At 44.4% G+C, this 128,497-nt stretch overlaps 2 protein-coding genes across 3 annotated transcripts; both read right to left on the reverse strand.

Annotated features, from left to right (window-relative positions):
- Positions 1 to 20,803: 20,803 nt before the first annotated feature.
- On the reverse strand, positions 20,804 to 70,773 carry LOC144688403 (uncharacterized protein C20orf96-like). Of its 2 annotated transcripts, XM_078554893.1 has the most exons (11): positions 70,689 to 70,773; positions 61,472 to 61,552; positions 55,413 to 55,590; positions 47,167 to 47,294; positions 44,216 to 44,374; positions 43,300 to 43,399; positions 41,310 to 41,467; positions 40,935 to 41,036; positions 37,166 to 37,252; positions 35,326 to 35,444; positions 20,804 to 21,490 (listed from the first exon to the last, which is right to left on the reverse strand). In XM_078554893.1, the coding sequence occupies exons 2-11, from the start codon at positions 61,535 to 61,537 to the stop codon at positions 21,430 to 21,432; spliced, it is 1,158 nt and encodes a 385-aa protein (XP_078411019.1). In that variant the 5' UTR covers positions 61,538 to 61,552; positions 70,689 to 70,773; the 3' UTR covers positions 20,804 to 21,429. The 2 variants fall into 2 exon arrangements, with proteins under 2 accessions (XP_078411019.1, XP_078411020.1); XM_078554894.1 differs by lacking the exon at positions 40,935 to 41,036.
- Positions 70,774 to 79,380: 8,607 nt separating this feature from the next.
- On the reverse strand, positions 79,381 to 109,190 carry LOC144688405 (purine nucleoside phosphorylase-like). The gene is made up of 6 exons (XM_078554898.1): positions 109,064 to 109,190; positions 101,518 to 101,681; positions 98,242 to 98,345; positions 94,287 to 94,462; positions 83,370 to 83,560; positions 79,381 to 79,776 (listed from the first exon to the last, which is right to left on the reverse strand). The coding sequence occupies exons 1-6, from the start codon at positions 109,084 to 109,086 to the stop codon at positions 79,544 to 79,546; spliced, it is 891 nt and encodes a 296-aa protein (XP_078411024.1). The 5' UTR covers positions 109,087 to 109,190; the 3' UTR covers positions 79,381 to 79,543.
- Positions 109,191 to 128,497: the final 19,307 nt, after the last annotated feature.

The raw sequence follows: 128,497 nt of genomic DNA on the forward strand, positions 1-128,497 counted from the left end.
AATGAACTTCTATGAATTGGGGGTCACTAGCAAATTTTCTGTTACGAGAAGCACAGCTCTAATGTTGCCTGTAGGTTAAATGACAGGGGGAGGGAGGGCTCAAAGGTCATTGAGACGACAGTTACTAAACCTACCCCAACCCCTTAAAACACAGGTTTCCCCATTAATGACCAGCCCCCATTTCCAATCGCCAATCCAATTCGCAACCTTCGTTTCAATTTCCACCCCGAAATTCCCATGATCTCGGTCGTTAGAAGTCTCACGTGTGGAACTTCACTGAACGCCTTCCGAAAATCGGAGTTAATTGCATTCACTGGAAATCCCTCATCCGCTCGTGTGAGTTACCTGGTCTCAGGACCCAACATTTGTGAAAGTAATTCAATAAACATTGTCCTGTTGAACCACTTCGAGGTGTCAGCCGTGGCTCAGTTCATAGCACCCTCACCTTTGAATCAGAGGGTTGTGGGTTCATGTCCCATTCCTGGAAACCAAGAACTGTGAATGTACTCGAAAGAGTTACATGCGATCTGTTGATAACTCGAAAGAGTTACCTGGTCTCAGGACCGCAGCCATATAGATATACCCCGCTTCTAAAACGCCAGTCCCGCCCTCATCTCATAACCTCTGGGCTGTTTAAAGAACATGTCCCGCTTAAACCAAAAAGGGCAGGTGGCTGCTTTTGTTGTCGCTGAACTATTGGGATAAAAACGCCACATCAGACACCGAGCGACAGAACTTTAATCATTCATTTCTCCTGCTGACGAGCGGGACGTGTTAAACATGTTACGCCCAGAAGCCGGCGATTCTCGGGTGTCATTTAAGTGACTGACTCACCCTCTCCCATGGTGGGACTCCATCCCAGTTAAAACAAATACAACAATAGCAGCAATTGCTCTGACCGTGACTGACATTTACCTGCAGCAGAATGACAAGCACCCATAACACACACACACACACACAAAAAAAGCTGCAAGCGTTAACCTTCTGTAGAAAAAAGTTGCACCCAAATATTTTTGTTTTAAAAAAAAGTTTCACTCTTGAAACCCGACTAGTTTCTGCCAAGCCTGCGCCAAAATCGTTAAAGGAATGTGAAAAAAGGATATGTTTGAAGTCTTGCTCTCACACCCAGTGTGAGAATCCCACCACCTCCCCCAAAACCTCCTGATATTAAAAACTGAGCAAAGGAGTGAAAGGTGGGAAAAGTTAGTTAGTCAATCCCTCAATGCTACCGAGAGAGAGAGAGAGAGAGAGACAGAAAAAAAGCCCCCGTACATCACACTCACATTTCAACCTCCCTCCCCACATTACTGCTGATCATCGTTACATTTATTTCAAGCATTTATGGATAACATTTCCTGTTGAAACGGTTTGGTGGGTCTGTGCAGAGAATGCAAAATGCTGCATGCGGCGATTGCAAAGTTTGGAGAGTCGTACTTACAGCCCCAAGGCTTCTATCCGTTTGTTTTCGGTCGGAGTTTCTCAGTGGAGCGTGTTTTTTGGTTTTCAGCCCACGCTCGGTATTATCCCCGCTGTCTCAGCACCATCCCCCCTCCCTGCTCCCCTCATCCCTTAGGTCTGAGAGATATCCGAGCCAGGCTGGTCCCCTTTATAAACCCAGGGCTCACACTCATATGACATCAGGAGTCAGTGGACGTCAGTTCCTCGGCATTGGGAGAACATGTGTGTGTGTGTGTGTGTGTGTCTGTGTAAACTGACCCTCCCGAGGCCACTGTCTCCCTTTTAAAAGGCCCCCAATTCACTATGTGTTGACCAGATCAAAGGGTGAAGGAAATGTGTCACTTTGCAGAGCAACAGTGTAAAATCTCCCAGAGGGGGTGGAACCAACAATGTCAGTAATGAGGAGTGAATGTATAGGTGGGTTTAAGCAGCAGGAGCCCACAATTCAGAACCAGTTGAACTGCTGCTGGTGTTTTTCTTTGTTTCCTCTCCTTTGCCACAACACTTTATTTCCTTTTTAAAATTTCTTTCTTGGTGACGAGAACAACTTATATCATACCTAACAACAAAACTGTTTCGTGGGATGTGGGTGTCGCTGGCTGGGCCAGCATTTATTGCCCATCCCTAACTGCCCTTGAGAAGGTGGTGGTGAGCTGCCTTCTTGAACCGCTGCAGTCCATGTGGTGTAGGTACACCCACAGTGCCGTTTGGAAGGGAGTTCCAGGATTTTGACCCAGAGACAGTGAAGGGACGGCGATATATTTCCAAGTCATGATGGTGAGTGGCTTGGAGGTTCAAGGCTGAGATAGACAGATTTTTAATCAGTAAGGGAATCAAGGGTTATGGGGAAAAGGCAGGAAAGTGGACTTGAGGATTATCAGATCAGCCATGATCTCATTGAATGATGGAGCAGACTCGATGGGCCGAATGGCCTACTTCTGCTCCTTATGTCTTATGGTCTTATGGAACTTAAGGTGGTGGTGTTCCCATGCATTAGCTACCCTTGTCCTTCTAGTATAATAAAACATCCCAAGGCATTTCACAAGGGTGTTATAAAGCAATATTAGGCACCAAGTCACATAACGTGATAATAGGACTGATGTCCAAAGCTTGGCTAAGGAGGTAGGTTTTAAGAAGTTATCTCAAAGGAAGGGAGAGAGGTGGAGAGGTTTAGGGAGGGAATTCCAGAGCTTGGGGCCCAGGCAGCTGAAGACACAGCCACCAATGGTGGGTTGCACAACAGGCCAGAATTCCAGGTGTGTAGGGATCTCTGAGGATTGTGGGGCTGGAGGGGATTACAGAGATAGGGAGGGGGTGAGGCCTGGAAGGGGTTTGAAAACAAGGATGAGAATTTTAAAATCGAGGTGCTGCTTGACCGGGAGCCAATGTAGGTCAGTGAGCTCAGGGGGTGATAGGGGAATGGGGCCAGAGAGGTCACCAGGGAAGGGAGAATATCCCATAAACCATGGGTCACCATCTGCTGTTGGAGAGGCAGTTGACATTTTCACTGTGAATGACTGTGGTGCAATGGGTAGCAGTTAAATCTCTGCATCAACCTTCCTGTTTGAACGACACAACCTGGGCTGATGCACCCAGTTCAGTACTGAGGAAGTGCTGCACTGTTGGAAGTGCCGTCTTTTAGATGAGATGTTAAACTGAGGCCCTGTTCTGATCCCTCAGGTAGAAGTTACCATGAAGAAGATTAGGGGGTTCTCCCCAGTGTCCTCGCCAATATTTATCCCTCAAACACATCATTAAAACAGATTATCTGGTCAGTAGCGCATTGCTGCCAGTGGGAGTTTGCTGTGCCCAAATTGGCTCCCCCAGATTCCCACATTGCAACAGTGACTACGCTCCAAAAGTACTTCATTGGCTGCAAAATTGCTTTGGGATGTGGAGGGTGCTATATAAATGCATCAGGTGGCTGCCTCAAATGCAGAGACAAACTTTGCCACCTTTCCAGGAAGATCTTTTTGTTGCTCCAATAAAAGTAAAGAAATCACATTGGAAGATGTTGTAAAAGTTTTTAATCATTCTATTTTATACAGCGATCATCTTTCATACTAACTATGAATTATGGACTTATCCATGAGTCAGTTGAGTAAGCTTGGAAGTTACAGCATATGATATTGGTGTACATACTGCCCCCCCGGTACCTATTTTAACAGCAGCACTGACGTTCACCTGAGAGGGTAGACAGGGCCCCGGTTTAATGTCTCATCTGAAAGATGGGACCTCCAACAGTGCTGCACTCCCTCAGTAGCGCCCTGGAGTGTCAGCTGGGTTTGGTGCTCAGGCCTCTCCTTTCCTTTAATCCCCTTAACAAGTGGGAAAAAAAACCTGCATCGCAAGTGACTACACTTCAAAAAATGATTTCATTGGCTGTAAAATGCTTTGGGATGTCCTGAGGTTATGAACAACAACAACAACAACTTTGTGTCTATATCAAGCTTTCTATATAGTAAAAGGGCGTCCCACAGAAACATTACCAAAATTTGACAGTGAGCCAGGAAAGAAGCAGATACCAGGAGAGGTGACTAAAAGCTTAATCAAAGAAATGAAAAAGCCGCTGTGTGAATCTTTCTTCTCACCTCTTTTGCCTTGTGAATTTTTTAAAAATATATGCTAAAAGTGCAACATCAGTGGAGGCCGTAGTTGTTGCACCTGCGAGAAAGATACCCGAGACGTAAATTAAAATAAACCGGGGGCGGGCAATTTTCAACTGAGCCCACACATCAGGAACCAGGTGGGATTGGGCCCACTTAAGTTCACAGGACAGCAATACTGGGCAGGGCGTAAAATCTACATTCCACCCACCGGGCCGGAGAGATTAAAATGGCCCTCATTGGCAGCATAAGACATGCCAGGAATTAGCCGACTTGAATGTGGTCTATCAGGTTTTGATCCTGAAGCCAGAAATCTCGGGAGATGTGCCAGGGCTCTTGAGGTGGAATTAGAACGGAGGTGCAATGGAGGGACTAGTTGCAGGATTGCAGTTAGACTGCGCTAGAACAACAACAACAACAACTAGCATTTGTATACTGCCTTTAATACAGTAACATGTTCCAAAGCGCTTCACAATTTTGACACACAAGCTACATAAAGAGATATGAGGGTGCTTGTCCAAACTCTCGGTCAAAGAGTTAGCTTTTGTGAAGCATGGGTAAAAGGTGGATGGAGGCGGAGAGGCTGAGGGAGGAAATCGCGGAGCTCAGGGAGGTGGCAGCTGGTGACATGGCCGTCAGCGGTGGCGTGTTCAAAACCCTGAGACGGAAGCAAAATACTGCGGACGCTGCAAATCTGAAATAGGAGCAAAAAAAAAAAAAAAATGCTGGAAAAACGCAGCAGGTCTGGCAGCCTCTGTGGGGGGAGAAACAGAGTTAGTGTTTCGAGTCCGTATGACTCTTCTTCAGAGCCCTGCCTACAGACTCGAAATGTTAACGCTGCTTCTCCCTCCACAAGATGCTGCCAGGCCTGCTGAGTTTTTTCCCCAGCATTTTTTTTTGTTTTTGTTTTTATTTTATATTAGTGGAGTGATTAAAACTGGGGCTGCCCAGCAGGGCAGAGTCGGGGAGCAGTGCAGCGATCTTGGAAGTTTGATTGGGAGGTAAAGCTCAAGGAGGTGACAGGGGATAGGAATGGGCAATAAAAACAAAAAACTACTACGGATGCTGGAAATACAAAACAAAAACAGAATTACCTGGAAAAACACAGCAGGTCTGGCAGCATCGGCGGAGAAGAAAAGAGTTGACATTTCGAGTCCTCATGACCCCTTCAGCAGAACCTACTAGGTTCTGCTGAAGGGGTCATGAGGACTCGAAACGTCAACTCTTTTCTTCTCCGCCGATGCTGCCAGAACCAGCAGGTTCTGCTGAAGGGGTCATGAGGACTCGAAACGTCAACTCTTTTCTTCTCCGCCGATGCTGCCAGACCTGCTGAGTTTTTCCAGGTAATTCTGTTTTTGTACAGGAATGGGCAAGGCCGTAGTGGGATTTGAAAACGTGGATGAGAATTTTGGCAGTATTAAGACGCGGAAGGGTAGACTGTGAATCAAACCCAAGTTAAATCCTGAAGCTTCAGGTTGCCTCCTGTGGTAAAGCTAGGCTTGAACACGCAACCTCCCAGCCCTGCTCACTTGGCCAGTTTAGGCGAATGTTACAGTAGAACTGTATCATTAACCAAGTGGACATTTTTTACCATGTCACAAAGGCTTGGTTACCAATCCCGAGTGGCGTCAGGGAAAGACACCTCATGGAATTACATTGCAGGCTCACCAGGCAACACGAAGGATGCAGTGTAACTGCAGTCCAAGATATTCAGACAGAAGAATTCCTGATGAATTTCACCCTCGTAAATTACAAGGATCCAACTGAAATTACTTGTTCGGTGCTGCCCTCTGGTGGGTATTTAGGAAAGCCAGGCACATGACCAGTCAGCGTGTTCCCAACACACTCTCAGTGCAAGCAGAATGGAGCCTTCTGCTTCTGACCCTACTTCAGATTACTCTGCTTATATTTTCAGGTTTAATGTTCAACCTTGCCTACTTCTAAGACAAAAAAGAAAGTTAAACCTTGGCAAGAGTCAAAAATCACTCTTAATTTAGTAATTCCAGGCAATTATTACATTTTTTTTCCCCCATACAACAATTTGCATTTACATAGAACCTTTAACAAGTAAAACATCCCAAGGAGCTTCACAGGAGAGTTATCATGGATAACTTGACAAGAAGCCACACAAAAAGATATTGGGAAAGATGGCCAAAAATCTTGGTCACGGAGGTAGGTTTTAAGGAGCATCTTAAAGGAGGAGTGAGAGGGAGAGAGATAGAGAGATTTAGGGAGGGAATTCAAGATCTTAGGGCCAAAACATCTGAAGGCACAGCCATCAAATCATTAAGACGCAAGCATGTCCCTTTGAGACACTGGCCTGTCCCTTTAAGACAAAAGCCTGTCACTATAAGATACTGGCCTGTCCCTTTAAGACAAAAGCCTTTCCCTTTAAGACGCTGGCATGTCTCTTTACGACACTGGCCAGTCTCTTTGGGATACAGGCCTGTCCCTTTAAGACACCACCCTGTCATTTTGGGACACTGGTCTGTCCCTTTAAGATTCTACCCTGTGCCTTTAAGACACTAGCCTGTCCCTTTAAGACATCAACCTGTCCCTTTAACATTCTGGCCTTTCCCATTACGACACTGTCACGTCACTTTAAGATACCACTGGTCTTTCCCCTTAAGACACTGGCCTATCAATGGTGGAGTGATTAAAATCCAATGCACAAGAGGCCAGAATTTGAGAAGTGCAAAGATCTTGAAGGGTTGGGTTGGAGGAGGTTACAGAGATAGGAGGGGCGGTCAGGTCATGGAGCAATTTGAATGCAAATTTGAGCTGTTGCGAGACCAGGAGCCAATGAGGATCGGAGAGCACTGGGATGATGGATGAACTGGATTTGGTGCAAATTAGATTATGAGCATCAGAGTTTTGGATAAACTCCAATAAGCTAAACTACAAAACTGAAGGCTCTGTATCTAAATGCATGTAGCATTCAAAACAAAACAGATGAACTGATAGCGCAAATAGAAATAAATAAATACGATCTGATAGCCATCACAGAGATTTGGCTACATGGTGACATAGATTGGGATCTGAATATTGAAGGGTACATGACATTAGGAAGGACAAGGAGTTGGGAAAAGATGAAAGGATGGCTCTGTTAATTAATGATGGCATTCGCACATTAGAGCGGGATGACCTAATTTCAGGAAACCAGGATGTAGGAGTGGTTTTGGGTTGAGATGAGGAATGATAAAGGCGGGAATTCACTTGGGGGAGCGGTGTACAGGCCTCCTAATTGTAACTACACAGTAGGACAGAGCATAAAAAAAGGGATAATGGGAGCTTGGCAGAAAGATACAGCAATAATCATGGGGGATTTTAATCTACACGTAGACTGGAAAATCAGAAGGGCAAAGGTAGCCTAGATGAAGATTTCACAGAATGTTTTCAGGATGGTTTCTTAGAATAGCAGGTTCTGGAGCCAACCAGAAAGCAGGCTATACTAGACCTATTATTAAGCAACGAGATAGGATTAATTGATAATCTCGTAGTGAAGCCACCCCCAGCAAAATTTTACATTCATTTTGAGGGAGGAACGAGTGGGTCCAAGACTAGTATTTTTAAATAAGGGGCAATTATGAGGGCATGAAAGCAGAACTAGCTAAAGTGAACTGGCAAATGAGGTTAAGGGATATGTCAATAGAAGTTCAGTGGGCAAACAATTAAAGGGATATTTCAGAATACACAGAATATACACATTCCAATGAGAAAGAAAAATTCCAAGGGGAGGGTCCACCATCTGTGGTTAACTAAAAAAGTTAACGACAGTATCAAACTTAAAGAAAAAGCATATAATTGCGCAAAGATGGGTGGCAGGTCAGAAGATCAGAAAGAATATAAAGAACAGCAAAGAATGACAAAAAGATTAAATAAGGAGGGAAAAATTTGAGTACAAGAAAAAGCTAGCTAGTAATAGCAAGACGTATAGTAAGAGTTTCTATAGATATTTGAAAAAGTAGAGTTAACAAAGTGAGCATTGGTCCTATAGAAATTGCATCTAGGGAATTGATAATGGAAAGTAGGGAGATGACGGATGAATTAAACAGGTATTTTGCTTCGGTCTTCACTATAGAGAACACAAGTAACATCCCAGTATTAGCTGTAAATCAGGAAATAGAAGGGAGGGAGGGAGGAGCTCAGGAAAATTGCAATTACCAGGGAAGTGGTATTGAGCAAATTGTTGGGGCTGCGGGGCTGACAAATCCCCAGGTCCAGATGGACTTCACCCTAAGGTCTTGAAAGAAGTGGCTGGTGAGATAGTTGATGCACTGGTTTTAATTTTCCAAAATTCCCTAGATTCGGGGAAGATTCCATTAGATTGGGGAGGCGATGGCGTAGTGGTATTGTCGCTGGGCTGGTGATCCAGGGACCCAGGGTAATGCTCTGGGGGCCTAGGCGCAAATCCCAACTCAGCAGATGGTGGAATTTGAATTCAACAAAAACCTGGAATTAAAAGTATAATGATGACCATGAAACCATTGTTGTAAAATACCCACCTGGTTCACTAATGCCCTTTAGGGAAGGAAATCTGCCATCCTTACCTGGTCTGGCCTACAAGCGACTCCAGACCCACAGCAATGTGGTTGGCTGTTAAATGCCCTCTGAAATGGCCTAGCAAGCCACTCAGTTGTAACAAACGACTACAAAGTTACTATAAAGGAATGAAACCGGACGGACCACCCGGCATCGACCTAGGTACCAGAAACAACAATGGCAATCACAGCCCTGCCAACCCCACAAAGTCCTCCTGACTAACATCTGGGGACTAGTGCCAAAATTGGGAGAGCTGTCTCACAGGCTAATCAAGCAAGAGCCTGACATAGTCATCCTCACGGAATCATATGTTGTAGATAATGTCCCAGACACCACCATCACCATCCCTGGGTATGTCCTGTCCCATCGGCAGGACAGACCCAGCAGAGGTGGCTGCACAGTGGTATACAGTTGGGAGGGAGTTGCCTTGGGAGTTCTCAACATCCACTCTGGACTCCATGAAGTCTCATGGCATCAGGTCAAACATGGACAAGGAAACCTCCTGCTGATTACCACATACTGCCCTCCCTCAGCTGATGAATCAGTGCTTCTCCATATTGAACATCACTTGGAGAAAGCACAGAGGGTGGCAAGGGCACAGAATATACTCTGGGTGGGGGACTTCCATGTCCATCACCAAGAGTGGCTCAGTAGCATCACTACTGACCGAGCTGGCCAAGTCCTAAATGACATAGCTGCTAGACAGGGTCTGCAGCAGGTGGTGAAAGAACCAACAAGAGGGAGAAACATACTTGACCTCATCCACACCAACCTGCCTGCCACAGATGCATCTGTCCATGACAGTGTCGGTAGGAGTGATCACCGCATAGTCATTGTGGAGACAAAGTCCCATCTTCACATTGAGAATACCCTCCATCGTGTTGTGTGGCACTACCACCGTGCTAAATGGGATAGATTTTGAACAGATCTAGCAACTCAAGACTGGGCATCCATGAGGCACTGTGGGCCATCTGCAGCAGCAGAATTGTACTCAACCACAATCTGTAACCTCATGGCCTGGCATATCCCCCACTCTACCATTACCATTAAGACAGGGGATCAACCCTGGTTCAATGAAGAGTGCAGGAGGGCATACCAGGAGCAGCACCAGGCATACCTAAAAAAAATGAGGTGTCAACCTGGTGAAGCTATAACACAGGACTACTTGCGTGCCAAACAGCATAAACAGCAAGTGATAGACATAGCTAAGCGATCCCACAACCAACGGATCAAATCTAAACTCTACAGTCCTGCCACATCCAGACGTGAATGGTGGACAATTAAACAACTCACTGGGGGAGGAGGCTCCACAAACATCCCCATCCTCAATGATGGAGGAGCCCAGAACATCAGTGCAAAAGATAAGGCTGAAGCATTCACAGCAATCTTCAGTCAGAAATGCTGAGTGGCTTCTCTGGAGGTCCCCAGCATCACAGATGCCAGTCTTCAGCCAATTCGATTCACTCCATGTGTTATCAAGAAATGGCTAAAGCCACTGGGTACTGCAAAGGCTATGGGCCCTGACAATATTCTGGCAATAGTACTGAAGGCTTGTGCTCCAGAACTTGCCGCGCCCCTAGCCAAGTTGTTCCAGTACAGCTACAACACTGCTATCTACCCGGCTATGTGGAAAATTGCCTAGGTATGTCCTGTACACACAAAGCAGGACAAATCCAACCCGACCAATTACCACCCCATTAGTCTACTCTCCATCATCAGTAAAGTAATGGAAGGGGTCAGTGTTATCAAGTGGCGTTTGCTTAGTGACACCCTGCTCACTGACGCTCAGTTTGGGTACTGCCAGGATCATTCAGCTCCTGACCTCATTACAGCCTTGGTTCAAACATGGACAAAAGAGCTGAACTCCCGTGGTGAGGTGAGAGTGACTGCCTTTGACATCAAGGCAGCATTTGACTGAGTGTGGCATCAAGGAGCCCTAGCAAAACTGGAGTCAATGGGAATCAGGGGGAAAACTCTCCGCTGGTTGGAGTCATATCGAGCACAAAGGAAGCTGGTTGTGGTTGTAGGAGGTCAGTCATCTCCGCTCCAGGACATCACTGCAGGAGTTCCTCAGGGTAGTGTCCTCGGCCCAACCATCTTCAGCTGCTTCATCAATGACCTTTCTTCCATCATAAGGTCAGAAGTGGGGATGTTCGCTGATGATTGCACAATGTTCAGCATCATTGGTGACTCCTCAGATACTGAAGCAGTCCATGTCCAAATGCAATAAGACCTGGACAATATCCAGGCTTGGGCTGACAAGTGGCAAGTAACATTCGAGCCCACAAGTGTCAAGCAATAACCATCTCCAACAATAGAGAATCCAATCATCGCCCCTTGATGTTCAATGGCATTACCATCACTGAATCCCCCACTATCAACATCCTAGGGGTTACCATTGACCAGAAACTAAACTGGACTAACCATATAAATACTGTGGCTACAAGAGCAGGTCAGAGGCTAGGAGTCGTGCGATGAGTAACTCACCTCCTGACTCCCCAAAGCATGTCCACCATCTGCAAGGCACAAGTCAGGAGTGTGATGGAACACTCCCCACTTGCCTGGATGAGCGCAGCTCCCACAACACTCAAGAAGCTGGACACCATCCAGGGCAAAGCAGCCCGCTTGATTGGCACCACATCCACAAACATTCACTCCTTCCACCACCGACGCACAGTAGCAGCAGTGTGTACCATCGACAAGATGTACTGCAGGAATTCACCAAGGCTCCTTAGACAGCACCTTCCAAACCCATGACCACTACCACCTAAAAGGACAAGGGCAGCAGGTAGATGGGAACACCACCACCTGCAAGTTCCCCTCCAAGTCTCTCACCATCCTGACTTGGAAATATATCACCATTCCCTCACTGTTGCTGGGTCAAAATCCTGGAACTCCCTCCCTAACAGCACTGTGGGTGTACCTACACCACATTGACTGCAGCGGTTCAAGAAGGCAGCTCACCACCACCTTCTCAAGGGCAACTAGGAATGGGTAATAAATGCCAGCCCAGCCAACGAAGCCCATATCCTGTGAATGAATAAAAAAATTGGAAAATAGCAAATGTAACTCCTTTATTCAAAAAGGAAGGGAGGCAGAAAACAAGAAACTATAGGCCAGTTGGCCTAACCTCTGTCATAGGGAAAATGTTAGAAGCTTTTATTATAGACATAGCAGTGCAGTTATAGAATTTCAAGACAATCAGGCAGAGCCAACATGGTTTTGTAAAAGGGAAATCATATTTAACCATTCTATTGGAATTCTTTGAAGGAGTCAAATGTGTTGTGGATAAAGGGGAACTGGTGGATGCACTGTCTTTAGGTTTCCAGAAGGCATTTGACAAAGTGCCATATCAAAGATTATTGTGGGAAATAAAAGCTCATGGGGTAGGGGGTAACATATTGGCATGGATAGAAGTTTGGCTACCCAGCAGGAAACAGAGAGTTGGCATAAATGGGTCTTTTTCTGGTTGGCAGGATGTGGTGAGTGGTGTGCCACAGGGATCAGTGCTGGAACCTCAACTTTTTACAATTTATATAAATGACTTGGATGAAGGGACTGAAGGAATGGTGGTTAAATTTGCTGATGACACAAAGATAGGTAGGAAAGTAAATTGTGAAGAGGACATAAGGAGGCTACAAAGTGACATGGATAGGTTAAGTGAGTGGGCAAAGATCTGACAAATGAAGTATAATGTGGGCAAATGTGAAATTATTCATTTTGGCAGGAAGAAGGAAAAAGAAGCATATTATCTAAATGGTGAGAGATTGCAGAGCTCTGAGATTCAGAGGGATCTGGGTGTCCTAGTACATGAATCACAAAATGTTAGTGTGCAGGTACAGCAGGTAATTAGGAAATCTAACAGAATGTTACCATTTATTGTGAGGGGAATTGAATACAAAAGTAGGGAGGTTATGCTTCAGTTGTGCAGAGCACTGGTGAGACTGCATCTGGAGCATTGTGTACAGTATTGGTCTCCCTATTTAAGGAAATATGTAAATACATTAGAAGCAGTTCAGAGAAGGTTTACTGGGCTGAGGCCAGGAATGGGCGGGTTGCATTATGAGGAAAGGTTGGGCAGGTTAGGCTTGTATTCACTGGAGTTTAGAAGAGTAAGAAACCTTTGAGTGAAACCTTTAAGATCCTGAGAGGTCTTGACAGGGTGGATGTGGAGAGGATGTTTCCTCTTGTGGGAGGATCTAGAACTAGGGGTCACTGTTTAAAAATAAGGAGTCGCTCATTTAAGACAGAGTTGAGGAGAATTTTTTTCTCTCAGAGGGTGGTGAGTCTTTGGAACTCTCTTCCTCAAAAGGCAGTGGAAACAGAGTCTTTGAATATTTTTAAGGCAGAGCTAGATAGATTCTTGATTGACAAGGGGGTGAAAGGTCATCGGGTGGAGGCAGGAATGCGGGGTTGAGGTTACAATCAGCCATCAGCCATGATCTTATTGAATGGTGGAGCAGGCTCGAGGGGCTGAGTGGCCTACTCCTGCTCCCTAATTTGTGCGTTTGTACGTAGGTATGTTTGAAATTATGGAGGATGGAAGATGGGAGGTGGGCCAGGAGAGCACTCAAATAGTTAAGCCTGGAGGTAATAAAAGAATGGGTGAGGGTTTCAGAAGCAGTTGGGCTGAGGTATTTATACTATCTTTACCAGAGATTCTTCAGCCCATTAAATGATGCTTCCATTTTACAAAAAAAAAGTGCTTGCTGAATGAAACACACAATTGTAGCACACTGGAGCGGATTTGCCTGGGATTAATTGGATATCAGATGTTCAAGCAGATTTCTGGGGCTTGGACAATCTGGATTTTAATGCCAGTACACGGGCAGCTTTTCTAAAATAAAACATTCAGTGCTCCAGTTAGAGTCAAACAGCTCCTTTTGTGGTAACCTTTTTGTTTACAACTTTTTTTTGAACAGATATTTTCTGTAGTATTGCCAACAGATGTGAATCCTGCTAAGATTTCTTGTGCCCATGCGTACGTGGGAACTTGCACACGGCTTCTTCTACATTCCAATTTGTCACAGTAACCATTAAAAACATTTTTTTGCAAATTATGAGACTTGTAGATAAATGGTAAACAACAACTTGCCTCTATATAGCACCTTTAATGGGGCAAGACATCCCAAGGGACATCACGGAAATGTTATCGACAAAACATTTTACACTGAGCTACATCAGGAGATAATGCTCAGTTTGTGTACCACCAGGGCCACTCGGCTCCTGACTTCATTACAGACTTGTGACGTGAATGTTACTTGCCGCTTGTCATCCCAAGCCTGGATATTGTCCAGGTCTTGTTGCATTTGGACATGGACTGCTTCAGTATCTGAGGAGTCATGAATGGTGCTGAACATTGTCCAATCATCAGCGAACACCCCCACTTCTGACCTTAAGATGGAAGGAAGGTCATTGATGAAGCAGCTGAAGGCGGTTGGTCCCAGGACACTACCCTGTGGAACTCATTGCCTTGGCCCAAACCCGGTCAAAGGAGCTGAACTCAAGTGGTGAGGTGAGAGTGTCTCAACATAGCGTTTGACTGAATGTGGCATCTAGGAGCCCTAGTAAAACTTAAGTCAATGGGAATCGGGGGAAACTCTCCACTGGTTGGAGTCATACCTAGCATAAAGGGAGATGGTTGTGGTCGTTGGAGGTCAATTATCTCAGTCACAGAATCGTTACAGTGCAGAAGGAGGCCATTCGGCTCATCGAGTCAGCACTAGCTCTTTGAAAGAGCATTCTACCTACAACCACTCTCGTGCCTAATCCCTGTAACCCTGCACATTCCCTCTTTTCAGGTAGTAATCCAATTCTCTTTTGAATACCTCAATTGAACCTGCCTCCACCAACCTCACAGGAAGTTCATTTCAGACTCCAACCATCCTCTGAATGGAAAATGTTTTCCTCACATCACATTTACTCCCTTTGCCAATTATTTTGAATCTGTGCCCTCTAGTTCTTGATGTTCTCCTGAGTGGGAACAGTTTTTCATTATTTATCCTGTCCATACTCCTCAGGATTCTTGAATACCTTTATCAAGTTTCCTCTCAGCCTTCTATTCTCCAAGGAAAACAGTCCCAACCTCTCCAATCCATCCTCATAGCTATAGTTCTTTACAGTGCAGGACATCACTGCAGGAGTTCCTCAGGGTAGTGTCCTCGGCCCAACCATCTTCAGCTGCTTCATCAATGTCTTTCCTTCCATCATAAGATCAGAAATGGGGATGATCGCTGATGGTTGCACAATGTTCAGCACCATTCATGACTCCTCAAATACTGAAGCAGTCCATGTCCAAATGCAGCAAGACCTGGAAACATTCAGGCTTGGGCTGATAAGTGGCAAGTAACATTTGTGCCACACAAGTCCAAGGCAATGACCATCTCCAACAAGAAAGAATCTAACCATTGCCTCTTGACATCCAATGGCATTATCATCGCTGAATCCCCCACCAAGATCCTGGTGGTTACCATTGACCAGAAACTGAACTGGATCAGCCATATAAATACCTTAGCTACAAGAACAGATCAGAGGCTTGGAATCCTGCAATGAGTAACTCACCTTCTGATTATCAAAGTCTGTGCACCATCTACAAGGCACAAGTCAGGAGTGTGATCAAATACCCTTCACTTGTCTAGTGCAGCTCCAACAACATTTAAGAATCTCGATACGATCCAAGAAAAAACAGTCCACTTGATTGGCACCCCATCCACCACCTTCAACCTTCACTCTCTCCATCACGGATGCACAGTAGCAGCAGTGTGTACCATCTGCAAGATGCACTGCAGAAACTCACCAAGGCTATTTCGACAGCACCTTCCAAACTTTTGATCGCTACCACCTGGAAGGGCAAGACAAGCAGATGCATGGGAGCACCACCACCTACAAGTTCCTCTCCAATCTACACTGCCGCTGAATCAAAATCCTGGAACTCCCTCCCTAACAGAACTGTGCATGTACCTACACCATATAGACTACAGCGGTTCAAGAAGGCAGCTCACCACCGCCTTCTCAAGGGCAACTAGGGATGGGCAATAAATGCTGGCCCAGCCAGTGACGCCCGTATCACGTGAATGAATAAATTAAACAAAATTAAAACAGATGACCAAATGCTTGATCAAAAAGGTAGGTTTTAAGGAGTGTCTTAAAGGAAAAGGGAGGTAAAGAAGCAGAAAGATATGGAGAGAGACTTCTGGAGCATAGGGCTAAGACAGCTAAAGACATGGCTGCCAATGATGGGGTAAATGAAAGAGATCAGAGTTTGAAGAGCAGCTCAAAGTGATGCTCAGAGTGAATCACTTTTGACTGCAATGATTGTTGTTAAGATAACAAATACTAATTCTATGTTCTCTGTCAGAGTGAGTATAAGACAGAGAGGCCAAATAGGACTTAAAAACAAAGAGTCTGAATTCTATATGGAGACACTAGGACATTGTTTTTGGGAGTTAAAGGCATTTATAATTTACAACAGAAGTGTGATCTCAGGTGATGTAAGATCTGCCGCCTGAGAAACAAGCAGATGCGCCCACACATTAATCAATAACGATATTCTACGAGTTTAAAATAGAGAAACATCTCAATACACCTCATAAATTTTTTTTCAAAATTCATTCTCAAGATATGGACATTACTGGCAAAGACTGTCAGTTATTGTCCATTGTTGGTTGACCTTTAGAAGGTAGTGGTGGGCCTTCATTTTGAACTGTTGCAATCTGTGTGGTGAAGGTACTCCCACAGAGCTGTTAGGTAGAGAGTTACGTAGGAACAAAAGGAGGCCGTTCAGTTGTTCCGCCATTCAATGAGATCGTGTTTGATTCGTATCTTATCTCCATTTCCGCACCTTCATTCTGTAACCCTTAATGCCCTTGCCTTACAAAAATTGAACAGTTTCAGCTTTGAAATTTTCAATTGACCCCTAGCCTCAACAACATTTTGCGGGACAGAGTTCCAGATTTCTGCTATCCTTTGTGTGAAGAAGTGCTTCCTGACATCACCCCTGAATGGGCGGGCTCTAACTTGAAAGTTATGCCCCCTTGTTCTGGACACTTCCACCAGAGGAAATAGTTTCTCTCTCTCTACCCTATCGAATCCTGTTATCATCTATAACACCTCAATTAGATCCCCCCACAATCTTCGACATTGAAACCTAGACTATGCAGTAAACTGACTCAGCGACAAAAAAGCTGGATGCCATTGGAAAAGAGGAGAGATTGGATGGGGTGGCACAAAGCTTGCTCACAAAGAATAGCCTGAAAGAGGGAGAGGGACATGGAAAGGTGAAAGCAGGCAACTGCAGAGCAAGGGTCTCAGCATGGCCACCAATGTCGAGTCCATGGGAAATGGGGCTGGAGCTCTTCATTTTCTATTCCAAAATAAAAACTCAAATCATTTACATTACGTGGTGCCTGAAACGTCTACGCATTCCTGCCCATGCTACACAAGGTGTTCATTTCTCAAGTTAACAAAAGGGAAACGTGTGTGATGCAATCGAGACTTTCCATCAGAATTACCAATTTCCATTGGAATTTCCACTGACCCTTGTAACTAAATAGTATTGCCATGGTGATGGTATCTGGTTCCAAAGCATTGTTAAAAATTCATCAGCTTGCTGTTCAAGTTCCCTGCGGAACAACAGCTCACCAGGTTCTGCGAGTGTAAAACTAGAGGGTGCGGGTTTGAACGTCTACAGGACTCAACTGAGATTGGACATCGGAGCTGCTTTTTCCACCACAAGAGTTGTGGATCTGGAGGACAGGCTTATTACCGTCAAGAACATTTGACACTGCGTCAGTCAGTCAGCACTTAATAAAAGTTGCATAAATATTCTAAGTTGGATAATTTTCACACGGCTAACTTTTCACGATTTCAATGACAACACAAAGCTTTAACCATGGAACCATAGAAAAGTTATGGTGCAGAAAGAGGCCATTCAGCCCATCATGTCTGCGCCAGCCAAAAAGAGAAAAAAGAAACTAGCCGGTCATTTTAATCCCACTTTCCAGCGCCTGGTCCATAGCCTTGCAGGTTACAGCACTTCAGATGCAGATCCAGGTACCTTTTAAATGAGTTGAGCGTTTCAGCCTCAGCCACTAACTTAGGCAGTGAATTCCAGACGCCCACTACCCTCTGGATCAAAACGTTTTCCTCATGTCCCCACTAATCCTTTAGTTTTACCCCCTAGCAAACCTTTGTTACTGTGAAGCAACTTTATAGAATTAAAAAACACAGAAGGAGGCAATTTGGCCCATTGTGTTTGTGCTGACTCTCTGATAGAGTTATCCAATTAGTTCCATTCCCCGACCATTTCCCCTTAGCCCTGCATTTTTCTTTCTATTTTCAGGTATACACCCAATTCCCTTTAGAAAGTTACTATTGAAGTTGCTTCCACTGCCCTTTCAGACAGAGACTTCCGGATAAGAACAACTCAGTGTGTAAAAACAATTCTCATCAACCCACCCCTAGCTTTTTGCCAATTACCTTAAGTCTGTGTCCTTTGGTCATAGTGTCTCCCTATCTAACGCTATCAAAACCGCTCATAATTTCGAACATGTCTATTCAATCTCCCCTTAACCTTCTCTACTCTAAGGGGAATAATCTCACTTTCTCTAATCTCATCTAGGTAAGTGAAATCCCTCATCCCTAGTGCCATTCTAGCAACTCTCCTCTGCACTTTGCCCAAGGCATTGGCATTCTTTCGAAAGTGTGGCTTCAGCTAAACAAATAAGTGACAGCCATTTGCTGACTCATTTCTTAGGGCAATGCCTCAACCAATCAGGGTCAAGCTGTCTGGTTTAAATTTCAAACAATGCTTGGCAGTTAAGTGTCAGTCACTATCAGTGGTGCATTCCCCATGGCAATGCCACTTGCCAACCAATCAGCACTCTCTCCACACAGAGTATAAATTGTTGTTTTCTCCTTATATTGGTATTCTTGCGAGCATCCTGGTGAGTGCAAGATGAAAAGCTTCGACAAATCTCTTTTTTCAGCAATACTAAAGTGTGGTTTCTTGATGATTTAATTTGATGTGAATTATTTTTGGGGGTTGGGGGGGGCTTGAACCTAAATGAAAATACATAAATTTGTTTTGAGAAGGCACGGCCAATTTAAACTTAATGAGACTCAACGGAGGTGAGAGATAAGGATTTTTTTTTCACTGTAGTAACTGATTGTTATTTCTGTAACCTCCAATCTCATTTCCAAATGGGCCAGTTCTAAATATAAAACTAAGTCCCCTTGTCGGGACTCCCTGACAAGTGGGAAGACTCTGTCTACCATATCAAATTCTTTAGTCATCTTAAACAATGCCATCGGATCACTCCTTAAGCTTTTGCACTCGAGGGAATACAAGGTTGGTCTATTCAGCCTGTCCTTACAGTTTAACACTTTTAGGCCCAGTATCATACTGGTGACCAACTTGCGCCAACTCCAATTACCAATGCAGTCTCTCTTTAGTAGATCACGTTTCTGGCCCTGGCATCATGCAATGAAACATATACTGTACAAGGTGGCAAATTTCATCTATAATTACTTACCTTAAATTTGCAGTACCTCAATTCCATTCTTGTTTTAAGGTCTGTCACTGCATTCATTTTAGGAAGCAGGATCTGAAGATTTACAGAGGTCTTGATACACTTTAGGAAGCAGGATCTGAAGATTTACAGAGGTCTTGATACACTCTGGAGCACATGCTGTACTATTAGAAGTCCTGCATTTCATTTGGGATGTGAAACCAGGATCCCTTGTACCTATTCAGGTGAATGTCAAAGCTGTAATGCGAAGACAGTAATTTTGGAAACTGGTAAGACAAGTCCAAATTGCTCGAAGTGGTTAAAAGCAAAATACTGTGGATGCTGGAAATCTGAAACAAAAACAAAAATAGCTGAAAAACTCAGCAGGTCTGACAGCATCTGCAGAGAGGAACACAGTTAACGTTTCAAGAATGTATGACTCTTCATCAAAACCACAGAAATATAGAAATATGGTGAAAGAGAAGCTGGTTGAGGGGGGTGGGACAGGTAGAGCTGGATAGAGGGCCAGTGATAGGTGGAGGCAAAGAAGAGATTGCCAAAGATGTCATAGACAAAAGGAGAAAGGGGCATTCGCTGCTCCCAATGCGGTCTCCACTACATTGGAGAGACCAAACGCAGACTGGGTGACTGCTGTGCGGAACACCTTCAGTCTGTCCACAAGCATGACCCAGACCTCCCTGTCGCTTGCCATTTCAACACACCACCCTGCTCTCAAGCCCACATGTCTGTCGTTGGCCTGCTGCAATGTTCCAGTGAAGCTCAACGCAAACTGGAGGAACAGCACCTCATCTTCCGACTAGGCACTTTACAGCCTTCCGAACTGAATATTGAGTTCAACAACTTCAGATCATGAACTCTCTCCTCCATCCCCACCCCCTTTCTGATCCCCCTTTTTCCAATAATTTATAATTTTTTAAACATATTTTTCTTTTCCCACCTATTTTAAAATTTATTTTGATCTATCATTTTACCTCCACCTTTTAGCCCATTTCGATCCCTTCCCCCCACCCCACCCCCACTAGGGCCATCTGCCAATTGCTTGTCCTGCTTTCCACCCTCAATGCCACCATTAGCACATTCCTTAGATAATATTACCACCGTCAACACCCCTTTGTCCTTTTGTCTATGTCATCTTTGGCAATCTCTTCTTTGCCTCCACCTATCACTAGCCTCTATCCAGCTCTACCTGTCCCACCCCCCTCAACCAGCTTATATTTCACCACATTTCTATATTTCTTTGGTTTTGATGAAGAGTCATATGGACTCGAAACGTTAACTGTGTTCCTCTCCGCAGATGCTGTCAGACCTGCTGAGTTTTTCCAGCTATTTTTGTTTTTGCTTTAAGTGGTTTCCTTATCCAATTACATCTTAAGAGTTATTGTCTTTCTGGGATGAATATATCCAAAATGTTGAATGGTACTGACCTTCTCAATCATTAATACATTTAATTCTTCTTGTTCTTGACTTCTCTGCCTGAAGATAGGTCCAACCCACAGTGCTGCGATATCTACCATGGGTAGGGCAAGGAGGCAGATCCTGCATCTCACCCCAGCCAGAACGGGGATCAAACCCCAGGCTGTTGGCACCAATCTGATCCATACCAGCCATCCAGTCAACTGGACCCCCAAGGAGTCCAAGTTGCTGTGGCAACATATACTTTTACATGCATGTTGTAGTCTGGAGCTATGGATGGTGATGGTAGAGGCTCCAATTTCTATCCATCACATGGTTGATCAGAAATCTCTCCCACGCTTACCACCTGCCATTGGTGTGTGTTGGAAGAATTCATAAGTTGTTACTCAACCTGTTTGGCCACACTATGAATGTACCTTCCTTGGCTATCAAGTCCTGAGGTGGGGCTTGAACCCAGAGCTTCTGGCTCAGGGGCAGGAATGTTACCCACTGCACCACAAGAGCTCTGTTTATTTATAATTAAATATTACAAATTTTCAGTATTGGAAGTGTGACTTTTCCTCGACAGGTATGTGGAGTTTTCAGAAATATATGAACTCTTGGTGAAAAATAATATCGATGTGGGAAATGGAGAGGAAAATGAGCAAATAATGATGGGATTTATATATTGTACGAAGAGTGGGTAAATTTAAGAAAAAGAACTGCAACACAGGTTAAGTTTTGGAAAAAGTTTTATTTCTGCATGATTGTTATCCAGTCTTTCTCTGTATCTTTTGTACACTTAGTAATTCCAGCTAAGGCTATTCAGCGGAGACATATATATCAAGAATGTGTCATTATAAAGACCAGGTCAGTGTTCAAAATAGGACAAGGGCCTGGAGTTAAATAGGAAGGCACTCTTCTCTCGGGATGTTCAACACAACGTCCATGTCCGGCGTGCACCTGTAGGGTGACGGAAAGGAGGAATTACTACTGAGAGTGAATCAGAGAATCTGTATCAACATCTGTCTCAGTGACTGCAATTAACCAAAGCCAATACTTGCAGCCAGTACTTTAAAATGCGCCAAAGGAAAAACCTTAAAAGATTAAACTAGTGCACCTATGGCTTTTTTTCACAGGTTGAGGGCACAGCTGGTCAGGCCAACATGTTTTGCCCATCCCTAAGGTTCTTCTTGAATATAACTGCCCTCTGAAATGGCCACTCAGTTAACAGTCAACCACATTACTTGTGTCTAGACTCGCAAATAGGCCAGACCCAGGTAAGGAGGGCAGATTTTCCTGTCCTCAAGGACACTGGTAAACCAGACGGGTTTTAACAGCAATCCAGCGGTTTCCTGATCTCCGTTGCTGTTACGGGCTTTTTCCAAAAATTGAATTTAAGTTCCCCGGCTGCCGAGGTGGGATTGGGACTCACGTTGGCAGATCATTAGTCCAGGCCTCTGGATTACTAAAACAAAAACAGAATTACCTGGAAAAACTCAGCAGGTCTGGCAGCATCGGCGGAGAAGAAAAGAGTTGACGTTTCGAGTCCTCATGACCCTTCGGCAGAACTGAGTATAGATAGGAGAGGGCCCTCTCCTAACTTTACTCAGTTCTGCTGAAGGGTCATGAGGACTCGAAACGTCAACTCTTTTCTTCTCCGCCGATGCTGCCAGACCTGCTGAGTTTTTACAGGTAATTCTGTTTTTGTTTTGGATTTCCAGCATCCACAGTAGTTTTTTGTTTTTATCTCTGGATTACTAGCCCAGTAACGTAACCAATATGCTACTGTACCCCAACACGCAACACAAATTGATCTGGAATGTGTCACAAAGCAAAGGGGCTGGCAGTTGTGACCAACACCCCCAATTTAAGCAAGGCAGAAACACTGGGCTGAATTTTAACGCCATGGCTTTACAGTTAGAATGTTTTAACTCCCAGACCTTTATCTTTATGCCGCTGATCAGTTGCCTCCTGGTGGTCAGGAGTGGAGTAAAGGTGGAAGGGGTGAACTAAAAGAGGTCTTTAAAATAACGAGGAGGTTTGATGGATGTCGGTAAAATGTTTTCACTTGTGGGAAGGCCAGGAATAGGTGCTATCAACGTAAGGTAGTCACTAATAAATCCAGGAGGGAATTCAGGAGAAATTTCTTTACTTCAAAGAGTAGTTAGGATGTTGAACACGTTACCACAGGGGGTAGTTGAGGCAAATAGAATGAAATTCAGTTAAGGGAAGCTCACTATGTATTTTGGAGAAGGAAAGAATAGAAGGATTTGTTGATACCATGGCATCATGTAGGGAGGGAGGAGACTAGTGTGGAGCACAAACACCAGCTAAATCAAGTGGGGTGAATGGCCCTGTGGCTCTGTTGCAAATTCTATATATATATTTATTCTCATATATTTTACTTTTTATTTGGCAAGCATCTATTTTCACGCCAATGGTATTGTTTATGTTGGGAGCGAAGGCGGCTACTGGATCATTCAGCAATTTCCATTATCCATCAATATGGGGAGGATCCTCTAATCTGACGCAACAATTACTGTCATTACGTCAATAAACAGGTTAAACCCGGATAGCGGCCGGAGGTGGGCAATCCCAATCTATTAACACCACTTCTGTTCGGAGTCTGCTATTTATTTCTCTCCCCCCCTCCCTCCCCACCCCCCAGGAGACAGCTCTTGGCAACATCATTTTGTACGAGTGGGACATTTTCCCATGGGAAAGTTGAACGGATAAATATATATTTTTATTAAAAATTGGAGTATCTGGCTTTCCCTTTCCCTCTCCTCTCCTGCTGTTCAGCACCGAGCTACTATCAGGCGGCTCCACCAGGAACGCTGGATAAATTGCACTAGAAATGCAATTAAAAATCAAGTCTTACTGGATCTGCTTCTAATCCTTCAAACCCCCAACCCAACCCATCAAAAATGTACCTGAACAACAACAACAACTTACACACGTTCAATATAGTGAAACATCCCAAGGCGCTTCACAGGAATGTTATCAAATACAATTTGACACCGAGCCACACAACGAGGGTTTGATCTCCACACAACTTCCACATGGGAGAATTACCCATTTGGAACAATGATTTGTTTGAAGAGGTCGGTTTAAAGGACAGTCTTAAAGATGGGAGACTATACCTTGGCCAAGGATGCTGATAAGTAACACAATTAATCTCCGGGCCAGTGTGGTTCTTAAACCCTGATATTTTCTGCTTCTTCGTCTTCAGCACTGGTGACTGTGCCTTCAGCTGCCTAGGCCTTGAGCCTAAATCTCTCCCTAAATCTATGTTCTCTTCAAGAAGCTCCTTAAAACCTACCTCTTTGACCAAGCTTTTGGTTACTTGTCCTAATGTCTCCTATGTGGCCCAACTTCAAATTTTGTTTGATAATGTTCCTCTGAAATGCCTTGGGCATAAAAGGTGCAAGATGTTTTTATATATATATATATATATATATAAAATTATTGTCCACCCTGCATTGGACCTCACCATTTCACATGGGGACCATGTCAATCATGGCAGGAATATTCTCAAAACATTCAAAGGGGGTGCAGAAAGTTGGGTTAGGAGTGTTAGAGGCACAGGCATTTAAAAAAGATTTTTCTTGTTAATAATTCTAATGTCGACATAGCGTAGGCTAACACTCAGTGCCATACTGTGGCTGCAATGTTGAGGTGTCACCTTCCAAAATGGTGTTAAACCAAGGTCCCATCTACTTTGAGGCGGATGCAAAAAGATCCCTCAGACACTATTTCAAGAAAAGCAGGTGAGTTCTCCCTGGTGTCCTGACCAACATTTATCCACCAATCAACACTTACAACTGATAATCTGGTAATTTGTTTAATTGATTGTGGGAGCGTGCTGTGCACAAATTGACTGCCCCAACATCTTACATTATATCATTGACTACACTGCAAAAGTACTTTTTTTAATGAAACACTTTGGAATGTCTGAGGTCAGCAAAGGTGTAAATAAATTGTCTACTTTTTTAGATAAAAGCAATGAATACAATCATAGTTTGTTTAAATAATGCACATCTCTTATTTAATGTATATAATTCATGTATTCTTACAAGAGAGTGATAACTAAGGGAAAGTAGCAGGAGACTGAGCTGTGTTGGGTGACAGCTGCCATCTGCATGCTATATTTAGGGGAACTACTAAATTTAGCAGAAAAATGCAAGTACTAACAATTTCCTTTTAACGGAGAGGTTACTTTATATGGTTAGCTCGTCAGTGAAGAAGCCATAATGAACGTGCATTTTTACCGGTTATAGTCCTTTCAGCTAGCAGAGTGCTGTGGCAGATATTTTATTCATTTCTTCTTATTAGAGAGGCACACATAAATAATGTAAAGGGATTTAGTCTCACCATGCAGAGTTAGTGCTGATTGGAAACAAATGAGCCCAATTCATGTTGTAGCATCAGCTCGCTCATTTAATGTTGGGTGCAGCAAGAGCGGAAAACCAGTTCTAAGTTATATTCAACACTAAATCCACACCAGGAGTCAAACTACCCTCAATCAGTGCACATAGCAAGTTTTCACTACGCTCACAGTTTAGCTTGAGGTACCAAGTAATGCAAATCTTTACAAATAGATTTATAATATTGTTATACAATGGAATGGGAGGAGGTCGTAGACTGGATTATTACTGAACGCAGAGGGGAGGACTGATGAAGGATGACTATTACAAGTGCCCATTCCACTCAATTTTAAGGGATCATGCTGCTTGAAACATGGGAAAAGGTGCAGACCATTCAGCCCCATCAGTATTTTCCTCCAGTCAATGACATCATGGGTGATATACACCTTAGCACTATAGACGCTCTTTGGTTCTGTAATTCTTAACCCCCTCTGCTTGACAAAAAACAAGTAATTTCAGCTTCGAAATTTTCAGTTGACCCGAAGCATCTTCAGATGTTTTGGGGTAGATTTCCACGAACCTTTTGTGTGAAGAAGTGCTTCCTGACACCACGTTGAAAAGCCTAACTCTCATTTTAAGGTAATGCCCCCTTGTTCTGGACTCTCCCACTGGAGGAAAGCTTTTCCCATTTACCCTATTCAGTCCTTTAATCATCATGAACATCTCAAATTAGAACATCTCTTGATCTTCTATACTGAAGAAGGGGTAAAGATTTCCCGGTGATAAACTCCGCAGTAGTGTTCCTGAACTTGACAGGATGGTAGGACAAGGCCGAGGGATGAGGGTTTGACTGGCCAGTAGGGCTGCAGTGATCCCTTTCACTGCAGCCCCTGCAACATTGCTCTCTGAAAGTGGTTTTGGGAATTTTTTCAACCGACTTGATGGGTGATGTGATGCCATCAATAGTATAAATTTGATTTCCTTTTTAAATTGGAAAAAAAAAAGATAGATGTTACAACCCTCCTCTGTTTCATCTGGATATTCTTGCAACTCATTAATCAACATCACAGGCATATGTTGTTCTGATGAAAGATCATGGCCCTGAAACATCAACTCTGCATCCCTCTTCAAGGTTGTAAAGAAAGCTTTTGGCATACTGGCCTTCATAAATCAAAGTATTGAGTATAGGAGTTGGGATGTTATGATGAGGTTGTATAAGACATTGGTGAGGCCAACTTTGGAGTATTGTGTGCAGTTCTGGTTGCCTAACTACAGGAAGGATATCAGTAAGATTGAGAGAGTGCAGAGAAGATTTACTAGGATGTTGCCGGGTCTTAAGGAGTTGAGTTACAGGGAAAGATTAAACAGGTTAGGACTTTATTCCTTGGAGCGTAGAAGAACGAGGGGAGATTTGATAGAAGTTTATAAAATTGTGAGGGGTATAGACAGAGTAGATGCGAGTAGGCTCTTTCCACTTAGATTAGGAGAAATAAACACGAGAAGACATGGCTTTAGGGTGAAAGGGGAAAGGTTTAGGCGGAACATTAGGGGGAACTTCTTCACTCAGAGTGGTGAGAGTGTGGAACGAGCTACCATCTGACGTGGTAAATGCGGGCTCACTCTTAAGTTTTAAGAATAAATTAGATAGATACATGGATGGGAGAGGTCTGGAGGGTTATGGACTAGGTGCAGGTCAATGGGACTAGCGGAATAATATTTCGGCACAGACTAGAAGGGCCGAATGGCCTGTTTTCTGTGCTGTAGTGTTCTATGGTTCAACAGATACTGCCTCTGGCCTGCTGAGCGTTTGCAGAATTTTCTGGGTTTTATCATTACATATTTGTTGGGTTGGGATTTTCCAGCCCTGTCGTGATGGGATGCACTGCGGGAGACTCGGCGGCCCAGCCAAAAGCCTACTGACTTTCGGCGGGATTGGACGATCCTGGTAGCAGGCGGGGCCAGAAGATCCCGCCCAATGATAGTGGTTCTGAAGCAAGTTATTCGAAAGTTAAACAAGTAGAATGCTCGTGCCAATGCTTAAGCCAAGTTGCTCAGGTTTTGGATTTTTTTATGTCGCACCCTTCCTTGGATTGGTTCAGTATCAGTGGTGACGCCCACCTACCCAGTGGATTCCTGCAGTTGAAGCCAATGGATTGCCTTCCTCCTTGGAAACCCATCGATCAGTTCCAGAAGGATGTGATTGCACTGTAGAGGGTGCAGAGGAGATTAACCTGGATGCTGCCTGGGCTGGAGGGTCTGAGCTACGAGGTAAGATTGGATAGGCTGGGGTTGTTTTCCTTAAAGCAGCGAAGGTTGAAGATAGAGGTGTATAAGATTATGAGGGGCAGAGATAGGGTGGATAGAAAGGCACTTTTCAATTAGTTGAGGGGTCAATAACCAGGGGGCATAGATTTAAGGTAAGAGGTAGAAGGCTAAGGACTGATGAAAGATGACTATTACAAGTGCCCATTCCACTCAATTTTAAGGGATCATGCTGCTTGAAACATGGGAAAAGGTGCAGACAAGGTGGGAGTTGACGAGAAATATTTTCACCCAGAGGATGGTGGGAGTCTGGAACTCACTGCCTGAAAGGGTGGTCGAGTCAGAAACTCTTGTAACATTTAAGAAGTATTTAAATATTCACGTGTTGCCATAGCCTCCAGGGCTATGGGTCAAGCATTGGAAAATGGGATTATTGTAGTCAGATCTTTGTTGACCGGCACAGACACAATAGGCCGAATGGCCTCCTTCTGTGCTGTAAACATCTGAGTTTACAATTTGAATAATCTGTGAGGCTTGATTCCGGTCCAAAATGATGCTTGCCAACAATTTAAATGGCGTTAGTGGAAGATTATACTTGCCTTGGAGATAGTGCAATGAAGGTTCACTAGATTGATCCCTGGTAAGAGATGGTTATGATATGAAGAGAGATTGAGCAGAATGGACCTATGCTGTCTGGAGTTTAGAAGGATGACACGCGTTGACATGCTAGATGCTGAGAAGCTGTTTCTCTGGCTGGAGAATCTAGAACCGGGGGTCATAGTTTCAGGATGAAAAGGTCAACTATTTAGGACTTATGTGAGGAGAAATTTCTTCATTCAGAGGGTTACAAACCTTTAGAATTCTCTACCTCAGAGGGCTGTTGATGCTCAGTTGTTGAATATAATCAAGAGATCAATAGATTTTTGGACACCAATGGTGTCAAGATATATGGGGATAGGGTGGGAAAAGGGAGATGAAATAGTAGATCAGCCATGATCTTACTGAACGATGGGATAGACTCTAGGGGCTGTGTGATCTACTCCTGTTCCTATTTCTTATGTTCTTATACCACAGTCTTCAGCATATCTTATACTCTATACAATGTGAAGACATGGCTGACAGCAACCAATTTTAAAATATGCACTGTACCCAGCAATAAAAAAAAATTCATCGAATATTTAATCATGGTCAAAATGTTTAATTCTTTTTATTACAGTGAGGCACATGACATAGCAGAAGTTTGAGAGAGATGTGGAGAGAGAGATATGGAGAGACAAAGTGAAATAAATGGGAAAGTGAAGATGATTATTGGTTAAAATTTCCCAAGAACCAATGTCATTGTGCATCAACGTCTCACAAACAGCAAACAGCAGTTAGTTTAACTCAGCCCAGTGGAAAGAGGGCAAGTGGGCAGTTAAAAACCAGCAGGTGATTTACCTGCTCAGATCTGGACCACTTCAACAACAACTTGCATTTATATGGCACCTTCATTGTAGTACAACATCTCCCAGGCAATTCAGAGGAGTGTTATCAAACAAAGTTTGATGTTGAACCACATAAGGAGACATTAGGACGGATGATCAAAAGCTTGGTCAGTTGGTAAGAGACCAGAATTGGAGGAATGCAAATATTTCAGAGGGCTGGCAGGACAGAAATGGTTACAGAGTTGGGGTGGGTTGAGGCCACACAGCAATTTGAAAACAAGGATGGGAATTTTAACAAAAGGCATTGCCAGAGCTTTTGTGATGTTACTCTGCAGAGGTCCTACTACATGAATAGGACTCAGATGTAACTGGAACCAGGACCTGTGGGGCAAGCAGGTCAGTAGCAGCTTCTTGCCCACTGTCCCTCACACATATTTCTCACCCCCACTCGCTGAGACTCCCCTACTCACCACTTAACTGGGAATTAACAGGTAAAGGGTAGCCTGATCTTTGCCTGCCAGCAGACTCTATACACCCTCTACAGGTAGGTTCTGGGCAGGGAGGGAGGTGAGTGGCAGCATTTGAACATGGCACATTGGTTAAAATTGCTGTGGACTTCATCTCCCTCTGCTGTGTGGGGAAAACAACTTGCTGGACCAGTTTATCTACGTTGTTGTGGTGATCAGTTAATGATTAGGTAATATCCAGCTTGGGTTTTAAAACTTCATAGACTGTAGGAAGAGTAATCTATGAAGGAATGTTCAAAGAAGAGTGACTACAAGGATGAGACTGCAGTGCTCAAGAAGGCAGCTCACCACCACCTTGTCCAGGGTAATTAGGGATGGGCAACAAATGCTGGCTAACCATTGACGCCCACATCCCGTAAATGAATAAAAAGAAAAGACAAAGAGGGTGAATGAGGAAAGAAAACGGCAGAGTAAAGAAAATGATCCAACAATCATTTCAGGACATGGGAGCATCCTTGCATGATTTAGAAGGTAGTGGCTATGTGGCTGAGTGAACTTTAATAAAAGGCTCTTTGGAATGAGCCTTAGAAAGGATAGAGGAGGTTTACTGTTACTGGGGGGTGAGGGACTTCACTTATGAGAAGCGACTGGAGAAGGTGGGATTGTTCTTGGAACACAGAAGGTTAAGAGCCGACCTCAGAGATTTTTGCTATGATGAGCTGATTTGACAGAGTGCATAAAGAAAAATTATTACCCTGGAAAGTGGGTCAATGACCAGTGTTAACAGATTTCAAATCTTTGCCAACAGATCTAAAAGGGGCATGAGGGGAATTTTTTCACCGAGTCGTCAGCATCTGGAGTTTTTCTGGAAAGGCAGTGGAAATTGATTCCACAAATAATTTTTAAAGAGAGTTGAACAAGTATTTAGGGATAAGAAACTTACAGGATTACTGACAAAAAAGCAGGGGTGTGGGATTAAACATGATGGTTCTTTCAAAGCGTCAGCACAGGCAAGATGGGCCATGACCTTCTCCTCAGCTGTTAAGTTTCTCTGATACTAAAGGACTTGTTTTAGCATTTTTCTTCCAAACTCTGGCCTTGTAATTACGCTGCAATGTTAAGAAAGCTTATCCTGTAAAAGCCAAATACCAGATACATTCCGCTGCCTATTGAGCTACACAGCGGAACAAACTCTTCTATGCCACTCTTTATACATCCTTTTAAAAATTAGCACAACTTTTACTCACTTTGCAGTGTACACAAACATTAACATTCACCAACAACCTGTCAATACCTCGTTAGTTCAATATAAATGACCATTGCAACTGGCCTAACCACTCTGCCCATCAGCAGTAAACACGAGTTGCAACCGAATGCAACGCACAAGGCTTTCTCACCTGTACATCTGTTCAGAAGGAGCAATATTTTCTTAACATCTTCTTTTGTTTTTCAAAGTTTAATTTGTGCTAATTTAAAACATGCGCTATGAATAAAATGGAGGAATAAGATCCAATGGTTTACCAGAAAGGTTAGTCATGAGTGGCACTGGAACACAATCAAGATTCTGCATTATATGCCCACTCTATTATACACTAACAAACAAGTAATCTTTAAGAGAAATTTCTTTTTATACAGAGGGTTGTCAGGATGTGGAATGCCTGAAAAAGAAACAGCAAAGGAAGCAGAATCCCTTTCTATCATTTAAAAGAGCAATGAATATTGGATAAAGAAAGATTTAAGGTGATATTCATGGGAACACCACAACCTGCAAGTTCCCCTCCAAGTCACACACAATCCTGACTTGGAACTATATCACCGTTCCTTCACTCTCGCTGGGTCAAAATCCTGGAACCCCCTCCCTAACAGCACTGTGGGTGTACCTACACCACAGGGACTGCAGCGGTTCAAGAAGGCAGCTCACCAACACCTTCTCAGGGGAAATTAGGAACGGGCAATAAATCCTGGCCCGGCCAGCGATGCCCACATCCCATGAATGAATTTTTAAAAAAAATGCAAGGATGAGGAAACGTGAGCTTTTCCAGAGAACCAGCACAGGAGTAATGTGCCGAATAGCCTCCTCCTGTGCTGTAAAACCTGGTTACTATAGATCTCCACAGGGACACTGCAGCTATCTTATTCTCAATGGCTTATTTGGAAAATGTTCTGGAAAATGGCTATTAATTTGCTCCTTTGTTTTTGTGAATTGGTTTGTTTCATATCTGTCCCTGGTTTTCACATTTATCTATTTCTTTCCCACTCCGTTTTCTCTCTGGCACATCTGGCACACAGTTGTAAGGGTAATGAGCAAACTCCTGAATTGCTGCTCTTTATTCTTTAATTTGTTCCCAGGATGTGGTGGAACTGGTGAGGCCCCATTTGTTTCTCAGCAGTGAGAGTCAGCTCCTAACAGTGCATCACGAGCTGTTCAGACCATCATGTCCAGGATGAGTAAATAGGTCACAATCAAGGGCAGGAACTGTCCTCAGCAAGAGTTCTGTAGCCAAAGCCCCATTGTTGAACGCCCCCATTCAGTCCACAAGCGTGACCTTGGGCTTCCAGTTGCTTAAAACTTCAATTTTCTGTCCTCAGCCTCCCACACTGTTCCAATGAAACCCAACATTAGCTTGAGAAACAGCATCTCATCTTTCAATTGGGCCTTTATAGCCTTCCGACCTCCATTAGAGTTCAAGAATTTAAAATTGTAGCCATCGCTTCCATTTTTGTTCAGCATGGTGCTGGTTCTGTTGTACCCATTCACACCTCCTCTAGACCCATCTTTTGTTTCTTTACTTACCCCATTACCATCCTCTTTTGCCTTGCACTGCCATTCCTTTCATCATTTATTCACTCCTGCTTTCAATCGCATCACAGACTCGCTCTGTTTTCCTTTCCTCTCATCCCTGCCTCCACTCCCCCCCACCCCCCCCGCCCAATCTTCTCCACCTCTGGGTTTGCTTAGAAGTTGTTAAATCTCTAACAACTTCCAGTTCCGATGAAAGGGCGTCGCCTTGAAACGTTAATTCTGTTTCTCTCTCCACTGATGTTGTCTGACCTGCTGCATGTTTCCAGCGTTTTTATGTTTTTATTTCAGATTCCCAGCATCCGCAGTCTTTGGTTTATGTCTCCCATCGTTGCCCCAGCCTGTGATCAGCAACTTGAGCACAGACCAGGGCTGAAACCGAAATTTCTCAGGCTATGGGGCTCTGTGCTATGCTGGGCCCCGTGCTTTTGGGGAAGCGTTTTATTTATTTCAAACAAACAATGAGCATCGCCCAGCGGGTGGAAGGGTAAAAGCAAAAAACTGCGGATGCTGGAAATCCAAAACAAAAACAAAAATAAGAATACCTGGAAAAACTCAGCAGGTCTGACAGGAAGGATATGTGGCTCAGAGTTTTGTTGGCAGTTGTTCCATTGTTCTGCAATGAATGATGGAGTTAAAACTTTTAACAGATTGACCCATCGAGGCGTAACTCCCGATCTGACAGGATTAGAAGTCCAAAAATCCCAATATGGGCACAGCAACCTCTGAAATCTTTTGGCTCACATCGCTAGAATGTTCTGTTTTGTACAAAAACACAGCCAAAGTATTTAGAACAGGAGCTAAGCTTAGGGAGGTACCATCGCCAACATATCATGCAGTCTCAGAGAGCCTGGTTGTGTCTGTTTACAAAGTATCACCTTTGATGCTACAAAACTACGCAACCTGAATTATCCCCTGCGGTGTAATGACCATTGTTGTGTGGCGGGACACAGTGGTACGTGTGGGAGGAAGGGATAGAAGGATACACTGATCGGGAACAGGGTGGGAGGGGGCTTGTTTGGAGCCTATATGCCAATATAGGCTATATGAACCAGGTGGGCCGAATGGCCTGTTTCTGTATTGTAAACTTCTATGAAGTTTGTCTGTCTGAGGGTGACAGCAAGGGTGCTGCTGGATTAATTGGGATAACCTGGGCAATTACCTCACACTGGGAGCTTGTCTTTGTTTTGTCTGGTATATAGGACCTGCAGTAGGCTATTCAGCCCCTCAAGCATATTCTGCTTTTCAACGCGATCATGGCTAATCTGCATCTTACCTCCATTCGCCCACCTTGGCCCCAAATCCTTTCATGCCCTTGATTAGCAAAAATCTATTGATCTCGGATTTGAACTCATTAGTTGAGCTAGCATCTACTGCATTTTGTGGGATAGAGTTCTACACTCTACCATCCTTTGCGTGAGGAAATGTTTCCTAATTTCTATCCAGAATGGCCAGGCTCTGATTTTCTGGTAATGTCCCCTTGTTCTAGATTCACCTAGCATAAAAGTAGTTTCTCTCCACCTATCTCATTAACTCCTTTCAAAATGTGAAAATCTCAATTAAATTACCTCTTGCTCTTTCACATTCCATGATTGTACACACCTAGTTAATGTAATCTCACTCTTAATCTAACCCTTGGATCCGTAGTAACATTCTGGTGAATTTTTGCTGCCCTAATTCTGAGGCCAATATATCCTCTTTAAGGGTCAGAGCCCAGAACTGTGCACAGCCCTTCAAATGTGGTCTAACCAGGGCTTTGCAAACTTGAGGTCAACTAAAACTCTGCTGCTCATGTTTTAACTTGCATCAAGTCCTGTTCAGCCTGCACTTGCTGGTTCGTTAGTTCACATTTAAGTAACACCTCGATTTTAAAATTCTTACCCTTGTTTCTTCCATGGCCTCGCCCCTCCCCATCTCTGTAACCTCCACCAGTCCTCCTACCCACTACACTGCTCCGATTCTGGCCTCTTGAACATCTATTATTTTAATCACTCCACCATTAGCAACCATGCCTCAGCTGCCTGGGCCCTATGTTCTGGAAATCCTTCCCTATAACTCTTTGCCTCTTTCCTCCTTTAAGACTGTCCTTAAAACAAAGCTTTTGGACATCAGCATTAACTTCTCCTTCCTTGGTTCGGTGATAAATTTTGTTTATGAAGTGCCCTGGGACATTTTACCACATTAGAGGCACCATATCAATACGAGTTGTTGTTGTATAGCTGGAACAGAACTTCCTCCCCTTTATATCCTAACCCTCTAGTCTGAAGGACTAGAAGGTCTGCTGCAGTTTGAAAGGACAAACCCTTCAAAACTTTGTTTGTATATCGTGAAGACATTTCTTTGTGTAAGGATGTGACAGAGGACCACTGCAGCATCTATGATGGTTCACATATTGCACTCCATATCTATCACAATGGTTCCCTGACACTGTGCCCTACGTAAATAATGTAGTATTTGTTAAGTTGCACTGGCACCAAACTCCTGCAGGAATCAAACTCCTCCTGCTCACTTCTCACAAGCAATCATTTTAAGGGGGGGGAAAAAAACCTGTTCAACAGCCTCTGAGGCTGAACTGCTTCGAAGGTTGAACTTCAGAATGTTCCAGCCTCTCACCTTCCACTGACCCCTGTTAGATTGGGATTACAGAGTTTCCATAACTCTGTCATTTAAAAAATAAACCAAAACCCCTTGTCCACAGCTTTAGCTTGTTACAGCAGCTGCCTAGGCCCTAAGCTCTGGCATTCCCTCCTGAATTCTCCTTGGCTTTCTATCTTCCTCTCCTCCTTTAAAATACTCTTCTTTGATTAAGTTTTGGGTCACCTAATATCCCTTAATGCGAATCATTGTCAAGTTTTGTTTGAAAACCCTCTTGTGAAGCAGCTTGTGATGTTTTTCAATGTTGCAGGTGCTATACAAATGCAAGATGTTGTTGTAGCTTTGCCACCTTAGGCCAGCTGATCATAGTGAACCCAGGTTGTCCCATCAGCAGTTTTTATTAAAGAGTGATGGCAGTTTATCTGCACATTTACCTCATTTTGGTGGCTCTGGCGAAACCAAAACCTCCATCTTTTGAGGAACTGCGACACAAATCCCACATCCAGTGCTCACCTGATGCCGAAAGTCTCAGCAAAGTCGATGTCCAATGGATGGATCAGAAAGCCTGGGTGATATTTTCCTCCCCTATCTAAGCCAAAGGCAGAGACCTGTTGGAGCTGTCTTCCCCTTACCCTGGCTGAGCTCAGCTAACCCAGCATAGACCCAGGACCTCTCTGTTCTGAGAGGTTGAGTACCTTGTCGGATAAACTTTATGAAGCATCAGCAAAGCTTCACAGACTATATTCCTTATTCTATAATTGCGTTTCATGCCTTTAACCAGGTTTATGCCATTGGACAACATCCAATTCATTTATACTTTAATAAACTCCTTGCAACAGTTTCAGTCGACCGACTGTTCCTGACCAGTGAAGGTACGTACTTTGGCTGCTTTTTAAGAATATCTGCGAAGATCTCCTCTCTAGAGTCCCTCTTTGATTTCAGTAGTTGTAACAGTTTCTGCTGTAACGTCAAGTTATTTCTTTCCATATTCTTGTTCAGCTGCATATTAAGAAAAAGTTTATAAAGTTAGTGAAACTAGTTTTCTACCTGGCACCAGTTCAGAAGTCAGAAAACAGACGATGGCATCTGATTGCTTCTTAAATGATTCTGAGTTTTTTTTGTCTCCACTATTCTATCTTTAAGCTTATTTAATGTCGAAGCAGTTCAGAGAAGGTTCACTAGGCTGATTCCTGGGATAAGGGATTTGGCTTATTAGAAAAGGTTGAGCAGTTTGGGCCTATACTCATTGAAGTGCAGAAGGATGACAAGTGAGCTGATTGAAACTTATAAGATTCTGAGGGGGCTTAACAGGGTAGATACGGAAAGGATGTTTCTCCTCGAGGGGGAATCTAGAGCTAGGGGATACAGTTTCAAAATAAGGGGTCTCCCATTTAAGACGAAGGGGAGGAGAAATTTCTTTTCTCAGAGGGTCATTAGTCTTTAGAATTCTCTTCCCCAGCAAGCAGTGAAGGCTGGATCATTGAATGTATTCAAGGCTGAGTTAGACAGATATTTGACTGAAAAGGGAGTCAAGGGTTATGAAGATAGGCAGGGAAGTGGAGTCAGGGCCACAATCAGATCAGCCATGATCTTACTGAATGATGGAGGCTTGAGGGGCCGAATGGTCTAATCCTGCTTCCATTTCTAATGTTCTTGTTTTTAATTCATTCATGGGATATGGGTGTCGCTGGCTAAACCAGCATTTATTGCCCATCTCTAATTGCCCATCTCTAATTGCCCTTGTTCAGAGGGCATTTAAGGGTCAACCACATTGCTGTGGGCCTAGAATCACATGTAGACAGATTTCCTTCCCTTCAGAACATTAGTGAACCCGATGGGTTTTTGTGATCATCATCAGACTGTGAATTCAAATTTCACCATTTGCCATTGTGGGATTTGAACCTGGGTCTCTGGAATACTAGTCCAGTGGCAATAACACTATGCCACCACCTCTTGGGTGGCAAACAATTTCCTGATAAATGTACTGAAAGGACCCTTCTCTAGTTTGAACCCATGTCCCCTGGTTTTGGTCCCACAGTTTAATTTAAAGTAAATTCTGTATAAAGACCATGGGGAGCAGGGAAAGATGGCGGGCAGGTAATTTTAATCTGACTCGCAGGTTGTGCAACTCATGGGATGCAGTCGAATGACGGTTTCACACCCCACCCAATATCGCTATCCTGTGACTTCAATGGACAGGAAAACCAGGTGGGGTGTAAAACCATGTTGTGCCCTATCTCATCGGTTTCAGGAGGGGCAGGAAATAGATGAAAATTAACTCCCTAATCTCTGCAAACACCCACGGCTAGACTGGCAAACCAACTTGGCAACACAGACACCTCTATCGCACACAGCTGGTGGTGTCACTGCCTTAAACTTCTACAGCATCAGGGACACTTCAAATAATGGCAGGAGGCATCTGCTGAATTACTCACCACTGCAGCAGTCCCGAACCCCTCTCAGGACACCATGTGTGCTGGAGCTTGCATTATGGTGCAAAAGTTGTTCTCAGTTGAACTGTAATGTTTGGAGCACTGAGGCCTGAGCACAGCAGAGACTTGACTGTGGCCCCTATACTGCATTAACAACCGCAAGTGGCAGCACCACTTTGTTCAAACCAGAGTTCAGGGATATATCCACACAATGCATGGAAATCGGAATCAAAGCTATGCATGTGCATTTAGACAGGTCAGAGATTATTCATGATTCTCGGGACTTACCTCTCTGTGAACTTCTATTTCCTTCTTCATCACTGTATTGTGAAACATTAGCTCTTGCAATCCTGGAGGAATGAAACGGAATTGTTCCTGCCAGCATAAAATAATAACCATTAAAAAAAAAATCACTGCTCAACAGTGTCATAAATCTGCATTATAGCTGAAGTTAGGAGGACATGGTAGTGTAATGGTTATGTTACTGGAGGGACCTTGTCTAATAATCAAGAGGATGGAAGTTCAAATCCTGCCATGGCACATTGAGAATTTGAATTCAGTATTAACAAGGACATTTGGAAGTGAAAATGACAACGAAGTTGTGGGATTGTCGTAAGAACCCAACTGGCTCACTAACATTCGTTAGAGAAGAAAACCTGCTGTCCTTACCTGATCTGGCCAAAATTTGCCTCCAGTCCCACACCAATGTGGATAATTTTTAACTGCCCTCAGTGGTAGTTCAGTGAGCCACTCAGTTTTATGTGGCTCGGTGTCAAGTTTTGTTTGATAATGCTCCTGTGAAGCCGCTTGGGGTGCTTTACCATATTAAAGCTGTTATATAAATGCAGGTTGTTATCAGCAAAACTATTAAACATTTTCAGGGCAACCAGGAATGGGCAATAAATGCCAGCCCTAGTAACTGCACCTACATCCCAATGTTGAATAATTAAAAAAACATTTGCAGTATTGCACTACAGCATTGCTCTGCTTCAGAGTGCTGATTATGTTCCAACTACATGCAATCACGATTGAGGAGGTCTTGCCAAATCGCTCACAGTTATTTTCCGCTCTTTATGTTGAACGTGCTGCAAGTCCCAGTGGAAAAGTTTCACAGGCAGCACTCCTTTAAATGACTTTCCTAAAGGTGGAGTTTTATATTTGGCATCATTGTGATGTCAAGAATTTCAAAACGAGGAATCTGTTCACATTTAGGTTTCAAAGAACCATGAGAAAATAACATTTTGGGATACAGTATATAAGTAATTTGCGACCTGACGTGGGGAGTGTAGCATGCTTGGAAAGAACAGGTGACTTCAGACTTATGGCTTGCAAAGTTTTACACCACCGAGGGATTTCCTCACCTCATGTCTGATTCTGGCATACATTAACTGATGGAGTCTGTTTGCTACGATTAGCCAACAACTCCATAGTTGTTGCATCATGCAGCTAGAAGGCGAAACAGATGGACCTTGGTATTTCTTTCTAGCAACGTCCAAGTTTCTAAGTTTACCAGACAGAAGGAGGCCTTCCACTGGAGCAGGCTGCCTGTCCATTACAGAGCCAATAGAATTAAAATTGAGTTGATTTCTTAAAGGGCGACTTCTACTTTGTAGAACCATCTTCCAGGCAGTGAAAGCAAAGATCTATTCCATTGTGTAGATCCTAACTCTTCGCTGCAACAATGGAAAACTAATCTCACTGCCTCACAGTCTCCTTGAAGTCCCTGCTTCAAATATTATCCAAATATCAGGACCTCAACAGTGGAAATCAAGAAAAGCAAAATGAAGAAAATGTCAGCCTTCAGCCTCCTTAGCAAATTTGGTGATACAGTATTTATGAAGTGTTGGTGACATCTGGTGGTAGATGGTCAATACTGGACCGTCCAAAATAAACCTGCCAACAGAAGATCGCTCAATTACAGCACCATTACATTTTTCTACAACTGCTGAAAATACAGTAAAGGAAGCCATTTGGCCCAAGTGTTCTTTGAAAGTGCTATTCAATTAGTCCCATTCCCCTGTTCTTTGTCCATAACGTAGCAAATTTTTTCCTTTTCATGTTATTTGTCAAATTCTCCTTTGAAAGTTACAACTGAATTTGCTCCCCCTACCTCTTTCAGGTAATACATTCCAGATCATAACTCACTGCATAAAAATAAATCTTATCTCATTTACAGTTCTATGCCAGTTAACCTCCTTGTTACTGACCCTCCTGGCTTCTAGTCCCTATTTTTGTAGCTTTCCCATAGTCTTTATAATTGTCCTTGCTCTCACTAATTATCTATCCAGTAAGGACCAAAATCTTTAAGTTTCGGCACTAACAACCACTTGCATTTATATAGTGCATTTAACTTAGAAAAATGACCCAAGATGCTCAACAAGAGCAACATGAATAAAACACAGAAAATGCTGGAAAAGCTGAAAATGCTGAAGAAATCATATCGAACTTGAAACGTTAAGTCTGTTGCTCTCTCCACAGATGCTGCCAGGCCTTCTGAGGTTTTCCAGAATTTTCTGCTTTTGTTTCAGATTTCCAGCATCCACAGTATTTTGCTTTTATGTGAATACAAACACATCTGACTGTTTTTGACATCGAGCCACTGAAGGAGAAATCACAAAAAAATTGGTCAAAGTGTTAAGCTTTTAGCAGCATCTTAAAGGAGGAGAACAATAGAGGTTTAGAGGCAGAATTCGAGAGCTCAGGGACAAGGCCGCTGAAAGCACAGTCACCAACGGCGCAGGGATTAAATTCAGAGATGTGCAGGTGGTCAGAATTGGTGGAGCCAAGAGAACTCAAAGTCTTGTAGGGCTGGAGTCTCCTACAAATATTGAAAATAGTCTCCCTATTCATTCAGTAAACTTGTTATTTTGCTATACTCACTTTTAGGCTTACTGCATCATATTTGACTTGTATTCTTTTCTTCCCCACTTCTGCTTAAATATGACGGGCTGCCCATCTAGGTTGTCTACTTGCCAAATTTTCATTGCTTAATCTAGGGAAGGTCAGCCGTTAAAGTTTGTTTTTTATTTTCCCAGTTAAATACTGTTGTGTTTGACTGTACATTCTGCAGGACAAGAACTTCCCACCTCCAAACGGATGATTCCAATGCCAAGAGCTCAACCTGATTAGTGAAATTTAAACATCAATACCTTGCGTTTTACAACAACACATTTAACATCCCAAGGCATTTCACAGAAACATTATCAAACAAAACTTGACAGCAAGCAACAATCGAAGATATGAGGTCAGATGTTCAACGAGGTGGGCTTTAAGGTGTGTCTTAAAGGAGGAAAGAGAGTTAAAGAGGCAGAGAGTTTAGGGGGGAAGTTCCAGAGATTAGAGGCAAAATATTGCGCTCGTAGGGTGGGCACGCGCCTGACCCAAACGAACATAACGTGATGCGCGATGATGTCGGGTGAGGGTCCTGATGTCATCATGCAATATTCCGGTTGGCGGGCGCACGTGGGAGTTGGCAGCACGCCCGCCGACAATCAAGCAGCCTATTAAGGCCCTAAATCAACTAATTGTTTGGAATTTTTCACTGCCCATCCAACTGTTTGGTCGGCGGGTGGACAAAAAGGCCAAGCGGCCTTTGCATTTTTGACGAAACCTCATCCATGATGAGGTTAAGGATGAGATTTCGTCCAGTGATTAAAAAAAAACTTTTGCACTCATATTTTACATGTCCCTGCTCATGTGACAGAGTCAATTAACAAACCTTTGGGAGTAAGGAAGAATGAATTCTTCAAATAGGAAGGGTAAGCCATTCAGCCCCGTGAGTCTGTGCCTAAATTTAATTAGATCATGGCTAACCTGTACTTTAACATCATTTGTCTGCTTTGGTCCTGTGACTCATAATACCCATGCAAAACAAAAATCTTTCAATCTCAGTTGTGAAATAGTCAATTGACACCGCGCCCTGCCACCACTCCGCCAACCTCAACATCTTTTATGGAGGATGGGGTGGGGGGGGGGGGGAAGAGAAAAAGAGAGTTCCAGATTTCCACCAACCTTTACTACCTTATGCAGCTATCTACTATCTCACTCAGCTGCTAACCTCAGCGATCTTCTGTAATATTTCTTGTTCTTTCTCCTTCAATGCACTTTCCAACTTCTTCTTTTCTTCAAGTGCAATCTGCTCTATATCATCCAGCTCAGCCTGTTCAATATCAAAGGAGGATTAAATTAGAACAGCTACCCATGATTTGTAGTTGCGTTGCTTCTGGAACTTTTCATGCAAAGCCATGCTCAGGCAACACCAAACACAAGTTACGTTAAGTGTAGAAATGCAATGGAATGCTGAACCCCTCCTCATCTTGCATTACAGTGCTGTTCTGAAGCTTGGGCTACCATGGGTTACAGCTGCAATGTAACAGGCGCGTGAATTGTTTCATAACAGATGTTTGGGAATGACATGAACAGTTCCTCCTACCTGGTGCTTTTCTGGGAGTTTCCCAATTTCTCTCTGCAGCTCTGCAATTTTCAAAGAGTATACAGGGAACTCTTTGTCTCTATAGCCCTTCAGCATGTTAAGTTCCTCCTGCGCATTTCGAATGCTGGTGTTAACTTCTTCCAATTGACGATGCAACTCTTGGAAAGTAAAAATATTTATGACAGATTTGTTTGGTACTCCATTTTATTAAAATAAAAACAAAATATTGCAGATGCTGGAAATCTAAAATAAAAACAGAAAGTTCTAGAAATACTCGGCAAGACTGGCAGCATCTGTGTAGAGAGAAACAGAGTTTAATGTGATTTTTCAGAACTCTGAAGAATCATAGCTGACTTGAAATTTCACAATTTTTTTGCAGTGCAGGAGGCGGCCATTTGGCCCATCGTGTCCGCACGGGCTCTCTGAATGAGCAATTTACTTCATGCCACTCTTCTGCTTTCTCCCCACAACCTCGCACGTTGTTCTTTTTCAAATATGTCTAATTGCCTTTCAAATGCCTCAACTGAACCTGCCTCCACCACACTCTCAGGCAGTGCATTCCAGACCTTAACCACTTGCTGCGTGAAGAAGTTCTCTCTCATTTTGCTTTTGCTTCTTTTGCAAATTAACTAATTATGTGCCCTCTTGTTCTCGATCCTTTCATGAGTGGGAACAGTTTCTCCCTATTCTGTCCAGTCCCTCATAATTTTGTATATCTCTGTCAAATCCCCTCTGAGCATCTTCTCCAAAGGAAAACAGTCCCAACTTCGCCAATCTATCTTCATCACTGAAGGTATGATGTGTCACAGCTGAAATGATAAAGCTGTTCCTCTCTCCATAAATGCTGTCAGACCTGCTGAGTATTTCCAGCACTTTCAGTTTTTACTCCATTTTATTACATCGTTTAGCACCTTTATTACATATAATGCAGAGTCTGGTAACAGGGCATTTGGATAGACTGATCCACGTCAATGTTTCTTCTCCACACCAACCTTCTCCCACCTTATTTTATCTCACCCTATCAACATATTCCTTTTTCCCTTCTGTGTTTATCACCTTAACTATGTCTTGTGGTAATCAGATCCACATTGTAGCTCATACCTGTACCTCAAGCTAGGGTATCTCTAAGCTTTTCCTCTGGAGGAGAGAAAGCAAGATCTTTCTCTTCGTTGACTATTCCAGACTCAAAATTACTGTCTTTCCCCCGCACCCCAACCCCACCCCCACCACTGCACACTCACAGAGAGAAGCAGCAAAGGGTTAACCTTTGCCCCTCCCCAACCACCCCTGTACAGCAGGCTAATTTAGTTAGCTGCCAATAAAAATTACCAGCCCTTCTACTGGTGCTGGGGCTATGACGGCTGCACTGCCAATTTTTCTAGGACTCCTGCTCCACTCAATGAATGGAAGCCACTGTAACATTACAGGTGTAAGTATTTCTTGGAGGTAACCGTTGGTCCCCTTAAATCAAACTAAATTCATTTGCAAAAAATGCAATTCTATAATTCTGTTTGACTCCCGCTAGTGGCCTCAACCCACATCTTGAATCCCTTGGGTATTTCTGTGATTCAACCCCTTAGGAGTTGAATTTAACTTCGTAGCAACATTAAAATCAAAATGAACACAAAAGCCTTTTAGGCCAAATAGGCAAAAAGTTTAAAGGTGACAATTACTGACTAATGAACACACAGATTTTAAGTGATGTGTTACTACTACTGAGGCACTTGAAGGTCAATCTTACTGACTCAGTTCAGTCATGCTACTGGGCTTAGCAACTCTTCCAAGTCAGTTTCCCCAAGTAGGTGCCCAGAACTCAATTATGACCAAAAACTTAGTAGGTCCTTCCTGATTTTCCAGAAGCACTGGATAGCAATCTGGAAGGATAGCCATGGCTGATTTCCCTTCTCTATCAAAGGGAAATGAAGTAAATTGCACTGCACATACTTACAAAAGAAATACATTCACAATACACAAATAGTTCTTCACTGACCTTCATATTTTTGCCCCACTATTTCCTCAGTGTCTTTGAGGTCAATTTTTGCTGCTTCAATCTCCTGTCGCTTCCATTCACTTGCACCAGAAATTCCTTTCTTACATACAAAACGAGGGAGGAAATTGAAAGAGCAACGTCAGAATTGACAGAACAGATCCAATTTAACCACACTCATTTCTGCTCCATTCTGCTCACAGTTTCTTGTTATAAAATGTGCTGGTACAAACAAACCATAGCTCTCATTCTGCAGCCTGCTGAAAAGGTGACGTACTAAAGTTAATACTCGGGCCGTGAGTGCACTTTTCTGTTTGGCACCAGCAAATCAGCTGATTCTCCTTGCTTGGGAGTCTTGTGTGTTGAGCCTACCTTTACTCAGGTACTAGCTGTTTAACTAAACAGCTACTTTTATGTCAATTTTGTACGCTAGTTTCCATGCAAGTTCCTTAGAGCTATTAAAAAGATTTGGTTCTCTTATTTTTCCCTGAGACAACTCCAGCTCTTTAAAATTACACACGCTGTGGTTCTTTAAATGCTCGAATTTTCCAGTCATATCCATGACTGACTTCTGTTCCTATTCACTTGCTAGTCTCTCACCAGAGGTTCCACACACTCCCACTTACTCAGTGGTAAGCAGCCAGCTCCTAGCCTTTGCCAATCTCACTCTTCAATGAGATGCAATAGAATGGTTAGGTTTGACTGACCTTCCGCATTCCACACTGGGGCTGACTCTGGGAGCAAGAAATTGCAAAGTAACCCAGACGGGCTAAAAGTGAATGAGGAAAACTATCACAGTTCAATCTGAGGGAAGTACCAGGTTAGCTATTTTGAATCACACAGAATTTCTAGTCTTATAGACTTACAGCTAAGAAAAGTGCTCAAATGGATATCACACGGCACACAGTCGGTCACATACCCTAAACTTGGTGTACTGAACCAGGAGGTTTCTGGAATCTTTCATGGCAACTTCATCCATCTCTTTCATTTCCTTTGCCAGTTTCATGTTCATATCCAGGAGGTTCTTGCTATATTGCTTGCACTCATCCATCTGCTTCTTCTTTGCTGTTATTAGATACTATGAAGCAGTATGGTTAAACATGAGGCTTTCAAACTACAAGTGGATGCTCAGGTGAAGAGTTGAAATTGAAAAAGTGACCAGCTGCAGTGTGGTTTAACGGACTTCTTTAACCAAGCCCCGATCTCCCCACTTTATGTCCTTAACACAGATTTACACCTTGTGAATTTCAGGGCACCTATATTTGTAAAGAATTTAAAAACTGTGTATTCCTTCTTTAATGTAACACCTGATGTGTCTTTATTTCTTCTGCCTCCGTTCTGTGTGATTAACCCAAGCTATGCTGCTCTGTCAATCAAATTCACTGAAGCAAGCTGCTTGCGGGCCCCTACCAAAGATTTCCCATAACCAGATACTTTGAGGCGCATAAAAGCAGTCCAGAAGTGATTCGTCTTCCAAATTCCCCTTCCTTACTGTGTGGAATTGTTTGCCTTGACAGGGAATTTTCATCAGCCTAGGTAAGGCAGTGTGTTTTTCATATCACACACTTCCCCAGAGGGAATGAAGCTGAAGAAGCAGTGATTTGCACAGAATGGTTTTATGCAGATTTTACAATACTACTAGAGAGGAAAAGTAATAGCTTGTGTTCGTAGAAACATCTTATTATGCTTCTCAGAAACATTTCAAAGGGTTTTGAGAATTATTTTGTAGAGCGGTGATGATTTACATGGAAGGAAATGATCATATTTCAGGATTCTGTGGAGTTCTAGGACTCCAAATGCTACAACAGCAACTTCATCACATAATTAACTACAAAGTTAAAACGCATAGGAAAGTATTTTAGGTGAACATGTTATCCGGTGCGCTAAAACTAGCGCAAGGAGAATCCTGATGGTTGAATGGAATGCGATGTGGAAATGTCACATAGCTGCAATGAGGGGGTCAGGTCCTCTCCTGCCTTCCTTGCTTGGTGCTCAGCGAGAATGCACATCACTAATCAATTTGTTCAGCTACCTTTGCCCCAGCAGGGGTATTTTTCTTTTGTATAGGAAAATAGTTGCACTGATTGCTCAAAATTATGCAAGTGAAATGATTCAACTCGCATTCATTGATCAGCTGCAGTTTTATATTTTGAACTGCCAAAATGTATTTTTCCAGCTGGGAAGCTAAAGTTGGGTGTCTCTGCTCCCCTGGTTTATTTCAGTACATCAGGCTTGAGGTAGTGGCAGCAGTGTGTACACCCCTGCAATCTAACTTGGACGAGAGTTGATGAGGGGCAGCACTCTGGTGCAAGAGGTAAAAGAAAAGGGAAAACCAGGGAAGGTGATTGAGTAGGAGATTTTGTCTCTTTATTCAAGATAGCAAGGAGCAAGTGTATGGTCAGGTAGATGGTGTGAGTAGGTAGAGGGTGGGGGGAGCAGGTGTGTGGAACTGGGGAGACAGGGTTTCCTACTTTAAAGAAATAGATACTTGTGGCTTAGGCGAGCAACTTCAGCAGCTGTCAACGGGTCTTGTGGTCTCCCTCTAAATAAGCAGATTACAAGAAGGGCAGGTGGCACAGTACTGAACATATAATAACACAGGCATCAAAGTGTGAAGGGATGGTCATTCTGACAAGTACTGAAGCAGCAAAAACGTTTTTCTTTGAACTCAACAAGTCAAAAATAAAGACCTTTCCTGACAATACCAGCATGTCCCTTAAGACAGTGCCTAATGAGTCCTTGTGGAATCAGGACCACCAAGTTTTACCAGGAACAAAATGCCGCTGAATCAAACCTGGTGTTGTTGGGGCGAAGTTTTAAGTGCAAAAAATCTTTGACCTTTATCTGTGTGAAATTTACACTGTTGTAACACCCTGCAGGTGCTGACACCAGAAAGGTCGTGGGGGAGATTTGCATGCTGTAAAGGAGCAAAAGATGAGCAAATTTTCTGCTGCATTGGACACATTTCTTGAGCACTATTTGTGAGCAAAGCAGAGGGAAATCTTTAAGATTTACTTCCAAGAAAGATAGAACCTTTCTCCCATAGCTAATTGATGTATTTACCAACTTGCAAGAGCTTGATGTTGACACTGAATGCACATGTTGGAAATACATCATATCAAGGTGCCTCTCTTGCCTGGGTAAAACATTATTCATAAAATAATCCTTGTTCATACAGCTTAATAGATTTAGGAAATATTAAATGTTACATTTCAATATGAAATGTAGGTAACAGCAAGTAGACAGAAGTATTAATGGAAAGTTAATGTACAAGTCAAAAGTTAGAGTAATAGGAATACATACCATGGGTGTATATTGAAAATGGTTGGGAATATAACTTTGTTTTTAAATAATTTACAAAGGGAAGAAATTCCTTCTCATTCAGTGGATTTCCATGGAGCAGTTCAGATACAATATCGAACCAAAGGCTTCGCTAATTATTTGATGCTTATTGGAATCAGTACACTGGTTTAGGGAAAAAATAAAATTGGGCAGCAATGCAGCTCTGCACACCAGCCAGTGGGCCTTGATGGTAATGCAGGTGTGTGAATGGTGGGTGAGGACAGTAACAGGCTGAGTGATGTGCTCCATGGTGGATCCTCATGATCCAGTAACAACCACTTGGGTGACTTACTTGGGTCACTCAGACAGGCAATTAACCAAATATGAAGCAAATTCCAGCAGGGACACCTCTTCGGCAAAAAGTACATTTTCTACTGTGTGGTCGCTCCAGTGACACACAGACACGCACACGTATATTATGAGGAAACAAGTTAAGCAAAAAATATACAAGACTTTCTTTCACATCCAACATACAGTGTATAGACCTAGTACTACAAGTGTAACAGTAATGGTGTTATTAATAATTACCTTAAGTATAGCAATTTTTTTTTGCATTTCAACATAGCAGGGATCATCCTCCCTTACAACAATTCTTTTCTGCCAGGGATAATTGCATTTGCTTGAAGAGGGCTGATCTATATTCGGCCGGAACATACCTAAAATAGACCAAGGTCTTCAGGTTATCCCGTCGGATACTGGCGTAAGGTTGCTATTGTACTGCAGGTCAAGTCAACATTGCTGTTAAAATGGTTGAATTTCATATAAATGAACTAAATGATCAAAAGGTCGTGCATTAGGCTACATCAAGCACAAAGTGTTTTGAAAATGCAATTCAGCTAGAAACATGGGGCAACACGGATTTTTTTTTTGCTATGGTGATAGGTAACCATAAGCCTATTATAAAGGCAGTGACATCAAGAGTGAAATAATTGTTGTAAGTTGTTAATTATCATACCCCAAGATGTGTTAAAGTATAAATAATATCTTCTGCTACTGACTGGTGATCAATAGTTATTTTTTGGCTGAAGCTGGAAGTGCTGCGGTTTGCAGCAGGGCCTTTCTAGGGTAAATGGGGCAAGTCCCAACCAGTGAAATAATTTACCAGGACAAAAGACGGGAAGATATGAAACTGCCAAACAATTTTTTTATGTATCTTTCCCTTTACTGAATGGGTGGATACAATAGGGGAGCATGAAAGCAGCAGCAACAGAGCCATCCACCAAGGTGGGAGACTAAAGTTCAAAGCTAAGTCATAATTGACATTTGTAGTCACGATGAGGAAACAAATGTCAACCGGTCTCATTTGTTAGAAATTTGCAGGTTTGAGCTCCACATCTCATGATCTAAGCAGATACACCAGTGCAATACGTTGGAGTGCTTTATTGTATGTATTTTGGATATGACAGCCTCGAACTCAGAAGATTGCGGGGTCAAGTCCTAATAAAGAGATTTGAGCACGAAATCCAAGTCGGTACTGCATTGTCACACGGGTCACAAAGTCTGCCCTCTTACGTAAAAAGATCCCATGTAGCTATTTCAAAGGAGAGCAGGGGAGTTACCCTAAGCATCCTGGCTAATGTTTATCCCTCAACCAACGTCCAGTCATTATGAAATTGCTGTTTGTGGCTCGCTGCTGTGTGCAAATTGTTTCCGACGTTATATTACAAGACTGACCATACTTCAAAAGTGCTTACTTGACAGTCAACTCTTCACAATGCCCCAAGTACACACAGTCTACTCTATAAAATATTTTTTTTTTCTTTTGAGACATTGATCTATATAGCTGTCTGTTCTGCAGATAAGCTTTTTTTATTCATTCACAGGATGTGGGCTTCGCTGGCTGGGCCAGCATTTATTGCCCATCCCTAGTTGACCTTGAGAAAGTAGAGGTGAGCTGCCTTCTTGAACCGCTGCAGTCCATGTGGTGTCGGTACACCCACAGCGCTGTTAGGAAGGGAGCTCCAGGATTTTGACCCAACGACAGTGAAGGAACAGCGATATATTTCCAAGTCAGGATGGTGAGTGACTTGGAGGGGAGCTTTCATGTGGCGGTGTTCCCATCTATCTGCTGCCCTTGTCCTTCGAGGTGGTAGTGGTCATGGGTTTGGAAGGTGCTGTCTAAGGAGCCTTGGTGAATTGCTGCAGTGCATCTTATGGATGGTACACACTGCTGCTACTGTGCGTCAGTGGTGGTGGGAGTGAATGTTTGTGGATGTGATGCCAATCAAGCAGGCTGCTTTGCCCTGGACAATGTCCAGCTTCTGGAGCGTTGTGGGACATCCACTCATCCAGGCAAGTGGGGAGTATTCCATCACACTCCTGACTTGTGCCTTGTAGATGGTGGACAGGTTTTGGGGAGTCAGGAGGTGAGTTACTTGTTGCACAATTCCTAACCTCTGACCTGCTCTTGTAGCCATATGGCTAGTCCAGTTCAGTTTCTGGTCAATGGTAACCCCCAGGATGTTGATAGTGGGGGATTCAGTAATGGTAATGCCATTGAATGTCAAGGGGCGATGGTTGGATTCTCTCTTGTTGGAGATGGTCATTGCCTGACACTTGTGTGGTGTGAATGTTACATGCCACTTGTCAGTCCAAGCCTAGATATTGTCCAGGTCTTACTGCATTTGGACATGGACTGCTTCAGTATCTGAGGAGTCGCAAATGGTGCTGAACATTGCGCAATCATCAGCGAACCTCCCCACTTCTGACCTTATGTTGGAAGGAAGGTCATTGATGAAGCAGCTGAAGATGGTTGGGCCTAGGATACTACCCCCAGGAACTCCTGTAACGATGTCCTGGAGCTGGGATGACTGACCTCCAACAGCCACAACCACCTTCTTTTGTGCTCGGTATGACTCCAACCAGTGGAGAGTTTTCCCCCTGATTCCCATTGACTCCAGTTTTGCTAGGGCTCCTTGATGCCACACTCAGTCAAATGCTGCCTTGATGTCAAGGGCAGTCACTCCCACCTCACCTCGGGAGTTCAGCTCTTTTGTCCATGTTTGAGCCAAGGCTGTAATGAAGTCAGGAGCTGAGTGGTCCTGGCAGAACCCAAACTGGGCATCAGTGAGCAGGTTATTGCTAAGCAAGAGCCGCTTGATAACACTGTTGATGACCCCTTCCTTTACTAATGATCGAGAGTAGGCTGATGGGGCGGTAATTGGCTGGGTTGGATTTGTCCTGTTTCTTGTGTACAGGACATACCTGGCATCTATCCAGCTATGTGGAAAATTGCCCAATGTTGTAGCTGTACTGGAACAACTTGGCTAGGGGCGCGGCAAGTTCTGGAGCACAAGACTTCAGTACTATTGCTGGAATATTGTCAGGGCCCTTAGCCTTTGCAGTATCCAGTGCCTTCAGCTGTTTCTTGATATTACGTGAATCGAATTGGCTGAAGACTGCCATCTGTGACGCTGGGGACCATAGGATGGGGCCGAGATGGACCATCCACTTGGCATTTCTGGCTGAAGATTCTTGTGAATGCTTCAGCCTTATTTTTTGCACTGTTGTGCTGGGCTCCTCCATCATTCAGGATGTGGATATTTGTGGAGCCTCCTCCTACAGTGAGTCATTTAATTGTCCACCACCATTCACGACTAGATGTGGCAGGACTGCAGAGCTTAGATCTGATCCATTGGTTGTGGAATCGCTTAACTCTGTCTATCACTTGCTGTTTATGCTGTTTGGCATGCAAGTAGTCCTGTGTTATAGCTTCACCAGATTGACACTTCATTTTTAGGTATGCCTGGTGCTGCTCCTGGCATGGCCTCCTGCTGTCATCATTGAACCAGGTTGATCCCCTGGCTTGATAGTAATGGTAGAGTGGGGGATATGCCGGGCCATGAGGTTACAGGTTGTTTTCGAGTACAGTTCTGCTGCTGCTGATGGCCCACAGCGCCTCATGGATGCCCAGTCTTGAGTTGTTAGATCTGTTCGAAATCTATTCCATTTAGCATGGTGGTAGTGCCACACAACACGATGGAGGGTATCCTCAATGTGAAGGCGGGACTTCATCTCCACAATGACTGTGCAGTGGTCACTCCTACCAATATGTCCTGGACAGATGCATCTGCAGCAGGCAGGTTGGTGAGGATGAGGTCAAGTATGTTTTTCCCTCTTGTTGGTTCTCTCACCACCTGCCGCAGTCTAGCAGCTATGTCATTTAGGACTTGGCCTGCTCAGTCAGTAGTGGTGCTATCGAGCCACTCTTGGTGATGGACAGTGAAGTCCCCCACCCAGACTACATTCTGCACCCTTGTCACCCTCAGTACTTCCTCCACGTGATGTTCAACATGGAGGAGCACTGATTCATCAGCTGCGGGAGGGCGGTACGTGGTAATCAGCAGGAGGTTTCCTTGCACGTTTGACCTGATGCCATGAGACTTCATGGGGTCCAGAGTCGATGTTGAGGACTCCCAAGGCAGCTCCCTCCCAACTGTACATTGCTGTGCCACCAACTCTGCTGGGTCTGTCCTGCCGGTGGGATAGGACATACCCAGAGATGGTGACATTATCGGTAAGGTATGATTCTGTGAGAATGACTGTTCTGTGAGACAGCTCTCCCAATTAAGGTGAGGAGGACACTTTGCAGGGTCAATAGGGCTGTGACTGCCTTTGTGGTTTCCGCTGCCTAGGTCCTGTTTCACTCCTTTTTTTTGTGACTTTGTAATGGTTTGTTACAACTGAGTGGCTTGCATTTCACAGGGCATTTGAAAAATTGCTGTGGCCCTAAAAGAAATTAGTGGGTTTTCACAACAATCGACAATGGTTTCATGGTCATCATTAGAATTTAATTCTTTTAATTCCAGATTTTTATTGAATTCAAATTCCACCATCTGCCATGGCAGGATTTGAACCCAGGTCCCCAGAGAGTCCTGGGTCTCTAGATTATTAGTCCAGTGACAATACCACTATGCCATCACCTCCCCAATGCCTTTAGTGAATGCTAAAGTTTCCAAGGCACCATTCGAAGGAGGGCACGAAGTTCTTACGATACAAAAAACAGAAAACGCTGGAAAACCCAGGTCTAAAGCCCATCTGTGGGAAGAAAAAGAGTTAACGTTTCGAGTCCGTCTGACTCTTCTTCCGAGTATTTTGCTTTTATCTAAGTTCTTATGATGCCCTGACAAACATCCCTTCCTCAACCATCATCAAAAATTCATAACTCAATTTATGTGAATAATGAGACTTTGGATTAGCAGCAGCAACCTCACCTTGAAGTTAAAAGGTGCAGAGCTTGAACTCTGCTCCAGACAGACCAAGCAGCCGAAAGCATGGCAACCAATAGTGGAGTGATTAAAATTAGGGATGCGTAAGGGGCCAGAGTTAGAGGAGTACAGAGAGCTCAATCAAAGGGTTACTGGGTTGGAGGAGGTTAAATAGAGAGTTTTGTTTCTCTACTTAATTAGTTCCTTAAGGTGTTGAGGCAGTGCAGGAATGAGCTGCTGGGCTGGTCCCTAATGTCAGAGTTATAAGGTAAGATTGGAGAAACTTGGGCTTTTCAGACTGGAAACAAGTAAGAGGAAATGATCTTATATAATGCTTAATGGAATAGCCAAGGTAAATTTGGAATATTTTTAAAATTAAATTTCAAGAGAAAGGACAGAGATCACAAATAGTTAAAGGTAAATTTAAGAACTGATTTCAAGAAGTTCCTCTTCACACAAATAATGATCAGCTCAGGAAAGCACTTCAAGACAGAAAAGTGGAGGCAAAAATCATTGAAATCATTCAGGGAGAGATTCGATGTTGAAATGGGAGTGCAGGGCAGTGGGGAGAGGTGGAAACTGGAGGCTTTTTCCAGATGGATGAACTGTTACAATCCCAGCTGAGGTGGCCCATGGACAAGCCTGGTCCCAGAGTGGAACCCAGCTTGATAGATCCTAACTTTTAATTTGTTTGTTTAGATACATGGAGAGTGGCCACTGAACAGAGTCACCAGAGTCCGCTAATGAACTTTTGACAAAAGAATAAAACATTTATTTAACAAGAAAAGATGAACTATATTACAATACTTCTTCACCCACACGTATATCTTTACAGATATATACAGATTTGTAAGGATAATGCAAGTTACAAAAACGATCTTATACTCTAATGTTCACACAGTCTATGTAAACCAATAGACACTACACACACCACACACACCACACTCCGAAACTAATTGACAGATGCCACCTCAACCAGATGCTATGGATCTCTCCTCAACTCCCCCCAGACGCTCGCCACACCGTGGTCAACTGCTCTCACTGCACACTCCGTCTTTCACACGAGGGTTTACAATCTCCACTGTCCAAGACCTTGCTTTGGAATCTTCTCCCAAACAGATGCTTTCTCTCAGGCACCTTCTGCAACGATTTACCTCCAGGGCTTCGAAATTTCCTTCCGATGTTCCTCTCCCATGGGTCACCACATGCATTCAAGCTGTCTTCCACACTCTCTCTCATTGACTTAGCTGTCAACAGTACACCACTGCTTCACATGCCCATAGCAAAGAGTTACAGACCTTTAGCTGTCTTTTTGGACCTTCTGGCCACATGCAAGCTGTTCTTGCTTTAAATCTGCTTTCTGCAGCTTATGTCTCTTTAAATTTGAAGCTTGGAGCCTTTCTCTCTGCTCCTCACTCTTTAACTTCACTGACGGGACCTTTTCTAGGTTCCTGCCCTTCTCTTTGACTAGAAGGTCTTCTTGGGACTTTCTCCTGTTCCACTCCCTAGAATTTTTGGGGTCTTTTCTTTAGCTTGGGACTGGCTATCTGTCCCCTTTGCTCCAGTCTCTCCTGGCAGCTACTTTAAAAAAACAACTGAAATCAAACAGCTTCCAAATCAAGCTGCTGTTTCTAGTTTCTTGTGTGGGAGGGACCTACTTCTCTGGAGCCATGTTGCTCGGCAACAGCCCAGTTTCTCTACTCGTTTGTTTAACTTAGCTGCAAGTCATAAAACTCTCATTAGAAATGCAAGCACTTTTTAAAGTGAAACTAAAACTCAGTTTGATCTTTTCTTAACACAGATAGAGAAATACAAGTCAAACTTAAACATTAAAGCTTAAACACATTCCTAACAACCACAAATAATATAACTTACTTAAACTATCTCTAATATGAACAAAGATGGGCCAATTAGCATGCCTTGTCCATAATTATCCTGTGAACACTTTGGCTGTCTAAGAGGAGATAACGTGTAGATTTTTTGTACTAGGCATCAGTATTGCCAAATAGTCGTTGGTAGCACAGAACTTGAGTGTTGCTGAAAACAGAGACATATTGAAGTTTTTCATCTTGCACTCATAAGGACACTTTGCAAGAAAACACCTTTATATTGGTATTCTTGCAAAGTGTCCTGATGAGTGGAAGATGAAAAATTTCGACATGTTTCTTTTTTCAACAATATTGCCAAATAGAACTACTTCTATTATCCAAACAGTTTTATTACTGTCATATTGTGTTTATTTTAGCATGAGTTAAAACAAAGCTGCCAGGACAGGGAGACTGGAATTTCGCAATGCCTCCAGGCAGTCTTGGAATTCAAAATATCTTCTGAAATAAAAACAGAAAGTACTGGAAATACTCAGCAAGTCTGGTAGCATCGGTGGAGAGAGAAGCAGAGTCAACATTGAGTTGAATGATTTTTCTTTGGAACCGAAAGGAGGTTGAAATTTGGTGAGTTTTATGCTGTTGACAGGGGTAACGGTGTGGGGGGGGAGGAGAGAGAGTAAAAAGGGGGAAATAGAACAAAAGAGAAGGTCTGGGATAAGGTGGAGAGTGGGAGAGATTAAATAACAAAGGTGTCATGGAACAAAAGACAAAGGGAGCGGTAATAGTAGTAGTAAAGAAACAAAGCATTGGTCCAGAGTAGGTATTAAAGGCAGAATAAAGATCAGCTCTGTCTGAAAGCAAAAACATGAAAACAAGAAGCAGATTAGCACTTGGCAAAAAACAAAATTCGAAATGAGGGACAGAATTCAAGGCCTGAAGTCGTTGAACTCAATATTCAGTCCAGAAGGATGGAAAGTGCTGAATCAGAAAGAGGTGCTGTTTCTAAAGCTTGTGTTGAGCTTCATGGAACACAGCAACAGGCCAAAGACAGAAATGTGCGCGAGAGCAAGGTGGCGAATTAAAATGGCAAGCAACCAGAAGCTTAGGGTCATGCTTGCGGACTGAGCAGAGGTGTTCCGCAAAACGGTCACCCCCAGTCTGCATTTGGTCTCCCCATTGTAGAGGAGACCGCATTGTAGAGGAGCAGCAAATAGAATAGACCAAATTGAAAGAAGTACAGTAAATCGTTGCTCCACTTGGAAGGAGTGTTTGGGGCCTTGGTTATTGGGGAGACAGGATGTAAAAGGGCAGGTGTTACACCTCCTACGGTTGCATGGGAAGGTGACGAGGTATTGGGGGTGATAGAGCAGTGGAGCAGGGAGTCCCGGAGGAAACTTTGGAAAGCTGAAAGAGGAGGGGAGGGGAAGACGTGTTTGGTCTTGGCATCACGCTGGAGTTGGTGGAAATGGTGGAGGATAATCCTTTGAATACAGAGGCTGGTGGGGTGGGAACTGAGGACAAGGGGAACCCAATCGCGGTCCTTGGAGGGTGGGGAATGGGTAAGAGCAGAAGTGTGGGAAATGGGTTGGACACAGTTGAGGGCTCTGTCAAACAGTGTTGGTGGGGGCGGGGGAAAAAAGAGAATCCTCACTTGAGGGAAAAGGAACACATGTCAGAAACCCCATTGTGAAGGTAGCAGCATCAGAACAGATGCGATGAAGGCCAAAAAACTGAAGAATACCTTCTGACTTATTCTGCTGTTGAGCAGCACGATGTGCTGCTGATTTTTCCCTGTCTTTCTTCACAATCGCCCAGTGATTTCCTAAAGCTTCTGGTGACCACTTGATAGGTGGAAGTGAAGAAGTCTGTGCACTGCGACTCCTTCCATGTCTATCTGTTCTCTCCCACTGACTATAATCCTAAAAAAAATGCAGAAAGTAAGAGCAGTTAGAGAGGTGTTTTAACAGATGAATTTAAAAAAAGTGATCCTGTATCAGGTTGGCTTACTCTGATCTGAATTAGAAGGTTCAAACCTCTTTCCTTAACTTGGGTGCATAAACTAGGTAGGTATTTGAGTGAAGTGCTAAAAGAGTGCTGCATGATTGGAGGAGAGGCCTTTGGATGGGAATTGATAATTTCAAGCTCAGTTTGCTTGTTCAGTTGGCTATAAAAGTGAAATATAAGATTTCCTCTAGATGTAGGTTATAGTGAGCTTGCTCATGTATGGAATATAACTAATACTCCATGGAGAAATATTGTGCATGCCATTTATAGATATAAAGCCTAATAAAAAGCAGTTTACAAAGGATACCAGGTCTACTTTATATTGTACAATCTAACTTGCAGGACAGCAAGGGGAGAATTGATCTGACAGTGGGAACTGCTATGGTGACGACAGAAGAGCTAATTATACCTCTAACTCAAATGGGTACAGCTGCCTTACAAATGAAGCCTATTCAGGATGTCAAAGAACTAAATCCAAACTTCAGCACTCGAACACAAAAATCAGTGCAGTATGTGTAAGATCCCATTGCATTTTTTAAAGGAAAGCAGAGGAGTCCTCTGGTGTTCTGGTCAATATTTATCCCTCAACCAACATCACAAATATAGATTATCTGGTCATTATCACATTTCGATTGATTGCCGTGTTTCTTACATTAGAACAGTGACTGCCCTTCAAAAGTACTTAATTGGGATGTAAAGCACTTTTGGGTGTCCTGTGATTATGAAAGGTGCTTTATAAATGTAAGTCTTTTTCTTCTTTCAGATCTGGAACTGTACTCACTAGTTGGATTTCGGCTTCAATAATCAGGGGAAGTAGTTTGAATATCAAGTGCCATGTAGGTTTTCTAATGGTTGAGAAAAATTATGACTTCTGCTGTCGTACCACATATGGTCAGTGAGAGGCCCGAGATGCTGTTGTTAGTCACACAATCATCAAATGCACTGTGAAAAAGAAACTAGCAATCTCAATAAAGTAGTACAAGTGTGCAATGTTATTCCCAGTCTTTCAAAGCCTTGGGAATGTGAACAGGGGAGAAAGCTCATCCTGAGTGAAACACAGCCAGAGTGAGTGTGGGTATTAGCAATTTGGTGCACAGTGGGAATTGAACTGGTAAGTCTTTCTCTTTAATTTTTGTAAGTTCAGTAGTCTAGTTAAAAGGTTGGTAAGGTAGCTGACTCAGCTGACTGTGTGATAGTTAACTGTCAATCACCTGAAACTCTTTCGAATTATCAACAGTCACAGATTGCAACTCTTTCGAGTACAATCACAGTTCTTGGTTTTCCGGGAGTGGGACATGAACCCACAACCCTCTGATTCAAAGGTGAGGGTGCTATGAACTGAGCCACAGCTGACACCTGATTAGGCCTGAATAGCTGTTGATTACTATTTGAAGCTTAACTAGTGCGAGTCATCTCAGCTCTATTTAAGAAAGGGACTATTTAGAAGTACACTACACAGTGTGCTTGCACACGAACAGGGGAGAGAGCTCATCGTGAGTGAGACAAAGCCAGAGTGAATGTGGGTATTGGCAATTTGGCGCACAGTGGGAATTCGGTACATAGGGGAAGAGGTGCTCTTTGTATTTTTTCTTTGCTATCCAACTTCTTAAATCTTCAGAAAGTGGTCTTGACCTGCTGCAGTAGTAGAGGCTACAAGGGAAAGGAATGACTGGTAAGTAGTGGGTAAGGTCGGATAAGTATTTACTACTTTTATCGCTTATAGTTTAAGGTCTTTTTGTGGTCTATAGTTTGTATATTCCGTAGTAACTAGGATCAGGAAAGAAGGGCCCTAGGGTAATTGATTTTAAAGGTTTACTTAAAAGGGGTAAGTCATGGCAGGAGAGCTCAATGCCATGGTGTGCTCCTCATGCTCCATGTGGGAAGCCGGGAACATTTCCAGTGCCCGGGACCAGCATGTGTGCAGGAAGTATGTACAGCTGCAGCTCCTGGAAGCTCGGGTTTCAGAGCTGGAACAGCGGCTGGGGACACTGGAGCATCGGCGAGTCTGAGAGCATCGTGGATAGCACGTTTAGAGAGGTGGTCACAACGCAGCTGAAGGGACTTGAGGAAGGAAGGGAATGGGTGACCACCAGGCAGTCCAAGAGAAACAGGCAAGTAGTTCAGGAGTCCCCCTGGGGTCCCGCTCGCAAATCGGTATTCCATTTTGAAGGCTGATGAGGGCGCTGGTTCCTCCAGGGAGTGCAGACAGAGCCAAGCTTCTGGCACCACAAGCAGCCTGTCTGTACAGGAGGGGAGGAAGAGAGAAAGAGCAATAGTAATAGAGGATTCTATAGTCAGGGGAACAGATCGGCGCTACTGTGGCTGTCAACGTGACTCCAGGATGGTGTGTTGCCTCCCTGGTGCCAGGGTCTGGGATGTCACTGAACGGCTGCAAGGCATCCTGAAGGGGGTGGATGATAAGGCAGAGGTCATGGTACATGTTGGTACCAATGACGTAGGTAGAGGGATGAGGTCTTGCATCAAGAATTCAGGGAGTTAGGCAGTAGACTAAAACGCAAGACCTCTCAGGTTGTAATCTCTGTGCCACGTGCTAGCAAGCTCAGAAATAAGAGAATAGTGCAGGTGAATACGTGGCTTAAGAGTTGGTGCAGGAGGGAAGGATTTAGATAGGAATCACTGGGGCCGTTTCTGGGGAAGGTGGGACCTGTACAAGCGGGATGGTCTACATCTGAACCAAAGCAGGACTAACATCCTTGCGGGCGGGTTTGCTAGTGCAGTTGGGAGGAGTTTAAACTAATTCGGCAGGGGGAGGGGACACAATGTTAGCAGCATAGGGACACATCATAATACAGTAAAACAATCAAGTCAGAGGGAGTACAGCTGCATTAAGTTTCAAGGAGGTAAGGCAAGGCTGGATGGCCTCTACTTTAATGCCAGGAGTATTACTGATAAAACGGATGAGTTAAGGGTGAGGATTGACACGTGGAATTGTGATATAGTAGCCATAGCTGAGATGTGGTTGAGGGAGGAGCAGGATTGGCAGCTCAACATTCTGGGATATAGAATCTTCAGGTGAGTCAGGGGAGGGGGTAAAAGAGGAGGAGGCATTGCATTATTAGTTAAGGAGTCAGTTACTGCAGTAAGGAGAGATGATATCTTGGAGGGGGCGTCGAATGAAGCTTTGTGGGTAGAGCTTAGGGATAAAAAAAGGAGCAGCCACATTATTAGGTGTTTATTATAGACCCTCAAATAGTCAGTAGGAAATTGAGGAGCAAATAAGTGCACAATTTGCAGAGGTGTGTAAAAACAATAACAATAGGGTAATTATATTAGGTGATTTCAACTTTCCCAACATTAATTAGGATAGACATAGTGTTAAGGGCTTGGATGGAGTGGATTTCTTGAAATGTGTACAGGAGAACTTTTTAGGTCAATATGTAGAGGGTCCAACAAGGGACGGCACAGTGCTGGACCTAATTCTGGGGAATGAAGCCGGACAGGTGGCTGAGGTGGTGGTGGGCGAGCATTTTAGTGATAGTGACCACAACATGGTACAGTTTAAGTTTGTTATGGACAAAGAAATCGACAAGTTGCAAAAAAATGTTTTGGATTGGGGGAGAGTGGATTTTAGTAAAATAAGGCAGGATCTGGCCAAGGTAGTCTGGGAACAGCTACTAGTGGGGAAATCTACAGAGGAGCAGTGGGAGGTGTTCATAAAGGAAATGGGGAGGGTACAGGCTCAACATGTTCCCTCTAGGGTGATAGGAAGGAGTAACAAGTCCAGACAACCATGGATGACCAGAGATATTCAGGATATGATGAGAAGGAAAAGAGAGGCTTTTAGCAGGTGCAAGGGAAGCAAATCAGCAGAGGCATTAGTGGAGTACAGAAAGTGCAGGGTGGAGCTTAAGAAAGCAATTAGGAGAGCAAAGAGGGGATATGAGAAAGCTCTGGTTGGTAAAAGTAGGGAAAATCCCAAGATATTCGATAAGTATATCAATGGGAAGAGGATAACCAGGGAAAGAGTAGGGCCCATAAGGGACCAAGGGGGCAATCTATGGGTGGAGCCAGAGGACATCACTAGAGGGTTGAACGAATACTTCACATGCATCTTCACCCAAGAGAATGAGGGTGAAGGTATCGAACTCAGGGAGAGAGGCTGCGAGGTTCTTGAGCAAATTGATATAGGGAGTTACAAGGTTTTGGAGGTGTTGGTAGGCTTAAAAGTGGACAAATCTCCGGGTCCGGATGATTTGTGTCCCAGACTGCTGAGGGAGGCAAGGGAGGAGATCACAGGGGCTCTGACCCAAATTTTTAATTCCTCTCTGGCCACGGGGGAAGTGCCAGAGGACTGGAAAACAGCTAATGTGGTTCCGCTATTTAAGAAGGGTTGTAGAGATAAGCCAGGGAACTACAAGCCAGTGAGTCTCACGTCAGTGGTAGGGAAACTATTGGAGAAATTTCTGAAGGAGAGTATCTATCTCCACTTGGAGAGGCAAGGTTTGATCAGGGATAGTTAGCATGGCTTTGTCAGAGGGAGGTCAAGCCTAACAAATTTGATTGAATTTTTTGAAGAGGTGACCAGGTGTGTAGATGAGGGTAGTGCAGTTGATGTAGTTTATATGGATTTCAGCAAAGCCTTTGACAAGGTCCCACATGGGAGACTTATAAAGAAGGCAAAGGCACATGGGATACAGGGTAATTTGATAAGGTGGATTCAAAATTGGCTTAGTTGTAGGAGGCAGAGGGTGATGACAGAAGGATGCTTTAGTGACTGGAAGCCAGTGTCCAGTGGCATACCACAGGGATCTGTGCTCGGTCCCCTATTATTTGTCATTTATATAAACAACATAGATGACTATGTAGGGGGTAGGATTAGTAAGTTTGCGGATGACACAAAGATTGGCCGGGTGGTTAACAGTGAGGTTGAGTGTCTTGGGTTACAAGATGATATAGATGGGATGGTCAAATGGGCAGATACGTGGCAGATGGAATTTAACCCGGAAAAGTGTGAGGTGATACACTTTGGAAGGAGTAATTTGACAAGCAAGTATTCAATGAATGGCATGGCACTAGGAAGTTCTGAGGAACAAAGGGATCTTGGCGTGTGTGTCCATAGATCTCTGAAGGCGGAGGGGCATGTTAGTGGGGTGGTGAAAAAGGCATATGGGACACTTGCCTTTATCAATCGAGGCATAGATTACAAAAGTAGGGAGGTCATGTTGGAGTGGTATAGAACCTTGGTGAGGCCACAGCTGTTCTGGTCTCCACATTATGGAAAGGACGTGATTGCACTGGAGGGGGTGCAGAGGAGATTCACCAGAATGTTGCCTGGGATGAAACATTTAAGTTATGAAGAGAGGTTGGAGAGACTTGGGTTGTTTTTGTTGGAGCAGAGAAGACTGATCAATTTGTACAAGATTATGAGGGGCATGGACAGGGTGGATAGAGAGCAGCTGTTCTCCCTTAGTTGAAGGGTCAGTCACGAGTGGACATAAATTCAAGGTGAGGGGCAGGAGGTTTGGGGGGGGGGGGGTGGTGTGCGAGAGGAAGGACTTTTTTTACCCAGAGGGTGGTAACGGTCTGGAATGCACTGCCTGGGAGGGTGGTGGAGGTGGGTTGTCTCACATCCTTTAAAAAGTACCTGGATGAGCACTTGGCACATCATAACATTCAAGGCTTTGGGCCAAATGCTGGTAAATGCGATTAGGTAGGTAGGTTAGGTGTTTCTCATGTGTCGGTGCAGACTCGATGGACCTCTTCTGCACTGTGTGATTCTGTGATTTGATTTAAAATATGTCAACAAATTACAACATTATTACTCTTGATACTTACTATCATATCAAATTCCTTTTCTAAGGATTTTACAATACAGGTATTGCTTTCGATCATTGTCGCCATCTTGGTTCAAAGGCCCTGTGGATAATACAGCAAATTATCAAATATTTGTGATGACCACAGCTGATGTTATTGCTGAGCAAGCCAGACTCCCGAGTGAAGTCTGTCTCGTTGATCATAAACACTTATTTAAAATTGTGAAAACAAGGAGGAAGAACTACTGACCTCAAAAGCATAGAATGCCAGTAACACCTTTATAATAAATCTTTTATTTTCTTAAAATTCTAAAGAAAACTTAAGCACGCAAGATAAAAGTTACACAGTTAAAACAGTCTTAACAGACTGTCTTAACAGAACTCCTCCCAAAAAATATGCTCGGTTAAAAGTATACAATTAAACTACCTTTTAGATTTTTTAACCATAAAAATGGAGTAAATATTACCCAAGTCAAGGAATTGTTGTCACTTTAATAAAGGTACACCTCACGGCTTTTCTCAGACACTTCCGCTCTGATGTGGAATTCCAAAAGGGGGTTCAGAAACAAACTGTTTCCTCAAACAAAGGCTATCCTGGCTTAGCACTAAGTTGCTTTCTTCAATTTAAATCTTTCACAGCTTTTCAGCACTCCAGCACACATAAGCTGTCTTAAGTGGGCATCCCCCCACATCAACTCTCTACAGTTAAACAACCCTCTCCTTAAATATCTTTTTCCCCTTTTGTCTCAGGTTTCATTGTCCTCAAACACCTCTTTGAAACTCAACTTCGCCAAATATAAAAATCTTTCATGTTTTCAATTTGGCATCTACTTTTGGGTCACAAAATTTAATACACCTTCCCCTGTTTACTCATGGAACCCCTGTAAGATGTTCCCGGTCACCTCTCAACTCCCTTTTGAAATTCAACAGCGGAAAAACCAATTTCCCAAGTTATCTCAATGCAAGTTTCAGATCCAGCCTATTTACTTGTAATTCAAACCCACCATAACTTCTCATTACAAATGCACAAACCTAACACCTTTAACCTTCCATCTCTTAGTGCCTCACAGACAATCTGTCTCTAGTAAACAACCCCCTGTTTAATTTACTCTGGACACACACCCACAGCTTTCAACACAGACATCATCACAAAAAGAAAAATATACATCTATCATCACACATATAATACAGTATATTGTGAGTTCATAGATTCAAGCTTTCACAGTCACAGGGTTTGTATCTGCCACTGTCCCACTGACAATGACGACACCGCTGCTGGTACCACCAACGCTATCTATATAGCAAAAAATGTTGTAAAATTTCCAAAGGCACTTCACAGGAACACTATTAAATAAAATATGACACTTAGCTACAAGGAGAGAAATTAGATTAGATTACCAAAAGCTTGGTCAAAGACAGGGGTTGGCAACCTATCAGACACGTGGCAGAGATGATTTTGAGTAGCACTCACACTGCTCAGCCAACTAAGGTCACAAAAAGTTCTAAATCTAATATTTTATCACTTACTTATCCCAAGAAGGTCTGTTACATTGATAAAAAAATGTATAGAATTTAAATAGTAAACGCTTGAATTTTATTCATTACTGGGATAGCTAAGTCCCGATTTGCTGCTTACATCAGTATAACAATGTGGAACTGCGTTTGATGTTGTGTATGCCATCTGTCATGATTTTTTTCACCATAAATTGAGGGCCACATTTGATGAAACATCAGCTCCTAAGAAAGCAAAGTTACATGTCTGTTCATTTCAGCCTTGTTGGACAGATGAGTTATTCAAAAGAAGGACCGTGCTGTCTGTGCTTTCTGTTGTGAAAATGTTGTTTGCTGCACATCAAATGCTCAATGACATTTTCAGATGAAGCACGAATAAACCCTTCTTGACGAAGCTGAATTATGGATATCAAAAGTTTAAAGATCTGCAGAGTGCACTTCAAGCTACTGAGAGGGATGATGGGGCCTCTGTTCTAACCTGCTGGACGTCCCTGCAGTGAAATTTAACTGTTTGAAGAAAATTGCATTGGCAATTCTTTCAGTATTTGGACCCACACACCTGTGTGAACAGGTATTTTCACACGTGAAGTCAGTCCTCTGTCCCTCTCAGAGCCGGCTAACAACTGATCACTCAGAAGCCGTGTGTAGCTTAAAGTATCTGAATGCATGCTGTACATTGGAAAACTCAGCAAGGAAAAGCAAGGGCAAGGATCACACTAAACAGCCAAGATCTGCATTTTAATTTAATTTTAAAATGGAGCTTCTTTAGCATTTTAAAAATCTTATTTACTTGACATAAAACAATAGCTTAATTATATATAGTGACCTTATAAACGTTAAATTCATTATTGGCACACAAAACCTTAAATTAGGTTGAATAAATGAAGACTTAGCACACCACTTTTGAACGGTTACTGACCCCTGGTCTAAGAGGTAGGTTTTAAGGAATGTCTTTGTAATGAACTTGAAGTACCGGAGAGGTTTCTTACTTGAAGCAAATAACTTTATTGCAGAGGGTTTGTTTAGAAGCTACATGCTTGAACCAGGTCCATGACTAGAAAGCTCCGCCCCCAAGATTAGCCGCGCTTAGGGCTCATACGTCGAGCTCAACTTCTGTTGACCCCTAAAGGCAGTCGGAAAGGTTATACCTACAGTCACTACATTTCCTCCCCTTTAGTATTTTTTACATTTCCTATTTACAAAGAATACTTTAACCCACAACATTTACATATATACACAGGTCATGTGATTAAAGATTAAGACTCAGGTAGTTTTCTAATTCGATTAGAGTGATGTAACTCTATCACTTGAGATTCTCCCACTGGATTGACATGATCAGGAACTGCAGCGGCAGGGACATCCTTAGACAGTGGCAGTTCAGGATTAGGTAATTCAGAGACATCAGGTATGTCTATTCTAAATCAGTCACCTCAGGGATTAAAGGTTCGACATCAATTACAGGTGGAATAGCTGGTTGTTGGAATGTTTCTCTACTTCTTAGATGATCCACATGTTTTCGAACAATCCAGTCTTCCACTTGGCATGACAAAGGTCCTGTTTCAGAGACGATTATACCAGGAACCCGACTCAGTCCATTTCCAAAATTCTGCACGAAAACTATCTCCCACAGTAAGTCTTTGAGCTTTGCTAGGAATATCATGGTTCACTTTCTGACTACTCTGGTTATTCTCTACATCCACTGTCTCCTGCTTCACAGCTGTCTCTCTGGTTTCTGTGCCACACCTGGTGGCAGGTTCCCACCCCAACTGAAGAACAGTGTCACGTTGCACACTGTAAAGCCTGTGAGTCCCTCTCAGCATTTTCCATTGCGAGCGCTATTTCCATGGCGCGCGTCAAATCAACATTAACTTCTGCAAGTACACAGCGCTGAATGGCGTTGTCTCGAACACCACAAACCAACCAGTCCTGCAACATGCACTGAGTGTTTCTCCGAAGTCGCAGTACTCAGTCAACTGTTTTAACTTCGCTATATAAATTGCGATGGACTCTGAGGGCCCTTCCTTTGTAGTTAAACTTAAATCTCTGCATAATTACTGATGGCTTTGGATCAAAATGCATCTTCACGAGGCTTACCAATTTGTTAGATGATTTAGAATTGGGTGCACTTGGGGCCATCAGACTGTGGATGAGGTTATGTGTCTTGCTACCACAGACACTTAAAAGAATCGTTTTCTGTTTCTCCTCCACTGTTATTTCATTCACCATGAAATAAAAACCTGGGCGCTCTCTGTACTGGATCCAGTCTTCCATGGATGAGTCATAAGGGTCAATTCTGCCGTTGTTGGTAAGACCAACATTTGCTGCCCATCCTAACTGCCCTTGAACTTGCTTGCTAGGCCATTTTAGAGGGCAGTTAAGAGTCAACTACATTGCTGTCGGCCTGGAGTCACAGGTAGGCCACATGGCAATTTTCCTTCCTTAAAAGGGCATTAATGAACCAAACGGGTTTTTAACAACAATCGATGATAGTTGTCATGGACACCGTTACGGAAACTAGTTTCTAATTCCAGGCATTATTAAGTGAATTTAAATTCCACCAACAGCTTGTGTGGTAGGATTTGAACCCATGCCCCCAGAGCATTAGCCCAGGTCTCTGGATTACTAGTCATGCATATACTACTGTGCCACCGTCCCCGCTGTGGAATTAAGAAGCCCTAGCAAAATTGAAGTCAATGGAATCAGAGGATAGCTTGCCACTGGTTAGAATCAAACCTACCACAAAGGAAGATGGTTGCAGCTGTTATCTCAGCCCCAGGAGGTCGCTGCAGGAGTTCCTCAGGGTAGCATCCTAGGTCCAACCATATCCAGTTGCTTCATGAATGACCTTTCCTTCATCACAAGGTCAGAAATGGGTATGTTCGCTGATGATTTCACAGTATTAAGTACAATACCATTCACTACTCCTTAAATACTGAAGCACTCTGTGCCTGCATACGTCAAGACCTAGAAAACATTGAGGCTTGGACTAATGTGTGGCAAGAATTAATTAGGAGCCGGAGTCATTCAGCCCCTCAAGCCTGCTCCACCATTTAACAAGCACGAATGTTACTTGCCACTTAAGTGCCAGGCAATGGCCATCTCCAACAAATGAGAATGTAACCATCTCCACTGGATGTTCAATGATACTGCCACTGCGGAATTCCTCACCATCAATGTCATGGAGGTTACCACTAGCCAGAAACTTAACTGAACTGGCCACATAAGTACTGTGGCCATAAGGGTAAGTCAGAGCTGGGAATTCTGAAGCTTTTGAATCCCCAAAGGCTGCACCATCTACAAGGTAGAAGTCAGGAGTGTGATGGAATACTCTCCACTTTCCTGGATGATTGCAGCTCCAACAGCACTCAAGAAACTAGACACCATTCAGGACACAGCATCTCTTGGTCAGCACCCCATCCGCCACCTTAAACATTCACTCCGCCTACCACTAGTACACAATGCTGTTACAGTGCACCATCTACAAGATGCACTGCAGCAACTCACCAAGCCTCTTCCTTCAACATCCTCTACCACTGAGAGGAACGAGGGCAGCAGAGAGCAGATGCATCAGAACACGAACACCAAATTTCCCTCCAAGTCACACACCATCTTGACTTGGAACTACATTGCCGTTCCTTCACTGTCCTGGAAGTCCCTCCCTAATGGTGCCGTGGGTGTACCTACACCACGTGGATTGCAGCAGTTCAAGAAGGCGGCTCACCACCACTACCTTCTCAAGGGTAATTAGGGAGGGGCAACAAACGATGGCCTAGCCAGTAACACTCACGTCACATGAACGAATGAAATAAAATCATTGGCATGATGATTAACAGAGTAGATAAAGGGGAACTGGTGGATGTCATATATTTAGATTTTCAGAAAGCTTTTGATAAGGTCCCACACAAGAGGTTAGTAAACAAAATTAGAGCACCTGGAATTGGACAGAATATACAGGCATGGATTGAGAACTGGTTAACGGATGGAAAACGAAGAGCAGGAATAAATGGGTCATTTTCAGGTTGGCAGGCTGTGACTAGTGAGGTACAACAAGGATCAGTGCTTGGGCCCAAGCTATTCACAATCTATATCAACAATCTGAATGTGGGGATTAAAGGTAATATTTCCAAGTTTTCAGATGACACAAAACTAGGTGGAAGTGCCAGTTGTGAGGAGGATGCAAAGATGCTTCAAGGGGATTTGGCGAGGCTAAGCGAGTGGGCAAAAAATTGGCAGACAGAATACAATGTGGAGAAATGTGGGGTTACCCACTTTGGTAGGAAAAACAGGAAAAAAAGAGTATTTCTTAAAATGGTGAGAGGCTGGGAAATGTTGAATTTCAAAGAGACTTGGGCGTCCTTGTTCATGAGTTTCCGAAAGCTAACATGCAGTACAGCAAGCAATTAAGGCGGCAAATGGTATGTTGGCCTTTATTACAAGAGGATTTGAGAATAGGAGAAAGGATGTCTTCCTGCAATTACATAGAGCCTTGGTGAGACCACATCTGGAGTATGCTGTGCAGTTTGAGTCTCCTTATCGAAGAAAAAACATGCTTGCCACAGAGGGAGTACACTAAAGGTTCACTAAATTAATAATATAAAAGCAAAATACTATGGATGCTGGAAATTCAAAACAAAAATTAATTCCTGGGGTGGAGGGATTGTCCTTTGAGGAATGATTAAATAGGCTGGGCCTTAATTCTCTGGAGTTTAGAAGAATGAGAGGTGATCTCATGAAAACATATTCTTACCAGGTTCGATTTAGGTAGAAGCAGGAAGGATGTTTCCCCTGTGTCTAGAACCAGGAAAGTATAGGCAACAAGCAGATCAGCCATTATTTTAATCAAAGGATGGAGCAAGCTCAGGGGCTGAATGATCTACTCCTGTTCCTAATTCAGATGTTCATATGTATGTTAATATGGACATAAAAAGACCTGGTGTGTTATTTTGCAGAGCAGAGAAGACCTAACCAATATATTTCCCTCAACCAACATCAGCTACAACAGTGGCATCTATCTGGCTATGTGGAAAATTGCCCAGGTGTGTCATGTACACAAAAAGGACAAATCCAACCAGGCCAATTACCACCCCATCAGTCTACTCTCGATCATCAGTAAAGTAATGGAAGGGGTCAGTGTTATCAAGTGGCGTTTGCTTAGTGATAACCTGCTCACTGACGCTCAGTTTGGGTTCTGCCAGGATCATTCAGCTCCTGACCTCATTACAGCCTTGGTTCAAACATGGACAGATGAGCTGAACTCCCGAGGTGAGGTGAGAGTGACTGCCCTTGACATTAAGGCAGCATTTGACTGAGTGTGGCATCAAGGTGCACCAGCAAGACTGGAGTCAATGGGAATCAGGGGGAAAACTCTCCGCTGGTTGGATTCATACCTAGCACAAAGGAGGATGGTCGTGGTTGTTGGAGGTCAGTCATCTCAGCTCCAGGACATCACTGCAGGAGTTCCTCAGGGTAGTGTCCTCGCCCCAGCACCTTCAGCTGCTTCAACAATGACCTTCCTTTCATAATGAAGTCAGAAGTGGGGATATTCACTGATGATTGCACAATATTCAGCACCATTCGTGGTTCCTCAGATACTGAAGCAGTCCATGTCCAAATGCAGGCTTGGGCTGACAAGTGGCGAGTTTCATTAATGCCACACAAGTGCCAGGCAATGACCATCTCCTACAAGAGAGAATCTAACCATCACCCCTTAACGTTCAATGGTATTACCATCACTGACTCCCCCACTATCAACATCCATTGATTAGAAACTGAACTGGATTTTAACATAGAAAAATGTAAGGTCATACATTTAGGGAGGTCAAACAGTTACAGGGATTACATAGTAAATAGGAATATACCAAGAGGGGTAGATGAAGTGAGAGATCTTGGTGTACAAGTACTCAGGTCCCTGAAGGCAGCAGTTCAAGTAGACAAGGTTGTAAAGAAGGCATATGGAATGCTCTCCTTCATTGGCAGAGGTAAAGAATATAAAAGTAAGGATATAATGTTGGAATTGTATAAAACACTGAGGCCACAACTGGAGTATTGTGTGCAGTTCTGGTCACCACATTATAGGAAGGATGTAATAGCTCTGGAGAGAGTGCAGAGGAGGTTTACAAGAATGTTGCCAGGGTTAGAAAAGTGTAGCTACGAGGAGAGATTGGATAGGTTGGGGTTATTTTCCTTAGAACAAAGAAGACTGAGAGGTGACTTGATTGAGGTGTACAAAATTATGAGAGGAATAGATAGAGTGGACAGGATAAAATTGTTTCCCTTGGTGGAGAATTCTAGAACCAGGGGACATAGATTCAAGATAAGTGGCAGAAGGTGTAGGGGGGACATGAGGAAGAGCTTTTTTATGCACAGGGTGGTGGGTGTCTGGAATTTGCTGCCCAAGTTGGTGGTAAAGGCAGAAACTCTAAGCTCTTTTAAAAAGCACCTGGATCTGCACCTTAAGAGCTGTAAGCTGCAGGGCTATGGGCCGGGTGCAGGAAGGTGGGATTAGAAAGGGCACCTGGGTGTCCTTGGGCTGGCATGGACAAGATGGGCTGAATGGCCTCCTTCTGTGCTGTAACTTTTCTATGGTTCTATGGACTAGCCACTGTGGCTACAAGAGCAGTTCAGAGGCTAGGAATCCTGAGACGAATAACTCAGCCCCTGACTCCCCAAAGCATATCCACCATCTACATGGCACAAGTCAGGAGTGTGATGGAATACTCCCCACTTGCCTGGATGAGTGAAGCTCCCACAACACTAAAGATACTTGACAACATCCAGGACAAAGCAGCCCACTTGATTGGCACCACATCCACAACATTCACTCCCTCCACCACCGACGCACAGTAGCAGTAGTGTGTACCATCTACAAGATGCGCTGCAGGAATTCACCAAGGCTCCTTAGACAGCACCCTCCAAATCCATGACTACTACCTTCCTGAAGGACAAGGGCAGCAGATACATGGGAACACCACAACCTACAAGTTCCCCTCCAAGTCACTCACCATCCTGACTTGGAGATAGATCACCGGGTCAAAGTTCTGGAACTCCCTCCCTAATAGCACTGTGGGTGCCTACACCACAGGTACAGCAGCAGTTCAAGAAAGTAGCTCACCACCATCTTCTCGAGGGCAGTTAAGGATAGGCAATAAACGCTGGCCTAGCTAGCAACACCCACATCCCATAAAATGAAGAAAAAATATAATTTATTTAATTGCCTTATGTGGGACCTTGCTGCGCACAAATTGGCTGCTGCATTTGCTCCACATTAACAGTAACCACACTTCCAAAGAGGGCTGTCGTTGGCCTGGACTCAATGGACTGTATGACCTCCTTCTGTGCCACAATGACTCTATTGGCTACAAAATTGCTTTTTGAAGGTTGGGGGGGGGGGGGTTCCCGAGGACCTGAAAGACACTATATAAATGCAAGCAGAAAAACGTGCATTTATATAAGCATCTAAAGCACTTTGCAGCCAACGAGGTCCAATTGAAGTGCGCTCACTGTTGTAATGTGAGGAATTGCTTGCTGTTCCTGACTGGAGTCATTGACCCAGGAGGCTTGGTGTTGCTGGTTGCTATGGAAACCCCAGCTCACGCCTGAGGCCTAGGAGTAGAAAGTGAGTTGGATCTTCCACTAAATGCTGAAATAAAATAACTCCAGCCCCCCCCCTCTCATGGCACCACAGGACCCGGTCTGGCCTGCACAGAGGTCCGGCCCGGATTACTCACCGCCTCTGAGGCCCTGGCCTCTTAACAATCCCTGCCGCCGCCTAACCCTTCGAAGCCGCCCCCTCCGCCGCCTGGTCGCCGCGCATGCTCATTTGCCGGCAGACGGGTCAACTATTGTTACGCCTGCGCATGTGTTGCCAAACCTGGCCCGCAGGCGCACGGGCGTTAAGTGCTCGGGACTGACGCACGCGCATGCGCATTAAATGCCCTGGACGCGCGCCTCTCCCGGATTGGCATGCGCATGCGCGATCTGCACACTTGTCATGTCAACCTGTGAATGCCGTGAGGCCACTGAGGGTTAGGAACAATAACAGAATTACCTGGAAAAACTCAGCAGGTCTGGCCCTTTGCTGACCTGTCATGTTGCAGAATGACTGATGAAGACACTCATTGAGGAATGGTTGACAAGGGTCAGTTTGATGGAGATAAAGCATAAGGATTCTGGACAGAGTAGATAGGGAGAATATGGTTGCCAACTGTGATTAAATGTATTCCTGGAGATTTCATCACATGACTTGTCCCCCATCCTCTTGCTATTAGTAGGCCAACCTGTCCACCCTTGTGTCACATTGCTTTCCAGCTCCAAAATATTGGAAAGCAAAAATAACTCATTACTCAGTTGGATGATGCTTGCCTATTTTCCCCCATTTTCAATATTTTTACATCTGGTAAAGAGAAATATTCGAAGAAAATGACAAAAAAAACCTTATTGATGTCCCGATGGTTTTTCTCCAGGGTTGCATACAGCAGTGTCCTGGAGATTGATCTTTACTTCCAGGCTAGTACTGGAGGGTTGATAACCCCAAGGGAAAAACTTCTCCCGGTCATGAAAGGATCAAGAACGAGAAGGGCACAGATTTAAAGTAATTTGCAAAAGAAGCAAAAGTGATATGAGATAAAAATTTTTCACACAGCAAGTAGTTAAGGTCTGGAATGCACTGCTTGAGAGTGTGGTGGAGACAGGTTCAATAAAGACATTTAAAAGGGAACTAGACTATTTGAAAAGGAACAATTTGTACAGGGTTATGGGTTATGGCGGGAGACTGGCACTAAGTGAATTACTCATTCGGAGAGCCAGACTCGATGGGCCATGGTCCTTCTGAACTGTAAAAATTCTGTGATTATGTGATATAACGCTCTCACTTCTGAGCCAGGAGGTTGTGGGTTCGAATCCCACTTCAGGACATGATGACCAAGGAAGCTGTTTTCATAGTGTGGCCAAACAGGTTGAGTATCAACCTGCAAATCCTTCCAACACATGCCAATGGCAGGTTGTAAGAGCGGGAGAGATTCCTGGTCAGCCATGTGATGGCACTTCCTTCAATATCCTTGGATGCATCTTGTCCGGTCCAGGTGCCTCGTCAATTTTAAGTACCAACAGTCTATTCAGCACTTCCTTCTTATCCATTTTGAACCCTCCTGGTGACAGAGTTTCCTTGTCTGTCACCATGGCCTGGGTAGCATCTACCTTCTTGGTAAGGACGGATGCCAAGTATTCATTTAATACCTCAGCCATGGCCCCTTTGTCCATGTGTAAATTCCCTTTTAGGTCCCTAATCGGCCCTACTCCTCCTTTTATCACCCTTTTACTATTCATGTGCCAATAGAAGACTTTGGCATTCCCCTTTATGTTGGCTGCCAGTCTTTTCTCATAATCCCTCTTCGCTTCTCTAATATGCTTTCTCAACTCCCCTCTGAACCTTCTGTATTCCTCTTGGTTCTCAATTGTATTTTCTACTGACACCTGTCATAAGCACACATTTTCTTCTTTATCTTAATTTCTATCTCCTTTTTCATCCAGGGAGCTCTGGATTTGTTTGCCCTACCTTTCCCTTTCGATGGAATATGCTTTGACTGTGCCAGAACCAATTCTTTTTTGAAGGTAGCCCATTGTTCAGTTACAGTTTTACCCACCAATCTTTTGTTCTAGTCTATCTGGCCCAGCACCGTTCTTGCCCCATCAAAGTCGGCTCTTGTTCAGTTAATTTTTCTTACTCTGGATTGTCTATTGTTCTTTTCTATCATTATCCTAAAATGTACAATACAATGATCACTGTATCCTAAATGTTCCCCCACTGACACCCCATCTGCTTGCCCACCTCATTTCCAAGAACCAGGTCCAACAGTGCGTCTTTTCTTGTCGAATTGGACACATACTGCTGTAGAAAACGTTCCAGAACACAATGTCCCCCATTATAACTACTCTATAATGATTACATCTTCCTGGAATTTCCCTGCAGTTTTGTTCTTCTACGTCCTTCTCACTATTTGGCGGTCAATAGACTACACCGAGCAATGTAATTGCACTCTTTTTGTTCCTTAGCTCTAGCCAAATTGATTCTGTCCTTGAACCCTCTGGGAGATCCTCTTTCTCCAGCACTGCAAAGCTCTCCTTGACCAATACCGCCACCCGCACTCCGTTCCTTCCTTTCCTATCTTTTCTGAACACCTTGTACCCGGGAATATTTAACACCCAGTCTGCCCTTCCTTGAGCCAGGTCTCTGTCATCGCCGCAACATCATATTTCCACACGGCAACCTACGCCTGTAACTCCCCAGTCTTATTTACTATACTCCGTGCATTCACATACATGCATAGTCACCCTAATTTAGATTTTATTTCTTTCTCCTTCACCCCAACTTGACCTATTAACTTACAATTCTCTATACCAGTGCTATCTGTCCCTTCTGGTATTTTGTATACCCTGGTATTCCTCTCTAATATTTTCTCTTGGTTACCATACCCCTGCCGAGTTAGTTTAAAGCCCTCCCAACAGCACTAGCAAAAGAACTCACTCCCAGCTCTGTTCAGGTGCAACCCATCAGGCTTGGACAGGTCCCATCTCCCCCAGAGCCAATCCCAGTGTCCCAGGAATCTAAAGCCCTCCCTTGTACACCATCATTCCAGCCACACATTCATATACTTTATCTTCCTACTTCCGTACTCACTGGCACGAGGCACTGGGAGTAATCCGGACATTACTACATTAGAGGTCCTGCTTGCTAATTTTCTACCTAGCTCCCTAAATTCTGATTGCAGGACCACATCCCCCTTCCTACCTAAGTCATTGGTACCAATGTGGACCACAACCTCTGGTTGTTCTCCCTCCCCCAGAAAAATATCCTGCAGCTGCTCCATGACATCCTTGACCCTGGCACCAAGGAGGCAACAAACAGAATCACAGAAATGTTATGGTATAGATGGAGGCCATTCGGCCCATCGTGTCTGCACCGACTCTCTGAACATTATAACTTAGTGCCAATCTCCTGCCTTTTCCCTGTAGCCCTGCACATTGTTTTTATTTGAATAATCATCCAATGCCCTCTTGAATGCCTCAATTGAACCTGCCTCCACCACACTTCCAGGCAGTGCATTCCAAACCCTAACTACTCGCTGTGTGAAAAAGTTTTTTCTCACCTCGCATTTGCTTCTTTTACAAAACACATTAAAACTGTGGTTCTCGATTTATTTACGAACAGGGACAGTTTCTCCTTATCTACTCTGTTCAGATCCCTCATGATTTTGAAAACTTCTATCAAGCCTCCTCTTAGCCTTCTCTGCTCCAAGGAAAACAGTCCCAACTTCTCCAATCTTTCCTCATAACTGAAGTGTCTCATCCCTGGAACCATTCTTGTAAACCTCTTCTGCACTCTCTCCAAGGTGTTCACATCCTTCCTATAGTGTGGCACCCAGAACTGTACACAATACTCCAGCTGAGGTCTAACCAGTGTCTGATATAAGTTCATCATAACCTCCCTGTTCTTGTACTCTATGCTCTAAATAATGAAGCCTAGAATACTGTATGCTTTAAAAACAGCTCTTGCTACCTGTTCTGCCACCTTTAATGACTTCTGTGCAAATACGCCCAGGTCTCTCTGCTCCTGCACACCCTTTAGAATAGTATCCTTTATTTTATACTGTGTCTCCATGTTCTTTGTACCAAAGTGTATCACCTCACACTTCTCCACATTGATCTTCATTGAACTTCAACCACCATCCTGAAGTCACATCTATAGCCACAGAAATGCCTGTCTGTTCCCCTAACTAATGAATCCCCTATTACTACTTCTTTTTCTTTCTTCTTCCTTCCCTCCTGTATAGCCGAGCCGCCTGTGGTTCCACAAACTTGGCTCTGACTGCACTCCTCTGAAGAGCCAGCGCTCTCACCAGCTTCCAAAATGGAAAACCGATTTGGTGAGTGGGACCCCAGGGGACTCCTGCACTACCTGCCTACTTCCCTTGGACTGCCTGGTGGTCACCCATTCCCTCCCTGTCTCCAGGCTGTTAAGCAGCGGTTTGACCACCTCTCTGAACGTGCTATCCACGTAGTCTCAGCCTCGCGGATGTGCCACAGTGACTCCAGCCGCCGCTCGAGCTCTGAAACCCGGAGCTCAAGTTTCTGCAGCTGACAGCACTTCCTGCACATGTGGTCGACTAGGACACCGGTAGCGACCATGAATTCGCACATATTACAGGACATGCATTCTACTCAACTGAGCTGCCCTGCCATGTCTTAACTCTACTTCCCTTATGTTAACTTTATTCTACTTTGGATTATTTATCTTACTTTATTATATTGGCCCTAAGTTTCCCTTATTGCTGGTGCTTCTCAGTTAAATCGAAGTATAGCTACTTGTTTAAAAATATTACACTTTTCTAATTTGCTCACTAGGCCCTGCTTCCTGAGGAAAGGTAAAAAAGGAAAGGAAAACCTCCTCTCTCCTCCGCAAACTCCCTCAGTCACCTCTGCTCTAGAACTCTCGCCGCTTCTCGTGCTATTTTTATAGGCCCTCTGCTCTCCTCTATGTGCCGCTGGCTGCCTGTGCCAGGGTCCTCCTCTCACACTCTCCTCTAGGTGCTGCTGTCTGCCTGTCCCAGGGCCCTCCTCTCACACTCTCCTCCAGGTGCTGCTGTCTGCCTGTCGCAGGGTCCTCCTCTCACAATCTCCTCCAGGTGCTGCTGTGTGCCTGTCCCAGGGCCCTCCTCTCACAATCTCCTCCAGGTGCTGCTGTCTGCCTGTCCCAGGGTCCTCCTCTCGCAATCTCCTCTAGGTGCTGCTGTCTGCCTGTCCCAGGGTCCTCCTCTCGCCATCTCCTCTAGGTGCTGCTGACCGCCTGTCCCAGGGTCCTCCTCTCACACTCTCCTCTAGGTGCGGCTGACTACCTGTCCCAGGGCCCTCCTCTCACAATCTCCTCTAGGTGCTACTGACCGCCTGTCCCAGGGTCCTCCTCTCACACTCTCCTCTAGGTGCTGCTGACTACCTGTCCCAGGGCCCTCCTCTCACACTCTCCTCTAGGTGCTGCTGACTGCCTGTCCCAGGGTCCTCCTCTCACACTCTCCTCTAGGTGCTGCTGACTACCTGTCCCAGGGCCCTCCTCTCACACTCTCCTCTAGGTGCTACTAACTGCCTGTCCCAGGGTCCTCCTCTTGCACTCTCCTTGTACCCTTGCTTCGGTTAACAAAACTGACTTTTAAAAGTCCAATGTATTAATCCAGCAATGAGTTAAACATTAATATTTGCCATGAGTACGCAGAATGAAACGTGACTTATGGGAACATTTCATTAAAAGGTGACAAATAAAAATAAAAACACACACACACATGTTTAACCTTACTATTATGAATATGCCTTGTTTAAGTTTTGAAACAAAGTGATTGTGGTCTCTGTTAAACTCTAGATAAAGCATTAGGTTTTCTCTTTGGGCGGTAGTTCCTGGCCTTACAGTACTGAATTTCTCTGTTCTTTTTGGGGTCAGGCATAGGGATGGTATTTGTCCACACCCCAGTGTTTCCTCCCTTTAAAAATTCTGATTAGGTATTGTCTAGGGCTTGGTCATTCACTAGCATTTAGGGTTAGGACTCTAGTTGTGTTTCTGTTCCCCAAATTTCAGTTGACAACCAGGTTGCTATCTCTGTAGCCGCAATGGTTGATGCCCACAAGCTGCTGTACAGAATTGCCCGTGCTTTGCAAATGTCCCTGACTGCCTGCCTGGGTTGCTTGCACTGATTTTCACCCTTAAACGGCCACGTCTACAACCCAATGGTCTAATAGCTTTGTTTCAGGCATACCGACAAATCTTATTTCTATGGTATTAGTGAATTGTAACTGGCTTTAATCTCTGGTAAGGAGTCTGGGTCTTCCACTGGCATCTTATTTTCAGTGGACTTTGCAGCTAAACTGCTGGGTTTGTTGAGATTTAATATCTTCTTCGAAGTCGTATTGGACTAGAAACCTTAACTCTGTTTCTGTCTTCACAGATGCTGCTGGACCTGCTGAGGTTTTCCTGCACTTTTTGTTTTTGTTTTAGTTTTATTGTGACATGCCTTTCCTTTATCATTCCCCTTTTCTCTGCTTTAGCATTGTCTGCCTCTCTTCTGTCTCTCCCTAGTCTGTGAGAATTACCAGATCCCTGTTTACTTTGGGTCAGGGTTCTGCGGATCAACTCATAGTCATCTGTTACAAGGGCTGCCCGCCTTGATTTGGAAACTCTTAGCTCTTCCATGTAGGTTTTAAGGGGGCGTGAGCTTTTAAAATCCTCCAGGAGAATTGACTCTCTGAGGCTTTCATAGGCGGAATTTATCTTAAGCGTCATATCCATTGGTCAAAAGAAAGTTGCTTGACCCTTTCAAACTTGATGTAAGTTTGCTCGGGCTGCTTTCAGAGCGTTTGGAATTCCTGTCGGTATGCTTTGGGCACCAACTCATAAGCGCTTAGGATAGCCTTTTTAGTCATCTCATAGTCTGCCAAAATCTCATCTGAGAGACCAGAAATCCATTACTCTTGTTGAAACACCTGAGGCCCAGTGAAAACATTGCCTGATTGACAGCTCAGGTGCTCTGATCTCTGCTGTCAATTTCACAATGTTTATTTACACAAGGTTAAGTGGTTTCAAGAGCTTGCGATTTCAGTTATTGAAGTTTTAATGGGTCTGGATTATTGCCCTGTAGTGAAAACATAATGGAAAGTAATGGATGAATGACTTTTTTAAAAAGCTTTTTTAAATACACATCCTACTCTCACTATAGGTTTCATTGGTTCTATACACTGTATGTTGGGTCAATGGACATAGCAATGCCATAGCTTGGCATAGGGGGCATGAGGGACCATGGGAGGTGGGCAGGTGGGCATAGCTTGCCATGGGGTATGAGGGGCCCAAGTGAGGTGCGTGGGGTGACATAGTTTGGCATAGGGGGCATGAGGGCCATTGGGGGTGGGTGGTGTGCCATAGCTTGGCATGTGGGGCAGGAGGTGGACCTTTTGAACTCACCTTTTAAAAGGTCCCCTCATGCAGACCAGGGTTCATGACTTGTATGACAGGCCATGATCCACAACTCTTTAAAATCCAGGCCCGACTTTATGAAAATTGCAAAGGAGTCAGACATACCTATCTCTGCAGAGGAGCTGGCCAGGTTGGAAGTTCCGGGTGCGGGGTTAGGACCTGAACTAGACGGCACTCCCGAAATATGGCAGTTTAGGAATGGGGTTAGGAATCCTGGAATCAGGTCCTGCCCACCATTTTTCAAAGGCTCCCAAGTCATCCTGACTCAGTGAAAATCCAGCCCACTAATAGTATCATTTCCAGGGCTCCTTTGGCCCTGAGCCTTCCATGGGCACAGACTCATGTCTACTTAGGGAAGCCTCTGGACTCTACATGCAATGTAAAGCATTGATGACACAATACAATGGGTATACATCGCCATTCCCTCTCCCATAACCCATGGAAACTGAGTGTACCCTGGGCTCTGTGGAGAAGTATATCGGGGCCGTTAATTTTGCGGTGCAGTGATTGCTGCTGTATTGTCAAATTATTATTTTTTTAGTTAGACCTTTTCATTACCTTAGCACAAATTTAATTTCCATTAGCCTTGTTATTAGGATAAAGTGAATGAATGCCCACTGTCAGCAAGAATTCTTTGTTTGACAGGAAGGCAATGTTGCTTGGACATGATTCCAGGATCCACGCTCCTGTCAGTCTTTGCGAAATGTACCCTATTGTCTATTAGCCATCATTCCAGGATCCTAAGGCAGGATTGGTAGAGGAGAGATCAGGCAGGGTCATGAAAAGGTGGGACAAGAAAGAAGGGACTGAAGACTAACAGGGTCATTGGAGGAATGGAATATTAGAGGCCTTCTGCTTTCAACTGGACAGCAGTAGCCAGTACGCCTCCAGGCCTGGTCATCTATAAAGGAATCACAAATGAAAATAGCACTTAGCTTCCCCTGCCTCTCTGGTCCTTGCAGGCTCCTCCTGTAGGGGTATTTAGAAGCACGGCTTAATACCAGCTTCACTGAGCACCTTCCTTTCCCCTGAGGTGGGAGGGCCAGATATGATTAAGTTGAGTCTCATTTCCATGGCAGCCTTGCCCCTGAGTTTGTCATAGGCACAGACCCATGTCCAGCGAACTAGGGGAGCCTCTGGACTCCTGATGCAATGTAAAGAACAGGTCAGTTCTCAGTTAAGAATGGGGGGGATGAGAGGCAGGGAAGGGGGGGTAGTAGCAGTGGGGGTGAGACAGGAGAATGCTTGGGTCAGGGGAGTAAAAGTGTTGCCGGGTCACCGAAACAGGGATGTATTTCTTGCAGAATGGTAGAATTCTTCGAAGAAGCCAATTGTTACCCTCTCTCCCCTCCTACTCCATCTTCAAAATGGAACTGAGCAGTGCAAAATTATGAGAGCTGTGTAAAGCTATGATTTATCAATCTGATAATAAGTAGGTTTTTATTGTAATTCACAATGTGAAGGCTGTGCAGATGCAGCTACCAGAGTGATACAATTTAAACAGTTACATACGCTTCAAATTTATGTTCCAAAAATTAAGGGGCCTTTGCTTTCTTGTTGGCCCTGGGATCCATTTCATTTCTTCACCTGTACGTTAGCAGTCGGGTTGCGTTCCATACGCGCCACCAGCTCTGTTACAAGGCATTGTAACAGCCTTGCCCTCTTCTTGCCAATACTCAGGACAGCTTCGTGGTCCACCACCTCATTGCTGTCGTACTTCATCGTCACTTTATTGGTAATCAGCGAAAGCCCAAAGACCCGCAAACCACAGTGCCTAGCGACGGTGACCTCAGGAACCGTACTCATTCCTGTAGAGTGGTAGGCAGCAGAAGAAGTGCGTTAAGAAGCATTGATTCACAGCACAAAGAAGCCCTAAGCATGTGAGATGTCCATGAACTGGGTTTGATTGCCTGAGGGGAGAGTCTTAGAGTCATTATGACACAGAAGGAGACTATTTGGCCCATCGTGTCGATGCCAGCTCTCTGTCGAGCAAATCAGTCAGTCCCATTTTTCCATTCTTCCCTTGCATTTCTCCAAGTTTATTTCCCTCTTGTGCCCATCCACTTTCCTTTTGAAATCAGTGTTTGTCTCTGCTTCCACCAGCCTTGTAAGCAGTGAGCTTCAGTTCATTACCACTTGCTGTGTACAAAAGTTCCTCCCCCTGTCTCCCCTTGTATTTCTTGTCCAAAACTTTAAATCTGTGCCCCATTAGTTCTTGCACCATTAACTAATGGGAACAGCTTTCCGTTGTGTACCTTATCTAAACTTGTCATAATCTTGTACACCTCAATCAAATCTTCCCTCAATCTCCTTTATCCTAAGGAGAACAACCCCAGCTTCTCCAGCCTAACCTTGTAGCTGAAATCCTTCATCCCTGGAACAATTCTAGTAAATCTCCTTTGCACCTTCTCAAGGACATTCACATCCTATGGTGTGGTGACCAGAACTGAAAGCAATACTCCAGTGTCAGAGAGGAATTTTTCAGGGCATTTTTTTCCCTTATTGGTCCTGTTTTCTTCCCTCTTTATTTGCCCCTCCCAGAGGTAACATGGTAATGAGAGGGGAGTGGAGAGGAGAGGAGCAGGTGTTGGTAGTACCACCTCATTTTGCCTTGTCAGCATTAGAGCGCGCAACATGTTCGATAGACTTTTTCCTGTCATATATTCATAATTACAGTGGATTAAAAAATCCAATATTCCAAGAGAAACTAATTTTCAAGTCGGGGAATCTTTCACATGACATTCCATTGGGAAACTACTGAGCCAGAAGTAATCCAGAATCTGAGGACTAGTAACTCAGAGATAATCCAGAGGTTGTGGGTTAGTAAACCAAAGGTAATCCAGAGGTTGTGGACTGACCCAGAGGTAATCCAAAGGTGGTGGATAAGTAACCCAAAAGGTAATCCCGAGGTCGTGAGTTAGTAAACCAGAGGTAATACAGAGGTTGTGGATTAGTAACCCAAAGGTTCCAGACTATTAATCCAGAGTTTGAGAGTTCAAATCCCACTGTAGCAAAGTGTGAAAGTGAATTTTGATAAATTGTGGAGCAACATTGGAAAAATGACCATGCCAGTTTCTGGATTGAGAAATTGCTTGACCTGATAGACATTTTTAAGATTACGAAAGGATTTGATAGAATAGATGTAGAAAAGGGCGTTTTCACTTGTCAGAGAGACCAGAAGTAAGGGCCATAAATATAAGATAACCATTAATGAATCCAATAGGGAATTCAGGAGAAACATCTTTATCTGGAGAGTGGTTAGAATGTGAAACTTGCTACCACTAGGAGGAGTGATTGAGGCAAATGGCATTGATGAATTTAAGAGGAAGCCAGATAAATACATGATAAAGAAAAGAATAGGAGGTTATGTTGATAGGGTGAGATGAAGGAGGAATGGGAGGAGGCTAATATGGAGTATAAACACTGGCATCGACAGATGGGCCAGAATGGCCTGTTTCTGTCCTGTAAACTTTATCTGAGGATCTACAATGCCGAGTATTATACAATTTTTGTATAGAGAAAAAGAGGACAAAAAAGAGGGAGACAGCTGAACAATTAAAGGGCAACTGGGGATGGACAAGAAATACTGTTCAGGTCCCAAGGATGAACAAAAAAAGGAGATAGTAATGCCAAAATTTCCGGGGAAGATGGTGGCAAAGTGGTAAATGCACTGGACAAGTAACCCAGAGGCCCAGGCTAATGCTCTGGGGATAAAAGCAAAATGTTGCTGATGCTGGAAATCTGAAATAAAAACAGCTCTGAAGAAGGGTCACACAGACTCAGAACGTTAACTCTGTTTCTCTCTCCACAGGTGCTGTTAGACCTGCTGAGTTTTTCCAGCATTATAATTATAATAATAATACTACTCTGGGGACATGGGTTCAAACCCCACCATGGGCAGCTGGTGGAATTTAAGTTCAATTAATAAATCTGGAATATGAAGCCAGTATCAGTAATGGTGACCATGAAACTCTCATTGATTGTTGTAAAGACCCATCTGGTTCACTAATGTCCTTTAGGGAAGGAAATCTGCCATCCTTACCTGGTCTGGCCTATATGGGACTCCAGACAGACAACAATGCAGTTGACTCTTAACTGCCCCGGGGAAATTCAGGATGGGCAATAAATGCAGGCTTTGACTGTGATGCCCACATCCCATGAAAGAAAGAATTAAAAAAATATCAAACAGAGGGAGGACTGAGAGATAAGCATGTAATCTATTTATTGTATGTAATGAAGCTTAGGAGTGTGTGTAATAAAAATACATTTTTTCACATCAAAGTTTGAGGAAATTCAATTAAGATGTTTATATGTTAATGGGAATGAAAAGGGGCTACGAGCTGTGGTGGCGTTATGAGTGTGAGTAGGATTGAGCTGACTGTCTCTGTACACTGATGTTCTAACTGATGTGATGTGTTTTGTTGCTTAGCCCACACCCAGACATCTTCATTGCCACCTTTTAGATATCAAGCTTGGTTTTGGTTCTTAGTTCTCTCATTCCTCAGTAAGCAGGTTGTGGGTTCAAGTCCCACTCCACACCCTGGTGCAGTATGGAGGGAAGCGCTCCATTGTTGAATGGATATAAATGATTCCATGGCAGTATTTGAATAGTAGCAGGGAAATTCTCTGGGGCCAGAAACTTACCTATGCCGGGCGGGGGCGGGTGTGGACCCACGATTGGCTGCGCGCCGCCATATTATGTGGGCGGGCCAATTAAGGCCCGTCCAGTGTGACGCACGGCCTGTAGCGCTCAGCGCTACCTGTGCGGGTGGGGGGGAGGAGGGAGAGTCGAGGCCTACGTTCTTTTGCACATGCATGTGAAAGAGTGCAGCAATCTCCCCGAGGCATGGAGCTGCCTCAGGGAGATTAAGTTGATATTAAAATAATTAAGTAAAGCATTTAAAAAACTATCCAAACATGTCCCCTTATGTGACAGTGTCACATGAGATGGGACATGTTTTTATATTTCGGGAACATTTTTTTATTTATTTAATAAAAAACTTTCAGGAAACTTCATCCCGCCTGTGGATGAGGTTTCCTGAAAAACGCGAAGACCGCTTGACCTCTTCGCCAACCTGAAGGTTGGACGGGCAGTGCCATTAGTTGGCTTAGTTAGTTTTCTAATGGCCTTAATAGGCCTGTGACAGTTCGGCTGGAGGTGGCTGCACGCCCGCCGAACGAAGGATCTAAATGACGCGCGATGACGTCGGGACGCACACCTGACGTCACCTTGCATCATTTTACACGTCGGCATGTCGGGCCCGCACCCTCCCCCAACGCCGACGGCAATATTCTGGCCTGGATGTTTTTACCAATAAGTAACACTGAAAACAGGTGACCTGATCATTTCTTTAATTGCTGCTAAAGACACATTGTGTACTGATTGGTATAAAATGCTTACCCACAGCATCAACTCCGAGCTTGCGAAGAAGATGTGCTTCAGCAATCGTCTCAAAGCTGGGACCTCCGACCATGCAGTAGACGCCTTCATGTGTATAATTAGAGAAATCCAGCTCCCTGCTTATACCCAGAGCCAGTTTACCGAGGGCCCGGTCATATGCATCAGACATACAGGGAAAGCGGGGTCCAAACCTATCAAAAAGAACATCATAATATATATATATTTTAAATATTCTCCCTCTTCCTTTACTTCAAAGATTTTCTCACAGGTACAAGAACAATTCTGCTAGAAGGTTATATAGTATGCAGTCTTTTCCTTCGACAGCACCCTCCAAACCCACAACTTCTACCACCGAGAGGCACAAGGGCAACATATACATGGGAACACCACCACCTGCAAGTTCCTCTTCAAGCCACTCACCATCCTGACTTGGAAATATAGTGCCGTTCCTTCACTGTCGCTGGGTCAAAATCCTGGAACTCCCTCCCTAACAGCACTGTGGGTGTACCTACACCTCATGGACTGCAGCGGTTCAAGATGGTGGCTCACCACCACCTTCTCAAGGGCAACTAGGGATGGGTGTTACGACAGCAACTACAGGTGCCAATTTCTTACGGGCAACTTGAACTTTTTAAGAAAGACCTGTGTTGTTTTTAAAAAAAGAAATACAACTAAAAGACACTGAGCAAAAGATGGTTGATAATGTAAAATGACCGCTTCCTGGAAAATTATAGTTGACTGATTGGTCCTAAGAGGACAAGGAATGTCGCACCTGAAAGGTGTCACGACCTTCTTCAAACAAATTCCCTTAAAACGGAGATAGGAAAGATGCAAGAGACTGAATTTATTCTCCATGGCTGTGGAGACAAAAGACTGATTTGCACGTCTTAGCAGTTACCCAAAAATCCATCTCCTGTTGCTTTATATCTCAGAATATGTAAATGGTCTAAGATGAAAAGAACATGGACTCTGGGTGTCAGCCCTAGTTTTTTTTCCCTTCCAGAATACACAGAGAAAAATCAGTTAAAAAGGTGGTGCGCTGGCGTGTGAATGTGTGTGACAGCAAGCAGAAGAACAAGCCAGGAACAGAGGGAAATGTCTCGACTCCAGAAAAACATGCAGAATCTGCTCCGGCTGCAGTCGATGGGGGTCGATGTCAAGGAGGAACTCCAAGAGGTGAAGAGCCAGCAAGCCTCGCTCTTTGCCTCAGAGGCCTCCAAGATCATCTTCCGTTCCAGAGTCCGCTCTGTGGAGCAGGATGAGACATGCTCACGTTTCTTCTTCCAAAAGGTACACAGAGAGAGCTCTGTGATCAGCAGCCTGAAGGAAGAAGACGGCTCAGTAAAGTCATCGCAGTCTGACATTTTGGGGATCAGCAAATCCTTTTATGCCGGATTGTATGACCTGAAGCCCACAGACAGCATGGCCTCCCAGTCCTTCCTGTCCTCTATCACGGAGGTCTTAGACGACAGTACACAGGAGAGTCTGGACAAAGCGCTAACTCCTGACGAACTGACTAAGGCCCTTGAGTCCTTTGAGAAGAGTAAAACTCCCGGAAGCGACGGCTTGCCGGCGGAGTTGTATTCGGCTCTGTGGGACTTGATCGGCCCAGACCTGCTAGGAGTGTACGAGAGTATGCTCCTGGCCGGTAGTATGTCAGAATCCATGAGGAAAGGCATCATCACCCTCAACTACAAGCACAAGGGGGAAAGGGAGGAAATTAGAAATTGGCAACCCATTTCACTGCTGAATGTGGACTATAAGATTCTGTCCAAGGTCATCGCCAATCGGGTCAAATCCGCTCTGGAATTGGTGATTCACCCTGACCAGACCTGCGCTGTGCCCGGCAGGAAGATCTCTGACAGCCTTGCATTGCTCAGGGATACGATTGCCAATGTGCAGGACTGGGGTGTGGACACCTGCCTCATTAGCCTGGATCAGGAGAAGGCCTTTGACAGAATATCGCACACCTACATGGTGGATGTGCTCTCCAAAATGGGGTTTGGGGAGGGAATTCAAAATTGGATCCAACTGCTCTACACTAACATCAGTAGCGCAGTCTCAATCAATGGGTGGGAATCAGATAGCTTTCCGATTAAATCTGGAGTCAGGCAGGGCTGTCCTCTCTTGCCTGTTCTTTTCGTGTGTTGCATAGAACCCTTTGCTGAGTCCATCAGGAAGGATCCGGGCATAAGAGGAGTGACGATCCCAGGCAGTGGAGGCACTCAGGTCAAAGCCTCCCTATACATGGATGATGTCGCCATCTTCTGCTCGGATCCGCTGTCGGTGCGCAGACTGATCCACATCTGCGACCAGTTCGAACTGGCCTCGGGAGCCAAGGTAAATCATGGGAAGAGCGAGGCCATGTTCTTTTGGAACTGGGCTGACCGATCCTTTGTCCCCTTCACTGTCAGGGCTGACGGCCTGAAGGTGCTGGGGATATGGTTCGGAGGGACCAGGGCATGCGTTAGAAACTGGAAGGAGCGAGTGTCTATGGTGAAAAGAAAACTGGGCATGTGGGAGCGACGCTCCCTCTCCATTGCGGGTAAGAACCTGGTCATCAGGTGTGAGGCACTCTCACTGTTGCTGTACGTGGCGCAGGTCTGGCCCATTCCACACTCCTGCGTGGTGGCGATCACCCGAGCCATCTTCCGCTTTACCTGGAGGTCGAAAATGGATCGTGTCCGCAGAGACGCGATGTACAAGCCTCTAAATAAAGGGGGAAAAAACGTGCCCAACATCGCCCTCATACTGATGGCCACCTTTGTGTGTGGCTGCATCAAGCAGTGCGTAGACCCTCTGTAGGCAAACACCAAGTGTCACTACGTGCTGAGGTTCTACCTGTCCCCGGTGTTGCGAAGGATGGGTCTGGCCACGCTGCCGCGGAACGCTCCAAGTAGTTGGACCATGCTGTACCACCTGTCCCTCGTGGAAAAATTTATGCAGAGAAACACCTTTGACCACAAGTCCATCAGGCAGTGGTCGGCACGTAACGTCTTAGAGGCCCTGAGGGAAAAGGAGAGGGTGGATCCTGTGGGATGGTACTCCGAGCAGACTGTCAAAGTCATTTGGCAGAATGCCTCATCGCCAGAACTTTCCAACAAGCACCAAGATGTAGCTTGGCTGGTGGTGAGAAAGGCCCTCCCTGTCAGATCCTTCCAAACGCCAGGAGTCTCAACCCCCTCTGCACGTTGCCCTCGAGGTGGCTGTGATGGGGAAGAGACTGTTGTTCACCTCCTTGTAGATTGCGCCTTTGCAAAGAAGGTCTGGAGAGAGATGCAGTGGTTTCTGTCAAGGTTCATCCCGAGCAGTTCTGTGACACAGGACTCTGTGCTCTACGGGCTGTTCCCAGGGACACACACCGAGACAAACATCAACTGCAGCTGGAGGATCATCAACTCAGTGAAAGACGCTCTTTGGTCTGCCCAAAACTTGTTGGTCTTCCAGCGCAAAGAGTTGTCCCCGACCGAGTGTTGCAGACTGGCACATTCCAAAGTCCAGGACTACGTGCTGAGGGACGCACTAAAGCTTGGGGCAGCTGCCGCAAAGACGCAATGGGGAAGGGTCGCTGTCTAAGACCTTTCTGCCACAGTGCACCGAGGGACTGGGAACTGTTTAAATCCCCTTGGTCTGTACAGCTCAAAATTAATGTCTGCAAATGATTGTAATATTCATTGTTTGTACTGATACACCTTGTGATACATGTTGTAAAAGTTGAACCTGATTGTACCTTTGTAATGGTGTTTTTGAAAAGGTTTGGAATGTGGTTGAAGATATTTTATGAATAAAGTATATTTTTGCAAAAAAAAATACAGTTGCAGTGAAAGATTGCTCCCTCTCTCTCTCTGTTGCTGAAGGCAAAGCTCAGCAGATGCCACAAGCTAAAGGAAATAGGACAGCCTTTCAGCTGCCCTGCAGAACCAAGTGTCTCCAAACTAACTGCGAAACTGCCAAAGTCAACTCTACCGGAATCACCCAACTTAACAGCTGCCAGGTACCGCCATCTATGCCTCACGGACAAGCCAAAGACAAATTCACATTTTTAAAAAACCTTTATTTGGATTCAACTTCTCATTTCTGATCTGTACATTTGTGTGTTACATTTTTATTATTTTTCCTCTGGTTTTAGTAACTAATAAGCTTACTCTTCCTTTTAAGACTTTCTTTCTTACTCAAGAAAACCTGGTTAAATTGGCTCCTTCTAAAAAATAAATACATTTAGACTGGGAAAAAGTATCCACGGGGGAAGAGATCCCTTTTAAATTAGCCCTGTTGTGACCAACCCAGGGGGCTGAATAAAGAGGGGGTGCCAGCTCATTCCTCCTCACTGGGAGCGTAACAAAACTGGGGTCCTGTTTGGGAAGTTACCAAATTGGGGGACCACACCTGGAGACGTGTTGTAACATGGACAACAAATGCTGGCCTAGACCTGGCCTAGAACTGCACCCAGAGCCCATGTTCTTTTCATCTCAGGCCATTTACACACTGAGACATAAATCAACAGGAGATGGATTTGAGATGTCTGCTGAGACATGCAAATCGGCCTTTTGTCTCCACGACCACAGGAGAATAAAGTTCAGTCTTATGCATCTTTCCCACCTCCCTTTCAAGTGTCTCTGTTTGAAGAAGACCATGACGCCTTTCAGGTGTGACATTCCATGTTCTCTCAGGACCAGTCAGTCAGTCAGTGCCACCCATATTCCATGAACAAATACATAAAAAAACATAGTATTTACATACCTATTTACAGAAATAGACCATTTGACCCAACAAGTCTATGCCGATGTTTATGCTGCACATGAACCTCCTGCCACCCTTCAACTAATCCTAACAGCGTATCCGTCTATTCCTTTCACCCTTATGTGTTTATCTGGCTTTCCCTTAAATACACCTATGCTATTTGTCCCAGCCACACTGTGTGGTTATGAGCTCCATATTCCAGCCACTCTCTGGGTAAAGAAGTTTCTCCTGCATTCCCAATTGGATTTATTAATGACTATTTTATATTTCTACTTTTGGTCTTCCCCACAAGAGGAAGCATTTCTCTACACCTTCCCTAATAATTTAAAAGAATTCTATTTGGCCATCTAGGCAGGATGCATCTAGATGAAAGTGAGGGGGGAAGCAGGGGGGAGGAAATCTGAATGGTTGTCCTGCAGCACTCTCTGCCCAGTTTGGCCAGAGGATTGCACTGAGCCGATAGCTCATAAATCACGTGTAACAGAAACCAGAATGAAAATCAGGACCTGAGGTAGGGGGTACACACAGAGCAGTTCTGAAAAAAAAACAATCTGATCTGAAAGGACAGTATCCATTCAAAACGCACAAAGCTTGGTCTACACTATGGTTTTCCTTTAGTAAGATTGGGTGAGCAGACTCTTGCACTTTAACAATAAATTCTGATGCTGATATTGCTCAGCATCCGGTAGACAAGAGGAGCAATGGCCAGTTATACTTTGCTAATTATTAAACTTGCTTAATTTACCCAATCATCTATTGCATGCCTGTGTTTTTGTGTATTTTTATTGGAAGTCCTTCTTTCTACATTCTTAATTGATGTTCATTACTGTGAACGCTTTGTTTGCCATTATAATAGTTCCCATTAATAACAGTGACAGTGGATAAGTGAAATGGAGCTTCAACAGACCAGAGCATGGTGTTTCTAAAGCTTATTGAGCTGCCTCCTTTCATAGGCTAGTATAGTCTGCCCAATCATAAACTTTTATTACACTCACTTAAATCTCCATCCACTCAGTTAGGGATTTTGATAGAGTAAATGAAGGAGACCTATTTCCACTGGGTGGCCCATCGGTTAAAAACAGGTATTTTCTAAACACCAGTTTAGTAAAAAGGAGTTATCTATAGTTTTGTACAGAAAAGGTATAAATCCTTGTGCAAAACGAAAAGGCATTCTTTTCATCAATGTGTAAATCTTCAACAAATGCCCTACTCCAGATATGCATGTCTATGTATAAAGGTGGTAATCTCCAGATTACTCCCAGTGTCACGTGCAAGTGAGTACAAAATAGGAGGATAAGGCCAGATGAATGTGTAGCTGGAAAGATAGTGCAGGAGGGAGGGCTTTAGATTCCTGGGACACTGGGAAATTCCAGCCCCTCATGCTGGTGGGATCTTTCGGTCCTGCCAATGTGAACGGAGATTTCAATCGCTCGCTGACCTCACCCTGGGGGAACCTGCCATTGGTGGGGCTGGAAAATTCCAGCCTGGGACTGGCTCTGGGGGAGATGGCACCTGTACAAGCTGCACGTGTTGCATCTGAACAGAACCGGGACCGAGTTCCTTGTGGGGCGTTTACCATTGCTGTCGGGGGCGGGGGGCTTTAAGCTATCTCAACAGGTGTGTGGAAACCAGGAGAGGATATTACAGAGCAATACCAAGGTGCACAAAATACTGGGAGAGACAGTTGGCAATAGAATAGAGATTAGTAGTCACTAGGCAGAATCGGACTAAGGCAGAAAGTAATGAAGTCTAAATCAGGGTTAATCTGCATGTATGTGAATGAATGGAGTATAGTAAATAAGATTGGTGAGTTACAGGTACAGATTGCCATGTGGATGTGCATCATAACAGAGATGTGGCTCAAGGAAGGGCAGGACTGGGTGTTAAATATTCCTGGGTACAAGGTGTTCAGGAAAAATAGGGCAGAAGAAAAGGAGAAGGGGTGGCGGTAATGGTTAAGGATAGCATTGCAGTGCTGGAGAAAGAGGATGTCCCAGAGTGTTCAAGGACAGAATCAACTTGGCTACAGCTAAGGAACAAAAGAGGGTGCAATCACATTGCTTTGTATTGTCTATAGGCCGCCAACTAGTGGGAAGGATAAAGAGGAATAAATCTGCAGGGGAATTACAGAGAGGTACAAACATTATAGGGCAGAATGTTACGCTGGGCGTGTGGGCGTGCGCCAGGCACACCCGAGTGTAAAATGACACATGATAATGTCGGGCATGCGTCCCGACATCATCGCGCACCTGTGCGTTATTTCATTCGGAGGACACGCGCTGGAGTCGGCTGCACGCCCGCCAATAATTAAAAGGCCCATTAAGGCCAGTAACAATCTAATTAAATTCAAATCCACGCTGCCCGTCCAACCTTTCAGATGGTGGGAAGGCGAAAAGGCCAAGCGGCCTTTACATTTTTTAGGAAACCTCATCCATGAGCGGGATGTGGCTTCCTAAAGCAAATAAACATTAAATATAAAGCTTTATTTTGGAATTAAAAACATGACCCATCTCATGTGACAGAGTCACGTGAGGGGACATGTTTTATTAAATTTTTACTGTCTTCATTAATTTTTTTTTAAAAAAGCGCTTCCGTCTCCCTGAGGCAGCTCCATGCCTCAGGGAGAATGGAGCGCTCTTTCTTGCACATGTGTGAACTGCGCACTAGGCCCGCTCCCTCTCCTCCCCCCGCCCGCACAGGCAGTGTTCAGCGCTCAGTACTGCCGCTCGTGATCCACGCAGGGCGGGCCTTAATTGGCCCGCCAGTGTGAAATCGTGGTGTGGAGCCGATCGCAGGTGCTGATCAGCTTCCCCACCACGCCCGCCTGCCCCTGCCAAGGGCAAAATCCTTCCCATAGAGTAGATAAAATGGGGGGGGGGGGGACTTTAATTACCTGAATGTAGACTGGGATAGTGGCAGTGTAAAGGGTAGAGAGGGGAAAGAGTTCCTAGAGCGTGTTCAGGAGAGTTTTCTACAGCAGTATGTGTCCAAACCAACAAGAAAGGAGGCCCTGCTGGACCTGGTTCTTGGAAATGAGGACCGCCAAGTAGATCAAGTGCCAGTGAGGGAACATTTAGGATACAGCGATCATTGTGTTATAAGGTTTAGGATGACAGGAGAAAAGGTCAATGGGTAATCCAGAGTAAGAATAGTTAACTGGAGGAGAGCCAACTTCAATGGGGCAAGACCGGAGCAGGGCCGGATAGACTGGAACTTCTATAGGCACATGATTAGTAAAAGGGTGGTAAATGGAGGAGTAGGGCCAATTAGGGACCAAAGAGGGGATTCACACATGGAGGCAAGGGGCATGGCTGAGGTATTAGATGAATACTTTGCACCTTTCTTTACCAAGGAAGCAGATACTACACAGGCCATGGTCTGTCACTAGAATTGATAAGGAGGAGGTATTGGATAAATTGTTGGTAATTAAAGTTGACAAGACACTTGGACCGGATGAGATGCATCCAAGGATACTGAAGGAAGAGAGAGTGGAAATTGCAGGGGCACTGGCCATAATCTTTCAGTCTTCCCTAGACTCAAGGGAGGTGCCGGAGGACTGGAGATTTGCAAACATTGTGCCCGTGTTCAAAAAAGGTTGTAAGGATAATCTCTGCAATTACAGACCAGTTTAACTTGGTTGGTGGGGAAGCTTCTAGATGCAATTATTCAGGATAGAATTAATAGTCACATGGAAAAATGTGGGTTGATTAGGGAGAGCCAGCATGTACTTCTTAAGGGAAAATCATCGAGGTGTCAGCTGTGGCTCAGTTCATAGCACCCTTGCCTTTGAATCAGAGGGTTGTGGGTTCATGTCCCACTCCCGGAAACCAAGAACTGTGAATGTACTCGAAAGAGTTACAATCTGTGACTGTTGATAACTCGAAAGAGTTAAAAGCTAGAAATTAAAAAACATTAAGGGAAAATCATGTTTAACTAATTTGCTGGAGTTTTTTGAAGAGGTAACAGAGAGGGTTGATGAGGGTAATGCTGTTGATGTGGCATACATGGGGCAGGATTTTATGCATTGGCGAGCGGGGGAGGGGCCCGCTCGCTGACGCATAAAATGATGCGTGGTGACGTTAGGGAGGAACTCCCAACATCACCGCGCCCCATTTAAAGTTTCCGGTAGGCGGGGGCGCAGCGAAATCAGCTGCCCGCCCGCCGACCTGTCAATGGCCAATTGAGCCCATTGACAGAGGCTATTAAGTAATTAAAGGACCTGCCCATCCAACCTTAAGGTTGGCGGGCAGGCCAGGAGCCCCAGCGCAAATTGGAAAAAGCATGAAACCTCATCCACGGGCGGGATGAGGTTTCATGTAGCTTTTAAAAAATTTTAATAAAGTTTGTGTGAAAATTATGGACATGTCCCAACTTATGTGACATTGTCATGAGGGGACATTAGGGGAGTTTTATTTTTCTATTTTTATCCTTTTGGCATTTACAGCCGATCTCCCTGAGGCTGCACTAAGCCTCAGGGAGATGAGTGCGCTCTTTTGTGAGCATGCATGAAAGAGTGCACTCTCGATTTTGGGATTCCGCCCCCCCGCCCACACAGGGAGCGCATAGCGTTTCTGTGCGGACGTCACGCTGGGCGGGCCTTAATTGGCCCGCCCACGTAAAATGGCGCTGCGCCCCCAATCAGGGGGGTTGATCGGAAACGCGCCTGTACGCGCCCGCCATTCAACTTTCCCCCCAACGGGTGGAAAATTCAACCCATGGACTTTGAAAAAGCATTTGACACAGTACCGCACAACAGACTTGTGAGAAAAGTTATAGCTCATGGAATGAAAGGGACAGTGGCAACAGGGATACAAAATTGGTTAATGGATATTTTTCGGGCTGGAGGAAGGTTTGTAGTGGAGTTCCCCGGGGTCGGAACTGGGACCCTTGCTTTTCCTGGTATGTATTAATGATCCAGAATTTGGTGTGCAGGGGACAATTTCAAAGTTTGCAGATGATATGAAACTTGGAAATGTTGTAAACTGTGAGAAGGACAGTGTAGAACTTGAAAAGGACACAGACAAATTGGTAGAGTGGGCAGATAGGTGGCAGATGAATTCAATGCAGAGAACTGTGAGGTGATTCATTTTGATAGGAAGAGCATGGAAAGACAATATAAAATAAAGGGTACCAGGCTTAAGGGTGTACAGGAGCAGAGGGACCTGGGTGTATATGTACATAGATCGTTAAAGGTGGTAGGAAGCTGGGACTGTTCTTCTTGGAGAGGAGAAGGCTAATTGGAGATTTGATAGAGGCGTTCAAAATCATGAGGGGGGCTGGACAGGGTAGATAGGGAGAAACTGTTCCCGCTCATCATAGGATGGAGAATGAGAGGGCACAGGTTTAAAGTGATTTGCAAAAGAAGCAAATGCGATGTGAGAAATCTTTTCATACAACAACGAATGGTTCGGGCCTGGGAAGTACTGCCTGGAAGTGTGATGAAGGCAGGTTCAATCAAGGCATTCAAGAGGGAATTAGCTGATTAATCAAATAGAAACAATGTGCAGGATTACAGGAAAAAAGGCAGGAGAATGGCACAGAGTCATAATGCTCATTTGGAGAGCTGGAGTGGACACGACGGGCTGAATGGCCTCCTTCTGCATCTTAACAATTCTGTGATAGGTAAAAGGACTATCAGGCAGGGTGTATAACACTTGCCCAATCGGTGTCAAAGTTGAATTTTAGTTTCTATGTTTAACAGACTGGGACACTTTTCTCTAGAAAAGATACGTTTGTGAGGTAACCTAAAAGAGACCTTTAAAACTTTGAATGAGTTTGATAGGCTAGACATTGAGAAGATGTTTCCACTTGTGCGGGAGACCAGAACTAGTAGCCATAAATATAAAGATAGTCACTAATAAATCCAATAGGGAATTCAGGAGAAACTTATTTACCCAGAGAATGGTTAGAATATGGAACTTGCTACTCCCTTTAAGACAGAGATGGAGATAGATAAGCCCACGAGGTAGAAAGGAATTGAAGGATGTTCTGGATTGAGTTGAGTGAAGTGGTGCGGGAGGAGGCTCCTGTCAAGCATAAGCGAAAGCCTGTTGGACTGAAACACCAGTTTTTGTTCAGTACATTCTGTGTAAGTCTATGCGAAAGAAAAAAAATTGAAAAGGAGCAGGGGGAAAAGTATAAAAGCTTCAACTACATAAAACCTGCGCGGCTATGTACCGTTCATCATTGGGTCCACGGAGAGGATGCTGCCCAGCGAGACCTGGCAGGTTAATGTGATCCTTAATGATCATGATGTCTCCTGGGCTGTAACCATCAGCAATTGATCCTGCGGCATTGGTCACAATCAGGACTTCAACGCCCAACAAGTGGAATACCCGGACAGGGAAAGTCACCTTGAAAAACAGGGAGAGAAAACACAATTTAATATTGTATGGAGAGACCATCGCTGGCCCTCATACTCAACGCCCGATGACGTGCAACCATTTCAGTCACCATCGAGTACTTCTGGAAAAATAACAGACTCACGAGGATCTCTTTCAAGAATGCTAAGGTGCTGGTGTTTGGAAGTGATCAGAAGAAAAATCATCGAATGTGATTGCCATCTTCCACCAAGTCCAAAACCAACATTCTACAAACTTGTAAAGCTTACGATTGGCATCAAGTAATCAACGCTTCTTTTCTCTTCTTACCTGCTCTCCTACTATTTTCAACGGCCAAGAAAACCTTTTGGCTCACCCTACCTCACATTGTGATTATGTAAAATGCATGGGTGGTAAATTACAATCATTGTCCCAAAGATATTCTGATGCGTTGGTTGTGTGTGAATTCCATTTTATCCTATTGCACATTCATCACTGTATCCAATGGTTTCCTAAACAATTCCAGGGTATTTTTGCTTCACCATCCTATGCAGAAACACGTCTCAAACACTTTTTGGGTGAAGAGCTTCCTGTTATCAGTTTTAAATTTGCCTCTCAGTCGTTTTAACATGCAAAAACCCTGTCCTGCTAGGAATAGTGGAGGCCTTTCAACCCCTGGAGTCCCTCAAACCAATTAAATCATGGTTTAACCCCATTTACCTGCCTTTTTGCCATATATCACTTGATACCTTTACCCACCAAAAACTTATCAATCGCAGTCTTGAAATTTCCAATAGTCCTCCAGTACTTGGAAGTTCCCCTCCAAGCCACTCACCATCCTGATTTGGAAATATATCAGCCGTTCCTTCACTGTCATTGGGTGAAAATCCTGGAACTCCCTTCCTAACAGCACTGTGGGTGTACCTACACCACATGGACTGCTGTAGTTCAAGAAGGCAGCTCACCACCACATTCTCAAGGCCAATTAAGGATAGGCAATAAATGTTGGCCTAGCCAGTGACGCCCACATCCCATGTGCGAATAATAAAAAAAAAATCCATAGACTTTTGGGGCAGAGAGTTCCAGATTTCCATTGCGCTTTGTGTAAAATAGATCTTCCTGATTTTCCTCCTGAACAGCCTAGCTAACATTTTAAGATTATACTCCCTTGTTCTTAATTTCCCCATTTGATACTTTCCCTATATCTGTCCCATCAAATCCTTTTAACGTTTTAGATACCGCAAATCAGTTCAACCCACTAACTTCTATTCTCAAGGGAATACAAACCAAGTTTATGCAACTTGTTCTCATAAATTAACACCCTAAATCCTCTGTATCATACAGATACTGTTGAGGTTTAATTTTAAATGTAACTTGGATTTACCTTTTCTATATTTAAATATACAAGGAGGTCCCAGATGCCCGGTTTCCCTCCATGTCTCATTAGCATATCGCACATCAAGAAAAACTTTGCGAGCAAAATTTTTTAATCCCCAAATGTGCATGAGCAACTAATGGACACACAGTGAGATGCCCCGCCTCAGCCAATGTGGTTACTGAGAGGATGTCAGCTGCAGAGTTTGCATCTTTTATTATTTATCATTCGCTGATTTGTTCCTATTCTCGCCAGTTAGGCATTTAAGGCAAGCCAGTAGATCAGAGCTAAACGTAGGGCTGGATTTTGAGGTCGTTGGGCAGGCGGGCCGAGGAGCGGCCAGGAAATGGCCCGCCATCTGCGATTGGCCCTCCCCCCGACTGCGATTTCACACTGGCTGGCCAATTAACGGCATGAAATGCGTGCTGAAAGGCTCGGCGCTACCGGGGTAGGGGACCGGAGGAGGGAAAGCGCTGAAGCCGGCGCGGGCATGGAGGAGCGCGCAATGAAAGCTCCCTGAAAGCAGAGAGCTGCCTCAGGGAGCTGAAGAATTCAAAACTATCAAACCAAGATTTATAAATGCAGAAGAAAACGCCCACACATCGGACTCGCTCACCTAAACATATGCACGATGAAAAATCTGCCCAAACGTTTTTTAAAAATTTAATTGCGGAAACCTCATCTCGCCCTTGGATAAGGTTTCCTGAAAAATGCAAAGGCCGCCTGGCCGATTCGCCCGCCCGCTAACTGTAAGGTTGGACGGGCAGTGAAAAAAAACGCTGTTAATTAATACTTTAATGGCCTTAATAGTCCTTTTAAACATTGGCAGGTGTGCTGCCGACTCTTGCGCACGCTGGCCGAACGAAATATCGCGCGTGTGCGCACGATGATGTCGGGACACCCAGCCGACGTTAGCGCACGCTATTTTTTTTTGAAAAATATACTTTATTCATAAAATATCTGGAAGAATATTACAAAATATTTGAAAATGGCCATCACAAAAAGCACAATCAGGTGCTATTTTACAACTGATCGGGTTGGGTACGTGCCCGCAGGACATAAAATCCTGCCCATAATGTAATAATCTTGGAACATCCTTAAAACCCCATTACCAATATGTTGGCCATTGATCAGCCAAATTCACTGCTGGAATTATCTTCATTGAAGTCACTTTGTGCAATCGTTTTCTCCTCGAAATCTCCTCCAGCCCATCCACCCAATGAGATTTCTGCAGTTCTCCAACTCTAGCCCCGTGTCTATTCCTGAATTTCATTTCTCCTTCACTGGAGGCTGTGTCTTCAGCTGTCGAGACTGGAAGCTCTGAAATTCCGCCATCAAACCTCCCCACCTCTCAACATCTCTCTCCTCCTTTAAATATGCTTCTTAAAATCTCTCCCCTCGGCCAAGCTTCTGGCACCGGATCTAAAATCTCCTTATGGGGCTTCGTCTCAAAATTTTGTTTGATAATTGCTCCTGTGAAGCGCCTTGGGACGATTTATTAGGTTAAGGGTGCTATGTAAATCCAATTTGTTGTTGTTGTTATACAATCTTAGTGTGGTTGGCTATCTGTGCCTTCAGCCTGACAGCTCAGAAAAGGAATGCATTACGTGCCTTTTTGTGTTTTTTCTTTTCTGGGATGTGGGCGTTGTTGAACAAGGCCAGCATTTGTCGCCCATCCCTAATTGCCCTTGAACTGAGTGGCTTGCTAGCCCATTTCAGGGGGCAGTTAAGAGTCAACCACATTGCTGTGGGTCAGAAGTCACATGTAGGCCAGACCAGGTGAAGATGTCAGATTTCCTTCCCTAAAAGGGCATTAGTGAACCAGAGGAGTTTTTAATGACAATTGACAATGGTTTCATGGTCACCATTACTGAGACAAGCTCTTCAATTCCAGATTATTAATTGGATTCAAACTCCACCAGCTACTCTGGTGGGATTTGAACACTTGTCCCCAGAATATTAGCCTGGACCTTTGGATTACTAGTCCAGTGGCCAGATAGTTTGTCATACAAATGCCGTATTTAAGTTTTATCCTCAATCACCATTACTAAACACAGACTTTCTGGCCATCATCAACTGCTGTTTGTGGGAGCTTACTGTGCACATATGGCTGCTGCATTTCTTAGGTTACAACAACAACAACAATTTAAAAGTACTTCCTTGGTTGTACAGCCCTTTAGGATGTCTTGAGGTTGTAAAGGGATGCTACAGAAATTGCTTTGGCTAACGTTTTGAGTGACTGTCAACTCCATGCGATGAGATTGCAAGGAGGCTCATTTCCGAGAAATGCAAAATTATGCTTTTCCTCCCGGAATGCCCGGGCTGTAGCTGCCACTTAGCTTGGTGCGCTGTTCTTTGCCAAGGCCTGACAAGATACCCGCTACAAGCAAAACATTTCATACATTATCCATCAGGAATCAGACAATGTCACCATTACCTTTACGAGTGGGTATCCCTCGAACATATGGAAACGCCCTTGCATGCAGACGCATGCCCTCCCCTTCAGCTCTCCGAATACCAGTTGACCAGCATGTCCCTGCACTGGATAGAGAGGAGGGGACAATGAACAGCATACAAAAATAAGTTAGCAACTGTTCCTAACCTACATCAACAACCTATATAGCACCTTTAGCATAGGAAAATTAACAGGCGTGTTAGCAACTGAAGGCTTCACCGCCAATGGTGCACTGATAAAAATCGGGGATACCCGAGAGACCAGAATTGGAGGAGATCTTGGAGCTGGTTGTAAAGCTGGAGGGAGTTACAGGAATAGGGAGGAGCCAAGTCCATGGACAATTTTAAAGATGAGACGTTGCTGGACTGGGAGTTAATGTAGGTTTGTAACCTACTGTAGATCACAATATAGGTATGGATGATGAAGATTATTCATTCTGTCCTACCTAATTCATTCGCAACAAAATAACAGTCTTTCATCCTGGGATCCAATATATCTTCAATCGTTTCAAGATTTTACCCCCATTGCCCTACTTAAGAGGTCCATTCCACATGTTGGTTGCTCCTCTTCTGAGAAAGACCTTCTTCACTTTAGTCTTTTCATTAGGTTTGTACTTCTCACTCCTGTCCTACTGTGTTCTACATTTCATTTTTCAGCACTGTTTAGTATTTTATAGACCCCTATGAAATCTTTGAAAGTGGCAGGACAAGTTGATAAACTGTTAAAAAAGGTGGTGAGCCGCATGTACCACAGGCTGTTCGGAAGGGAGGTCCAGGATTTTGATCCAGCGACAGTGAAGGAACGTTGATATAGTTCCAAAACTGGCGATTTAGTCTAGACTAACTACTGCTTCCAAACATATGTCCCAGTGGTCAGAACATAAACTTCTCTGCCCACACGCCCTTTTAGAGGCTTAATAATTAAACGTATTGCATCAAACAGCACACCAAAGTTTTAGGTTCAATCCCTAACCTGTGATAAATTAACTAATTTTAGCTGGATCACTAAATAGCCCATCATTGTGCTGGTGAAGGGAAAGATTGACCAAGGCTGACACTCCTGACTGCTATTTTGTGACAGACCTTGAGTGTACTCTTACAACGATTGCAGAAAGTCAGCATGTAGGTGCAGCAAGCAATTAGGAAGGAAAATGGCATTTTGGCCTTTATTGCAAGGGGACTGGAGTACAAGAATAAAGATGTCTGGCTATAATTGTACAATGTTTTGCTGAGATTGCATCTGGAGCACTGTGCTACTTTTTGGTCTCCATATTTAAAGAAGGATATGCTTGAATTGGAGGCAGTACAGTGAAGGTTCACTAGATTGGTCCCTGGGATGAGGGGGTTGTCCATGATGAGAGGCTGAGTAAATTGGGCCTATTTTCTCAGAAGTTTAGAAGATTGAGAGGCGATCTCATTGAAACCTACAAGATTCTGAAGGGGCTTGATAGAGTGGATACTGAGAGATTGTTACCGCTGGTCGGGGAATCTAAAACACGGGGGCACAGTCTCAGGTTAAGGGACCGACCATTTAGGACTGAGATGAGGAGGAATTACTTCACTTAAGGGGTTGTGAATATTTGGGATTCTCTACCCTAGAGTGATGCATTCAAGGCTGGGACAGACAAATTTTTGGTCTGTGAGGGAATCAGGGGAAGATGGTGGCGTAGTGGTATAGTCACTGGGCTGGTAATCCAGAGACCCAGGGCAATACTCCGGGGATCTGGGTTTGATTCCCATCCATGGTAGAATTTGAATTCAATAAAAAATCTGGGAATTAAAGAAAAGTGTAATGATAACCATGAAATGATTGGCCTAAAAACCCACCTGGTCCACTAATGCCCTTTAGGGAAGGAAATCTCACTTGGTCTTGCCTACATTTGATTCCAAACCCATAGCAATGTGGTTGATTCTCCAATGCCCTCTGAACCAGAATCATAGCTGGTGATGCCCACATCCCATGAATGAATAAAAAAAATATGCGGAGCAGGCAGGAAAGTGAATTTAAGCCCAAGATCAGTCACAATCGTATTGAATGGTGGAGCAGGCTAAATGGGCTGTATTGTCTACTCCTGTTCCCATTTCTTGTGTTCTTGGAAGTGCCTACACATGACCATTTGAGTATGGGACTGGCTCCAATGAAGTGAGCTGTCACTTTCTTGGAAGGAGAGGTGAAATAATTGGGAGAATAATGACAGACATCTATCCTGTTCCCATTCAATTGCAAAGATGTGCTTCACAATGTCTACACACCTCAAATTTTGGGGGATAAAAATCTGGGAAAAGCATGACCAACCCCACCTTCCCTGCCTCTTAGGCAAGCGAAACTAGTCCAGGGGAACACTCAGCCCCTGATCAATGTCATGCAGTGCCTACCTTTTGCACAAGAGGATCTCTACTCCAATCAGAAACAGTTCCAGCTCTCATCTGAGGAAATTCAGTGACATACAACCTAGATCTGATCTTATACAATTTAAGATTGTGGCTCACCAATCCTCCCTGAACCGTTTAGTTGGAAATATAAAGATGAATGGCAAAAGAACCAAAAGGCGATGTGAGGAAAAGCATTTTTTACACAGCAAGTGGTTAGGACCTGGACTGCCTGCGAGTGCGGTGGAGGTAGGTTCAATCGCGGCTTTGAAAAGGGAATTGGGTAGCCACCTGAATAGAAAAACAATTGCAGGGTTACAGGGAAAGGGCAAGATGAACTGATTTGCTCTTGAAAGGAGCCACCATGGGTACAATAGTCAGAATGGCCTCCTTCTGTGCTGTAACCATTCTGTGATTCTAAAAGTGAATTACCTGTAATTCTGACTAATATTTTATATTAATAGTAATTACTCAGAATAAATCATAAAATAACAGAATTGTACAGTACTGAAGGCGGCTATTCGGCCCATTGTGCCCGTGCTGGCTCTTTGAAAGAGCCACCCAATTAGTCCCATTCCACTGGCTCTTTCCCTGTAGCCATGCAATGTTTTCCTTCTCAGGTATATGCCCAATTTCTTTATGAATGTTAAGGATGAATCTGTTTCCACCACCATTTCAAGCAGGGCATTCCAGATCATAACAGTTTGCTGCATATAATGTTTTTTTCCCCCTCATCTCGCCCCTGGTTCATTTGCCAGTTATCTTAAATCAAGTGTCCCTTTGTTACCGATCCTCCTGCGATGGCAAACAGTTCCTCCTTATTTACGTATTAAACTGCTTCGAGGTTTTGAATAGCTCTAATTGGTCCTCGGTAAGCTACGTTCCATACCTGTGCTTTGTGGGAAGTTGGGAACATCGGTGTATTTAAAGATCTCCTGGTTCGCTAGCGCCTCGACGAGTATCCCGAGTCCGGAGCCACAGATTATTGCCACCTTTGGTCGGTATTTAGTCCTCGATAGCAGCCAATCCGATGTCTCCTGGTAGGTCTCATAACTGAAATAATATTTATGGTTCAATAACCACCAACAGCAAACAGGATGAAGTCAAATTCTCCAAACTGGGGTCTCAAGAAATTTGTGGGACAATTAGATTTTTTATCCATTTGAAGTCAGGCCTGACTGCAGGCAGTCTACTCGAATGTTTTGTATTGTAGATTTTTTTTGGTGACTGCGTATTCATTGGTTTATGAATATAATAGCCCACAATGTGTGGAGTGGGACATCAAGTGGGGGTGCCGTGTTATTTAGACTTATTTTTATAAGAGCAGGCGTAAACCATAATTCCCTCAAAGCTGCACCATTCAAAACGATCTTGGCTGATCATCTGCCTCAACTCCACTTTCCTGGCCGCTCCCTAAATGTCTTGATTCTCAGGGTGATTAAAAACGTGTCGGTCTCAGCATTAAACGTACTCGTCAATAGAGCATCCACAACTCTCTGGGGTAGACAATTACAAAGATTCACAACCCTTTGAGTGAAGAAATACCTCCTCATCTCAGTACTGAATGATCAGCCCTTTATCCTGAAACTGTGCCCCCTTGTTCTAGGTTTCCCAGCCAGGGGAAAGCAACTTCTCAGGCTCCGATTTTAGCGGAGATGGAAGGGCTCCACTCCTTAGCCAAAAAGACACCAGAGCCCTGAATCTGAAGCCCCACCCCCATATCCAGGACCCACCAATTTCTCTGGGAGGGGAACGGGGGCAGGACCTATAATCGCACATACTCAGGTCATGGAGGCAGCAGCACATTTAACAATGCAACTGCCTTCACTCATAAGAACATAAGAAATAGGAGCAGGAGGAGGCCATTGAGCCCCTCAAGCCTGCCCCGCCATTCAATAAGATCATGGCTGATCTGCCCCAGGCTTCAACGTCCCAGCTCCTCACAGCCCTCAACACCCCGATATTTCAAAAATCTATCTACCTCCTCTTTAAAAACTCTGTGATCTAACTTCCACAACCCTCTGCCCCTGAGCGATACAGGCCAAAATTCCATTTGCCTTTTTAATTACTTGCTGCACCTGCATGCTAACTTTTTGTGTTTCATGCACAAGAACACCCAGATCCCTCTGTGCTGCACTTTTTTTGGAGTCTCTCTCCATTTAAATAATAATCTGCCTTCTGATTCTTCCTACTGAAGTGCATGACCACACATTGTCCTACATTAAACTCCATCTGCCAAGTTTTTGCCCACTTATTCAACCTGTCTATATCCCCTTGCAGATTTGTTATGTCCTTATCACAACATGCCCTCCCACCTATTTTTGTATCATCAGCAAATTTGGATACATTACACTCTGCCCCGTCCTCCAAATCATGAATATAGATAGTAAATAATTGATGCCCTAGGACTGATCATTGTGGCACTCCACCAGTTACATCTTTCCAACCTGAAAAAGACCAATTAATCCCGACTCTGTCTTCTGTGTGTTAACCAATCCTCAATCCATGCTAATACATTACCCCCAAAAGCATGAGCTCTTATCTTGTGCAATCATCTATTATGTGGCACCGTATCGAATGCCTTCTGGAAATCCAAGTACACTACATCTACTGGTTCCCCTTTATCAACTCTAGCAAATTAGTCAAACATGATTTGTCAAACACTCGGAAGTGATATTTGTCTGAGAGATTCCTAGAACATGGCTCATGGGGCTTATGACTTTCGGCAAAAGGTGTAAACCAAGGTCGGGTACCCCTTTGGAGGGCTTTAAAATTTTCGACAAGTGCCCCGAACTTCAATAAATTCAGACTGGTATGTGGCTGACACCCAAGGGAGTTGGAGGCTGGGGCCAGTGGCCTCAGAAGGGCAGATACTTTTGTTCCTCCTGACTCGGCCATCCAGGTAGGAGGGAGCAGAGTGTGCCAGGTGGGGGAAGAGTGCACATCGTGGCAAAGAATCTGCAAAATGGGGATGGCACCTTTGCATATCCACAGCAAAGAGGCACTTGAACGGTAGCAATGTGCGGCCAGAGGGAAGGGACAAGGCCAGGAGTTGGAGCAGTTCAGCATGCACCAGGCAGGAGGAAGAGGTGGTAAAGGACGACTCGGTTTTACCCCAAGGTAAGGGTCTACCCACTCCAGATGTCATATCTGGATATGACAGAGAACCAATGCAGAAGAATGTTCAGCTTAACCCAGGAATTGGTTACCAACATGTGGGCCATGGTGCAACGAGACCTGGCACCACAGTCTGCCAATCCGCATCAGTGGCACTAAAGGTCACAGTGGCTCTGAACTTTTATGCTGCCAGGTTTTTCCCGGGGTCACTCTCAGACCTCTGTGGCATATCACAATCAGCCACACAAAGCTGCTTCAGGGCATTTACAGATGCCCTCTTTACGTGGTCCCACTCTGCCCTGCAACCATGTAAATTTCCCGATGGACATGGCACACGCAGAGGGCCAGTGGCTTTGCTTTGCTGAATTAGCGGGCTTCCCTCATGTACAGGGGGCTATCGACCACACCTACTTTGCCATAAGGGAACCAAGTGATTAACCTGACACCTTCAAATAGGAAGTCCTTCCACTTTCTGAATGTGCAGGTGATGTGTGTGACCACAGACAAAACTATTCATTGCCATCTCTAACCCCCTGCAGGCATAAAGAGTCAACCAAACGAAGATGGGACAAGAGCCGCACATAGGTCAGACCAAATCCCTCCCTGATAGGAGAGAATCACTTGAGCATCTCCGACAACACGGCAGCTTTTATGGTCAGTTTGTTGTTGTCAACCCACAAATGATTCGCTCATTTCACCTTTGCAACTTTCCATGGGATGTTTGTAAAGTTGCAACACCAGCGTGTCCAGTACCTGAACTGTTAGGCAGGTCATACACTTAATGTTTGCAGGAGGTCCTTCGAAACAGTTTGGTAATCGCTGGTGAAAGGTAGCGACTTGCTTGGGAATACATTTTTAAAACTGCTTGTTCAAAAAAATTGAACGGAGCCATGGTTTTCTCATGTAGCTCCCAGCGATTGTGAATTCAAACCTTGTCAGGTAGAACGGATTTCAATGAATGTGGTCATTTGTGGACCGGGGATATGATCGTGCAAGTTGTCATTTTGATAATCTCCATAAATATATGGGGCAGGATTTTACAGTCGGTGTGCGGGGGGGGCAAACCCGACACGCCCACGTGTAAAATGACGCGCGATGACGTCGGGCGAGCGTCCCGCCATATTTTGTTCGGCGGGAGCACGCCCCAGAGTCGGCTGCGTGCATGCCAAAATGTAAAGGGCCTATTAGGTGCCATTAAGAAAGTAATTATTGTGATTGTGAACGCTGCCCAACCAGCCTCATGGTTGGCGGGGAAGGGGAAAACCCCAAGCGGCCGTCGAATTTTTTTAGGAAACCACCCCCTCTGAGCCCGCCCACCATATGCAAAATTTTGCCCATGAGGTAGAAAGGAACAGAATGGCATTGCTGATGGGGTTGGATGAAATCGGGCTGGGAGGAGGCTCGTGTGGAGCATAATCAGCAGAAATGACCAATTGGGCCCCAATGGCATTCTCTGTGCTGTACACTCTGCGTAATGTAATGAAAGTTGTTCTTTAGTTGTAGAAACTCTATTGATTCACTAACACCCTTCAGGGAGAGAAACCTGCTACCCCGACTTGGTCCGACCTACACTTGACTCCACTCCTATTACAAAACACAGAAATAGCCTGTAAATGAATGAGAATTTAATGAACTCAACCTGACAACATATGATCGATGGACTTGAATACCAAATACAGAGTGCAGTAGGCCTTTCAATTTTATTCTCTAAATTAAGGAGGCATGCACTTGTAATTATTTGTATGTTCTATTGTTCATAATTGTGCAATCCTTTTATTTTATGTTTTAATTAAATGATTGTCTATAATTATGTTACGAATTATGATTACTTGTTTTATTTGTGTGGTCATCACAATTCGGTACATGTTGCCATGATATCTATCTGTCCATCCACCCATCCGTCTATCCAGCTGTCCCTCCATCTGTCCATACATCCCTCTGTCTATTTGTCCATCTACACACCTATCCATCCATCCGTCCATCCATCCTTCCACCTGTCCATCCACCCACCCATCCATCCATCCACACATCCATGCACCCATCCGTCCACTCATTCATGCATACACCCATCCTTCTGTCCGTCCATCTGTCCATCCATCCATGTGGTTGATTCTTCACAAGCTACTCAGCTATATGTACAATTGCTGAAAAAGAAGGACCATCTTCTCAGGGTAACTAGGGATGGACAATAAATGGAGCCTTGGCTGCAGTGCCACAACTGAAGAGAAAACCTTTTTTGAAAAAGGAAGACAGGTATGAAAAGGACAGCAACAACTATCTTAGGGAATGATTTATTTGTCAATCAAACAAATCGATAGTTAACCTAGAGCTGCCAACTCTGGTTAAATATATTCCTGGAGGTTACATGACATGGCCTCCTGCCTCCAGCCAGCCTGTCCCCTATAATCCTGCTAATGGTCACTTGACACATCCATCCCATGACACCCTCCTTCCCCCCCATTCGAAAATGGAAAGGGTCTTTGTTACCCCATTGAATGATTCTTGTCTGTCAATCAAACAGCCTTTTTTTTTAAACCCATCCCCAATATTTTCATAATTAGTCAATGGGAGTGTTCAAAGGAAAGGGAAAAAAAAACAATCACGTAATTTCTTTAAATTTTCTCATTATTTTCTCTCGGGATTGGGTGGGAGCAATGTTTTAGAAATGAACCATCAATTCCTGGAAACTCCAGGCACAATTCTGGCGGTTTGGCAGCTCTAAGCTAACTTTAAACCGGCTCCAGCCAGACTAAAGAAGGGATATGAGCAACCCTGTGCCAGAGGTGAGGGGCCTTCACGAGCAGACACCCCCAGCCCAAAAAAACTGCCCAATGTGCAAAGGAAAGGGTGTCAAAGCAGTGTGAAAGAGAAGGTCATCGATAGTCCCCAGTCAAAGGGAAGGATTCAGATCCATTTGGTGTGAAAGGAAATGAGGGACCATTGACACAAGCAAATCCCCACAGCAGTAAAAGAGAAAATCTCTAAATCGCTGTCTGGAAGAAAGACTTAATGTTTTATTGGCAAAGTCTGATTAATCAGATTAGGAAATGGAAAAGCAGGAGGTTAGTCATTAATTTCATTTTTTTCAATAATTCATGCTTCATCGTGTTTCTAAAACAGCAAGCGCACTGCCGTGAAAAATTTCGATGGAAACATTCCTTTGTCCCGCTTCATGACGTTACAAAGATGGCTGGTGTGGGAAACACAAAATTGACACTGAAGTAGTGTTGTCAACTCCAGTTGGAGATTTTCCTGGAGGATTCATCACACGACCTCCTGCCGCCAACTGTCCCGCTATTTGTCCCTCGACACATCCATCTTACTGGTGCCCCGCCTTCCCCAGTGAATTAGAAGACAAACGGCCACACTTAGATGATTCATGGGTGTCAATCAAACAGCCTTCATCCCCCCTCTGCAATACTTTTATAAACAAATTGAATTTTAATAAACAAAAATTCAAAAAAAAAAATCACAATTTTTTTTAAAAGCCCCGATGATTTTTCTCCTGTGTGTTCCTCATAGCAGTGTCCTGGAGATTAATCTTCAATTCCTGGAGACTTCAGGGCAAACCTGGAAGGCAGGTGTAGTATAAAGGGTTAATGGCTATTGTGCTAATAGCTCGAGTGTATCATCAATGATGTCAGATCACATGGATTTGGAACCATTTCCTAGAGTCATACAGACTCAAAACGTTAACTCTGTTTCTCTCTCCAAAGATGCTGCTGGACCTGCTGAGCTTTTCCGGCATTTTCTGTTTTTGTTTCAGATTTCCAGCATCCGCAGTATTTTGCTTTTATCTAACAAAAGTGAGGTTCACTTGAAGGTTGAAGTGAATCAAGTGGAAGATTTCTTCTGGCTGCCTGTTCTTGCTAATTCAGAAGCGCACTCTTTCAGAGTGCCTTTTAAACACCCCAGGGGTACAGATTCCATTGTGCTGCTCCTGGTTCAACCAGAGTGGATACTGGGGAATTTTGCCCTATCAGTTTGTGATCTCCCATCCAATAGGTTTAACGGAGTGCACTGTTTGCCGGCATACACTCACCATGCACACCAGAACAGTACCCCATTAAAGACCAGCAGAAACTTTCCCCTTCTGTTGGAGTAGAAAGAGTCTACCCCAAACTTGTGTTGTACTGAAAGTGGAATGCTCACTGCTGATGCTGGGTGCCATTATTGGAGCAGTCTCAGTATGGACATTAAACGCCTCTAGAAAACTGCACCAGAGGATACATTTGCAAAGATATAACAGTTCCATTGTATGTCTTGGGACTAAGAACATTTTTCATAAATACTTATTTGTATTTGGTCTATCCAATGGAGACCCTGCAAATACTGCATTAATTTGTTAAAACCTCATTTGTACCTCTGATCTTGTCAAATAACTCCTCAAGCTATGCTTGAGATTATCAAGGCAAAACCCAAGGGACTAAGGATTTCAGTCTGAGCATGAGATTAAATTATCAGCTTTCCCTCAATGAAACTCTGTAATCCCACACAAAATACATTCAGTCCTATTATTTTGTAACCTTGTATTTTCTGTTGAAACTATCATACTCTTTGGCAGTAGGTTAGTGTTGTGTTATATCAGCATGGGTAGCAGGGTAATAAGATGGTAAACATTCTGCTTATGTGCTCTTGCCAAAGCCCAGTCCACAATATTCCATAATTTAAAATGACAAAGCAGACATAACTAATGGGCTTGCAGTACATTTTCATTTCCAATGTGCATTAGGAGCAAAGAAATTGAAGTTTTACTTTGTAGCTGACAGTGTTTGGCACCTGGAGATACGTGACATAATGCAACACGATGTGCATCATGCTAATAATACTCTTTCAGCTTAGGGACAGGAGGAGACCATTCAGCCCCTCAGGCCAGTTCCATTATTTAATAAGATTATGGCCCACCCACACCTCAGCACTATTTTCTCACCTTAGCTCCATATATCCAAGAATACCCTTACCTGCAACAATCTATTGATCGCAGTCAATTATTTGCTAATTAACCAGTCAATACACATAATAAATTGAACATGATGATTAGTAATGAAGTAAGATTAATATCACACTAAACAGCAATTAAGTAGTAATGCAGGATGGGGCTCTTTATAGTTAAACAGGATTGTTGGCTGTAAAGGGACAAGGCTTGAAGGATAATCTTCACTTGCACAGTAGAATTGTGCCTACAATGCTCAGTACCTATACTACCTGAATTACCTGCACTACCCACCCTGTGTCTACAATGCTCAATATGCTACCTGATTTGCTGTGTGCAATGCCAGGGGAAATTCACTAAAAAATCAATTAAAATGATAACTTACCAAATCGGATCTTCGGAAAACATCACGTCAAATACTAAATCTGTTTCTTTCTCTCCGAAGAAAAGATACTTTCAGTCAATTCTTCACAGCTGACTAACTTAGCAAAGAAACTGCTTGTGTGACTTCTCGTTGGTTCACTGGCTCCAGATTTTCAAGCTGTATATAAAAGAAATGATGAGTTTCAAATTGGCATCCTATCCTGATCCAAATGATTGGTTCACGTAAGGTGATGTTAAAATATGATTGGCTGCCGTTAGGGTGGGGTGATTAATTCTTAAATGCAATAATATTTCTTCTTCCAGAAAGATAGTTAGTCATGTAATGAATTGACTGCATATGACCAGCAACTAAATGGCCTTGAGTGAGTTACAATGGAAAAGGCATTTAACCCTTTGTATCATAAAGTTTATTCTTTTTAACCTCGGAGAATATAATTTGAGAAAGTTCAGCTTCTTACAGGTTCCAGAATTATTGGTCCACCAAGATTGTTGCTGCTGGGATTTGTTGGGGGTCACGCAATAGGATGATGGGAAACATTCCCTGGGTTCCAAACACCACAAAGAGTAGATGAAACCAAGAAAACCTCGAAAGCTTGATTCCAAAAAAAAAAGATTGCGTCCTGACAAAAGTGCCACAGGTTGACCTCAAGTTTTCTCCATCATCACTTGAACCTTTTTATTACAACACACCTTTATAACTCGGTCCAGGCAAACTACTATTCCACTCTTACGCTTGACGACAAAATGAGTTTTTTTCTAAACACTTGTTCACACAATTTCTGGAAAAGACACATAGCTAAATCGAGAAAAAGGAGCAAACGATAGACAGGGGGCAAAAGGAAGCATAGAGTGGGGCAAATTTACATTATGACCCATTCAGGCAGTCAGTGCTGAAACTCCTCTAGAATCAATGACATGGAAAACCTTTTAGCCATTTAGGTATGAAATGACACAATAAGGTTACATTCAAATACTATTTCAAGCTAAATCACACCAGCATTAGATAAGTTCATACAGCGAAAGATAACAGTATGAGAAATGTCAGCTGTGGCTCAGTTGGTAGCAATGTCACCTCTGAGTCAGAAGTTTTTGGGTTCAAGTCCCAATTGGACTTGAGCACAAAAATCATGACTGACACTCCAGTGCTGAGTGAGTGCCGCACTGTTGGAAGTGCCGTCTTTCAGCTGAGACATTAAACTGCGGCCTTATCTTCCCTCAGTTGGATGTAAAGGATCACTTGATACTATTTTGAAAGAAGAACAGGGAGTTATGCCATGTGCCTGGGCCAATATCCCTCAACCAAGATTGCTAAAAGAGTTTATCTGGCCATTATCACATTGCTGCTTATGGGAGCTTGCTTGTGCAAATTGACTGCCAAGTTTCCTACACTAAACAGTGACTGTGTTTCATAAGCAATTCATTGGTTGTGAAGCACTTTGGGACATCCTGTGGTTGTGAAAGATGCTTTTAGAAATGCATCTTTATGTCAAAAGGAACTTCAGCCTAAGTGCGATTAACCCTTTGAATGGTCTTTAGGCTGTGGATGATAAAACATTATACAAAACATGCAAAAATGATAAGCAGATAAAGACTGGATGGTATATTAAGCCTGACTCATGCTCACAATGCTGGAGTATCCTTCAATAAAAATGTACACAGTCAGAGGTGGGAAAATGGATTTGAGGTGTGAGTTAGCCATGATCTAATTGAAAAACAGAGCAGGTCTTAAGGACCGAATGGCCTACTCCTATCCCTGACTAGACACTTCCTAATCTCCTCCCAATCTCACAGTCTGGGAGAGGCAAAATACTAGAAAAAGAAACCAATACTTATATAGCACCTTTAACACACCGAAAAACCCCACCTAGTTTCACAGGAGCATTACCAAGAAGAGCTTGACACTGGTCCACATAAGGAGATATTAGGATAGGTGAGCAAATGCTTGGTCAGAGAAGTAGGTTTTAAGCAGTGTCTTAAAGGAGGTGAGAGAGGTGGTGAGGCAGAGAGATTTACAGAGGGAATTACAGAATTTAGGGCCCAGGCAGCCAAAGAGGCACGGACAATGGTAGAGTGGTTAACTTCGGGAGTTGAGCAAGAGGTCAGAATTAGACGAACATGGATATTTGAGAGGGTTGTAGGGCTGAAGGAGATTACAGAGGTAGGGAGGAGGAAGAGAGGCCAAAAAGGAATTTGAAAAAAAGGAGAATTTTAAAATTAAGTAGGTCCCAATGTGGGTTAGTGAGCACAGGGGTGACGGGTGAAAAAAAGGACTTGGTGTGAGTTAGGATACAGGGCTACAGTAGAGTGTTGGATGCGTTTGGAGGGTGGAAGATGGGAGAAAAGCCAGGAGAACATTATAAAACTAGAGGCAACAAAGGGATGGTGCTGAGTTTTGCCATCGGCGAGCAGGGGGTGGGGCCCGCTCACCAAAGCGTAAAATGACGCGGGATCATGTCGGGGGGTACCCCCAACATCATCCCGCCCCATTTAAATTTTCAGGAAGGCGGGGGCGCAGCAATATCAGCTGCGGGCCCGCCGACCTGTCAATGGCCAATTGAGGCCATTGGCAGGATCATTGAAACAATTAAAGGACCTGCCCATCCAACCTTAAGGACAATAGAAAAAACATGAAACCTCATCCACCGGCAGGATGAGGTTTTATGTAGGGATTTAAAAAGTTTAATAAAGTTTTAGTGTAATTTATGAACGTGTCCCATCTCGTGTGACATTGTCACATGAGGGGGACATGTTAAGGATTTTTTTTCTCTACTTTTAACGTTTTTAAAAGTGTCAGCGATCTCCCTGAGGCAGCACTTAGCCTCAGGGAGATGTGCGCTATTCTGTGCGCATGCGTGAAAGAGCGCACTCTCGCTTTTGGGGAATCTCCCCCCGCCCGCACAGGGAGCGCATAGCGCTTCCCGCCGGACGTCACGCTGGGTGGGCCTTAATTGGCCCGCCCACTTAAAATGGCGGCGGGGCCCGCTTCTCTGGTGGGGATCAGCTCCCTGCCCGCCGGAAATTGGGTTGGGCCCGACAGGCAGAAAATTCTGCCCATAGATACGGGTTTCAGCATCCAATAAGTTGAGGCAGACAGGGAATTGGATGGATTACTTTTATAAGATGCAATCTTTGCCTGTGTTTGGAGGACCAACTCGTTATATACTGCATTTCACCTTTTAATAAAACTAGACATGACCCATTCAGAATTCTACCAAGATGCCTAGAAACATGAAAATACTCTCTAGAGTAGGAAGCTGACATGAAAGTGGATTGAAACATAGAAGCCAAGCATAACTCAATTTAAATAAGAGATGTAGCTCGGGATGGTGGCAAGGATTGGCAAGAGGGCCCCGGAGGACTTGGCATTGGGTGGCAGCGGCAGGTTGGGGAGCATGGGGAAGGGTTGATCACAGTGTGGGAATGGGAGTGCTCAGAGTGGATCCCGGTGGGTTGGATTGCAGAATGGTAAGCAAAGTAAAGGAGGCTTTCCCGGGAGAAGTCAAAACACATTACTGCCAAATGATTCCGATTTTTAAAAATTCAATCATGGGGTGTGGGTATTGTTGGCTGGGCCAGCATTGACTGCCCATCTCTAATTGCCCTTGATCAGAGGGCATTTTTTAAGAGTCAATCACATTACTGTGGGTCCAGAGTCACATGTAGGCCAGATCAGATAAGGGCAGCAGATTTCCATTAGTGAACCAGATGGGTTTCTACAACAATCGACAATGGTTTCATGGTCATCATTAGACTTCTAATTCCAGATTTTTATTGAATTCAAATTCCACCATCTGCTGTGGCGGGACTTGAATCCAGGTCCCCAGAGCATCACCCTGGGTCTCTGGAATACTAGTCCAGCAACAATACCACTATGCCATCACCAGATACGATGATGAATGCTGTAAATGTCAGGGGACACAGGTTAAAATATTAACTAGTTAGGAGCAAGAGGAGTTAGCTGTCAGGTGAAAATCTTTTGAAGTGCAGAAACCAGAGAAGGCCATTCCAGTGGATGGGATGGGCTTCTGTATCTGACAATACTCCATTATATACAGAGAGAGGCTGGGTTACTGGGTGAGGGCTCTTGAAGTCTATTTCATCTTGAGCTATTGAGCGGTGAAGCAAGCAAAATATTGAGACAAAAATGATGTCTCTTTTTGTTTGACTGGACACTGCAAAATATTAAACCTCTAAAACAGATAATTCCACGACAGCTAATGATTGTTGTATTGTGGACCCCACAGCAAAGTTTTTCCACTGAAGAGTCAAAAGATAAAACATTATACACTAATGTGCAAAAATGATGAGCAGAGAAAGACCAGGCTATTATATTAAACCTGACTCACACTCATAGCAGCTGGAGCATCCTTCAATAAAAATGTATACGGAGCAAAGGTGGGAAAATGGATTTGAGGTGTGAGTTAAGCCATGATCTAACTGATATTTGTCCCTCTGATCTAACTGAAAGACAGAGCAGGTCCGAGGGGCTGAATGGCCTACTCCTATCCCCGACTAGACACTTCCTAATCTCCTCCCAATCCCGCAGCTTGGGAGAGGCAAAATACCAGAAAAAGAAACCAATCCTTATGTAGCACCTTTAACACATGGAAGAGCCCCACTGTGTTTCACAGGAGCATTACCAAGAAGAGTTTGACACTGGGCCACATAAGGAGATATTAGGACAGGGGAGCAAATGTTTGGTCAGAGAAGTAGGATTTCAGTGGTAAGAGAATTCATTCCAATATTACACAATGATTTTTGCTAGCAAATGAATGAACATTACCAAAACAGTAATAAAAAAGGACCAGGGACCTCAGGTGTTCCAAAGGGCTTTACAGCCAATGAAGTACTCTTAAAATGTAGTCTCTTTTGGAATGAAGGAAACACAACAGCCCCATAAACTACAATGTGATAATAACCAGATAATCTGTTTTTAGTGATGCTGGTTGAGCAACAAATATTGGCCAGGTTACCAGGAGGGAACTCTCCTGCCCTTCTTCGAAACAGTGACTAAGGAGACCCCTTATTCTGAAACTGTGTCCCCCTAGTGCTAGTCTCTCCCACCAGGGAAAACGTCCTTTCAGCGTTCACTCTGCCAAGCTCCCTCAGGATCTCACATGTTTCGATAAGATCACCTCTTATTCATCTAACCTCCAACTGATACAGGCCCGGCCTGTCCAACCTCTCCTCGTAAGATAAAATAAGATAATAATAATAAAGACCGAGGTCCCTTCTGGTGGATTTAAAATATCCATTATCTATCCAGCAACTAGCATCACTAAAAGAGATTATCTGATCATTATCTCATTGTTATTTGTGGAAATTTGCTTCCTGCAAAAAAAGCTGCTGCATCTCCCACACTACAACAGCAACTACGCTTAAAAATAAAGTACTTCAAAATAAAATAAAAAATAAAATGTCTGACAAGGCAAAAGTCAGGAGTGTGATGGAAAAGTCCCTGCTTGCCTGGATGAGTGCAGCTCCCACAACACTCAAGAAGCTTGGCACCATTCAGGACAAAGCAGCCCGCTAGATTGACACCCCATCCACAAACAGTCACTCCCTCCACCACCGATGCACGGTAGCAGCAGTGTGTACCATCTACAAGATGCACTGCAGGAATTCACCAAGGCTCCTTCAACAGCACCTTCCAAACACATGACCACTACCATCTAGAAGGACAAGGGCAGCAGACACATGGGAACACCACCAACTGGAGGTTCCCCTCCAAGTCACTCACCATCCTGACTTGGAAATATATCACTGGTCCTTCATTATCTCTGGGTCAAATTCCTGGAACTCCCTCCCCAACAGCACGGTGGGTGTACCTACACCACATGGACTGCAGTGGTTCAAGAAGGTAGCTCACCACCACCTTCTCAAGGGCAACTAGGGATGGGGCAATAAATGCTGGCCCAGCCAGCGAAGCCCACATCCCGTGAATGAATAGAAAAAAAACTTCATTGGCTGTAAAATGTTTGGGATGTCATGAGATCGTGAAAAATGCCACACAACTTCATGTTCTTTAGATGCTGCATATATGAACTGCAAATCCAAATGTACTGTGATGCAAGTGGGCAACAATGTACATTAAGTCTACAGCGAAGAAATATTCCTGCAGCGGGTAAAATTGTGGTGGTTGCAGGGGTGGGTGAGTTGCAGGTTGGCCACTCACAGGATTTAATGTGACCCCCCCCACCCTGCCCTAAAACCCATTGGCAGGGAAGCATTAAATCCAACCTATAGAACCATAGAATAGTAAACCACAGAAGGAGGCCATTCAGTCCCATGGCTCTCTGCTGGCTCTTTCAAAGGGCAGCCCAGTTAGTCCCACACCCTGGCTCTTTCCCCACATCCTTGCAATTTTGTTTCTCCCTTTCAACTATTTACCCAATTCTCTTTCGAAAGCGACTCCTTAATCTGTACCCACCACCCTCTCAGACAATTCATTCCAAATCCCAACCCACTCATTGCTTAAAAAAAGATTGTTCTCATGTTGCCCCATGCCTTCTGAAACCCGGGCCCTCTGGTTATCCACCATTTAGCCATTGGAAAAAGTTTCTCTTTATTTACTCTATCTAAACCCGACATGATACATCTCCATCAAATCTCCTGTTAACCTTCTCTGCTTTAAGAGGACTAACCCCTGTTGCTCCAGTCTATTCACATAACTGTAATCCCTCATTCCCGGGACCATGCTAGTAGAGCGATACTCCTGTCCCCTCTCCAAAGCCTTCATGCCTTTCTTGAAATGCATTCTGCCTGAAAGCCTTTGACATCTGATCTAATTGACTCGGCTGCATAGCTGTCCTCTCTTAAACTCACATGACTAGCGTTTAGGGTTGATGGAGTTTAATAAACCATCAAAAAAGTTTTGATCACAAGGCAGGCTAACAATTAGTGGCATTTTGCTCAGCACTCGTGATCGCCGAGTTGTTAAGGAATATTTTGGATAATTAAGTTTGCAACTAGTGCCCGGTTAACCCTTTGAGGACTGTAGCACTATTACTGGCACAAACATAATGGCCAGGACCTTCCATTCTGGAATCTAAATTCGGTGGTGGGCGCAGGAGTGAGTGATTCCTGCAGTCAGATGGGATGGCTGACCACATGTGATCTTGCGCCGTTCAGCTCAATATATGTGCATCCGCAAGGAGCTTGCCAAATTTCATGGTGAGGACGGGCAGAAAGTTGCCGGCCCCGCTGTCACCTCGTGGGGGTCAAAGGTCTGGGCGCCATATTTAAAGGGCACCTGGACGGCCGTTCACAAGCCGCAAGCCAGGAACTCCAGACTTTGCCAAGACCAGGATGTCGCAGACCAGACAGTAGCTCCAGGGTTCAGAGAAGCCTCCCGGCAGGCTCCCCTCCAGGCCGTCCAGGGAAGACTGGGGGCTTGCTGCCTCCCAGGGGTGGAAGCAGGGCGCCACTCCTGTCTGACCACGGCGGCCTGGGAGGAGGTCACAGCGGAGGTTAGCGCCCATGGGACCCACAGGAGGACTGCCCATCAGTGCAGGAAGAGGATGAATGCTCTGCTGCGCTCCGCCAGGGTAAGTGGCACTGTCTACTCACAAGTGAGACTCATAAGGGCATCAGACAGTGTAAGTGCGCGAGTGCACAGGGACATGAGGTTGGGTTGCGGGACTCAGCAGCAACTGGGACATGTGCACTGAACGCCAGCCACTTCACCCTCTCAATGTTCTCCCAGTTGCAGGACATCCTGCTTGCCAATCACTCAAATTTTGTTCATTCATGGGATGTGGGCATCGCTGGCTAGGCAAGCATTTGTTGCCCGTCTGTAATTGCCCTTGAAACTGAATGGCTTGATGGGCCATTTCAGAGGGTAGTTAAAATTCAACCACGTTGCTGTGGGTCTGGAGTCACATGTAGGCCAGACCAGGTAAGGATGGCAGGTTTTCTTCCCTGAAGGGCATTAGTGAACCAGATGGGTTTTTACAACAATGGATGAAAGTTGTTGTAGTCACCATAACTGAGACTAGCTCTTGGTTCTGGATTAATTAACGGAATTTAAATTCCAGTGGCCGTGGTGGGATTTGAAACCGTGTCCCCAAAAGTGTTAGTCTGGGCTCCTGGATAACCAGACCAGTGACAGTACCACTACACCACCATCTCCCTGTTACTGGGGAGGGCTCAGGGGCTGCCATAGACATGCATAATCCCAAACTGCTCTTGCACCCATTGGGGTGACAGTCATATACAGTCAGGAGGGAGTTGCCCTGGGAGTCCTCAACATCGACTCTGGCGCCCATTAAGTCTCATGCCATCAGGTCAAACATGGGCAAGGAAACCTCCTGCTGATTACCACGTACCGCCCTCCCTCAGCTGATGAATCGGTGCTCCCCCATGTTGAACATCACTTGGAGGAAGCACTGTGGGTGGCAAGGGTGCAGAATGTACTCTGGGTGGGGGACTTAAATGTCCATCACCAAAAGTAGCTCAGTAGCACCACCACAGACTGAACTGGCCAAGTTCTAAAGGACATAGCTGCTAGACTGGGTCTGCAGCAGGTGGTGAGGAAACCAAAAAGAGGGAAAAACATACCTGACCTCATCCTCACCAACCTGCCTGCCGCAGGTGCATCCATGACAGTCTTGGTAGGAGTGACCACCGCACAGTCATTGTGGAGCCGAAGGATTACATTGAGGATACCCTCCATCGTGTTGTGTGGCACTTCCACTGTGCTAAATGGGATAGATTTCAAACAGATTTAGCAACTCAAGACTGGGCATCCATGAGGCTCTGGGGGCCATCAGCAGCAGCAGAATTGTACTTGAATACAATCTGTAGCCTCATGGCCTGGCATATCCCCCACTCTACCATTATCACCAAGACAGGGGTCAACCGTGGTTCAATGAAGAGTGCAGGAGGGCATGCCAGGAGCAGCACAGGCATACCTTGAAAATGAGGTGTCAATCTGGTGATGCTACAACACAGGACTACTTGCGTGCTAAACAGCATAAGCAACAACTGATAGACAGAGCTAAGCGATCCCACAACCAGCCGATCAGATCTAAGCTCTGCAGTCCTGCCACATCCAGTCGTGAACAATTAAACAACTCATTGTAGGAGGTGGCTCCACAAATGCCCCCATCTTCAGTGATGGAGGAGCCCAGCACATCAGTGCAAAAGATTCGCAAGAACCTTCAGCCAGAAGTGCCAGGTGGATGATCCATCTGGGCCTCCTCCGGAGGTCCCCAGCATCACAGATGCCAGTCTTCAGCCAATTTGATTCTCTCCACGTGATATCATAGAAACGGCTGAAGGCACTGGATACTGCAAAGGCTCTGGGCCCTGACAATATTCCGGCAATCGTACTGAAGACTTGTACTCCAGAACTTGTTGTGTCCCTAGCCAAGATGTTCCAGTGCAGCTACAACACTTGTAAAATGTGGAAAATTGCCCAGCTATGTCTTGGTCACAAAAAGCAAGATAAATCCAACCCGGCCAATTACTGTCCCCTCAGTCTACTCTCGATCATCTGTAAAGTGATGGAAGGGGGCATCAACAGTGCTATAAAGCGGCACTTGGTTAGCAACAACCTGCTCACTGATGCCCAGTTTGGGTTCCACCAGGGCCACTCAGCTTCTGACCTCATTACAGCCTTGGTTCGAACATGGACAAAAGAGCTGAACTCCCGAGGTGAGGTGGGAGTGACTGCCCTTGAAAGCAAGGCAGCGTTTGACTGAGTGAGGCATCAAGGAGCCCTAGCAAAACTGGAGTCAATGGGAATCAGGGGGAAAACTCTCCGCTGATTGGAGTCATACCGAGCACAAAGGAAGATGATTGTTGTTGTTGGAGGTCAGTCATCTCAACCACCTAAAGGGTCAAGAGCAGTAGGTGCATGGGAGCATCACCACCTGCAAACTCTCCAAGTCACTCACACTATTCTGGCTTTGAAATTTGTAGTCTTTCCTTCAGCGTTGGCAAGTTTTGGGAAGATATGATAATATGATTGGAATTTATTGTAAAATAGTCATATCTGTGTCTAAGGCCAGAATTTTTCGCTTGGCGTGCGGGCGTGCGCCTGACATGGTCGAGCATAAAATTACGTCGGGTGAGTGTCCCGATATCATCGCGCACTCGCGTGATATTTCAGTCAACAGGCACACGTGGGAATCGGCAGCGAGCCCACCGACAATTAACAGGCCTATTGAGGCCATTAAAGTGATAATTAAATGCCATTTTTTGCTGCCCGTCCAATCTTACGGTTAGTGGGCAGGCGAATCAGCCTTTGGATTTTTTATGAAATCTCATCCGTGGGTGGGATGTGGTTTCCAACGGGAATTAAAAATAAAATAAAAATGTTGAAATCTCATTTATAACATGTCCCCGTTCATGTGGCAGAGTCACACAAGGGGACGTGTTTTTAACATTTTTAAATTCTTCGTTTATGTTTTCAAAAATCTTCAGCTCCCTGAAGCAACTCTGTGCCTTCAGGGAGCTTTCACTGAGCAAACGTCCGTGCTCGTCCTCCTCCCACCCCCACCCCGGCAGTACTCAGCATTGCAGCATACCATTCACACTGTCTGGCCATTAATTGGCCGGCTAGCGTGTAATTGTGACCTGGGCTCAATCGCGGGTGGCGCCTGCCTGACGAGGTAAATATCCTGCCGTGTGTGTGTGTCTGTGTGTGTGTGTGTGTCTGTGTGTGTGTGTGTCTGTGTGTGTGTGTGTCTGTGTGTGTCTGTGTGTGTGTGCCTGCGTGTGTCTGTGTGTGTCGGTGTGTGTCTGTGTGTGTCTGTGTGCGTGCGTGTGTGTGTGTGCGTGTGTGTGTGTGTCTGTGTGTGTCTGTGTGTCTGTGTGAGTGTCTGTGTGTGTGTGCGTGTGTGTGCGTGTGTGTGTCTGTGTGTGTGTGTCTGTGTGTGTGTGTGCGTGTCTGTGTGTGTCTGTGTGTGTGTGTCTGTGTGTGTGCATGTGTGTGTCTGTGTGTGTGTGCGTGTGTGTCTGTGTGTGTGTGTGTCTGTGTGTGTGTGCATGTGTGGTGTGTGTGTGTGTCTGTCCGTGCGTGTGTGTGTGTCTTTGTGTCTGTGTGTGTCTGTGTGTGTGCGTGTGTGTGCCTGTGTGTGTCTGTGTGTGTGTGTGTGCGTGTGTGTGTGTGTCTGTGTGTGTGTCTGTGTGTGTGTGTCTGTGTGTGTGTGTGTGTGTGTGTGTCGTGTGTTAATTGAATTAAAAGCAGCTGCTCTGAAAGCTTTGATGAATTAGAAGATAAGCTCGGTTTGAAATATTAAGTAGGTAAACACGGGGCAAGTTTAGAATGTAAGGTGTAAAAGAACATTTGTATTTTTAAATAAACCAGGCTGGGTTGTTTTCAATGTGCCATCCAGCTAGGCGGCGTTCAGAAACAGTGGGGAAAACTTTCCCCCCGTTGGGCGGTAAGTGCAGGAGCGGGCGCGGGCAGGTGCTCCTCCAATCGGTGCCCCCGATTGGGGGCGCGCTGCCATTTTACGTGGGTGGGCCAATTAAGGCCTGCTCAGTGTGACGTCTGCCAGGAAGCACTTCTGTGCAGGCGTTGAGGGGTTCCCTCAGCCGAGAGATCTCCCTGAGGCTAAGTGCTGACACTGTCACATGAGTTGGGACGTGTCCATCACTTTTACTGAAACCTTTAATAATATTTAAAAACCCTCATGAAACCTCATCCCGCCCGTGGACGAGGTTTCATGCTTTTTCTGAAGCCCGCCAGGGCTCCTGGCCTCCCCAGCAGCCCTAAGGTTGGACGGGAAGATCCAATAACGAGGTTACTTACTTTTTAAATGGCCCCAATAGGCCATTGACAGGTCGGCGGGTGCACAGCTGACTCAGCTGTGCCCCCGCCAACCTGAAAATGGAAATGACACGAGGTGATGTTGGGAGTTCTGCCCCGACATTATCCCGCGTCATTTTACGTGCCCGTGAGCGGGCCCTGCCCCCGCTCACCGACTGGAGGATTCCCCCAGTGTGTTTATTTTTCCCAAAGATTACTCGTAAAATTGCTCCTATGATACATTTTTATGATGAGGAAAGTAAAGTCCAAAGACATAGTGAAACAATGGGAATTTGCATTCAAAGGGGAAAATAGGTATAAAGGAGAGAAGGCTGTGTGTAAAGGCAGGCATTTTAAGATCTAACAAGTGTGAAAAGCCTTCAGCATCTACGCCTCAAGCATCAAAGAGTGGAGTGTAACAGATCAGGAGGCAGAGAAAGAAAGTCAAAGCTGGATATTGTAGAGGATTGGGCAGATGTAGCATCAGGGTCTGATATAAACCCCTTGTGCAAACTCCAGAAAGTATATTGTGCACTGGGTAGCAGCCCCCAGAGTGGGGAAGGCAGTCAGTCAGTCAGGGAAAAGCTTGTAACGTTAAATGTTAATAGCCTTCTATCCTCGCTGCTGCTTTTCCTCTTGTACCACTCACCTGAATTTCTGTAACAGGTCACTGGTGAGGCATCTTGTTGAACACTTTCCAAAGACACATGCACCTTATTCCCTCTGATACAATCTGTTGCTTCAAGAAAACGGCACTAAGTTTGTCAAACATGTGCGTCTTGAGCACATTTGTATTGCTGGCCCATGATTTTCCTGCCCATCCCTAAATGCTCACAAACTCGATTGCGCATTTTGATTCAAATTTTTCCATTTATGTTGCTGCCAACCACCCTGTAAGCCTTTACCCACAACCGATTTTAGACCAACTGAGCCAACTGTGAGATCTGATTGCTTTTTTTTTTATGTTTAAATGATTATGTTGAGATTATTCCTGGGCTTGTCTTGAGCTCTTCCAGCTAGTTTCAAAAGTATACCATGGGGGAACTACTCCAAGGGATGAATTTTATGGGGGGGATGGATTACCTGCACCCCCACCCCCCCCCGAGCTAAAAATTGGTTGGAACCTCACTGATGCGGAATCTGGCTGCCTTCAGTAATAATACGGTGGGGACGGCCTTAGTCAGAGTGGGACTCCTGCCCTTCAGAGACAGGAAGTCACACCCGAGAGCACTTCCGGCCAATCCGATTGTAGTCCCAGCAGCGCCAGAGGAAAGCGGTGGCCACTGCTGGGACTACAAGCGGTCCTGAGGAAGAAGCGAAGTTGGATACTGGACTTCCGGCAAGTTGGAGGATTTTCGTTGGGCGCAGTCGGGAGACCCCCAGCAAAGGGTGGGTGGGGTTGGGTTGAAGAAGCTAGGGATGAGGGACGGTGGGGGGGGGGGTGGATACCATCTTGGTGGAGGGGTAGGGGTGCATGATGGGCACAGGCACATCCGCAAAGGAGGTACCCTCCCCTTGTTGCCCTCTAGTGAAAGCTGCCAGGCTGTCGCCACGGCCCCGCTTTCCTCCACAGACTGAAAAACTGCAGACGAAATGGAATGAGGCCTTAGGACCACTTACGGGCCTCAATAGGCCTAAGGGCGGGCGGGCTGCTGATGCCTTACGCATGCCCCATAATATGGCGTAGAGGGCAGGAGTGAGTGGGAAGGTGAGATGCTGGCAACCCGCTTTATATTGTGTTCAAATATGCTGGCGGGTGGAGGGGGGAGGGGGGTTGAGGGGTGTTGGGGAGAGGGGGGGCATAAAATTCACCCCCCAACAACAACAACCTGCATTTACAAAATATCTTTAACATAGTAAAACATCGCAAGACGTTTTCCAGCAGCATTATCAAACCAAACTGGACACCAAGCCAAATAAGATGACAATAGGACAGGTGGCCAGAAACTTGGTCAAGAAGTCAGGTTTTAAGCAGTATCTCAAAGGAGGAAACAAAGGTGGGGGAGGTTAGGGTGGGAATCCCAGAGATTAGGCCCTAGCCAGCTGAGGGTACAGCTACCCGTGGTGGGGCAATTAAAATCGGGGATGTTCAAGAGTCCAGAATTGGAGGGGCTCAGAGATCTTGGAGAACTGAGGGCTGGAGGAGGTTACAGAGATGCATGAGGCCATGGAGAGATTGGAAAACAAGGAGGAGAATTTTAAAATCAGGCGTCTCTGGACCAGGAATCAATGTAGGTTATTAAGCTGGGTGACCAGGTGTCTCAGTTTTGCCAGGACAGTCCAGGTTTCTCATTAAATGTCCAGTGTCCCAACAGCTTTCTCCAAATTGTTTGATTATCCTGGTTTTCAGCTCCCCTGAGGCTCCTTCCCTTTTAACATGACCCTTGTGTTCCATTTCTGTTAGCAAACCCAAATTAAAAACTGACAGCGGTATCTGCACGCTGCCCCGGGAAATCAGCTGGGCTTTATTTTTATCTTGGTGTCAGTTTGCAACAGCCCTACCTTTGGGTTTTGGGAGATTATGTCTCAGAGAGAGGCAAGAGGCGATTAAAGAGTGTGGAGAGAGAGAGAGATGAGAGGCCATTAAAGAGTGTGGAGAGAGAGAGAAGAATGGTCATTAAAGAGCGTGGAGAGAGAGAGTGACGAGAGGCCATTAAAGAGCGTGGAGAGAAAGAGAAGAATGGTCATTAAAGAGCGTGGAGAGAGAGAGAGACGAGAGGCCATTAAAGAGTGTGGAGAGAGAGAGAGATGAGAGGCCATTAAAGAGTGTGGAGAGAGAGAGAGATGAGAGGCCATTAAAGAGTGTGGAGAGAGAGAGACGAGAGGCCATTAAAGAGTGTGGAGAGAGAGAGACAAGAGGCCATTAAAGAGTGTGGAGAGAGAGAGAGATGAGAGGCCATTAAAGAGCGTGGAGAGAGAGAGAGAGACAAGAGACTATTAAAGAGTGCGAGAGGGAAAAGAGCGTGGAGAGCAGCTGATTAAGATTGGTGAGTGTTTCTAGGCTTTAAAGTAAAAGTAAGGCCTTTAGTTTGTGTTAAGGTCTCTCGTCTTTTTTTTCACTTTTCCTTAAACATACCTTGTTCAGTATAGAATGTTAAAAAATAATTGCAATGAAGTGTAAAGAGCAGGGATACTAGAGTAATTAATTAATAAATTAAATAAAATACGATAGCGATGGCAGGACGGGTGATGTGTTGCTGCTGCAGCATGTGGGAGCTGCTGGACACCAAGGTGACCCAGAGCGAATACATTTATAGTAAGTGTTTGCAGCTCGAGGGACTTCGGATCCAAGTTGAGGAGCTGGAGTCCGAGCTACAGACCTTGCGCCACATCAGGGAGGGGGGAAAGTTACCTGGACACTTTGCTCCAGGAGGCAGTCACACCTCTCAGATTAGGTAATTCAAATTTGGTCTGTGATCAGGGACAGGAGGGTGTGACTGCAGGTGAAGCAGGTACGGGAGCCCAGGGGGTAGTGTTCGAGGAGCCTCGGCCCCTGCAACTGTCCAATAGTTACAAGGTTCTTGCTAGCTGTGTGGACAAGAGCAGGGACTGCAAGGAGGATGAGCGAACTGACCACGGCACCAGGGTACCGGGAGCCATTCAAGTGGGGGGAGGAAATAGGAATGTAGTAGTGGTAGGGGACAATATAATTAGGGGGATAGATACTGTTCCCTGCAGTTGTGAGCGTGAGTCCCGATGGCTGTGTTGCGTGCCCAGTGCCAGGGTTAAGGACATCTCCTCGGGGCTGGAGAGGAACTTGGAGTGGGAGGGGAGGGATCCAGTCGTTGTCATCCACATTGGTACCAACGACATTGATAGGACTAGAAAGGACGTTCTGCTGAAAGAATTTGAACAGTTAGGAGCTAAATTAAAAAGGAAAACATCCAAGGTAATAATCTTGGCATTACAACCTGCACCGCGGACAAACTGGCACCAGGTAAATAAAGTCAGGGAGTTAAACGCGTGGCTGAATGGGAGGAGTGGGTTTTAGTTCATGGGGCACTGGCACCAGCACTGGGGTAAACGGGAGCTATTCCGGTGGGATGGGCTTCATTTGAACTGTGCTGGGACCAGTGTCCTGGTGAATCGAATAACTAGGGCTATAGAGAGGGCTTTAAACTGAATAGAAGGTGGTGGGGGGGGGGGGGTTGGGGGTGGGGGGGGAGTGGTGGGCTCTAGAGATGGGATACATATGCTTACAAAACAAAAGGACGTGGCAGCCTTGTGGGGTAGATATTTAGGTAATGATACTGTCATGATTCACTGGGGATAGTGCGCCGCAATATCAAGCCCCGCTACTCCCCGAGCAGCGACAAATGTGACAAAATTTGAAAAACCCACATAAATGGGTTTAAAATAAATTTAGGTTAACAGGATACGAGCACCAGGTTTGTAAACTTAATAAGTACATAACTGTCTATTGAACAAATTGTCTTTAGCCAGTGGCAAAAGAAAGAAATATGAACTGTTAATAACCCTAGAACCTAAACTCTACCCCTTCTTAAATCCCTAGACACACACACACATACAAGACACATAAAACACACAAATACATGGATTTTGAGGGTGGGATAAAACAGTTCAACAACACCAATTCCAGAGTACAGGATTCGATGAGTTGATTTTGATCGATGTCTTTCAAATTCCTTTCGGTCCTTCGTTGGTGACATGAGGTGGTCTTCCAGCACTTTCAATCTTTAGTCCAATTAGCACTTGCCTTTCAATGTCTCTAACAGTGATTTTTCCCCTTGCCTCTTGACAGGGGTTTTCAGGGAGAGAGCAGGTTATACAGATATGAGGAGAAAAAAGCAGCTAGAAATTATTGTAGAATTACTGGAATCTTACACAGGAGAGAGAGGTTTTAGGTCTTTTTTACCTTTTAGGCTAGGAGCTATTCTGCTGCGCTGCTCTCAGACAAACCCTTGTCACCTGGTCCGGAGCCAATTAAAACATTGCTGCCAGATAGTTCCCCATTAGACCAGATTCCTCCTTGTCACTATCCTGTCTTTCATTGCACATTCTGTTCCAGGTCAGCAACATTGTATATATTCCTCACACTGTTCAGTAGACTTGTCCTTCTAACTGCATCCATTGTAATTTAACCCACAGTCCAACAGGAATTAAAATTTATGTTCTTTACAATGCCCAGAGTGTGACAGGAAGGGGCAGAGTGTACAAACATAAAAAAACAGCAGCAAATAGGGTCAAAAGGGGAAAAAATGGTAAAAAGGCAAATTTAATGGCTCTTTAGTTAAATGCATGTAGTATTTGGAACAAAGTAAATGAATTAATGGCACAAATAGAGATTAATGGGTATGATCTTATAACCATTACGGAAACGTGGTTACAAGGAGATGAAGGCTGGGAACTAAATATTCAGGGGTGTGTGACTTTTCGAAAGGACAGGCAGGAAAGAAAGGGTGGTGGGGCAGCTTTGTTAGTACCAGATGGAATTAGTACGACAGCAAGAAATGATCTTGGATTGGGAGATGTAGAATCCATATGGGTGGAGGTAAGAAATAACAAGGGGAAGAAGACACTGGTGGGAGTAGTCTATAGGCCCCCTAACAGTAGCTATACTGTGGGACAGACAATAAATCAGGAGGCAATGAGGGCATGTAAAAAAAACAGTACATTAATCATGGGCGACTTTAATTTTTATGTAGATGGGGAAAATCAAATTGACAGGAGGTAGACACGAGCCAGAGTCAGAGGGTGTGATTGTGCCCTCGTTGGTTGGGCTCGGGTGGGGGTGGTTGGGAAGCTGACCGCCGTCCATGATCAGGCCTTGACCACAAATTCATGTTGGCGGCCAATTGAGGCCCGCCCAGCGTGAAACATGTGCTGCAGCGCTCAGTGCTACCTCTGTGGGCTGGGGGGGGTGGGGGGGTGGAGGGGGACAAGCACGCCAGTTTGCGCATGCGTGCGTGTGCATGCAGGAAAATCTCCCTGAGGCACAGAGCTGCCTTAGGGAAGATGAAGAGTTTTGAAAATGAATCATAAAGAATTTTAAGATATTAAAAAACGTGTTACGAGATACGTTATTAATGCAATGTTAACATTTTTATTTTATTTTTAATTGCTGCCCGTGGATGAGGTTTCCTAAAAAGTGCAACGGCCGCTTGGCCTTTTCGCCTGCCTGCCAAACGTAAGGTTGGATGGGCAGCGAAAAATTATGTTTAATTGGGACTTTGGTGGCCTCAATAGGCCTGTTAATTGTCGGCGGGCGCGCTGCCGATTCCCACGTGCACCCGCCAACCGAAATATCATGCGAGTGCGCGATGACATCAGAACACTCGCCCAACGTCATCACGCATCATTTTACACTCGTTTGGGTAGGGTGCCAACTGCTCGATGAGGTAAAAATTCTGACCATAGAGTACATTCGGCACAGTTTCCTAGAATAATATGTTGTGGATCCAACCAGGGATCAGGCTATTTTGGATCTGGTAATGTGTAATGAGGCAGGTTTAATAAATGACCTCAACGTAAAAGATCCCCCAGGAAACAGTGACCGTAACATGATTGAATTTAGCATTCGGTTTGAGAGTGAGAAACATGGGTCAGAAACAACTGGACTAAACTTAAATGAGGGTAATTATAAAGGATTGAGGGCAGAGTTGGCTGGAGTGGAAAAGGAGCTTAGCAGAAAAGAAGGTTAATGAACAATGGCGGACGTTTAAGAAAATAGTTCATGACTCACAACAAAGATATATCCCAGTGAGGAAGAAGGATTCTAGAAAGGAGATAAATCAACAATGGTTAACCAAGGAAATTAAGGATAGTACCAAATTGAAAGAAAAAACATATAATGCGGTAAAGATTAGTGGTAAGCCAGAGGATTGGGAAAGTTTTAAAAATCAACAAAAGATGACCAAAAAAAAATTAAGAGGGAGAAAATACACTGTGAGGGTAAACTTGCAAGTAATATAAAAACGGACAGTAAGAACTTCTTTAAATATATAAAAAGGAGGAGAGAGGCCAAAGTGAACCTAAGCCCCTTAGAGAACAAGACTGGGGAAATAAAAATGGGAACAAGGAAATGGCAGAGGAGTTGAATAAATACTTTGCATCAGTATTTATGGTAGAAAACATTAATAGCATTCCAAAAATACGAATTAATCAAGGGGCAAAAGGAGGAAATAAATACAATAACTATCACTAGGGAAACTAATGGGGCTAAAGGCTGATAAGTCCCCTGGACCTGATGGGTTGCACCCTAGGATATTAAAGAAAGTAGCTACACAGATAGCGGATACACTGGTAGTAATATTCCAAGAATCCTTAGATTCTGGAAAAGCCCCAGAAGATTGGAAAACTGTCAATATAGCACCCTTATTCATAAAGGGAGGGAGACAAAATACAGGTAACTATAGGCCAGTTAGCTTAACATCCATCATTAGGAAAATGTTAGAGTCTATTATAAAGGATGTAATAGTAGAGCATTTAGAAATACAGAATGTAATCAAATAGAATCAGCATGACTTTGTGAAGGGGAAATCATGCCTGACAAATTTATTGGAATTCTTTGAGTAAGTAACAAGTAGGATAGATAAAAAGGAATCAGTAGATGTAATATATTTGGATTTCCAAAAGGCATGAAGGTACCACACATGAGGCTACTTAAGATAAAAGCCCATGGTGTTGGGGGTAGTATATTAGCATGGATAGAGGATT

The sequence above is a fragment of the Cetorhinus maximus genome, chromosome 13 (genome assembly GCF_964194155.1).
Source record: "Cetorhinus maximus chromosome 13, sCetMax3.hap1.1, whole genome shotgun sequence".
Taxonomy (NCBI): Eukaryota; Metazoa; Chordata; class Chondrichthyes; order Lamniformes; family Cetorhinidae; genus Cetorhinus; species Cetorhinus maximus.

Excerpts from the sequence above, each read along its gene's own strand:
- LOC144688405 (XM_078554898.1), bottom strand. The coding sequence starts at position 109,086 with ATGTTTTCCGAAGATCCGATTTG. Across the intron at positions 98,346-101,517 it reads CAACTTCCCACAAAGCACAG|TGCAGGGACATGCTGGTCAA; the intron begins GTATGGAACGTA and ends CTCTCTATCCAG. Across the intron at positions 94,463-98,241 it reads AGGGATACCCACTCGTAAAG|GTGACTTTCCCTGTCCGGGT; the intron begins GTAATGGTGACA and ends CTGTTTTTCAAG.
- LOC144688403 (XM_078554893.1), bottom strand. The coding sequence starts at position 61,537 with ATGGCGACAATGATCGAAAGCAATACCTGTATTGTAAAATCCTTAGAA. Across the intron at positions 41,037-41,309 it reads AACTCCCAGAAAAGCACCAG|GCTGAGCTGGATGATATAGA; the intron begins GTAGGAGGAACT and ends GATATTGAACAG. Across the intron at positions 35,445-37,165 it reads AAATAGAAGTTCACAGAGAG|CTGAACAAGAATATGGAAAG; the intron begins GTAAGTCCCGAG and ends CTTAATATGCAG.